At 45.4% G+C, this 118,956-nt stretch overlaps 1 protein-coding gene across 6 annotated transcripts; it reads left to right on the top strand.

The window, feature by feature from the left end:
• The first annotated feature begins 64,833 nt into the window (after positions 1-64,833).
• On the top strand, positions 64,834-113,860 carry PPP4R1 (protein phosphatase 4 regulatory subunit 1). Of its 6 annotated transcripts, none has more exons than XM_042239354.2 (20): positions 64,834-64,886; positions 64,979-65,023; positions 83,414-83,498; positions 84,310-84,416; positions 88,413-88,555; positions 88,999-89,145; positions 91,692-91,799; positions 91,928-91,993; positions 92,632-92,790; positions 93,367-93,494; positions 100,183-100,694; positions 103,334-103,482; positions 104,279-104,374; positions 105,726-105,911; positions 106,921-107,082; positions 109,302-109,402; positions 111,187-111,307; positions 111,418-111,552; positions 111,879-112,020; positions 112,741-113,860. In XM_042239354.2, the coding sequence occupies exons 1-20, from the start codon at positions 64,880-64,882 to the stop codon at positions 112,902-112,904; spliced, it is 2,763 nt and encodes a 920-aa protein (XP_042095288.1). In that variant the 5' UTR covers positions 64,834-64,879; the 3' UTR covers positions 112,905-113,860. The 6 variants fall into 6 exon arrangements, with proteins under 6 accessions (XP_042095288.1, XP_060261223.1, XP_027816888.2 ...); XM_060405240.1 differs by having other exon boundaries at positions 83,363-83,498; positions 100,186-100,694; XM_027961087.3 differs by having other exon boundaries at positions 83,363-83,498.
• The last annotated feature ends 5,096 nt before the right edge of the window (positions 113,861-118,956 follow it).

Below are 118,956 nucleotides of genomic sequence, written 5' to 3'. Positions count from 1 at the left end.
GAGAAACTCTATACAGTCAGCAAAAACAAGACCGGGAGCTGACTGTGGCTCAGATCATGAATTCCTTATTGCCAAATTCAGACTAAACTGAAGAAAGTAGGGAAAACCACTAGACCATTAAGGTATGACCTAAGTCAAATCCTTTATGATTATACAATGGAAGTAACAAATAGATTCAAAGCAAATAAATTCTAAAGGGATTAGATCTGATAGAGTGCCTGAAGATCTAAGGACAGAGGTTCGTAACATTGTACAGGAGGCAGTGATCAAGATCATCCCCAAGAAAAAGAAATGCAAAAAGAGAAAATGGTTGTCTGAGGAGGCCTTACAAATAGCTGAGAAAAGAAATGCTTATAACTCTTCTGTATATACAAATATACATATTTTAACTGTTAGAATTATATCCAGAGTATTTCATTGTGATATAACCTAATTTTGTAAGAAATATAACACTGGGTGTTTTTTTTAATCATGATAAATGTGCACATAACATAAAATTTGCTGTTGGTGACATTTAGCGCATTCAGAGTGTTATGACTATCACCAGGATCTAATGCCAGAACATTGTCATCACCTCGAAAGGGAAACTCATTCCCATTAAGCAGTCATTCCTCACCCCCTCCTCTGCCCAGCCCCTAGTACCCACTAATCTGCTCTCTGTCTCCATGGACTTGCTGACTCCGGATATTTCATATAAACGGAATCATAGGATACGTGGTCTTTGGTGACTGGCTTCTCTCACTGAGCATAATGTTTTCAAAGTCTGTCCCTGTTGTAGCCTGTGTCAGCACTTCATTCCTGTTCATGCATTTCTGTTTTAAATTCTACTCTTTGGCTCAGAAATCTTGCATGGCTCCGCATTGCCTGTCCAGGAGAAGTCCAAGCTCTTTCACATGGCATTCGCTCTTCCACAGAATCCTGCTGCCCATCTTACCTGCACCAACCCACTCTGCTTTCTTACTTCTGCACCTCTGCCTAAGCCCCAATCTCTGCATCTCTAATGCTCTGCTCTCAGACCAGCAGCAGAATCACCTGGAAAATCGTCCTAAATGCAAGTTCTCAAGCCCCTCCCCAAATCACTGAATCAGAGCCCAGATTCTGTGTTTCAACAAGCCCTGTGAATGATGCTGATGTGCACTGAAATTTGAGAAACTTTGGTCTCAGCTGCATTACTTATCAAACTCTCTTTCTTAGGCTGCACCCCAAGCCTTTCTACTTTCTCTGTCCTCGCATCTCCCGTTGGACATCATCCTTCCTTTTTGAGAGGATTTCCCACTTTTTACACTGTGTCATAGCTGTGCCTCCATTACGAGATGTCACCTGAGTAATGTATTTCATCTAAACCCCGAGAAGTACATTGTCCAGGGAGACACTGAAGGTTGCCTCTGGCTGAGGTTCTGGGCATGAGCTCCCAAATGCAGGTGTGGCACTTTTTTGTAGCCTCAATCAATGTCACAGCTGAAAGCATGGCTCCTGGTTTATCCCAAGACTATGACTTCTGTACTCTGTGGATATTAAAATACCCTTTCTTTTATGAATGAGAGTAGTATTACTGGCAATGTTTGGATTTTTTAGTTTTTTTTTTCCTTGTTGTTTACAAGTCCATTATCAGATATAAGATATCCTCGTTTAACTGTTCTGTCTGAGGACCTTTGGCCTGTAAAGACACTGGGGTCAAGAGAAGCTCCGACGGAGGAGTGTCTGGTAGTATCACTCTGGAACAGTCAGGAGGGTCTGACTTCTGCAGAGTTCAGGAGCCAGAGATTAGAGAGCTCAGCTAGGAAAGAGAAAGCTGGAAAACAGGGAAACCCCACTGCCGAGCAGATGAGTGCGATGTGAAGCATTTTCAAGGAAAGCAAACCTGCATTTCAGCCTCATGATTTTAACAAACGTGCGCTTAGCAGATGGCACTAGTGGTAAAGAGTCCCTCTGCCGATGCAGGAGACATAAGAGACGCGGGTTCAATCGCTGGTTGGGGAAGACCCCCTGGAGGAGGACATGACAACCCACTCCAGTATTCTTGCCTGGAGAATCCTCATGGACAGAGAAGCATAGTGGAATACAGTCCATGGAGTCACAAACAGTCGGACACAACTGAAGTGACTTAGCACGTATGTGCACAACCATACAAACACTCACACAGCACACACAAACAAGCACTAACTAGAGCTGTAGAAACAGTTCAAGTGATCTCAAAGTCTAGACTTTGAGAAATTACAGATGGAGTGAATACCTTCTCAGTGTAATATAAAGAAAACTTAAAAGTGAAAAAAATCAAGTAACCAACTCACAGCTTAAGAAGGATGTTTGAAAGATGGGCATGTTAAATCTAGAGATGACTGAGGAAAACACGACAGCCTTCAGATGTCACAAACGTATTCATAAAAGTGGGGGAAAGATTGGTTCCCAGCTTATTTCTCTTTGGATTCACATCTTACCTCATCCAAGGGGAAAAGCTGAACTGGCTAAATTCTGATGTGCTGCGTTCAGAAGCGCAGGAGCAGAGTGGGAGCCCTGAGCAGCCGCCGTCAGCTCCTCTATGCAAGACTCATACTGTCCGAGTTGTCCAGCGGGGTAGGTTCCGGAGGAAGTGTGTCCCTTCCTCCTCTGTCTCCTGGAGGCTGGAAGCAGAGCTGCCCAGCCAGAATGTTGCTGATGGGATTCCTCACCAGGAGGCCCCCATCACCTGTCCAGGGGCCACGCCAGCCGCCACCATTTTCATTTGTCTGCAGTGCACAAGAAACTATGTGTTTACACGGACAAAGGCAGCCAGCTTAAAATTTTTTCACCCTGAGATAATAGACTGCCTTTTCCTTTGAGGTCATTATTTCATTAAAATGACATTTTAAATGACATAACAGATGGAATAATAGATGAATTTTTAAAAATTGTTTACATCAGCTATGTATCAGTTCTCCCATTTTTTGGTTTATTTTGTTTTATATGTGTGTATATATTGTTATCTTTAAATTTATTTTGGCCCATGAAATCCAGGAGTCTGGAAGTACTGAAATATATATATATATATTTATATTTGTATTTCAGTATAAATATATATATAAATATATATATATTTAAATAAAGTAAATTAAGTAAATAAAAGTAAATAAAGTAAATTAAAGTACTTTAGCCTGTATCTCCCAAGAACAAAACATTCTTATATAAAATTACAATATTACTGTTCCAGAGATAGTTAACATGTTTTTACTGTTCAGTCACTAAGTCATGTCCTTCTCTTTGCAACCCCACGGATTGCAGCATGCTAGGCTTCCCTGTCCTTCCCTGTCTCCCAGAGTTTGCTCAAATTCGTGTCTATTGAGTCAGTGATGTCATCCAACCATCTCATCCTCTGTCACCCCCTTCTCCCCCTGCCCTCAATCTTTCCCAGCATCAGTCTTTTTCCAATGAGTTGGCTCTTCACATCAGGTGGCAACAATTATGATAACTAACTTTATATTCAGTTCAGTTCAATCGCTCAGTCGTGTCCGACTCTTTGCAACCCCATGAATTGCAGCACGCCAGGCCTCCCTGTCCATCACCAACTCCCAGAGTTCACTCAAACTCACGTCCATCAAGTCGGTGATGCCATCCAGCCATCGCATCCTCTGTCGTTCCCTTCTCCTCCTGCCCCCAATCCCTCCCAGCATCAGAGTCTTTTCCAATGAGTCAACTCTTCGCATGAGGTGGCCAAAGTACTGGAGTTTCAGCTTTAGCATCATTCCTTCCAAAGAAATCCCAGGACCGATAATCCAGTTTCCTGTCTCCTTCTATCTTTCAGATTTTTGACATTTTTGAAGAGCTAGTTGTCCTATAGAATATCTTCCACAATCTGGCTATGAATCCTTCTTTCCTCCTAATTAGATTCAGGTCAAATGGTTTGGCAGGAAACTACAAAGGTAATGCTCTGTCCTTCCCACTGTGTCCTGGCATGGGACACAGATGTCAATTTATCCCATTACCAGTGATGCTAACTCAGGGCAGGTGGTGTCCACCAGACTTCTCCATTTAAGATATCTTTCCCCTTTATATTTAATAAGTTATCTGACCCAATAAAGGTTTCAGATTCACTTTTATAATACTTCCTGCCCTAGACCTGCAGTCAACTATTTCTCTAAGCAGCCCTGATTCCTTTTAATTCAGAATGGTACTTAGACACCAGGGGTTCCCAGGTGGCTCAGTGGTAAAATAATCCACCTGCCAATACAGGAGACATAGGAGGAGCTGGTTCAGCCCCTAGGCAGAGAAGATCCCCTGGAGAAGGAAATGGCACCCCGCTCCAGTATCCTTGCCTAGATAAACCTGTGGACAGCTAATAGAACCGCAGCTCTTCTTTCTCATGACTTAATTATAGTTCCCTTTTCCATGATTCCCAACAACCCATAACACAAGTATCCTTCAATACACACAAAATAGTTCCAACATCACTAAATCAATACCTTTTCAATGACAAAACTACTAAGGAAATCCACAATTTTTCTGCAGTTCTTTTTTTTCCCCTTCTATCTACTAAGGGAACACAATTAGAGTGCTTGGTTCAAAAGTTAATCATTTTTTCTGTGTGGCTATGTAATTATTTAATGTACAGTTAGTTTTTGTTTGTTTCTAGTTTACTCAATTTTAGATTAGTTGTGTTATTTTTGTATTAATACTATGGACTAAATGTGTCCCCTTCACAAATTCATATGTTGAAGCCCCATCCCCAGTGTAACCGTATTTGGAAATGGGGCTTTTCTGGACATGAGAAATTAAAGTGTTAGTCCCTCAGTCATGTCCGACTCTTTGTGACCCCATGGACTGTAGCCTGCCAGTCTCCTCTGTCCATGGGATTCTTCAGGCAAGAATACTGGAGTAGGTTGCCATTATCTTCTCTAGGGGATCTTCCCAACCCAGGAATCAAACCCTGGTCTCCTGCATTGGAGGCAGATTCTTTACCACTGAGCTGGCAGGAAAAGGTAATTTTTTTTCCCCTGGAGGTCAGTCAGTTCAGTTCAGTTCAGTCGCTCAGTCATGTCCGACTCTTTGCGACCCCATGAATCGCAGCACTCCAGGCCTCCCTGTCCATCACCATCTAGGGAATTAAGATCAAATGAAGTCATAGGATGGGGCCCTGATCTGATAGGATTAGTGTCCTTATAAGAAGAGACATCAGATTGCTTTCTGCTCACTCTCTCTGTGCACACATGGAGGAAAGGCAGCAAGAAGGTGACATCTGCAAGCCAGCCAGGAAGGGAGCCCTCGCCAAAACTGGGATTGGCTGAACCCTGATCTGACTAACTTCCAGAACTAGGAGAAAATTAATTTCTGTTGTTTAAGTCCCCCACCTATTGTACTTTGCTGTGACAATCTGAATTGAGTGATACATTTTGCTTTATTATTTTATATATATTGTTAGCTTTTTATAGGAATCTGAGGCATCCATTTCTTTAGAAGACTACAGTCCTGGCCTGAATGAACATACAAATAAATAATAAAAATAATAGGCAAGCATATATGCATCAGATGTCTCAGCATAAATTATGGTTATTAATGCCACATATGAGACAATTTCGTAGGGAAATCAAGCCTGAAACAGAGGTTAGCCTAAAATAGTCAAGACCAGCAGTCAGTGATGAAACCATGATTGAAAGTCACATTTTTTCCTAGATCAAAGCATGTGCTTTTACATACTGTGCTATACTTCAAGGAATAGTAACAGTTAAGAAGGATTTCAATGAGCCTGTAGAAAAACTATTCACTATACATTTGTAAGCAATATAAAACATAAATATGTAAAATACAAATATATGATACTATTTCTCATATGCATAAAGAAAAATGAACAGTTTGATTTGCATTTATGTGCATAAGGAGGAGAGCATGACTGAAGTACACTGGGGTTAAAGTCAATCCCCAACACCAAGACCCCCCTAAAGGCACCACTTATTTTTGCCTGCCACCAATGTGTCTGCTGGAAAAGAACTCACCCTTAGGAGAGAAAGAATTGACACATCCAAGTCAGTCCAAGAAAGCTCAAGATTGCTTCAATTCTCCCCGTTTCAGAGAGGTGGGGAAGAGCTGTGATGACCCCACCAACATCCACAGGGAAGAAAGGGAAATGGCCGAGGGTCACAGACTTTATCTTGAGGGAGCATGGGCAGGTGATTGGGAAACTCTCAAAGGAGACAACACTTATTATTTTTTTTTTAATTTAATTATTCAGTTGTTAATAGTCTTCTGGCTGCACCAGGTCTTAACTGTGGCCTGGGAACTCTTAGGTACAATACGTGGGCTCTAGCTCCCTGACCAGGGAGGGAACCTGGGCCCCCTGCCCTGGGAGCGTGGAGTCTCAGCCACTGGACCACCAGGGATGTCCCAGCATTGATAATGTTGGTTTTAAGCCTGGAGAGCCTAGCTTGGGCCTCTTTAATGGTGTCTGTTGCAGAAAAATAGAACTGCCAACATGGATCCACAGTAGCAGTTACAGCAAGACCAGGTCACCTCTGCCTTGGCCTGAATTTGGCAGCAAGAGCCAGTACACCCCCTGTAGTGGTTGAGGTGAGGTGAGGGGGCTTCACTTGCAAACAAAGACCCCTGATTAGTCTGCACATCTCTCTTCATCCTCACAATAGCCTGTAGGGAAACTAGTAACATTTTGCTGTTTTGTAAGGAAAAAAACTAAATTACAGATACTGTAAGTAACTTGTGCAGTCACATGCTCAGTTATATCTGACTCTTTTGTGACCCAAAGGACTGCAACCCAACAGGCTCCATTGTCCACAGAATTCACCAGGCAAGAATACTGGAGTAGGTTGCTGTTCCGTTCTCCAGAGGATCTTCCCAACCCAGGGATCAAACTCCCAGGGACTGAACCTGTGTCTCCTGCATCTCTTGCGTTGGCAGGTGGGTTCTTTACCACTAGTGCCACCTGGGAAGCCCTGGAAGTATCTTATTTAAGATCATATATTTAACAGATGTCAAGAAGGACATGAACCAAGGTCCTCTGAGGATGAAGCACTTTTCAGGAGATTACATCGTTGGATAAGTTGTATATTCAAAAACTCTGCTAACAAAAAGTGTATGTTTACTGAAAAATATATAGATTACAATACATGTGGGGTTTTTTTTATGAAGTATAGCTGACTTAAATCTCTGCTGTAGAGCAAAGTGACTCAGTTATACACATACCGTTCAGTCGCTCAGTTGTGTCCGACTCTTTGAGACACTGTGCACTGCAGTACACCAGGCTTCCCTGTCCATCACCAACTCCCGAAGTTTACTCAAACTCATGTCCATTGAGTCGGTGATGCCATCCAACCATCTCATCCTCTGTTGTCCCCTTCTCCTCCCACCTTCAATCTTTCCCAGTATTAGGGTCTTTTCAAATAAGTCAGTTCTTCACATCAGGTGGCCAAAGTATTGGAGTTTCAGCTTCAACATCAGACCTTCCAATGAACATTCAGGACTGATTTCCTTTAGGATGGACTGGTTGGATCTCCTTGCTGTCCAAGGGACTCTCAAGAGTCTCCTGCAACACCACAGTTCAAAAGCATCAGTTCTTTGGGACTCAGCTTTCCTTATAATCCAACTCTCACATCCATACACGACTACCAGAAAAACCATAGTTTGACTAGATGGATCTTTGTTGGCAAAGTAATGTCTCTGCTTTTTAATATGCTGTTTAGGTTGGTCATAACTTTTCTTCCAAGCAGAAAGAGTCTTTTTACTTTATGGCTGCAGTCACCATCTGCAGTGATTTTGGAACCCCCCAAAATAAAGTCTCTCACTGTTTCCACGGTTTCCCCATCTATTTGCCATGAAGTGATGGGACCAGATGCCATGATCTTTGTTTTCTGAATGTTGAGTTTTAAGCCAACTTTTTCACTTTCCTCTTTTACTTTTATCAAGAGGCTCTTTAGTTCTTTTTCACTTTCTGCCATAAGGGTGGTGTCATCTGCATATCTGAGGTTATTGAGATTTCACCAAGCAATCTTGATTCCAGCTTGTGCTTCATCCAGTCCAGCATTTCTCATGATGTACTCTGCATGTAAGTTAAATAAATACGGTGACAATATACAACCTTGATGTACTCCTTTCCCTATTTGGAACCAGTCTGTTGTTCCATGGCCAGTTCTAACTGTTGCTTCCTGACCTACATACAGGTTTCTCAGGAGGCAGGTCAGCTGCTCTAGTATTCCCATCTCTTTAAAAATTTTCCACAATCTGTTGTGATCCACACAATCAAAGGCTTTGGCATAAAGCACAAGTAGATGTTTTTCTGGAACTCTCTTGCTTTTTCAATGATCCAGTGGATGGTAGCAAATTTTATCTCTGGTTCCTCTGCTTTTTCTAAATACAGATTGAACATCTGGAAGTTCACGGTTCATGTACTGTTGAAGCCTGGCTTGGAGAATTTTAAGCATTACTTTGCTAGCATGTAAGATGAGTGCAATTGTGTAGTAGTTTGAGCATTTTTGGCATTGCCTTTCTTTGGGGTTGGAATGAAAATTGACCTTTTCCAATCATGTGGCCACTTCTGAGTTTTCCAAATTTGCTGGCAAATTGAATGCAGCACTTTCACAGCATTATCTTTTAGGATTTGAAATAGCTCAACTGGAATTTCATAACCTCCACTAGCTTTGTTCGTAGTGATGCTTCCTAAGGCCCACTTGACTTCACGATCCAGGATGTCTGGCTCTAGGTGAGTGATCACACCATCATGATTGTCTGGGTCACTAAGATCTTCTTTGTACATTTCTTCTTTGTATTCTTGCCACCTCATCTTAATATCTTCTGCTTCTGTTAGGCCCATACCATTTCTGTCTTTTATTATGCCCATCTTTGCATGAAATGTTCCCTTGGTATCTCTACTTTTTTGAAGATATCTCTGGTCTTTTCCATTCTATTGTTTTCCTCTATTTCTTTGTGTTGATCACTGAGGAAGGCTTTCTTATCTCTCCTTGCTATTCTTTGGAACTCTGAATTCAAATTGGTATATCTTTCCTTTTCTCCATTGCTTTTCACTTCTCTTTTCGCAGCTATACACATATAGCTTTTCAAAATATTCTTTCTATATGGTTTAACCACAGGATATTGACTATAGTTCCCCATGCTATACAGAAGAACCTTGTTATTTATTCATTCTATATATACTAGTTTGCATCTGCTATCCCAAACTCCCCGTCCTTCACTCCCCACCCCCTCCCCCTTGACAACCACAAGTCTCTTCTCTATATCTGTATAACATGTATCTTTTCCCCTCATTTCTCAGTTATGAAAGGAACAAGGAGGATGTTTATTGAACACCACATGCTAAATACTTTCACATCTGTGATGCCACCCAGGGAACTGGTGAATCACCCCCAGGTTATAGATAAGGACCCCAGGGTGCAGAGAGGACCCACAGTCACATAGCCAGTGTCGGGATGAGGGCACAAACCATTTCTTCTGGTCAAAATTCTGGCATACTTTTGTTCTGCTAGAATTTGATTGTTTCACCCCAGTCACCTCAATTCAAGGCACTAACAATCACCCCTCTCCAGGAAGCGGGAGAGCTGAGAATCCACCCAGCCCTGTGAACAACCTTCCATGCTCAACCCTGTTTCAGAGGTGGAAACTGTCGCAGCATTTCTCAGCAATTTCCTAAAGCTCAGCTGAGAGCTCCTTGTGACTCTGCTATTCGTCAACAGTGGATTTACAAACACCAGAGCAAGCATCCCAGCAATAAATCATTTCATTTATGTGTTACAACTGTCTTGGCTAAAGAAGTTTATGTTGACAAGAACGATAGCAAAACACAGTTTGGAGGCCCACGTGTTTTCTCTCCCGACCCATTAAATATCCTAGTGATAGTCATTCAGTCGTGTCTGACTCTCTGTGACCCCATGGACTGTATGTAGCCCGCCAGGCTCCTCTGTCCATGGAATTCTCCAGGCAAAAATACTGGAGCGGGGTGTCATTTCCTTCTCCAAAATATCCTAGACAACTTCCCAAATATTTTTATCATTCCATGACCATCAAGAAAGTCTCTTCTTGACAATAGTATTAGGTTCTAAGTTGAAGCATCAACACTAAAAACAGTTGACAAGTTTTGACAAACAAATTCCTTTGCTCTTATAATGGCTCAGAGATTCACAGTTTTTCAGCCACTGAGGGGATGGAAAAAAGCATTATGATTTCCTTTTGGAGGATTCCAAACAGACTTATCTTTTTCTTTTTAAATACATTTTAAATTAATGTATAAACACAAGCTCACAAACCATAAAATGAATAGCTTGGTGAATCATCAAGAACTGAACACACTCACATAACCAACTCCCAGATCAGGAAATGCCTGGAGCTTAGACTCATCTTCACCTTGACCCTCCCCCTGCAAGTTAGTACCTTTCTCTAGAAATAATGAGTATCCTGGCTTTTAATGCAACAGATTCATTTTGCCTGGTTTTGAATGTTTTATAAATAGAATCATGAAGTTCTATATATCAGACAGTTGGCTATATAACTAATCATGGAATTGCTAGGTGATAAAATGTAAATACATTCAGCTTTTTTACCTACCCAGTATTAAATATTTGTTATTTTTAATCATACACTTTAAATACTTAAATACAATTTTAATTTAGTTTTAATTGGAGTATAATTGCTTTACAATGTTGTGTTAGTCTCCAACATACAACAACATGAATCAGTTGTAAGTATACATATATTCCCTCCCTCTTGGGCCTCCCTCCCATCCCCCTGCATTCAGCGTTAATTGATGCCATTGGCTTTCCAAGTTGTTTGTATGAATTTACAGTTCCCTCAGAGTATGAGCATTCCAGATGCTCAGACTTGGTAATTCCATCCTTTCCAAGAATTGCAACCATTCTGGTGGGTGTGTCATACTATTTCATTGTGGTTATAATCTGCATTTCTAATGGTTAATGAGGTCGAGTTGCTTTATGTTCCAAGCATCCATTTGGAGAGTTTCTTCTATCCAGCATTTAAATGAGAGAAATCCTCACAGTCTTGGTCCTAATATTCTCTTCTCAACTCACTCTTACGCTTTTTTATTTCAATAACTAACCTTTAGCCACAGCTTGAATTATCTGCCATTTTGCTTTCACTTCTTCAATCACTCAGTAGGCACTAGTACACGATGGCGAGCAAAAACAAATGTGGAATGTACAAAGAATTCTTAACATTCAACAGTAAAAAAAAAAAAAAAAAAAAAGAACAACCCAATTTAAAAATGAGTAAAAGACCTGAACAGTCACCTCACCAAATAAGATACACAGATGACAGACAGACACATGAAAATATTCTCAATGCTGTATATTACCGGGAAATTGCAAATTAGTAACAAGATACCACTGCACACCTATCAGAACAGCTAACTTCAAAACAATATCAAAACAAATGCTGGTGAGGACGTAGAATAACAGGAACCCTCCTTCACTGCTGGTGGGAATGCAAAATGGTCCATTTTGGAAGGGGCTTGGGACTAGTGATAAAGTACCTGCCTATCAGTGCAGGAGACAGAAGAGACGTGGGTTTGATTTCTGGGTCAGGAAGATCCCCTGGAGCAGGAAATAGCAACCCACTCCGGTATTCTTGCCTGGAGAATTTCATGCACGGAGAAGCCTGGGAGGTTACAGCCCATGGGGTTGCAAACAGTCAGACACTACTAAATCTATTTAGGGAGCACGCATGCTTTGGAAGAGAATGTGGTAGTTTCTTACAAAGGAGCCAGGGGCCGGCAAAAGGCATCCTGGAAATCCAGGGCAGATGTTCCAGAACCCAGAAGCACAACCAGAATAGAGGCAGGAAGAGAAGGGATATGTCTGACTGGCCATCACTCTCTCTGAATAGGAGCAGACCAGGAATGAGGAGCAGAGGAGGCGAAATAGTTAATGTGGCTCCCAAGTCTGACTTTTCCAGGAACTGACATCAATTCTGTTTGTCTGCTTACATGCAGTTGTGGTTAGGAACACATTTCTGAGGGATTGGTTTGGTTTCAATGTTTTCCATGTCTGGTAAAAAACAGAACTAGGAAAGTAGAGTTTTCAAAGGTGTTTGTTTGGGTTTTGAAATAGGAACATTTTGAAATACTGATTATGTTATTTTTTCATATTATTATTTTATGTAAAAAGTTCCTTTTAAAGTAAAACCAAATTTTCAGCTACTAACATAAACAATTCAATGAGTCTTCCTTTTTCACTCTAAAGCCAGTTTCAGATACTGCAATTTTAGACAGAGGAAAGGAAGGAGAAGCAGAGACAGAGATCACACCACAAATGAAGAGGAAATTTGGGGCAGTTTTGCATGTTTTCCTTGAATGTTCTAAGTGTTCACTATATCCTTTTTCTGTCGTTGGCTTTGGAGATATTTCCACAAAGAACAACCTACTACCAGAGGCTAGAATTTATCCAGAGAAGCTATTTGCATTTGATATTTTTTTAATAGAAATTTTTAAAAAAACTGTATTTCTTTGGCTGTGCCGGGTCTTAGTTGCAACATATGGGATCTTTACTTACAGTATATGAGATCTAGTTCCCTTATCAGGGATCGAACACAGGGCTCTTGCATTAGGAGCATGGAGTTTTAGCCATTGGACCATCAGTGAAGTCACTGCATTTAATTTTTAATGTCTTTTAAAAATGTGTGTGTCCATATGCTTTTCTTATTTATACATAAAAGGACCTTACTCTGTATGGTTTTTTATTTTCTTAGTAGCATGTAGATCTAATAGGGTTTCACTTACTGGCTTCAGAAAGGAATATAGACATTAACAAGGGAGTTGTAGATTTTTGCTCCTGGCCAAGATAAAGTAATAGGGACCAGATTTATGTACCTGCCTGAAACATCACCTCCCCAGAATATGAAACTAGATTTTAAAAAATATTTTAAGACCCTGGATATAGGCAACAAAGGACAGTGAGCACCTAAGAGATGAGAAAGAAGTGAGGTGAGCACTATGATTGCCCCATCTGGTGGAAACCGAGAGCTTCTAGGTTGTGTTGCCGAGCAGGGAACACGGGCAAAGCCTGGTGGGCTCCCTGGGTTATGGAGAACAGGGTGAGGGGGCTCACTGGACTGAGCACCAGGCAAGGGAGAGCTTCCTAAGGAGAGAACCAAACCCGAGAAGGGGAGATGGAACCTCTGATTTGTAGCCAGTCGGTTGGAAGCAGAGGCCACCTCCTGGACTTGAGATTGTCATCAGACATGGAGGCAGCCTTGTGAACCCTTCGCCTCCAGAATCTAGTGCTCTCTACTGGTGAATAAGCATCAGAGTTGAGTAAACTGTGGGACATCAGTTTGTTGCTGTTGTTCAGTCGTTCAGTCGTGTCCAACTCTTTGAGACCCTGTGCACTGCAGCACGCCAGGCTTCCCTGTCCTTCACCATCTCCTAGAGTCTGTTCAAACTCATGCCATCCAACCATCTCATCCTCTGTCATGCCCTTCTCCTCCTGCCTTCAATCTTTCCCAGTACCAGGGTCTTTTCCAATAATTCAGTTCTTCACATCAGGGGCCCAAAGTATTGGAGTTTCTGGGGTGCCAGGGAATTGCTTGGTATGGGAAGAACACCCCACACATTTGGTGACCAGGGTGTCTGAATCGAAGCAGCGTGGACAGCACAGAAGTATTCTGTGCGTAGAATTCCTGGGAGACACAGCAGACAATTTCCTATTTGGAAATATATCTGCCAAGTCTACTCCCCACTCCCCTCCCTCCCACCCAGATATGAACCACTGAGTTGAGTTGGATGAATATCCAATGCAAACACAGAGGCACAGGCCATGTCCGATCAGGCTATGCATCCATTGAAATCTCTTTGGGAGTTTCATTTAAGTGGAAAAAGAGGCTTTTCAAGCAGCAGCACGCTGAGCCATGCTGGGTAGGCAGTTCAAAGAGAAGCTGGGAGCTGAAAGTGACTTCCAGTCCCCCCAGGCCACTCTTCCACTTCCCATCGCATCAGGAGAGGACCTGCCTCCTTTTCTGGCATCCAACAGTCCTGTTTTCAGATGGAATCCATTTTCCCCAAGTACTTTCTTTACACCTTGGCCTTATCTGTTACCATTAAAGAAGAAATGCCTCTGATCCTTGGTCCCATCGGGGGCTTTCAGGCGCTCTCTGCCAGATGGATACTGAAAGGTCACAGTAGGTCCCTCAGGTAAAAAACCCATCACTTTGACACTGAGATTCTCTCATTGACCAAATGTGAGAAGAAAAAATAATGGACCAGGGAGTAATTTACTTAAAGCTTTGGTTTAGAATAAGTTTGGTGCTTTGAATTGTTTTAAGAGAAACAACAAGGGATCCCCTGACAGTCCAGTGGTTAGAGCTCAGCAGTCTTACTGTCACCGAAAGGTATATGTGGGCGAGTCCGGCTGCGTGCCACTCAGAAGCCAGCAAACAGGTCAGGCTGGTGGAAAGGAAAGCTTGCTTTATTTAAGATGCGGGCAACTGGCAGGGGAGGATGGCGGACATCAGTCCCAAGGCCGACTCCCCCCTGACAAACAGCGGGGGAGGGCTTTTATAGACATAATAGGGGTGGTTACATGCAGAAAGAGTAGTCAGTTCTAACAGTCATCTTCAAACTGGTCATCAGTGGTCTGACTAGCATTATCTTGGCTGTTTTAGGTGCAGTTCATCTTCAGTTCCGGAGTGCACTTGTTCCCCCTTCTTTGTGGTCAATTCTCAGCACTGTGGCAGCTCAAGTCCTGGGTACAGTCTGGTCACCGTGTGGTTAACTTCTCCACCTGGTGCTTTGATATCTATAAGACAGCTCACAGGATATGGCTCAGAATATTATCTTTAGCCCTTGAGAGAGGACTGAAGGTCCTCGACTATGCTTAATGACTACATCATTATTAGTCTCCTCAGGCTGTTTTCCTGTATTTCAGCATTTCTCACTTCTCTGATAAAACTGATTCTTTGACTAACGTTTTCCACAGGCAAAAGGCAGGCAGAGGACATGAGGGTGGGTGGTGCGGGGCAAGGACCATATGGCCCTGCCCTGTCTCATTACTGCTGAAGGCAGGAGTTTCCTGGTCCGGGAACTAAGGTCAGTGGAGGAAACAGACAGGAGATGAGGTGGGCTCACAGTGCCCTGTCATCTACACAGCATCTCCCCAGTGGTGAATCCACAGCATATTTTTTGCATGGAAAAACTGAACCTTTTCTCAATATTATGCTGAAATATAATTATTATAAAATACTGTAAAAATTAAACCTATGCCATTTTCATGGTGTGCTAAGAGATTTGATAGCTAAGTAACAACTGTGGGTTAACTACGAGATACTCTCTGATTTCAGCCAACTGCTACCTGTAAACATTGCTTAGGTGGAAATGCTGTAGCCACCCACTGGTTTCAGAAGTTTGAAACATATAAACTACCATATGTAAAATTAGTGGGAATTTACTGTATGACACAGAGAGCTCAAATTCAGTGTTCTGTGACTACCTAGAGAGATGAGATGGGGTGGGAGGTGGGAGGGAGGTTCAAGAAGGAGGGGATGTATGCATACCTATCGCTGATTCATGTTGATGTATGGCAGAAATCAACACAATATTGTAAAGCAATTATCCTCCAATTAAAAAGAAATCTTTTAAGAGGAAAAGAACAAACGATACATCTCTTGTTCTTTGAAATAAAAAGTACCTAAAATTCTATAATCCAAGACTGCTCTATTTTCTTTCCCATCTAATCCTAGGAACCCAGGGACACCGTAATCGTTGAAGTGCTGAAGATCCAGGTATGCAGGTGTCTGTTATATTTTCAAAATCTGAGCCTACACTTACTAACTGTGCTACATCAGTTACTATACTGAGCATTTTGTATGTGTTGACCCTTAACACTCACATAACAGTGTGCACAGGCACTCTGATAGCCCTGGTCTTTCAGAGGAGGAAATGAGAGACCATGGGAAGAGCAGAGGCCGAGGGACCCGGGACTGGACCACCCTCTTCCCCGAGCTCGCCGTGTCCTCAGACGGTCTACTGGCTCTGAGTTTGCAAAGGGCTTGGACCAACCTCTGGGCAGTTTCTAACCTCTGACTTTTGTTGGTGGTGACTCTAAACGAACAGGCCCTTGTATGTCCTCTGTGCTCACGTGGAGCCGTGAAAAGGCGCCTCCTGTGCTATGGAAACTGAGAGCCAAAAGGAACATCTTTTACTGCCTGAAGAACTTCTCAGGTAGGGAGTTTTATTTCTGGTTGACATCCATTTGCTATACGTAAGAGAAATGGTTGAATTGTTTGAGGAAGTATATGCCAAAATAGTAGGTACATTGAGGCAAGAGTGTGCCATTTGGCTGAGATGTCCCTATTGTTAGTGTCCACTTGCCTTATCTTGGTTGCTAGAAAAGTAATGGCCTTTTGACTGTAAGGCCTCTTGGCACATAAGGGCATGGCTTCAGAGGTGGTTCAGGTCTGAAGAAGCCACTGAGAGAGCGAGAGCAATGACCCAGGCCTTTCAGGCCAACGTATGTAAATTAGTAACTTCAATTCTAAGGACCCTGTCATTCCATTAAAGATAGAGAGGACCTACCTGGGGAGGTGACGATAAATGGAGCCAGAGAAGAGGCAAGGCCTGCCGGTTCAGGTTTAGAATTTCCAGAAAAGCTTTCCTGTGAATCTGATAGTATTTATAAGCTGAAGCGATTTCTATTCCCTAGAAAAAAGGGTACTTTTGTTTTCTTCTTGTCTAGTATCTAACTTGGAACATAGCAAGCATTAAATGTTATTCAGTGAAGGAATGGAAGAAACACTTCACCTTTACACTGAAAACAGATACTTCTTATACACAATCACTTTTCCTTCTAATTTCTTTTTCTCTAAGGAAGGCAAAGGGAAAAAATCATAAAGTCAAAAGTAAAAAGGAACAAATTAAAATGTAAGATAATACATTTGATAGACAAATCCAAAACTTTGAAAGAAAGAATTTGTGTAAATTAGTAACTTCAATTCTAAGGACTCTGTTATTCCATTAAAGATAGAGAGGACCTACCTGGGGAGGTGATGATAAATGGAGCCAGAGAAGAGGCTTCATTTCTTTGAAAGAAAGAATTTGTGGACACAAATGTGGATGTACACAAAAAAAGAAGCAGTGATTCAATATCATTTCATTAGGAAAGAATAAGGGACTCTAACCATAGTTAACATGGGAGATTTGTGTGAAAAACAATTTTAATGTGTGTGGAATAATTTTCTAAGAAAACAAAAATAATCAAAACAGATATAACCAATAAAAATATTAGCAGGATTATTTAAAAGTTAGCTAACTGATTCTAAATTCCATAGGAAGGATAAATAATAATGAATAGGAGAAATGTGATATATAAAAAAATAATATAAGAGGAGGGGACATGTGAGATATTAAAAAATATTGGAAACCTACAGCAGGGACTTCCCTGGTGGTCCACTGGTTAAGATTCTGTGATTCCACTGCACAGAGCCTGGGTTCAATCTCTGGTCAGCTAACTAAGATTCCACATGCTCAAAGCATGGCCAAAAAAAGCAATTAAAATAAAGAAATATAATAATAAAGAAACAGAATATATATATATGTATATATATATACATATACATATGTATAAAGAAAGAAACCTACAGCAATTAAAGCTGTGTAAAACTGACACTTGAATAGAGACCTCAGTGGGCTAGACTATCATGAAGTTCAGACCAGACTCAAAGAAATGTGAAAATTTAGTGTAAGAAACAAGTGGTATTTCAAGTCATGGAGCAGAGATGTTTTATCCAACACATAATGTTCTCTATAGAAACAATCACAAAGAAAGATTAAACTATATTGTTATCTATATGCATAAATACACATATGCATGGTGTATATATATATGTATATATAGTCATGTATACATCCATACATGTGTGTACATATATATACCAGTCAGAAATCAATGGAAGAAGCAGAACCCCTAGAAATAACATAGAGTGAAGGACTCTATACAAAGCTTTGAACTGCATAGCTGGGAAGCTGGCCAACTAGTCTCATCTGGCTCCTGATTCTACACTTTCATTAAGCCTGAAGTCATAGGACCATAGACAGAAGGAAAGATGCATTTGAGATGGGAGGCATAAGGGACATGCCCCTATTGTCTTCTCACACCTGGCCCAGAATTTGGAGAAGCCGAAAAACAAGATCCTCCAGGAGAGGAGGACGCTGCACCGAGGTGATACCCACTCCAACAGGTGAGTGGCTGATCCACAAGTTGTCCTGGAGCTCTGCCAGCCTACACTGGCTTTCAGGGTGAGCTCAGCTGCTTCAGAACCTCTGAGAGTTCTCTCATGCTGACCCCAGACAGAAATCTCTTAGGAAGGGAATTCTGGAAAACATAGTTCTATTTAGCCAAGTTGACATATTATCAAGCAACCACTGTACACACACATGCATATGTATATGTATATATCTACGTAAAGTAATTGTGTTAATTTTATTAGGATCCAAACTATTCAACATAAGAGGAAAAAGATACAAATATAAAATTAAGAAGTTAAGTCCATGAGATATTTAATTTAGATAGAAAGATAAGTATGAACTCATGATGTATTTTTCTTTAAAAAAAAATTAATATTCTTTTCCTAGCTCTAAGCTGAAAAGGCCTGAAGCAATGACAACACAGTAACCTAGGTGCACCTGGCATCCACTGTGTGGTCTCTAAAACCCATTTCCCACTAAAAGGAATCAGGGTTTCACAGGAAAATGGCTGTTTACAGGTCCAGGGCAGTAAAAGTATAAGATGAGCCTCAAAGATCTTATTTCAGAAAGCAAGGATGCCATCAGAGACTTCAAGGTTAATGTCTCAGGACACAAGAACCAATTAGAAGAAAAGACTGAAACATGAATATATAAAAAACTCATTAGTTAACCTTGAGGTTAAAAGAAAAAGAGGGGGAAAAAACACTCAACAGATCACTGGATACTGCTGGGGAAAAAATAAACAAACGTTTGAGAGCTATCTCTAAAATAATAACTTTAATCCCAAGCTTTGGAAAAGATGGAAAATGCCACAATTTGTTGTAGGAAGGCATCCTGACCCTAATATGAAAACCTGACAAAACAGCACAGAAAAGGAAACCATCAGATGTCATTTGTAATAAGGCCAAAGCATTAATAAAACATGAACAAAAGGAACAGAGTCACAGGAAAACTCCAACAGAAAGGTGATCATTCTTAGAAAATCCTGCCACATTTTGAGACCTTGAAAACAATCCTTCCATGACTGTTTTTTTGTTTCAGTTTTTGTAACTCAGGTTTATTTATTTGAGTATAGGATGAGAGGTATGTTACTCAGTTTTCCCAATGTCATTTTTTTCATGAAAATATCCACAAAAGTTGATTTTGCATCCAGAATAAAATGACTTCCTGTCACCCAGCTTTAATAATTATAAATACTTGCACAACTTTTTGGCCACACCACAAGACTTGTGGATCTTAATTTGTGGATTCCAATCAGGGCTCGAACCTGTGCCCCCTGTCCCTGCTGCTGCTGCTGCTAAGTCACTTCAGTTGTGTCCGACTCTGTGCGATCCCATAGACGGCAGCCCACCAGGCTCCCCCATCCCTGGGATTCTCCAGGCAAGAACACTGGAGTGGGTTGCCATTTCCTTCTCTACCCCTGTCCCTGAACAGTCTTATTTAATATATATGCTTCCAATGCAGCTTCCCCAACTCAACATAACATTTCACCAGAAATAATTTGGATGTACTTTTAAAAGATAAAGCTTCTTCTTCATCTTCTTCTTGCTTCTCAACATAACCACAGTATCATTTCAGTTCAGTTCAGTCACTCAGTCGTGTTCGACTCTTTACGACCCTATGGACGGCAGAACACCAGGCTTCCCTGTCCAAAACCAACTCCCGGAGCTTGCTCAAACTCATGTCCATTGAGTCAGCAATGCCATCCACCCATCACATCCTCTGTCGTCCCCTTCTCCTCCTGCCTTCAATTTTTACCAGCATCAGGGACTTTTCCAGTGAGTCAGTTCTTCCAATCAAGTGACCAAAGTATTGGAGTTTCAGCTTCAGGATCAGTTCTTCCAATGAAAATTCAGGACTGATTTCCTTTAGGATAGACTAGTTTGATCTCCTCGCAGTCCAAAGGACCCTCAAGAGTCTTCTCCAACACCACAGTTTAAAAGCATCGATTCTTCAGCGCTCAGCTTTCTTTATACTCCAATTCTCACATCCATACATGACTACTGGAAAAACCATAGCTTTGACGAGATGCACCTTTCCCGACAAAACAATGTCTCTGCTTTTTAATATGCTGTCTAGGTTGGTCATAGCTTTTCTTCCAAGGAGCAAGCGTCTTTTAATTTCATGGCTGTAGTCACCGTCTGCAATGATTTTGGAACCCAAGAAAATAAAGTCTCTCACTGTTCCCATTGTTTCCTCATCTATTTGCCATGAAGTGATGGAACCAGATGCCATGATGTTAGTTTTCTGAATGTTGAGTTTTAAGCCAACTTTTTCACTTTCTTCTTTTACTTTCATCAAGAGGCCTTTTAGTTCTTTTTCACTTTCTGCCATAAGGGTGATGTCATCTGCGTATCTGAGGATATTGATATTTCACCGAGCAATCTTGATTCCAGCTTGTGCTTCATCCAGCCCAGCATTTTGTATGATATACTCTGCATATAAGTTAAATAAGCAGGGTGACAATATATAGCCTTGACGTACTCCTTTCCCTGTTTGGAGCCAGTCTGTTGTTCCATGCCCAGTTCTAACAGTTACTTCTTGACCTGCATACAAATTTTTCAGGAGGCAGGTAAGGTGGTCCAGTATCCCTATCTCTTGAAGAAATTTCCACAGTTTGTTGTGATCCACACAGTCAAAGGCTTTGGCGTAGTCAATAAAGCAGAAGTAGATGTTTTTCTGGAACTCTGATTTTTCTATGATCCAATAGATGTTGGCAATTTGACCTCTGGTTCCTCTGCCTTTTCTAAAACCAGCTTGAACATCTGAAAGTTCATGGTCACATATTGCTGAAGCCTGGCTTGGAGAATTTTGAGCATTACTTTACTAGCCTGTGAGATGAGTGCAATTATGCAGTAGTTTGAACATTCTTTGGCATTGCCTTTCTTTGGGGTTGGAATGAAAACTGACCTTTTCCAGTCCTGTGGCCACTTCTGAGTTTTCCAAATTTGCTGGCAAATTGAATGCAGCACTTTCACAGCATCATCTTTCAGGATTTGAAACAGCTCAACTGGAATTCCATCGCCTCCACTAGCTTTGTTCGTAGTGATGTTTCCTAAAGCCCACTTGACTTCACATTCTAGGATGTCCAGCTCATTGTGACTGATCACGCCATCATGGTTGTCTGGGTCATGACGATCTTCTTTGTATAGTTCTTCTGTGTATTCTTGCCAACTCTTTTAAATATCTTCTGTTTCTGTTAGTTCCATACCACTTCTGCCCTTTATCGTGCCCATCTTTGCAGGAAATGTTCCTTTGGTATCACTAATTTTCTTGAAGAGATCTCTGGTCTTTCCCATTTTATTGTTTTCTTCTATTTCTTTGCGTTGATCACTGAAGAAGGCTTTCTTATCTCTCCTTGCTATTCTTCGGAACACTTCATTCAAATGGTTATATCTTTCCTTTTCTCCTTTGCCTTTATCTTCTCTTCTTTTCTCAGCTCTTTGTAAGGCCTCCTCAGACAACTGTTTTCCCTTTTTGCTTTTCTTTTTCTTGGGGATGGTCTTGATCACTGCCTCCTGTACAATGTCACGAATCTTTGTACATAGTTCTTCAGGCACTCTGTCCATCAGATCTAGTCCCTTGAATCTATTTGTCACTTCCACTGTATAATCGTAAGGGATTTGACTTAGGTCATACCTGAATGGTCTAGTGGTTTTCCCTAATTTCTTCAATTTAAGTCTGAATTTGGCAATAAGGAGTTCATGATCTGAGCCGCAGTCAGCTCCTAGTCTTGTTTTTTCTGCCTGTATAGAGTTTCTCCATCTTTGGCTGCAAAGAATATAATCAGATTTTGGTATTCACCATCTGATGATGTCCATGAGTAGAGTCTTCTCTTGAGTTGTTGAAGGAGGGTGTTTGCTATGACCAGTGTGTTCTCTTGGTCAAACTCTATTAGCCTTTGCCCTGATTCATTCTGTACTCCAAGGCCAAATTTGCCTATTATTCCAGGTATCTCTTGACTTCCTACTCTTGCTTTCCAGTCCCCTATAATGAAAAGGACATCATTTTTGGGTGTCAGTTCTAAAAGGTCTAGCAGATCTTCATAGAACCATTCAACTTCAGCTTCTTCAGCATTACTGGTTGGGGCATAGACTTGCGTTACTGTGGTATTGAATGATTTGCCTTGGAAACGAACAGAGATCATTCTGTCATTTTTGAGGCTGCACCCAAGTAGTGCATTTCAGACTCTTTTGTTGACTGCGAGGGCTATTCCATTTCTTCTAAGGGATTCTTCCCCACAGTAGTAGATATAATGGTCATCTGAATTAAATTCACCCATTCCAGTCCATTTTAGTTCACTGATTTCTAAAATGTTGATGTTCACTCTTGCCATCTCCTGTTTGACCACTTCCAATTTACCCTGATTCATGGAGCTAACATTCTAGGTTCATGGATCTAACAGCATGGACCAGATTCACAGACCTAACAGCAGGGAGGGAACACAGCCCCACACCTCAACAGAATAGTGGATTAAAGCATTACTGAGCATAACCCCGCCCATCAGAACAAGACCCAGTTTCCCCCACAGTCAGTCTCTCCCATCAGGAAGCTCCCATAAGCCTCTTATCCTTATCGGTCAGAGGACAGACAGAATGAAAACCACAGTCACAGAAAAATAATCAAACTGTCACATGGACCACAGCCTTGTCCAAATCAATGAAACTATGAGCCATGCCATGAAGGGCCAACCAAGACGGACGGGTCATGGTGGAGAGTTCTGACAAAACTTGATCCACTGGAGAAGGGAATGGCAGACCATTTCCGTATTCTTGCCTTGAGAACCCCATGAACAGTATGAAAAGGCGGAAAGGTATGACACTGAATGATGAACTCCCCAGGTCGACAGATGCCCAATATGCTACTAGAGAGGAGTAGAGAAATAACACCAGAAAGAATGAAGAGACAGAGCCAAAGCGAAAACAACACCCAGCTGTGGATGTGACTAGTGATGGAAGTCAAGTCCAACGCTGTAAAGAACAATGCTGCATGGGAACCATAATATATTTATTATCTATTCATTTTTTTAAAGATGCTTTAATATTATCAAATACAGAGTTAGCATTTAAAATTCCCCACTTGTCTTACAAATGTCTTTTCACAGTTTGTTCAAATCAGGATTCAGACTAGGTCCAGACAGTACATTTGACTGACAAGTCTCAAGGCTCCTTTAGTTTTTAACAGTTTCCTTTATTCTCTTTTTTGTTCATGCCATTTATTTATCGAAGATATTGGGACAGTTTTCTCATAGAATTTCTCACAATCTAATTTTGGTTGAGTAAATACTTTTTGTTCATTTACTACACCCCATATTTCCTGTAAATGGATGCTTAGATCCAGAAGTTCACTGATACTCAGGTTCAGTTTGGTTGGGAGCAAAAATACATGAAAGGTGGGGCTGTGCATTTCCTACTGTGTCTCAAGAAGAAGAGCACTCAGGTCTCACTGTCTCACTTTTGGTCACATCAAGATTGGTCAGTGGTTCAGATGTGGCCAGCCGGACCATCCAACTGAATGTTACTCATCAGCTGCTCACCTGCTGGCTTCAGAGGCCATTCTTCTTTGCCTATATCTATTACTGCTTTATTAGAAGAGAAACACAGCAACTTTCTAATTCTGTCTTTCCCCCACAATCATTAAGTCTGATCCTTCTCCATCAAATTATTTATTTTGAGACACAACCCATCACGGAGGCAGGAAAAAAACGCCTTTCCCTTTAAGTCCCAACTTAATTTTTTTGTAATGTTTATTTATTTGGCTGCACCAGATTTTAGTTGCCGCACGCTGAATCTTCAATCTGTTGCAGCATGCAGGTGAACTCTTAGGTGTGCCACATAGGATGTAGTTCCCTGACCAGAGGTCGGACCTTGGCCCCCTGCATTGCTAGCTTGGAGTCTTAGCCAGTGGACCACCAGGGAAGTCTCAAGCCTCTGATTTACACACACACACATATACATGTATGTACTCAGCTGCTTAGTCATGTCCAACTCTTTGTAACTCCTTGGACTCTTAGCCCACCAGGCTCCTCTGTCCATGGAATTTTCCCATGCAAGAGTACTGGAATGGGTTGCCATTTCCTACTTCAGGGGATCTTCCCAACCCAGGGATCAAAATTGCGTCTCTTGCATCTCCTGCATTGACAGGCCGATTCTTTTCCACTAGCGCCACCTGGGAAGTCCTATGCATATATATATTACACACACACACATATACATACGTGTATATATATATTTGAGCAGAGTAAGGTTTATTGTAAGGCTGAGCAAGGAGAACAGGCGGCTCATGGTCAAAAACCCCACCCTCCCCTCTGTTACATTTTAAATGGAGGCTGTGTCTCACCATATTCTGCAGCTGTAAGGAGTCTGCTGATGAAAAACCCTTGAGAAGGATTTCTGACGCTATCAACAATTTCCTCCCTGTGCCTGGGTTTTCAAGCCTAGTCCATGAAGAGTTTTGGCAAACCTCCCCCTTCTGCCCCTGCTCAGCACAGCCCAGAGCATGACCACATTTAAGAAAAAGATTGGTCCTCAACCCTGAGCTTCACCCACAAGAAACTTCACCAACACGTTAATGAACTAGTCACTCTGCCCCTGAACACAAAATTTTATTTTATTTTTTTAACACCAAAAACATTTTGTATTGGGATATGGCTGATTAACAATGTTGTGATAGTTTTAGGCAAACAGCAAAGGGACTCAGCCATACATATACTTGTATCCATTCTCCCCCAAATCCTCCTCCCATCTAGGCTGGTATATAACGTTGAGCAGAATTCCAACAAATGGAACATTATATTCAATACAGATGTCCGTGTTTATTGTCAAATTGTCAAGAAAATATTCCCCATTACCCTTCTTCATTAAACCAGATATTATAAATGAGGAAAGAAGAGTGTTAAGATCAGAACTGTATTGTCCAGGAAGCACACTTGGTTTGTCTGCTGCCAAGTGTGGATAATATGCCTATTTGGTACACACTCAGCATTCATGTTCTGCCAAGCAGGCGTGAGCTTTAGTTCAAAAGATCCCAGTGTATTTTGTGCCAACTAACAACTTTTTATTCAGGTCTGTCTGCTCAGCCTTAGCCGGTGGGTATGTTTTTACTTGTGTGTTTTTCCTTCATAAGAGTTCATGAGAATGCTATTTATAACTTTCCCCAAAATAGAATTTCTGCACAGATCTGGATGGAATTCACAGGTTCAAAGCTTAGGTGCCATCTAAACACCCCTGTAACCCACTGAGGAGTTGTAATAGTCAGAAAGTACGGCTCTCCACAGAGCCCCCTTATGAACCGTACACACCTGTGTGGCCCACAGACCACGTCGCCGGTGTTCCCAGGCTGGGGCAGCGGGCAGGTAGATGTCCAGTGCCTTCACACACATCGCACATGACTCCAGCACTCAAGGTCACCCACACACAACCCCTACAGTGTGGCGTTTAGAGGCCTGGCCTCATTAACGTGTCCCTTCGTGTCCTGCTGGAAACCCAGGCCCTCTGATAGGAGTCTGGAAACGTCCAGACTCCTCTGATAGATGTTCATCAGGTAAACACACTCTTTTCCCCAAGCACCACTGTTTCCTCCCTCAATACCATTCATCTTTTAAATTACTTTCCTTCTCTCAAAATTCCTGCCTCCTCCATTTCTTAGCAGCACCATCTACCCCACACCAGATGTTAGCAGATCCCAAACCTGCTCTGGCATCTTATAAATTTTCCCAGCCCCCTCCTCGAGTTGTAAATCAAAGCTATTCTCATCTCTACCTGGGTCTGCTGCCAGCCAAATAGGGGGAAGATATTTCTTGTTGGCTCATATGGTAAATAATCTGCCTGTAATTCAGGAGACCCAGGTTTGATCCCTGGGTTGGGAAGATCCCCTGGAGAAGGGAATGGCAACCCAATACTCCAGTATTCTTATCTGGAGAATTCCATGGGAAGAGAAGCCTGGTGGGCTACAGGCTATGGGGTCACAAAGTGTCAGACAAGACTGAGTGACTAACACACACACACACACACACACACACACACACACACACACAGGAGCCCAAGATGAGATAGGGAAGGGGTGCAAGGGATTTGGTGTGGCTCTCTGCATCCAGATAGTTTGACTTTTTGCTTTTCTTTGCTTGTTTCCTGGTACACACACTACACATACACAACACACACACATATTACTGCAAGATTTCATCCTATCATTGTCCTCTTTGGTTTCCATATGGACCCAAATCTCCATGTCAACCAGTGCTGACGTGTGTGAGCTCACTCTGTAGAAAGACAATCGGTTCTGCTCTGACCTCGAGCTACACAGAAGAGCCTCATCCACCACTTCGGCACTGGGAGGAGCCAGGCCAGCGTACCCTTCCCTAACTCCTGAGTCATCCAGCCACCTCATTTAACACACACACGTATTACTGCAAGATTTCATCCTATCATTGTCCTCTTTGGTTTCCATATGGACTCAAATCTCCATGTCAACCAGTGCTGACGTGTATGAGTTCACTCTGTAGAAAGACAATCAGTTCTGCTCTGACCTCGAGCTATACAGGAGAGCCTCATCCACCACTTCGGCACTGGGAGGAGCCAGGCCAGCGTACCCTTCCCTAACTCCTGAGTCATCCAGCCACCTCATTTGGATGCTGCCTATGCATCTCCTCAATGGACACGTTGGCACTTGCTCCCACCTCATCTCTGTTCTCTTCTGTAGCTGCTGTCCTGTGTAGAGTGAAGAAACAGGGCAGCCGACCCCAAGGCCCCCAGATGTCCTTCGGTGGCTGCTGTAATCAGTCGGATAGTGGGTAAAAGCCACACTCAGGGATGGCCCAAGAGACCTTGGTTGAAATACTATGACAACTTCCTGGAAAAGTTTCAGCATATTTTTGGCAATCCTATTGAAGAGTGAAGTGCCAGGTATGTCCTGTGCTTGAGGAAGGCATGACTCAGGCCACCATCACACCAACACCCTCAGCGTTCTCTCCAAATAAAGTTGCTTCACTCCCCCTTGGGTCATGCTCTTACTCACTGACACATCTGAAATAGCATGTCTTATATATCCACTGCTGGAGGGCCTCATGGACCTCATCCCCCTACCTGTTTGCCTGGGAGCAAGCTTAGCATGAGGGCCTGAAACCAGTGCCCCAAACCCCAATATGTCCCTGAAAAGTAGGATACGACAGCTAGGTGACTTAGCAGGTCTCCACCCCCGGGTGCAGGTCCATTTACGCTGAAAGTCCACTCCACAGAAAAATCACCAGGACTGTCAATCCTGGGGGAGACTGCCAATAATTAATCATCTCTTCTTCCACATTTGGCTCAGTGGTAAAGAATCTGCCTGCCTGTGCAGGAGACTCAAGTTCAATCCCTGGATCAGGAAGATCCCCTGGAGTAGGAAATGGCAACCCACTCCAGTATTCCTTCCTGGAGAATTCCTCGGACAGAAAAGCCTGGTGGGCTACAGTCCAAGAGGTCTTAGAGATGGACACGACTGAGCACACATCACTACCTTTGCCACACACCCATCTTCCGTATTAGTAGAGCTTAGCCCCAGCATGGGGCTGCTCCACCAGAAACTGTTTCCCAGACACTGCTGAGGCTGGGAGTGAGCAAGTGACTAGAGACAGAGCCACGAGCAACTTCCTCCTCATTGTCGAAAGGAAGTTGCTTATCCTGAACTTCTGCTTCTTGTCCTTCCCTCGAGTTAGAAAATCAAATCTCCCAGCTTTCACCAGGCATTTGAAACCCCTTGCGCCATGAAACCTTCTGAGAGTCTGGTCATACCTGTGGATCCCTTCTCAGAAAGACAGGTTTAAGTGCATGAAATAAAATACACCATAAAACATTGACTGAATGGGCTTCCCTGGTGGCTCAGACAGTAAAGAATCTGTCCGCAATTTAGGAGACCCAGGTTCGATCCTTGGGTTAGGAAGAGCCCCTGGAGAAGGGAATGGCAACCTACTCCAGTATTCTTACCTGGCGAATCCCATGGACAGAAGAGCCTGGTGGGCAATAGTCCATTGGGTTGTAAAGAGCAGGACACAAGTAACACGACTTATCAGGCAGGCAGAGTGACTGAAGTTTGAAACACCAATAATCCCTAATATCTGTGAGAATGTGGAGCAACTAGATCACTTAAACATTGCTTCCTAATGAGAGCGTAATCTCATTCAACCAATTTGAAAATAGATCAGCAGAATCTACAACGTCCACACAGGTGATCACCTTGCGACCCAGCAATCCCACCCAAGAGAAATGAGTGCATATGTTTGCAAAGATATATGTATAAGAATGCTTTTGACTATTTGACATAGCTTTATGTCCAAAGTCTAAAAAAAATTTAGATATAGCTTTACATCTATACAGTCAAAAACAAGAAAGAACTCATATGTCCACCAACAGAAGAATAGAGAAATTGTTTCTATTCATAAAATGAAATGCTACGCAGCAGGAAAGGGAGTGGATTGCTGACACAGACAAAAGCATGGATGAGCCCCACAGACATTGTGTTGTATGAAAGAAGCCAAAACGAAAGTGTCCAGATGTTAATTATATGTATCATGGTGATTATTTCACAACACACATAAATATCAAACCATTACCTTGTACACCTGAAGCTAATGTGATATGTCAATTATATCTTAATAAAAAAATATTCAGATGGCAGTTCAGTTCAGTTCAGTTCAGTCGTTCAGTCATGTCCGACTCTTTGCGACCCCATGAATCGCAGCACCCCAGGCCTCCCTGTCCATCACCATCTCCCGGAGTTCACTCAGACTCACTTCCATTGAGTCCACGGTACCATCCAGCCATCTCATCCTCGGTCGTCCCCTTCTCCTCCTGCCCCCAATACCTCCCAGCATCAGAGTCTTTTCCAATGAGTCAACTCTTCACATGAGGTGGCCAAAGTACTGGAGTTTCAGCTTTAGCATCATTTCTTCCAAAGAAATCCCAGGGCTGATCTCCTTCAGAATGGACTGGTTGGATCTCCTTGCAGTCCAAGGGACTCTCAAGAGTCTTCTCCAACACCACAGTTCAAAAGCATCAATTCTTCGGCGCTCAGCCTTCTTCACAGTCCAACTCTCACATCCATACAAGACCACAGGAAAAACCATAGCCTTAACTAGATGGACCTTAGTCGGCAGAGTAATGTCTCTGCTTTTGAATATACTATCTACGTTGGTCATAACTTTTCTTCCAAGGAGTAAGCGTCTTTTAATTTCATGGCTGCAGTCACCATCTAAGGCAGAGCACAGAGGATTCTTAGGGCAGTTAATACTATGATGGTAGATATATCTTTATACATTTGTCCAAATTCACAGAATGTACAGCACCAAGAGTGACTGTGGACTTAGGGTGACTATGATGTGTCCATGTAGGTTCCTGCGTGTGTGGGTGCTCAGTCATGTCTGACTCTTTGCGACCCCATGGACTGAAGCCCACTGGGCTCCTCTGTCCATAGAATTCTCCAGGCAAAAATACTGGAATGGATCGCCATTTCCTACTCCAGGGAATCTTCCTGATCCAGGGATTGAACCCACGTCTCCTGTGTCTCCTGCACTGGGAGGTAGAGTCTTTACTGCTAAGCCACCTGGAAAACCCCCGTGTTGGTTTAAAAAAGGAGGATCATTCTGGAGAGTGGTGCTGATAAGGGTGGAGGCTATGCACATGGGAAGAGGGGTCTGCGGTTTTCTGAGCCTTTCTCTCAGTTTTGTTGTAAACCTAAAACTGTTTTAAAAAATCGTCCTTTAAAAAAAGAGTGCACATACTATATGATTTCATTTAAATGTCAAGAACAAATAACACTAATTAGTGGTAACAATAGTCTGAATAATAGTTACTTTTGCAAGAGCATCACCAAAAGAGAACTGGGAAAAACCAAAGGGAAACAGTCTTAGGTGATGAAGTTCTACATTTTGATACCACTAAAATCTATACCTTCAGCTAGCCAGACACTTAGCACTTGTGTGTATTTAAGACACTGTATATATGTCGTAACTCAGTGAAACAGTAGATTTCACATGTAAGTAGAAAATAAAATTATTGAAATCATAAATAAATTGCTTTGAAATGTACTTAAAATGTTATCTATGTTTTAAAGACTAATCTGTGATATAGTAATATATATGCTTTAGTGAGCTATCTAATAATAAGGAGCAGCAGTTTTAATCATTACCATTGCTGTTGTTGTGGTTCATTTGATAGGTCATGTCAGACTCTGCAGCAGTCCAGGCTCCCCTGTCCTTCCCCATCTCCTGGAGTTTGCACAAATTCATGTCCATAATTTCAAGGTAATGATGAATATAAATCATCAAGACAGCTGAAACCTATATAAAATATCTATTATTCATATAGGAGATGAATTCACAAGTACTATGGCTAATAGTACCAAGGTTTGTTGCCTATGTTCATAATTGCAGGAAATGTTAAATATAAAATAGAGATGTAATTTTTTCCCAAGCCAAGTTTATGGAGCCTCTGAACTCTATCCATGGACTCTTTGGGGGTCTGAGAACCCCAGGTTAGGAAGCCCTGGCGGACAGTGAAGCAACAGCGTGTAGGTACCTGGGTCACAGAACCATCGTGAGGAGCACAGCTTCCCCGTCAGTCTGGCACATTTTCCACAGGGCTGTTCAGTGAACCAGCTAATGCAGGGCTCTTTGTTACAGCAGCCTGGTCTTTGTACTAACTAGTACAGATTACTACTAGGTGGACACATAGACTATGAGCCTCTTTCACCAAATCCAGGTGGGGACCTACTTCTCAGACCCCAGTTGTTTGGAAACTATCTGCCATTCTCCCTACAGGGAAACCCTTTGGATTATCTGCTCCTAGAAGATCCACTGACCAGGTGAGACCTCTAGTGTCCAGTTCCCTTCCTCTCCTTTTCATACTTGCCCCATCTCAGTCCCCAGGCAGGATTAAGCAGGAAGACCACGTTACAGACCATGTCACAACCCCCCATCCTACCCTCTGATGCCCAGGTCAGCAGCTGAGACGTGCAGCCACACTAGTTGGTGGTGACCACAGTGTGTCACCATCTCCAGCAGTGGTGATTGTCACACCTACCATCTGAGAGCTCCAGATGAAAACCCTGAACCCCAGCACGTACGTAGTGATGAAAACTCACGTTTAGCACAAACTTTCCATCAACATCCCTTCCAGAACCTCTCCTTCATAAGCAAGGAGGCAATGTTCTCCCTGAGAAGATTTAGAAAGTGGAAGTGTTATTGGCTCAAGTCATGTCCAACTCTTTGGATCCTATGGACTGTAGCCCACCAGGCTTCTCTGTCCATGGAGTTCTCCAGGCAAGAATACTGAAGTGGGTTGCCCTGCCCTTCATTAAGTCTAAAAATGTTTAAGAAGATCAAACCCAGAAAGTCTAATAAATGTATTTCTGTCTTACAGAATCTGAGGATTTGCATTTCATACATTTTCGAAGTATTTAATAATTGGGTTATTAGAGTCAGAGAAGTTAGCATAGAGATTCAGATTTCAAATATATAACTTTTCTTTGTGATAATTTGGCTGAAATCTCACTGTGCTTTTACACTATTAGAATACTGAAGAGATCATCTGTTTAGTTTAACATTTTAATTAGCTATTTAAGAACTTGAGACAGTTTTGTTTCATTAAAATTTTAGGTATATTTTTAAAAATCAAGTTTACTACAATCATAATAAAGGGAATTTAAATTGTAAAAGCTCCTCTGAAAATGATGGCTAAAATGCGTCAAATTAGTAAATACAGTAACGTATATGAATTGGATATCAATACTTAAGAAAGAACTAGGTTTTTACGAATTTTAATTAGCTGCAATTAACTTTTAACATCAAAGTAAATCCCTGAAAGATCAGCAAAAACTCTTTATTTAACCACAGCCAACCTGTACCTGATGACTAACTGCCCAGAAACTCTGGTTTGTGAGATTCTCACGCTGGGCTGGTTCTCAAAGTCTCTAGAGAAGCTTGTTTAAGACATGATTGCTCAGCCTTCTCTCCAAACTGAGTCAGGAATTTGGGTAAAGTCGGGAAGCCAAGATTTCCTCTTCCTATCCCAAGGGTGAGCACACTTCTAGGGTACTAAAGTCTGTTTCATATTCATTTCATTTGTCACCAGGCTTGCAGTGAGGAACTGAAAATGCTTTACATACGGTTTCCGATTCACGCTCAACGTCTGACTGTGGGCCATCATAACTCGGGCACTGTGGACGCACACACATCTCCATGGTAACCGTTCACTCTCTGGTCTCCATGGTGAGGTTTTTAAGGACCCTCAAATGTACTTTATTTAAAATTCTAAATGATTTTGCTGTTGATCTGGCAAGCACAAAGAGCTATTTTTAAAAATAACTCTTCAGCCCTATTTCAGGAGTATTATAAAAAAAGGAAAGATAATAGGAAGAAAAGCAATGGTGATCAATCAGTCCCTCTCATGAAAGCTCATTCTATGTGGCCATGAATTAGAATAGCTAAGTTGAATGATGTAAAACTGAATTAAATCACCTGCATCTTTTTTCAATCTGACACATATTTGTCAAAATTCATTTTGCATTATTTAACACACAAAATGATTCACTGTTTGACTAAACATCACTTCTACACACTTAAAGAAATCATCTCAATATCCTCTATGGAGGAGACATTTCTCTTTACAGACTTACTCAGATGTCTGATTACGGGGAATCGACAGAAGACTGTTGAATTAAACTGCCAGCCCCTGATGAGGAGAACGCCTCACAGTTAAACACACAACGCAGAGAAAACAGTTGTAATATCAACTGTCCCTTCAATAGCGACACAGAGAAAGTATATCATTGTTTCCCTTTTGTTAAGATCTGGGTTTATTTACAAATGGAATTGTTAAATAAGGAATCACCCTCCACTGAGGGTTTCCCAGGTGGTGCTAGTGGTAAGAATCTGCCTGCTAATGCAGGAGATGTTAGAGACACAAGTTCAATCCCTAGGCCGGGAAGATCCCCTAGGGGAGGGCAAGGCCACCCACTCCAGTATCCTTACCTGGAGAATCCCATGGACAGAGGAACCTGGTGGACTACAGTCCCCAGGGTCACACAGAGTCGGACACAACTGAAGCAACTTAGCACACACGCGCACCCTCCACATTCCTCCCAGGCATCAATATATTTGCATGGATTGCTCACCTGAGAAGTAAGAGAGTCCACTCACTAGAAAGATAGACATGAACTGACCTCACGCGGTCCACTGAGCAAGGACAATTTCTTTCAAGGTAAAGGAGCTGGCCCCAAGCAGCATGAGGGATGCTTGCTTTGCTCTGAAGACCTGACCACAGTGCCCACCTCTGACCGGGCTATACCCCTGGCCTCTCTCGGGCTCCTGGCCAAGCGCTGCCCTGTTTCTGTGCTTTTCCCACGGGAGGACCTTCTGAGTCCTTAGACACCTCCAACTGCGGTATTTCCGAGGCTGTGTTACCTCTGTGGGGTGTGGCAGAGCTCGGGGATATGAAAGTTTAATTCTGTGAACTACATACTTGGAAGTTGGGCTCTGGGAAATTCTTCACCTTTTCTTTCTCTCCAATCCCTGCTGCACTGGCTCTCAGAGCAGGTACCCCTACTGAGAACCAATGAATGAGTGAATGAGTCAGGGAGCACAGATAGCACGAGCAAAGGCGTGGGCAGGACTCGAACAGCCTGTGAGTCCCTGCTCCCTTGGGCCAGCAGGTGGGCTACCAGTGCTGGGTGCAGCCGGCCTCATGCATCCACCACCTCGGGGGAGGGCTACACCCCTTTTGGACCCACTCTCACATCTGGGACGACTCCTAAGAGGAGGTGCCACCTCCCTAGGCTTGGCCTGAGTGTGTAAAAGGAGCATATTCTGAATTCAGGCTTAACCGTTGTCTTCACTGTTACTTTTCCTCGGTCTGTTTCCATATCTTATCTCTTTTGGAACAAAGGACTTTCATTCTTCTATCATGGGGCTCTAGTCTCATAACTTGTAAGTGACATTGACCTTCTTGTTAAAAACAAGTATTTTCTTTTTTTAAATTGAAGTACAGTTGATTTGCTGTGTTGTGTTAATTTCTCCTGTATGTATATACAGTGATTCAGTTATATGTGTATATATGAATATATATACATATATATGTATATATACATTTTTTAAAAAATATATTCTTTTCCATTGTGGTTTATCACATTGAATACAGTTCCCTGTGCTGTACGGTAGGACCTTGTTGTTTATCCATCCTATATATAATAGTTTCTATCTGATAATCCCAACCTCCCAATCCATCCCTCCCCACCTCCCACTTGCCTCTCGGCAACCACAAATCTGTTCTGTATGTCTGTGAATCCAAAGCAAGTATTCCTCTAAAAGAATTATAGATGTGATGAGTGGTGATTTGGGAAGAAACTGAGGTAGGCTCTGTTTACCCCTCGAGATCTACTTCTGGTTCTGAACCCCAACACCACTTTCTATACATCTTTCTAAAGCCACCTAACATCCCGAGGCCTTGTTTTCCTCATCTATAAAACAAGCTGGAAGAATAGAAGCTGTTTCTGCTCCAGCTTCAGGATTCTCTTCTCTGCCAGAGGATCTCCCGTATCCAGCACAGCACAGGATTGTTGGACCCTGAGGTTGTGCCCTAGTGCAGCTCCACTGGGATCCTGGGGCTTCGAGGAGAGCAGGATGGTGCTGAGGCAGCAGTAGATGACGGGTGTAGGTCAGGTACTGTCACCCAAGAGGCTGTTTTGTAAGATCAGGAGTTCACACAAAATCACCGGGTGCCCTTCCTGGAAACGTGGAAAGGCTGAGGTGGAGATGGATGGTGTGGGACGTGAGACGTTTGACCACCATCTATACAGATATATAAAGTATGTATGTATGTACTTATTTTGGCTATTTTGGGTCTTCGTTGCTGTATGTGAGTTTTCTCTAGTTCTGGTGAGCAGGGGCTACTCTTTATTGAGGGCAGCTCCTCTTATTGCAGAGCACGGGGCTCTGGGGCGTGTGGACTCCATAGTTGTGGCTCATTGGCTTAGCTGCCTCAAGGTATCTAGGATGTTCCTGGACCAGAGATTGAACCCATGTCCCCTACATTGGAGGGCAGATTCTTAATCACTGGACCACCAGGAAAGTCCAATCACTGGTTTGTTTGGACAAATTTAACTGAAGGGTACCTTGGTCATCTGTACAGTTTTTATTTGGGCTTCCAGCCTGTGGCACAGGAGATGAGCTTGATTTCCTGGATCAGTAAGATCCCCTGGAGAAGGAAATAGCAACACGCTCCAGTATTCTTACCTGGGAAATCCCACAGATAGAGAAGCCTGGTGGGCTACAGTCCATGGAATTTCAAAGAGTCGGGACATGACTTAGCAATTAAATAACAACAGTGGTGTGTGGTAGGCGGAATAAAGCACCCTCCCCCCAAAGACTTCCATACAGTAAGCCTTGGAAGCTGTGTCTATGTCGTTTTAGACAAAGGGAGGATGAATGTTACAGGTGGAACTAAGGTGGCTAATCGGCTGGCCTTAAAGAGGGTATTCTGGATTTTGTAGCTGGGCCCAATGTAAGCCCAGGAGTCATTTGGAGGGGAAGAGGGAGGTGGAAGGATCAGAGTCAGAGAAATTCTTGAAGGTGCTACCCTGCCAGCTTTGACCTTGGAGGAAGGGGCCAGGAGCCAGCAAGTGCAGGAGGCCCTGAGAGCTGGGCAGGTCAGGAAACAGATCCCCCCAGAGCCTCTGGACCAGCACGCCCCTGCTGCCACCTCAATTCTGACTCAGGAAGACCCACCTCAGGCTCTGGCCTCCAGAACCTTAAGAGAAGAAATGCATGTTTTAGAAGCCATTCATGTGGCAACGTGCACCAGCAGTAGTAGGCAACAAGTAGATGGCATGTATTCTAATGCGTCAGAGGTTTGCTGTAGTGATTTCATTAGGGTGGCTGAAATTGGTCCATTTAAAGCAGCATAAATAGTAAATTTAAAATTCCTCAATAAAAATCCTGGGAAATGAAATGTACATTCTACTGGGTTGAATAAAGGCAATTATTCCATCTTTTGTTGTCACTCTGAGTTGAGAGCACCAGTTGATCACAGAGACAGGGTGAGGGGCCCAAACGGAGAGAAAAATGGGGCAAGAAGCCCCAGGAATGAAACTGGCTTGAGCTCAAGCACCAGGTTCCAAATACAAAAGAGAAGTCAGGTTGGTCGACATGTGTGGCTCCTGGAAACCTCACGGAGGCAGCTGGCCAAGCAGGTGTTGGGCCTAGGAAGCAGAGCACACAGGTGTCGTGAACTCGAGGCTGAGCCCCGCGAGGAGGAAAACGAAGACAGCAGACTCGCAGCGCCCAGTGGGGACCACCCACCTCCGCCACAAAGCCTCTTGCACAAACCCACGCCCAAGCCTCCACCGTGGGGAAGAGCCTGTCCCATTCCAGGGACACAGAGGCCGGGCTGGGCAGGACGCGTGGGAGGATACTAATCAGGTGAACCTCGCTGGCAGGCCGGGGGGGAGGGGGAGGGGGAGGGTACGGTGCAGGACGCATGCGGACATTTGCCCAGTTACAGCGTAAGTGATTTTATTTATCTGGTCATTTCTAATCTTTTTACTATGACACATGTGAGACCTATAGAAAAGAGACATGGCCCATTTTATCTGCTCCCTCAACTATTTTTTCCCCCCGGGGAAGCAAGTCGCAGAGGACCTATCACTTCATCTCTAAATGTTTCAGTGTTGTCTGTAAAAAGTGCGGGCTCTACCTGGCCAGTTTTAAAAAAAATACCCCAGAGCCCATGTTTCAGCCCCCTCACCCAGCCTGCTTCTCCGGTCCCTCCCAGCTGTCTGGCTTTCCTTCGCTTTGGAAGCGCTGTAATCGGCCAGTGGCTGGGACATCTGGGGGTCAACACAGGTTGCCAGGTGTCCTGGTCTTACCATTCACAAAGGACTTGTGAGTGTGTCCCTCGTCTCCAGGAGGTTCTGGAGTCCGGCCAGGTCTGGCCACATCTCTTGCGGTCCCTTCTTCATTCCAGGGTAGAAGCAAGTGAACTCGAGCTCCTGGCAGGAAGGTGGGTTTTTGCAAAGTTATTTGAAATAGATAGCATCATAATTTCCAGACCACTTATCGCTCCGTGTGGTTAAACACTTGTGGAGAACCAGGCATTGATTAGGTATTTTATTTATTTATTTATTTTTAATACTTTTTTTTTGGCTGTGCCATTTGGCTTGTGGTATCTCAGTTTCCCGACCAAAGATTGAACTCTCACTACCAGCCCTGAAAGTGCCGAGTCCTAACTGCTGGACCGCCTGGGCTAGGTACTTTAAACGTTTTGTTGAAACCTTCCTCTGAAGTTGGCACCATTACACATGACAAGGACGATTCCCCCCGTTTTACGAATGAGCAACCTCAGGATCAAAACAGTAGAGCCGCCTGCCAGGGTTGACTCTGGAACAACCTGGAATACCAGCCCTGGTTGGTCTGGCTCCCACATGTGCTCTGATGGACCCCACCAGGCCTCCCCCACCCATCTTCCTTCCCTCACCACCTTTTCCCTCTACTTAATGGCCAGCAAGGGGGGCGGCTGCTGCAACCCTGGTCCCTTTCCCCCTAGTACAGAGCACTTCACCACAATTCGGTTGATGCATGGAGAGTAAACAGAATCCTCATTCCTAAGCTTTTCAAATCTCAGGGTTCAATTTTCCAGAAAGTTAATGAAGCTTTGAATTCATGGTGTCTCATTGCCAGGACTCTCCAGGTCCCATGAGGGGCCCTTTTGAAATGTCCACACAGACTTATGTTTTCATAAAATTGGTAAAAGTCAGTGATTTCTAAGTTATTTTTCTTAAATAGAACCCTTGGGAGTTATGTAAGCTCCAGGCCCCATGACCAGGAGGAACTTTCCTTGCAAACTTCCCTGTTCCCAGGCACCTTTGTGGTCCTCCTTGTCGGCTGGAGGCCTGCGGGGTCTGGGGGAGATGCTGAAAGGGGACCCCACAGTGGGGCAGCAGGAAGTGTGTGCCTGGCTTCAGATATTTGCATAGCTGGAATTTTCCTATAGGAATCCTGACATAGTATCTATGTGTGGTTGAAAGAATATGTTGACCATATTCCTCACATACACTGTGAATTAAATGTTTTGAGGACAGGCTGGGGAAACCAAGACCAGATAGAATATCATTCTCATATAAAATATGTTCCAAGTACCAATGGCCAGCGTAAGATGATGCTGTCTGGGCACCACTGCTGGAAGTGATTGTAGCCACCTGCACATGTGCAGACCCTCCCCTGCGGCAGGGCTCATTCTGAGTATCTGCTTTGTGAGCCTCCCTGGACTGGCTCCAAGCTCCCGTCCCCTTGCGATCTGAAATTCCAACACGTTTATCTCTACGTCTCTTGAGGCACTTACTATAATACCTTCTCACTTGAATTATAGTTATTTGTGAACATGACTCAGCTTGTCTACTGTAAGTCCAGTGTGAAGGGCCTTTTCTTATTCATCTTGAAATTCCCTCAGCCCCTAAACACAAGTCCATAAATCCTCGTTGGTGGAGTGACTGAATGGATTTGTGATCTAGTGAATGAAATTTGTCAGGGATCCATCTCTCTTCTGAACTTCTAATCACTTTTCTTTCCAGGAGTTAATTATATGATATATGTCCTATGAAAGGGCTTCCCTGATGGCTCAGCTGGTAAAGAATCCACCTGCAATGTGGGAGACCTGGGATCGATCTCTGGGTTGGGAAGATCCCCTGGAGAGGGGCATGGCAACCGACTCCAGGATTCTTGCCTGGGGAATCCCCATGGACAGAGGAGCCAGATGGGCTGCAGTCTGTGGGGGTCGCAAAGAGTTGGACAGGACTGAGCAACTAAGCACACACATGCTCTATGAAGGCTTTTGTTTTGTTTACTTCCTCTCCCCAAAAGAAGTTAAGCTTCTTCTTTTTTATATATATATTAATTAATTAATTTGGCCACACTGCATCTTAGTTGCTTCCTGTGGGATCTAATGCTCTGACCAGGGATCGAATCTGGGCCCCTGCTTTGGGAGCACAGAGTCTTAGCCACTCAGTAACGAGGGAAATCCCTAAGCTTCTTTAGGAAGGAATCACGACCCTGGTTTTTTGCATCCTCCACAGTGTTAAACACTGGGGCCTGTGCAGAGCTTAGTGAATATTGATTGTCTGAATGATTACACTTCAGGCAGAGGTACCTTAGAGTCTGTGGAATTACACCTCCTCTAAGGTGCCTTGATGGAGTGGTCATCCAATCTCTGGCTGGAAAAATGAGCTGCCAGAGATTTGAGACTGACCGGCAGGACCGAGAATGTCCCCATTTTATTAAACATCTTCACTATCAGGAGCAAGGTTGCCCTGAGACACCTTGAACTGCTGAAAGTAAAAAAGTAATTTTTTTTTCTTTTTTTTTTTTGTGCGTGGTTCTAGTAAATTTTTTAAAATTGAAATATAAATGATTTGCAATGTTTTCTTAATTTCTGCCGTATAGCAAAGTAATTCAATTTTACATATATATTTTTTCATATTTTTTTGATTATGATTTATCTTAGATATTGAATACAGTTCCCTGTGCTACACAAGAGGATCTTGTTGTTCATCCATCCTGTATGCAATAGTTTGCATCTGCTAATTCCAAACTCGCAGTCCATCCCTCCCCCACCCTCCCTCCCACCTTGGCCAGTCTGTTCTCTATGTCTGTGAGTCTCTTTCTGTCTCATGGATAAGTTCATTTGTTGAAACAAATTTTAGATTCTATATATAAGTGATACCATGTGGTATTTGTCTTTCACTTTCTTTTTTTTTTTTTTTTTGGACTTCTGTGACATTTTATTTTTTTTTAATATTTATTTTTTTTTAATTTTTTAAATTTTAAAATCTTTAATTCTTACTTGCATTCCCAAACATGAACCCCCCCCCCCCGTCTTTCACTTTCTAACTTACTTCACTTAGTTTGATCATCTCTAACTGCATCCATGTTGTTGCAAATGGCATTATTTCGTTCTTTTTTATGGCTGAGTAGTATTAAAAGAGTAACTTCTTTAACTTTCAAAACAAAATCGAGTGAAAAAATTAAATAAAATCAAATATCAGGAAACTGAAAAGCAAAAGAGCACTTATACTGCTGCATGTCCTGGACTTAGAAACTTTTCTTATAGGGAAGCAGTATTTTTGTACCAATTGTACTTCTTGCAGGGGGTGGATCCCTAGAGTTTTCATCCCCACAGGCCAGGTGGGGAGTTGGCGGAATTCATTTCCTTTCCCTGCCTTGTTAACAAACATAGATATCACAGGGTGTTCTGGCCTGAGGCCCCTCCTAGTACAGTTTGCACATGGACAGGTGTGTTCAGAAATAGTAATAAAGCCGAGATACAGCTCCACAGGCCTCGCCATCACAGGGCTGTGCCACTATGTCTGTAAGCCGTTGCCAGCACATTCACTCGCTTTAAAGTGGTCTGAAATGAAATGACACTTGTTGAAGAAGAGAGACATTCCATACGTTGTTAAGGACAACAGCTAGAAAAATGACTACCCAGTTCAGACTGTATTGAACAGTGTCTCCAGAACCACGATTGGTGACCCATGGGAGGGTCTCTGTAAAGTCAAATCAGGACAGGAAACGCCGAGTCCGTGTGCAGAGAGAACTAAGTGCACAGTGGGTCCGCAGGAAAGCAGGGCTGGGTGTGGGCGCCGCCCAACAGGCCTACTCCTGGGTCAGTGCTGTTGTCCAGTCACCTGTTCATAGAGAAGGAGAGTCAGGCCCAAGCAACACGGCGGGCAGCTGGAGGTCTCGCTTCAATACTGTACCTGCTGGAGAGGGAGAACGGAGAATGACGGGTGAGGGAACTGGAGCTCCACCTAGACTCTGCGCATTTGAGGTCTTCTGCCTTTTCCGTCACCCCAGCCATCCTCCTCAAGATTAAAGCTGGTAAAGGCTTCATAATCAGACAGATGTGGGTGGGACCCTTCCTGCTGACTCTTATCAATGCTACAAAATTGGGCAGGCTACTTACTCTCTCTTATAACTTGGACTTCCCTGGTGGCTCACATGGTAAAGCGTCTGCCTGCAATGTGGGAGACCTGGGTTCAATTCCTGGGTCGGGAAGATCCCCTGGAGAAAGAAATGGCACCCCACTCCAGTACTCTTGCCTGGAGAATTCCATGGACAGAGGAGCCTGGTAGGCTGCAGTCCATGGTGTCACTAAGAGTTGGGCACAACTAAGCAACTTCACTTTTACTTACTCTCTCTAAGGTTCAACTTTCTTATCACCTTTCCATCCTTGGAGCTGGCATTTCCACACAGTATTATTGTGAACACCACACGGTGAGCACCAGGTCTGGGTCACAGAAGATGCTCAGTAAATAATTTTCTCCTCATTCTTATCCACAGTCCACAGTGGGATTGCACATCCTATGACACCCAGCCTTGGGTATTTCTTTATTGAGTGTAGCCTGGAAGGATCCTGGCTGGCTCCAGGGTATCAAAAAGTGGTGGACAACCCCAAGTATATTTCTTTCCTTTGCATTCATGCAAGTCACCATTTGTGGGAGCTACGAGGGGGCTGAGGGGCTGCAGGGATGTCCCCCTCATTTCCAGCATCCCCCTCAGTTTCTCCAGCCCACTTTGCTCACTGCCAATTCTGAGTCAATTTACATTTGACTTTCTGATGAGAGACAGGATAGCAAGCATATCACTCATCCCTATTACTTGCCCTACACTTGGAGATGTCACAGGACAGCTACACACGGCCACCTCGTGACCTTCTGCACTGCCTGTACTTCCCTGGAGCACACTTGCTACCAAGCATTTAGGTTCTCCTGGATGGAGGGAATAAATGAGAGATACTCAGAAACTCACTTGTCCTTGGTGCCCATGCCCAGTGGACTTTTGCAAAGTCTTCAGCAAACACAGATACAGTTGTGCAGAGAACCATTATCAAGCAGGCTTTAAACAAGATGAAGAGGCATAAGGTCAAAGTGAAAATATAACAGAAGACAAACCAGGAAAGACAACTGTGAATGCTGCAGAGCAGCCCTGTTCTAAAGGGGCCAGAGTCAGTACTCTCTCTTTTTGACGTGAATGATTAGGTTTTGGTGCCAGTCTATCATCTTTGATAGTGGTCTGGATTTTATTTTACAGAAATTGAGATGGTGGTATCTTGCCTAATTTTTTTTTTAAATCTGTTATTTAGGAGGATCTCATATTGGGACCTTCCATTTTGGGGGCATTCTAAAAGACGGACATTTTGAAGTTACCCGGGTGACTACCAACAATTGCATTTCTGACACTGTTGGGCCTGAATTCTGGAAGCAGGGGTAAGGGGCTGGTCAGTAGGGGACAATGGTCATTTGTGGAGAAAGGGAACTGATAACTCAGAATCTTTATAACGAGAGGCAATACCATGTCATCCAGTAAGGTTTCAAATCTTTATTCTGTGAAATGAACTGTTAGAAAGCACAGAATACGTTTTTAAGAGATTATACATCCATCAGTTGGGCTTCCCAGGTGGATCAATGATAAAGAATCTGCCTGCCAATGCAGGAGATGCAAGAGACTAGGGTTCAATCCCTGGGTCAGGAAGATCCCCTGGAGTAGGAAACGGCAACCTGCTCCAGTATTCTTGCCTGGAAAATTCCATGGACAGAGGAGCCTCATGGGATACAGTCCATGGGGTCGAAAAGAGTTGGACATGACTAACCGACTGAGCGCACACACACATACATCCATCAGAACAGAGCCGCAGCAAACATTTAGTATAAAAGGAAGTGTGAGAAGGAGGCTGCAAAAGGTGAGAGATTTTCCTTCAATTCGTGTGGCTTTGTGTGAGTATCACTAGTAACAGGGAAGTCTGTCCTTCTACTCGAAGATGGTTTGAAATTTTTAAAGAGAAGTGTGCTGACTTGTCAACTTATGGATACATAATTCTGTGAGTGATTTATTAGATGTCTAAAATGCATCATTTCCTCCAAACAACTGAGTATCAGCGAAGGGGACAAGATGGTTGTGTTTCTGCCTAAAAATAATGTTTGTCACACTGATTACAGGCACATTTGCTTTACAGATGCAACTTTGAACTTGTAGCATGTTCTTTACCTTGACAGAAGGGCAGCAATACATACATATGTGACATTCAGCTCAGTTCAGTTCAGTTCAGTCGCTCAGTCGTGTCCGATTCTTTGCGACCCTATCAATTGCAGCATGCCAGGCCTCCCTGTCCATCACCAACTCCTGGAGTTCACTCAGACTCATGTCCATCGAGTCAGTGATGCCATCCAGCCATCTCATCCTCTGTCATCCCCTTCTCCTCCTGCCCCCAATCCCTCCCAGCATCAGAGTCTTTTCCAATGAGTCAACTCTTCGCATGAGGTGGCCAAAGTACTGGAGTTTCAGCTTTAGCATCATTCCTTCCAAAGAACACCCAGGACTGATCTCTTTTAGGATGGACTGGTTGGATCTCCTTGCAGTCCAACGAACTCTCAAGAGTCTTCTCCAACACCACAGTTCAAAAGTATCAATTCTTCAGCACTCAGCCTTCTTCACAGTCCAACTCTCACATCCATACATGACTACTGGGAAAACCATAGCCTTGACTAGACGGACCTTTTTAATGTGACAATATTGGATGGATACTTTCTGAAGAGGTTGGCCTTCTTAGAAGAAGAAGGGAAAGGATTTCAGTCTCTTCATAGACAATGTTCTGATAGATTTAATATAAAATGCAAACACATGAAAAGTAGGTGACCTGTAGTAGCAGAATTTTGCCTGCTTCGTAGAGATCCCCGTCTATATATGGATTTTCAGGTCTTCCATATACAGATTTCAGATCCCTTAGGATAAGCAAGAGAAACAGAGATGTGGAGTGTGAAATACGCCAGACCTTTGGCTGAGAACTTGGACGCTTTGTTCCACTTAATTTTCATCGCGGTTCCAGGAGCTGTGCGATCAGGAGCTGTCCCAGAAAACGTGATGTTGCGCTGCTGCTGGTTGCAGCAGAGATAAGGTGCTCTTTCTATCAACTCCTAGTGTCTCTGTTACCAAAAAATAGAAATAGGGCATGAAATTCTCTTCTCAGAGAATATGACTGGTAAACCATTTATATCTTGAGTGATTTTGAAAAGTAGTGTAATATGGTAAAATTTTGTCCAAGAAAGGGAACCAAAGAGGAGTTTTTCTAGTCAAAATGCAACTTGTATATCAGCTTGAGGTTGTAACTTAAATGATGGATATTATGAGACAGAGACATTCATAATAGACCTTCACATCCAACTGGGAAACATTAAATTTTTCCTACAGGTTTGGGGCTTATTTATTTTTAAAATGACACTTATATTTGAAATGATACTTCCTAGCATCATATACAGAGAAGGCGATGGGACCCTACTCCAGTACTCTTGCCTGGAAAATCCCATGGATGGAGGAGCCTGGTAGGCTGCAGTCCATGGGGTCATTAAAAGTCGGACACGACTGAGTGACTTCACTTTCACTTTTCACTTTCATGCATTGAAGAAGGAAATGGCAACCCACTCCAGTGTTCTTGCCTGCAGAATCCCATGGATGGAGGAGCCTCATGGGCTGCTGTCTATGGGGTCACACAGAGTCGGACACAACTGAGGTGACTTAGCAGCAGCAGCAGCAGCAGCAGCAGTGTCATATCTGCTCACATGATAACATTCTATGAGAGGCCAACAGTACGACTGTGAATTTATAGAAACATTTCTTGGTCTTGTTTTCTGTACAATGTATGTTTTTTGACTTTGGAAGGATTGATGAAAGAGAAATCTAATAGGTTTATGGAAATGATTCCAAATGCTGAAGTGCTGCTGCTCATTCTTCATCCCTTAGGTCATTTTTATATAAGTGTATAAACATATGGGCAACACCCTGGCAACCACCACAGACACGTCAGCGGAGAGTCATCCGACGGCATTCCACAGGCCAGACCCCTCCCTGAGCGGGAGCCCGGAACACTGCCCTTCCTCTTCATGAAGGTGGAAACAATTAGACTATTTCTAACATGCATCTAACTAATTGTGTAAGGGGAAACAGAGACACTAAACACAAACTCTGTGGCTTTAATGGAATTCGATTTCTCTACAGTTACAAGAGGCTTCCCTGGTGGCTCAGAGGGTAAGGAATCAACTTGCCAGCCCAGGAGAAGCAGGAGGCATGGGTTTGATCCGTGGGTCAGGAAGATGCCCTGGAGAAGGGAATGGCAGCCCACTCCATTATTCTTGCCTGGCAAATCCCATGGACAGAGAAACCTGATGGGCTAGAGTCCACGGGGTGGCAAAGAGTCGGACACAACTGAGAGAGGAACAACACAACTCAACAGCTACAAGGGCAGAATTGATGATTATGGATATTTCTGAATTGTCAAAACTGAGAAAAGTTGTCACAAAGGAAACAAATATGAGACATCTACTAATTGCTGAGTCAGTTAATAGACTGAGTGGATCCCTGCTGAAGGACCAACTTGACAGTTTTCACATATTATCCTAGTGAAGCATTTGCATCTTGATTGAGCATGCTAGAAAGTTAAATCCTCTCAAGATTTAAGGAATATGCCCCAAATGGTGGCCCTTCAGGAATTCTATGCCCTGAGATGACATGGAGCTATTTTTGGAAAGTCAGCTCCACACCCTCTACAGTTACCCACTATAAAGTCCAAAGGCTGGCTCTGAGAATTCTCACTGAAGACAGTTAGATTATATCAGTGATTGGCATGTCATTCCATCCATGTGAAAGATTCCATGCAGAACATACTTGAAGAGGATCTTCGTATTTTACCTAACAATTGCTACTTCAATAACCCCTGGTCTCCAATGTTTGGGCAAGCAGTAAAATGTTTCAGATTAAACTGAAATGGAATTTCTTCTATGCATGTGGACTGCAGCCAGATTTGATCCTAGAAGCTATCCATGCAATATCCTGATCACACTTTACTAACTGCCCTTCTGATACCTGCTTAGTCCTCTCATCATGGATTCCCTCAATATAGTCTGTGGAGAGCACATCCTCTGTCAGGCACTGCCCTTGTTACCAAGGCTACAGTTACCACGGTTACAACAGTGTGGGGACAGAAGGACCCTTGTTCTCATGGGTCTTATATTCTCATCTCGGAAAACAAGGAATTTACTATATTCTGTTTAAGGATACATTTTCGATAAGAAGTTACAGGAAGTGAAAGTGAAAGTTGCTCAGTCGTGTCGGACTCTTTGCGCCCATGGGCTATAGAGTCCATGGAATTCTCCAGGCCAGAATACTGGAGTGGGTAGCATTTCCCTTCTCCATGGGATCTTTCCAACCCAGGGATTGAACCCAGGTCTCCTACATTGTAGGCAGATTCTTTACCAGCTGAGCCACAAGGGAAGCTACAGGAAAGGTGCCAATTAAATTTAGGTGCATATTTCTAACCCCTAAATATTTCTTGCGAGTTGGAAAGGTACAACACTGAATGACTCAGAATGGCACAACAGTAGGCCAATTTTAGGCAACTGCACAGAATTGTACAGAGCAAAACACTAGCTATCTCTTTAATCAATTGTTTTTGAAACATGGCAATGGTTAATTTTATGTTTCAATCTAGTTAGGCCCCGGTACTCAGATATTTAGTCAAACATTATTGCAGATGTTGCTGTGGAGGTATTTTTTAGACAAGGTTGATGCTTAAATCAGTAGATGGAGTAGAGTAAATGACTCTCCAAAATGTGGTTGGGGCTCATCCAACTAGTCGAAGGCCTTTCCAGAACAAAACCTGAGGTCTTGCAGAGACGAGCGGATCCTGCTAGTCCACCTGCAGGACCGTCTCCTCCTCAGGTCGCCAGCCTGCCAGCCCTGCAGACATGGGCTTGCTGGCCTCCATAGCAGCCAGTTCTGTAAAATCTCTCCCTCTGTCTATTTGTTTCTCTGTGGGTCTCTCTTGGTCTTCACAGATAGATAGAAGGATAGATAGACGGATGGATGGACGGATGGGTAAATAGAGAGTAGGCCTAGACAGGTAGATTGACTGATCGATTGATGAATGGTAGATATATAAATATATCCCATTGGTTCTCTTTCTCTAGAGAACCCTGGTTAATGCAAGCACCTGCATCACTTTGAGAGATGCTGAGTCCTTTGCAATCTGGAGTTTATTTCAAGACTTTAAAAAGCCAAGTGCATAAAAAAGAAGGAGCAAAATTTGTGAGCTTTGCCCATTTACAGAGCATTTTTACATATGTATGATTAAATCTTCATGCAACTTTGAATTTCTCTTTATCACCAATTTTCTAATGAGGGACCAGAGCCTCAGAGAATTTAAATAACTTGGGTAGGCTCATATGGCTAACGTATCAGAAAGCTAGGAAACTAAACAAAATATTAAATCTAGTATGTTTTTAACCTTTTGAGAAAATTTCAAACATCAGAAAAGTGCAGAGAAGAATATAATGCAATCTACGCATTACCTAGATTTAACAATTAATATTCAATACGTTTTGGTCACCTGATGCGAACAGCTGACTCATTGGAAAAGTCCCTGATGCTGGGAAAGATTAAGGACAGAAGGAGAAGAGGGCGTCAGAGGATGAGATGGCTGGATGGCATCACCGATGCAATGGACGTGAACTTGGGCTAACTTTGGAAGATGGTGAGGGACAGGAAAGCCGGTCTATGGGGTCCATGCTGCAGTCCATGGGGTCGCAAAGAGTCAGACACGACTGGGCGACTGAAAACAACAACTCAATACGCTTGCTGCATCTTTTTCTTTTCTTTTGTTGGAAAGTTTTCTTTTTTTAATAGACATGTCATTTCACCTTCAGATACCTAGAATGTACTTCTGAAAAATAAGGACTTTGGGGGACCTCCCCAGCAGTCCAGTGGTTAAGACTCCATACTTTCAATGCAGGGGGCATGGGTTCAATCCCTGGTTGGGGGAACTAAGATCCCATATGCCACGCAGTTCAGCCAAAAGATTTTTTTTTTAAGAAGTTTTTCTTATTTAACTGTAGCAGAATTATTACACCAAACCTAATTTGCAATAATTCTCCTCTGACCCACTAATACTCACCCTATAATCAAATTTCTACAACTGCACCAAATTGTCTTTGACAGGTGATTTATTCAAACCAAACTCCAACTGAGGTCATACCTTACATTTGGTTGCTCAGAAAAACTTTTAAAATTTCCTTTAATCTAGAACAGTATTCCTCTCCCTGCTCTTAACCATCACATTCACCCGTTGGTATGAACTGCTGCCCCATTTAATCTTCTGCTTTCTAGAATTCTGCTTTCTCCAGAGGCTGGGTAACCTGCTCCTTCATTCCCTGTATTTCCAGTAATCTGGAAGTTAGATGTTAATATCTGCTTATATTTAGGTTAAACACCTTCTTGTTCTATTATGTCACGCTGATTTTTCTACAGAAAGGTGTTACCCACACTAATGAGACATTTTGCTGTGTCAGTGACTTTTCTGTTTAAGGAAGTGGAGAAACCAGGAAATAGATTCTTAGTGAAGGTGTTGGGTGACTCTGGCATGTCCAGTGCTCACCCAGGTTCACATCAGAAGGGTTTCTACCTCCTGCTGGGTCACCTACTGACTGAAGACCACTCAGGTCCTAATCACTTTATATAATACATGAACAAGGCTCCACTTATAAGAATACAAAGCAAGTGCTACTAGTCTGCCAGCCAGACTTTCCCCAGACATTCCCAGAGGAAGCAGTGACGGACAGCTAGCTGCCTGGGATGAAGGAGCCCTTGTGGCTGCAGATTCGAATCCACAGACCCCCAGGTAGGGATATACTTGTGGTCTGGCTCTATTATAAGCTGCATTGACCAATCAGCTGAATTGACCACTATTTGCAAAAGAATTTACTGAAAAGATAGATAGGATCTCTGGAGTTTAAGGACTTTACCTTTCACATCTTTCTCAATTGTATGTGTGTGTTAAGTCGCTTCAGTTGTGTCCGACTCTGTGCAACCCTGAGGACAGCAGCCACCAGGCTCCTCTGTCCATGGGCTTCTCTACGCAAGAATATTAGAGTAGGTTGCCATGCCCTCCTCCAGGGGATCTTCCCAACTCAGGATCAAACCTGTGTCTCTTATGTCTCCTGCATTGGTAGGCAGGTTCTTTACCACTAGCACTACCTGGGAAGCTCCTCCTTAATTGTACCTCTACCAATATTTTCTTTTCTATGGAAATAAATTGTAATTTCACTTCTAAAGACTGAGTCAGCATGACATGGAAAATGTTCATTCCATGCTTAACTCAAGAGACATGTTTGCTTGTTTCAAATATTGGGGGAGACTAGGCCACAGGAGAGAAAACTAATGTGTACCTTCTTTAAAAACAGTTGCAAATTCCTCTGGACAATAGCTTCCTGAAAGTGTTAGATCTGAAGGTGCTGAGTTTGAGTCCGTAAACAGTAGAGTGCCCCCAAAGTGTGAGGTAGTTCATCAGGGGCTTTGTGGGGACTGCAGGAAGGCCTTCTGTTTGTAATCACGCCTGTGACCAACCACGGAGGACAGGATGCCCTGCCCAACACTGCTGGGGTGTGTTTCATGCAGGAAGTTCTTTCAAGTGGCTTTGTGAGTTGATGTCTGGTACCCAGGGAAGCCATTCCCAGACACTTTCACAGCTTTGTTTCTCACTGTGCTCCCCAAACACCTAAAGTTCAGAGGGCCATGCTGCGGGAGGTCACAGTCGTGGGGTGGCTCTTCTTCAGGAGGCAGAGGGAGAAGAGTATGTGTATCCAGAGACCCTGGAGGTTTTCAGAACTTGGTCCCCGACAGCAGGGGCACCATGATCCCTATTTCACAAAGAAAGCTTGTTAAGTCCCTTTTGTAAACAATGTGCCTGGCAGATACAAGTCCTTAATGCTGCTGCTGCTGCTAAGGCACTTCAGTCGTATCCAACTCTGTGCGACCCCATAGACGGTAGCCCACCAGGCTTCGCCATCCCTGGGATTCTCCAGGCAAGAATACTGGAGGGGGTTGCCATTTCCTTCTCCAAAGCATGAAAGGGAAAAGTGAAAGTAAAGTCACTCAGTCATGTCTGACTCTTAGTGACCCCATGGACTGCAGCCTACCAGGCTCCTCTATCCATGGGATTTTCCAAGCAAGAGTACTGGAGTGGGTTGCCATTACAAGTCCTTAATAATGACGTTTTCTCAGTTAACCAACAGGTGAATTAAGGTCACACAGCTGACAAGTCCCTGATGCTGGGAAAGACTGAGGGCAGAAGGAGAAGAGGGTGTCAGAGGATGAGATGGTTGGATGGCATCACTGATTCAATGGACATAAACTTGGGCCAACTTCAGGAAATGGTGTGGGACAGAGAGGCCTGGTGTGCTGCAGTCCATGGGGTCACAGAGTCAGACACGACTAGGCGACTGAAGAATAACAAAGCTGACAGGTGGCAGATAGGGTTAGGGCCCCGCTGTTCTTTCAAGCCCAAGTTTCGTGTGTTGATTATATATGGCCACAGCAGGTTGCTTGTGGTATTTAAACAGCAAGTAGCTCAGCCCCATTCCTTGATGTGTAAGACTCAAAGGAAGGCTTTTAATTCAGGGTGAGACCAACAACGTTGGGGATCTTCCAGGGAATTTTCTTCTTTGACTTGAGATTACGCCCCATGACCGATGGATTCAATTCAGACACTATGTCTCATATATGAATCTTACCAGAAAGAGCAATAGCATTGTTCTTTAATTTGCAAAAGCAGATTTATTTGCTCCTCCTCTGCAGGGGAGGTGAGAAAGGCCAGATCCTAGATGTCACCTCAGCATCCCCACAGGTACAGATGCTTTTTATTTTTTAAAGATGCTTTTTGAGAAGGGCTAATTCAGCATCTTTCATTTGCTGTATTTTTCATCTGCATTCTTTTTTAAAATTTTATTTTATTGAAGTATGGTTGGCTTACAATGTTGTGTTAGTTTCTACTGTATAGCAAAGTGATTCAGTTATAAATATATATATATATTATTTTTCATATTCTTTTCCATTATGGTGTATCATAGGACATTGAGTATAGCAATATACTGTGCAATACAGTAGGTCCTTGTTGTTTATATGTTTCTGTTCTTAACATAAGGCTATAACCCTGCTGTGAGATAGGGAAGAAGAACTTGGACCCTTGGTTCTGAACTAGACCTGCAGCCTCTCCCAGCCTTTCTCGTTTCAGGGCTGCAGAGCTGGGTCTGAAAGAGTTCAGTTCACGGGCCTTTCGGTTTGTTGGTCCCTTTTCTTGAATTCAAAGGTGTCTCCTATGGAAACAAGCATACATTCTTATGACATGACGTTGTGACAATCTCAAGGTGCCCCTCCTATTTTTAAAGTTTTTCACTGCACAGTAGTATGTGCTCAGCAGAAGAAGTTTGAAAATCTGTAAAGAAGCCATGGCTTTTAATGCAAACTTGTGAGATAAGTCCACGCTTTCACCACAAGCTTTCTGTGTGCCATGGGTCCTCTAAGTGTGGCCTCTAGACCAGCAGTGTCGGAAATGCACATCCTCAGGCCCCACCACAGACCTAGTGACTCAGAAACTCTGGGGTGGGGCAGAGCGCTCTGAGCCTTGACCAGCCCTCCAGGGGATTCTTAGAAGTTACAGTGCAAGACCACTGACGAAAGAACCACGAAAGGCACTCAGCAGGCAGCAGGGCTCCCTAACCTGAGAGAGAATTCCTGTAAACCCAAGCATGTCAGTGTGTACTCTCCTCAATAGGATACTTGTCGAAATAGCTAATGTCCTTAAATAATCATCTCTTTAGTCAACAAAGAGGGACTAAATGCTGCTGAAGGACTGATGCTGAAGCTGTACCTCTAATACTTTGGCCACCTGATTCAAAGAACTGACTCATTGCAAAAGACCCCTGATGCTGGGAAAGACTGAAGGCAGGAGAAGGGGATGACAGAGGATGAGATGATTGGATGGCATCACTGACTCCATGCACATGAGTTTGAGGAAGCTTCTGGAATTGGTGATGGACAGGGAAGCCTGGCCTGCTGCAGTCCATGGGGTCACAAAGAGTTGGACATGACTAAGCGACTGAACTAAACTTAGTCAACAAAACAATTTAAATAACTACGATACAGAAATCGCTCACACCTCCTGGTGCTGGTCCTCTGGCCCAAGACAGATACAGCAACGTGGCTGGCAGATGAGAGGAGCAGACATGGAAACACAGCCCAGGAACCCTCTCACTGAGTGGCCAGACCTGCAGACAAATGTCAGCTGTGCCGTTTGAATACGTTTGTCACAACAGGTTTTGACTTCGGTCAGTGATCACGGATTAACCAAAATATGCTGATAAGGAATCTCTTCATCCTGCCAAACTAGCTTTCCCTGGAGGCAAACCTATAAACAGCCAGAGAACCAGGCCCTCGGTGAATTTCACTCTCCTTAAATCAGCTCCCATAGAGATGTTTATGTAAAATAAAAGGGAAAAGAATCACGCCAAAAATGTGTACCAGTCAGTCCGAAGACATTAAGCACAGATTGAAAGTAAGTCAGAAATGATGACCACTATTTACAATTCAAAATTAAGAAATTCCTTCTTGCTTCCACATCGTCTATACACCTACTTTTGAATGTCTGCACCTACCTTAAAACTTTTGACTGAGTTGGAAGGGTTGGGTTTGTGAAGCCCAGAAGGACTCGGCTTCTTATGAATGATGCAGCTATGAATTTGAGTATGCAAATATCTGTCTGAGTCCATGCTTCCAGTTCTTTGGGGGTATATACCCACAGGCAGAATTGCTGGATTATCTGGGGATTCTTTGTTCAGTTTTTTCTGAGGCACGGCCACGTCGTTTCCCACAGCAGCTGCATCACTGTACATTTTTGCCAGCAGTGCATCAGGGTCCCTCCAGTTTCACCATGCTCTTGTCAGGGCTCACATTCCCTTCCTCCTTCCCTTCCTTCCTAATAATAGTCATCTTAGTAAGTGTGAAGTGGTATCTCATTGTGGTTTTGATTTGCATTCCCCTAGTAATTAGTGACCCCATGGACTGCAGCCTTCTGGTGGGCTGCCGTCTATGGGGTCACACAGAGTCGGACACGACTGAAGTGACTTAGCAGCAGCAACAGCAGTAATTAGTGATTGGAGAAGGCAATGGCATCCCACTCCAGTACTCTTGCCTGGAAAATCCCATGGGCGGAGGAATCTGGTAGGCTACAGTCCATGGGGTTGCTAAGAGTCAGACACGACTGAGCGACTTCACTTTCTCTTTTCACCTTCATGCATTGGAGAAGGAAATGGCAACCCACTCCAGTGTTCTTGCCTGGAGAATCCCAGGGACGGGGGAGCCTGGTGGGCTGCAGTCTATGGGGTCGCACAGAGTAGGACACGACTGAAGTGAGCAGTCAGCAGCAGCAGCAGTAATTAGTGATATTGAGCATCTTTTCATGTGCCTATTGGTTATTCATGTATCTTCTATATCTGTTGCCCACTAAACATGTAAAACAAGTTTTATTTACTGTAAATCAAAGGAAGAGTTATGACAAAGCACTCCAATATTCTTGCCGTGAGAACCACATGAACAGTATGACAAGGCAAATAGATATGACACTGGAAGATGAGTCCCTTCAGGCTAGATAGCATCATCAATTCAATGGACATGAGTTCGAACAAACCCTGGAAGATAGTGAAGGACAGGGAAGCCTGGTGTGCTGCAGTCCACTGGGTCACAAAGAGTGGGACACAACCTAGCATACGAACAACAAGAAGAGAACTCATTTCTTACAGCTCTTTAATACATAGACCATATATTTTCATCTTATCAGAGGCTATCGCCTCTTATCAACCCACATTGATTTGGGAAATGTTGGAAAATATTAAGAAACTGTAGACAATCAAATGGCACACATTAACAGGCACACACAACCCATGTTTATTCATAACGTACATTTGAGCAATCTCCTCAATGTATATCATGGTCAAACACCTAATGATCAAATCTTAAAAACAACATTTTTAACCAAAGGTAGGGGAACTCCAACTTCACTCAAATGTGAATTGTTCAGTCATGTCCGACTATCTGCAATCCCATGGACTACAGCCCACCAGGCTCCTCTGTCCATGGGATTTTCCAGGCATGAATACTGGAGTGGGGTGCCATTCCCTTCTCCAGAGGCTCTTCCCGACCCAGGGACTGAACCCAGGTCTCCTGCATTGCAGGCAGATTCTTTATGTCTGAGCCTACAGAGAAACCCTAATGCCAGAAGATGACTATCACCATCACAGACTGAGTTTCTGAAATCCAAAAATACATGGCATGTTATAAAAAATTTAACTAGGATTATAATTTTATCCTTAAATAGTTTAGTAACCTGTATTTTAAACTTTTACACTTCAGCGTAGAAACAAAACTTGTCAGTGTCATCATCAGCAAAGTCACTTTCACAGTCATTCTGCTGCACATTTATGAGACAGCACTACTCTTTGTGCATGCGTGTCTGTGCTCAGTCACTCAGTCGTGGGATTCTCCAGGCAAGAATATTAGAGTGGGTTGCCATTTCCCACTCCAAGGAATCTTCCTGATCCAGGGACTGAACCTGCGTCTTCTGCACTGGCAGACAGATTCTTTACCACTGCGCCACGTGGGAAATCCAATCTTTGTGCATAACAGAATTATTTCAGGAAAATGGCTTTCAGTGACATATTTGCTTGAAGGTATTGACTACCTAGGAAAATCTTAAAACTACCTTATGTCTTCAATTACCAAAAAATGGCTGGCACACCATAGCAAATATTTTGATAGGCTTTTTGTTTTAATGTGTAGTTTCTATAGGCTTAAATCTATAAGGAATTGTTGGAAGTATTCTTGTAGCATCTATTTTTAAGTTTATTAGAAGAAACAATTTCATGCTGCCATGAAATGAAAAGACGCTTGCTCCTTGAAAGAAAAGCTATTACAAACCTAGACAGCATATTAAAAAGCAGAGACATTACTTTGCCAACAAAGGTCCATCTAATCAAAGCTATTTCCAGTAGTCATGTATGGATGTGCGAGTTGGTCTATAAAGAAAGCTGAGCGCTGAAGAATTGATGCTTTTGAACTGTGGTGTTGCAGAAGACTCTTGAGAGTCCCTTGGACTGCAAGGAGATCCAACCAGCCAATCCTAAAGGAAATCAGTCCTGAATACTCACTGGAAGGACTGATACTGAAGCTGAAACTCCAATACTTTAGCCACCTGATGCAAAGAACTGACTCATTGGAAAAGACCCCTGATGCTGGGGAAGATTGAAGGCAGGAGAAGGGGATGACAGAGGATAAGACGGTTGGATGGCATCACTGACTCCATGGACATGAGTTTGAGCAAGCTTCTGGAGTTGGTGATGGTCAGGGAAGCCTGGCCTGCTGCAGTCCATGGGGTCGCAAAGAGTCGGACACCAACGAAACTCTGAAAAGTTTGGAATCGCTGTATCATCACTACTACCCTGTATTAGTAATCAAATGTTTATAAAAATTTGTTGGCTTCAAAAGTATATGATGTTCTTTCTCTATCTAAAACAGTCTTTATAAAATAACAGCTTTCACCATATTTATTAACATTGCAGCATTGACTCTGGCAGTTATAAATGTATGCATTAAGAGCTCTTTGACAGAATTTCAACAGAGGAAGCATATAAGGAGATTTTCCTCCATGTTTAGGCTTCTTAATTATATTTGAAACGGCATCTTCTGATGATAGTAACAAAACCAGGTCACCGTTATTCCGATTATTGACAAAGTCACACCCGATTGGAGGCGCACACGTGGTCACTGAGCAGCGCAGTCTCGGGATGCCGGAAATGACGTAGGAGCAGCGAGGATTGCCCAACCCCCACCCCCACCCCCGCCCCCCATGCTGCAAGCCAGCTGAAGTTAAACACCACCAAGGCTGGAGTCAAGCGCCGTGACCTCCCCGAGATACGCTTCATTTATGTCTAAACCGGCAGAAAGATGGAAGTGAGAGCTGTGCCGTCCCGAGCTGCGTTAAACTGGGGGGCTAGGCGTCCTTTCCGTACGCGCAGTGACATCTGCAGAAAGGAAGCCCGGGCGCTCCCCTGGGTACCCTCGGTTCCCCCGACGGCGGCGACAGGGACGCGCAGGTGCACGCAGCGGACGGGACCCGGGGCTCTCTGTGCGTCTCACCACGTGTAGACGAGGTCTCCGCACATTACAGGGATTCACTGCTGAGACCCTCACAATAGCCCGCGTGAAAGGCACTTGCAGGTTACCACTTGCACTTCGCAAACCTGGGAGCCACATCGGAAGGGGTGAAGCGACCGATCCACCTCCACCGACCCAGGACGCGGAGCCCGGGCCTCTGGATAGAGGCGCGCGCCTCTTTCTCTCTCCAGTTCAAGGCTCGCGGACTCTCACCCGAAGGGCTTGTGGGGGAGGAGCGGGGGAGAGCGGAGGGCTGAGCATCCTAACGGGCGGCTGAGGGTCCGGACGGGAGGGGAGACACTAGGGGCGCACGCGGTGCCTCTCACCTGCCTGGGAAACAGGCTTCAAAATCAAAAGTAGCACGAATAATCAAATGACATCAGGTAAAGGCTTCCTCTTTCACTTTCCCCGCCCTCGCCCTCACCCCGCTCTGCTTCCTGGTTTTCCTCCTCCTCCGCGCCCCTTCCCCACCTCCTCCCGGTTTCCTTCCTTTCTCTCCCTCCCCTCCACTACTTTATTTCTGCCTAAAGATGAAAAACAGAATATTTAAAATTCTTAGGTGCTGGGTTAGATTTTGTGACCCAAATTTTTCAGGAAGAGGCAAATTCTTTAAAATTGTGTGTAAGGGGAAGATATATAACGTTAAATTTACCATCTTAACCATTTTTAAGTGTTCGGTTCTGAAGAGTTCAGTGCATTTAAAAGTAAATAAAAGTAAAGTGCTTTTAAAAGTAAAACATGCATGCAGAAAAAATGGCCCAAATCATAAGACATGGCATGAAAAATGATCACAAAGCATTCATGCACAGGCAACCTCCATGCAGTCTAAGAAATGAAATATTACCAATACCTGGAAACACTGCTCCCAGATCTGCTGTTCTGCTTTTGTCTTTCTCTTACTACCTTAGATTGCCACTGTTATGAGGCATCCACACAAGTGGACCCACTGCTCAGGGCACAGGTTCCATCCCTGGTGGGAAAACTAAGATCCTTCAAGCTGAAGGGCAGGGCCAAAAAAAAAAAAAAAAGTGGAAAGATGATGAGTGAAAGTCGCTCAGTTGTTCGGCTTCCTTGCCACCCAGAATTCTCCAGGCCAGAATACTGGAGTGGGTAGCTGGTCCCTTCTCCAGGGGATCTTCCCAACCCAGGGATCAAACCCAGGTCTCCTGCATTACAGGCAGATTCTTTACCAGATGACCCACCAGAGAAGCCCAAACAGTCTCTAATGAAACATGGGAGATCTGGTGGCGGGTCACAACTAAGGCACAGAACTGATACAAGCAAAACATTACATAAGAAAGATAATTTTTTGCATCCTTGGCCAGAAGAAATCGTAAAAGGCTAGTTAGGAAGTTGCTAGTATGGTTTTCAAGCAGCTTATCCCTTGGTTAGGGTGTTAGGTGAGAACAATGGGAAAGAGTGACTCCTAAAATGTTTCTGTGGTCAAAATCAGCAGGGGACAGAGAGACGACCCAACTGGAGTTAAGATGATCCCAAGACTGTACGTGTGAAATGACAGAGGCTTTCCTTTTCATTCTCTTGACCAGCTTCTCTGGCTGAGAGACAAATTTGATGGAAAAGTCATGAACATGATGACATATAGATCCTATTAGCATCATTTAGAATTAGGATTCCATCATTTGAATTCCAACTCTGCTATTTTCTATCTGACTTTCATAAAATTTTAACGTCTTTGAGCTTTGATTTTTAAAATGTAAAATAGGTAAATATCAATACTGACTTCGTAGAGTTTTGTGAATTAAATCTGAAAAGCACTTGGCATAATACCTAGTACATACATCTCAAGAATGTTTTAAGATGTACTGTTACCATTGGGGGAAGCTGGGGAAACGGTACACAGGACCATCCTGTACATTTTTTGCAACTTCCTATGAATCTGTAATTACTTCAAAATAAAAATTAAAAAGTGGAGTAGCTATCTTTTGTATGAATTGCATTGTGTTATGGCGCCAATGGACTTCCCTCCTGGCTCAGCCAGTAAGGAGTCTGCCTGCAATGCAGGAGACCTGGATTCAATCCCTGGGTTGGGAAGATCCTCTGGAGAAGGAAATGGTAACCCACTCCAGTATTCTTGCCTGGGAAATCCCATTGACAGAGGAACCTTACAGGCTACAGCTCATGGGGTTGCAGAGTTGGACACGACTGAGTAATTTCACTTCTGTCTCTGTCAGTCCAGTTCAGTCGCTCAGTCGTGTCCGACTCTTTGCAACCTCATGAGCCGCAGCACTCCAGGCCTCCCTGTCCATCACCATCTCCCAGAGTCTACCCAAACCCATGTCCATCGAGTCGGTGATGCCATCCAACCATCTCATCCTCTGTCATCCCCTTCTCCTCCTGCCCTCAACCTTTCCCAGCATCATGGTCTTTTCAAATGAGTCAGCTCTTCACATCATGTGGCCAAAGTACTGGACTTTCAGCTTCAACATCAGTCCTTCAGTGAACACCCAGGGCTCCTTTAGGATGGACTGGCTGGATCTCCTTACAGTCCAAGGGACTCTCAAGAGTCTTCTCCAACACCACAGTTCAAAAGCATCAATTCTTCAGCACTCAGCTTTCTTCACAGTCCAACTCTTGCATCCATACATGACCACTGGAAAACCATAGCCTTGACTAGACAGACCTTTGTTGACAAAGTAATGTCTCTGCTTTTTAATATGCTGTCTAGGCTGGTCGTAACTTTCCTTCCAAGGAGTAAACATCTTTTAATTTCATGGCTGCAATCACCATCTGCAGCAATCTTGGAGCCCAGAAAAATTAAGTCAGCCACTGTTTCCACTGTTTCCGTATCTATTTGCCAGGAAGTGATGGGACCGGATGCCATGATCTTAGTTTTCCGAATGTTGAGCTTTAAGCCAACTTTTTCGCTCTCCTCTTTCACTTTCATCAAGAGGCTCTTTAGTTCTTCTTCACTTTCTGCCATAAGGGCGGTGTCATCTGTATATCTGAGGTTATTGATATTTCTCCCGGCAATCTTGATTTCAGCTTGTGCTTCATCCAGCCCAGTGTTTCTCATGATGTACTCTGCATATAAGTTAAATAAGCAAGGTGACAATATACAGCCTTGATGTTCTCCTTTTCCTATTTGGAACCAGTCTGTTGTTCCATGTCCAGTTCTAACTGTTGCTTCCTGACCTGCATACAGGTTTCTCAAGAGGCAAGTCAGATGGTCTGATATTCCCATCTCTTTCAGAATTTTCCACAGTTTATTGTGATCCATACAGTCAAAGGCTTTGGCATAGTCAATAAAGCAGAAATAGATGTTTTGGAACTCTCTTGCTTTTTCCATGATCCAGCGGATGTTGGCAATTTGATCGCTGGTTCCTCTGCCTTTTCTAAAACCAGCTCGAACATCAGGAAGTTCACGGTTCACGTATTGCTGAAGCCTGCCTTGGAGAATTTTAAGCATTACTTTACTAGCGTGTGAGATGAGTGCAATTGTGCGGTAGTTTGAGCATTCTTTGGCATTGCCTTTCTTTGGGACTGGAATGAAAACTGACCCTTTCCAGTCCTGCGGCCACTGCTGAGTTTTCCAAATTTGCTGGCATATTGAGTGCAGCACTTTCACAGCATCATCTTTCAGGATTTGAAATAGCTCAACTGGAATTCCATCACCTCCACTAGCTTTGTTCGTAGTGATGCTTTCTAAGGCCAACTTGACTTCACATTCCAGGATGTCTGGCTCTAGGTGAGCGATCACACCATCACGATTATCTGGGTCACTAAGATCTTCTTTGTACAGTTCTGTGTATTCTTGCCACCTCTTCTTAATACCTTCTGCTTCTGTTAGGTCACTACCGTTTCTGACCTTTACTGAGCCCATCTTTGCATGAAATGTTCCCTTGGTATCTCTAATTTTCTCGAAGAGATCTTTAGTCTTTCCCCATTCTATTGTTTTCCTCTATTTCTTTGCATTGATCGCTGAGGAAGGCTTTCTTGTCTCTCCTTGCTATTCTTTGGAACTCTATATCTTTCCTTTTCTCCTTTGCTTTTCGCTTCCTTTCTTTTCACAGCTATTTGTAAGGCCTCCTCAGACAACCATTTTACTTTTTTTAATTTCTTTTTCTTGGGGATGGTCTTGACCCCTGTCTCCTGTACAATGTCATGAACATCCATCCATAGTTCATCAGGCACTCTGTCTATCAGATCTAGTCCCTTAAATCTATTTCTTACTTCCACTATATAGTCATAAGGGATTTGATTTAGGTCATACCTAAATGGTCTAGTGGTTTTCTCCACTTTCTTCAACTTCAGTCTGAATCTGGCAATAAGGAGTTCATGATCCGAGCCACAGTCAGCTCCCGGTCTTGTTTTTGCTGACTATATAGAGTTTCTCCATCTTTGGCTGCAAAGAATATAATCAATCTGATTTCCGTTTCAACCATCTGGTGATGTCCATGTGTAGAGTCTTGTCTTGTGTATGGTACATATATATATATATATATATTTTTTTTTTTTTTTTCAATCAAATAAAGGAACCAACCACCAGGAACAGAGGAATTTTGTTACAAAGAGTTACACAGAAGTGAAATTGGAATGGAAACTCTTTCCTCTGTATCACAGAACCAGGGAGCAGCCATAGTATGAGAAAGACTTTAGAATTAAGACATAGTTTAATCATTGAGCTTATCTGGGTTTGAGTATGTGGTTTGCTTATGATTTTTTTCTGGCTCAACGTGACTCATCCATCCAGATTCAGAATAATAAACATTTCCTCAAGCACGTACTCCACCAGTCACCAAGGACAGGTTCTTCCACGTTGCTCTGAGCTTGATTGCCACTGGTGCTTTGCGCATTTTGAGAGAAAGTCATAAAGAAAACCAATACTGCCATTAATGCTCCCTATTTCACATCTTAGCTTTCCTAATGAAATTAAAATGTGTGGAACAATCTGGATGGGTGCCATTCCTTGGCTGGAATAGCTACAAAATTCCTTGATGCAGAATCCTTTTGGTTCTATTCATCTGGAGCGTGGTGAAAGAAATGGAGTCCTTAACATGGTGGATGAGAAACAGGGTTTACTTTCCTTTCTACTTGGTTACAGTAGTGGTTCCAGGTTGCACTGTTCTGCTCAGAACAAGCCTAGGCTGGGGAACCTGCGGCCTGGTGACCGTGGACAGAGCTGAAGTTCTGTGCATCTCAGGGCAGCCTCGGACCCCTATAAACAGGGAAAGAGCCTGAGTAGAGAGAACTCTGGCTCAGTTTTGTGGCTGTTTCCTCCCTCTCTTCTTTATTCTTTCTTTTCCTAAGGTGGTGTGAAAAAATGTGAATAAAAAGAGACCAGTGTCTTTGAAAAACAAAACCAAACTATGAAAGCTCTGGGAAAAACTAAGAACTCACAATTTGGAATTTCATCTTGACACAGAGCTTAAATGGGACTTAAAAGAAGCGTAGAAAAGAAAGAAAACAGAAACTTCACACAAATACTTATCTTTATACAATTTGCCAAAATATGTACAGGAGGCTTTGGGTAAGAGATTGGAAATTAATTTTTTAAAAAAGGAAAATATACCTGGCTTAAAAAAAAAACAACTCAGAGATGAATGAAAATAAAGGTTAAAAAATTTATTTAAAAGCCATTTTTATTGTAAAAGCATGTCTCCATTATCAGATTGATTCATTTATTATTATTCAAAACAGTAACTAAAAGATCTGCCTTTTACATACTTTCCACTTTAGGAAGGACCATCCTGAAGAAAAAGTAAACCATTCAATTACCAATTCAAAAATTAATAAATGACATAGCAAGCAATGTCAGGTAGGTTTTTTATTAGCAATATTTTCCCATGATACTTATGTCTGCAATAATAAACATACTTATTAAGTTGTTTTAAGAGCCAAGTTTATCAATTTCCAAGGCTCCTTGGCTACTCATAGAAGTCTTCACTATCATTTGGAGGAGGACTTCTGAAAAATCCAGGTCTTAGTAGCCATGATTGGATAATACTTTTGAAAGCAGTGACATGTGAATTCCCCCTGTTTTGCAGATTTTAGGGGCAGAGCAGGTGAAGGACGCAGACTCTGGGTTGTGCTCTGACCTCCAGACACACAGCTCGGCATCCACCGTCTACACTGTAAGTGCAGTTGGGGTAAGGCCATAGCACAACAATGACTGTTCTTTAAATGTCATTTACTATGAGGAGGAAGCACAGCACCCTTTACAAATACTGGCGTAAAAACCATTTATTGTATCTTTGAGCAAGGACTAGAGAGTGACAGAATAATCACATGTAAAAAACGTGCTTGTGCTGAACCATGAATAAAAATGTCCTCACTGAAATGTCTAAACACTGAGCTGCCTCCAGGGACCTGCCCTAAAGTGGGATGCAGGTAAGATGATAATCAAATGCACAGCTCCTGAACAATATGGATACAATTACACAGCCCCTCCTCCTTGGCTGCCTTCCCAGAGAAAGTGAGATAAAATTCACTGTGCAGCCTTGCTTACCCAAGGCAGAGTCTCAGTCGACCTATATATCCCAGGCTAGCATTTGGTTGTTGTTCACTTGCTCAGTCGTGTCCGACTCTTTGCTGACATGAACTGCAGCATGCCAGGCTCCTCTGTCCTTCTCTCTCTCTCTCTCTCTCTCTCTCTCTCTCTCTCTCCGAGTTTGCTCAAACTCATGTCCATTGAGTCAGTGATGCCATCCAACCATCTCATCCTCTGTCACCCCTTCTCCTCCTGCCCTCAATCTTTCCCAGCATCAGGGTGTCTTCCAATGAGTTGGCTCTTCACATCAGGTGGCCAAAGTATTTGTAACATAACATCTGTTTTATCACCATCACTGAGTCTTACTCTACTGGGTGGATCGCCCAGATGGTCCCCTTCACCTCCACGTGTGTCTGGGGGCCAAAGCCTAGCTGGCACTGTAGAGTCTGTGCTGCTGCAGGGAGACCCCAAGCTAGTGGAAAGACCCCAGTGCCCTGCCCTCCCCTTTCCACCCAGGATTACTGAAGTGGTAGCATTTAGCAGGGCAAAGCTCTCATAGACTGAGTCAAATGACAGTTGTGAATTTCTAGCTCCTTGTCATTTTGAGAGTATCAGCTGAATTTACATAATAGTGTCCTGCAAGGAAGGAGAGAACTAGATGGTGGCCATTTGGCTTTTAGTTTTAATTATTTTGTTAAACTAGACAGACACTAGAAAACTAGACACTAGAGTTAGAGATGCTATTCCAGTTTTTCTTGCTCTAGCAAAATATTAATAATACATACTATGGAATGCATGTTTCCCCAGTGGCTCAGACGGTAAAGAACCCGCCTGCAATGCAGGAGACCTGGGTTCCATCCCTGGGTTGGGAAGATCCCCTGGAGAAGGGAAGGAGCAACCCACTCCAGTATTCTGGCCTGGAGATTTCCATGGACAGAGGACCCTGGCAGGCTACAGTCCATGGGGTTGCAAAGACTCGGGTCAGGACTGAGCGACTTTGACTTCTCTTCTTGAAATCCATATTGCAACCTGTAACATCTGAGAGAGAAGTATTTTAAATAGCTACGTGGGACCCATTTTATTATCCAGAATTACGTATTTCAGAGGCTTTCTTTCACGGCATTAAATGTAATATAATGTCCTTGGTTAAGATCATCGTGCAGACCATTCGGAATTCCGTCTCCTCCCCCAAGGCCAGACCCCCAACGTGGCGTCATTTACACACGTCCCTGTGTAACGGTCATTCAGGGCATGACCATCCTGGAGGCCTTGGGGGACCGGTAGGTAGGCTTGAGTCCTGGACAGAGGCCAGTGGGCAGTGGGGCAGGGAACTGGAGCTGAGGCCCCCTCCATACTGGGCGGTTGCGTGCATCCCTGAGCACTTATGGAAAGACGGAAGTAACAGAACGCGTGCTGCAAATTTCAGCCGAGCGCCTCGAGTGCTACGACAATTATTTAAATTATTTACAGACAAAAGCTAAGGCGAGGCGCTGTTCCCCAGCACCTGCGGGACGCCCAGTACTCGGTGCTCGGCTCCTGTCGTTCTTCCTTAATCCCAACGACCCCGGGGGCGAGGTTCGTTGGTACTCCTGCAACCGGGGCGCACGCCCACCGCCGGGCCGGAGCCAGCGCGGGAGCCGGGCCGTCCCCGCGGCTTTGTTCGCCGCACCCGGCGGCCGGCGCGGAGGCGGCGCTTCACGCCCGGAGGTGGCCCCGGCGCGCGGCCGAGCAGACGGGCGGGCAGGTGCCGGGACCGGGGCCCGCGGGCCGACGGGCGGCGCCAGTGACCCAACAAAGCGCGCGGGCGGCCCCGCCCGGCTAAGCCCGGCACACGGCGCGGAGCCCCGGCGGCGGCGGCGGCGGCGGCGGCGGCAGCAGCAGCAGCGCCTCGGACTCGGCGCACCGAGGGGCCGGCCGAGCCGAGAGCGCGCCGGAGGGCGGAGCGAGCGAGGCGGCAGGCGGAGCGGCTCGCAGGCGGGCGGGGCGGGCCGGGTCCGCCCGGCGTCCGGAGCCGCCCCCGGCCCGCCGCCCTCGGCCCGCCCCGCGCGTCCCCGCGGCGCCGCCCCCCGCGCGCGTCCACCGGCCGCCGCGCGCGCCGCCCCTGGAGCCCCGGGTCCCCGGGCGACGGCGGAGGAGGGGGCGCCGCAAGATGGCGGGTACGGGCCCCGCGGCGGGCGGCGGGCGGGGACGCGAGGGCGCGGGGCGGCGGGCGGCGGGCTCACGGCCTTTCTTGTCTCCCTCGGCGCAGACCTGTCGCTGCTGCAGGAGGACCTGCCGGAGGACGCGGACGGATGTGAGTGCGAGCCGGGCGGGCGGGAGGCAGGGCGCGGGCGGCGGGGAGCCCAGGCCTCGGCGGCTCGGGGCGGCCGTTCGGGCGGAGCCGCGGCGGCGGAAGCGGGAGCGCGGCGGCTGGTCGGCGGGGCCGGGGCCGCGGCAGGCAGGGCTCGGGGCGCCGCCCGCCGCCCAGAGCCCCGCCGAGGCCGCCGGCCCGGGTCCGGCGTCCGGGCTGAGGGGTCCTGGGGGCCCGGGTCCGCGGAGGCGGAAGGGGCGGCCCCGGCGGGACGGGCCCGCAAGCATCTACCGCCTTTCTTCGGCGCAAAGGCTGGCGGCTTGGCCGGGCCTTCCCGCGCCTCCACGCTTGGCTTCCTGGGGACCGTGAAGTTTCCGAGTGGAGGAGTCTTGTGCTTCAGGAAAAACAAAAAGTTTGACATTGTTCCCGGAGGAGCGTCGGGAAGGAGGCGTCCCGCTCGCGTGCTCTGCTCCGGGGTCGGAAGGGAGCTGGGAGGCGGCTCCAGCGGGGGCGGCTTACGGGGACGTGGGGGCTCCGGGAACAGTGAGGTGGTGCGGGCCGCCTCGGGGGTCCCCCGGGGGCTGTACCTGGGCGTCCCTCCTGTAGGTGCCGGGAGCTGATCCCTAGCGTTGTCTAACGTGGTTTCCTTGCCCAAATTAAGCTCAGTTTTTAAATTACGGGGTATTTTGAGTGACGTGAGGGAAACTGACTCTTTATAAGGAGCTTTTAGGAAAAAACATTTCTAAAGTGAATGAACCATACGTAAACTCGTGTTTGGTGCAGTCTGGGTTTACGGTTTTTTTCTTCTTCTTCAGTAAAAAGGCTCTCTGAAGGCAGCAGTGCTCATGTAGTGAAGGCCGGCTCTCCCATCTCCGTTCGTGCTGTCCACTAGGACGCGCGCACCTGCTAAGTTTCAGGTGTCGGTTACCGCAGCTCTGGGGCTCCTGCAGGGTTAGCGTTGGAGAGGTTCGGAGAGTTGACTAAGGACTGTCCCTATGCGGGGCCTTCTCAGGCGTGTGTTTAGGCCCAAGGCTTTTTCTCGGTGGAAGACGCCCCTCTGCAGCAGGTGTCGAGGACTGTCTCATTCATTTACTGTCACTTGGGTGCCCTGGATAATCAAAGCCTAAGAGATGAGCTGCAGTTTTCTCCTTCATCCTTAAGGAGCACAGTCTGAAAGGGGCAGCCCACCGGTGTGGAACTTGGCCTGATTTTCTCAGGACTGTCCAGACTGCTGAGGGGAGAGCAGCAGAGGCGGTCACGCTCTGTGCCCTTCTAGCGGTTCCCAAGTAGCTTTGATGATGTAAGTGTGACAGTGAGGTGTCCGGGCATCCCAGTACAGTGTTGGACAGACCGGGCTTAGGAGCAGGACTGCTTAGTTCCAGCCTTGGCGTCCTCAGTTTGAGCAGACTGCAACTCACTTGAACTTCTCAGTGCCAAATGTAGTCATTTATAAATAGGTGTAATTAACGTTAGCTGCCTTAGAGAGCTGTTAGAGCTTTTCGTAAATTAATTCACACAAAACACTTAGAATAATACCTGGTAAATAGTGACTACAATTTTTGTTGGTGTTATAAGGGAAGCTGGAAAGAAAGTGCAGGGAGGGGATACTGATGTTGAACATCACGCCACAAAATTTACATATTTACAGGTGCTGCTAGTGCTCTTAACTTTTTTAAGATCCTGTTTGTTCCCTCCGTGTGTGTTTTATTGAAGTACAGTTGATTTACTGTTGAGTGCTGTCGAGTGTATTTCAATTTAGGATAAAATGTTCAACCTTAGAAGGTACAGGTAGCTTATTTGCATATTTATAGTTTGGTGGAAGTCTTTGTTGGAATAATTGCTTATTTTTCTTAGTGGCTGCAGTTTCTACATGTGATGGCTTTACCCAGAATATTCAGGAACAAGCCATCTTGGAACCTACCTACGGCCAGTTAAAGGACCCCTCACGGCCTGTTGTGAAGGGGGTGGGTGAGAGGGGAAGCTAGCCATGGGGCCTTGGCCAGGGTGAGATGGCTGGGGAGGAAATGGAGAGGCTGGGCATGTCCTGGACAAGGGAGTGGACCAGAGATGTTGGGGTGGAGGAGGTGGGGGTTGGGCTGCCTGCACGGCTGGACTATGTCTCCGAGCCAGGTCTTCTGCCTGGGGCAATGCTGGCGGAGGCTATCTCGGGGCTTGCCCCTTCAGCTACACCAAGGGTTGAGTCAGCTGCTTGAGCTCCAGATTCTTGGTGGCCTTTCCTAATTGCAGGTCCTAGACTTAAGACAAAAGAGAGTCAGTGCTGTTGTACAAGTAATGAGCAGCTGGGGAGCCCGGGGGAGGCCCCAGGTGAGATCCAGATCTTGAAAAGGGGCCATCACCAGATCCTGAAATGAGAGTCTCAGGTCATTCATTGATTAGTTTCATTTTAAGCCTCTAGTCTCTATGTAGAATCAGTAGAAACGTGAGTAGAACAGGAAAGGGTTGGTCAGAGATGGACTTGACTGATACTCTTGGAGGAAAAAAACCCCTAATGTGTGAAAAATGGTACCTTGTATGTACACCTCAAAGGATCATAGAGAAGAGAGAGAAGTGGAGTCTATTAGTTGTGTCTGACTCTTTGCAACCCCATGAACTCTGGCCGGCCAGGCTTCTCTCTGTCCGTGGTATTTTCCAGGCAAGAATACTGGAGTGGGTTGCCAGTTTTTTCTCCAGGGGATGTTCCCAAACCAGGGATCGAACCCTGGTCTCCTGCATTGCAGGCAGACTCCTTATCAGGACATCTTTGTACGATACTATTAAGTTTAGGAGACTAGCCCATTGAAAAATTCAGTTTGCTTAAAAGTGATATTTCCAGTACTTAACCGCTGATGAGAGGCACTTTGAATTTCAAAGAGAAAGCAGAGCGACTTCCAAGCTAGGGAACCCTTTGTGTTCCCGGGATGATGGGTTCCAGTGTGGAGTTCCAGATAGACTCTCGGAGGAGGAGATTTTAAATTTCTGTCATCAGTTCTTCACAGACACAATTCTGGTGTACAGTTAAGTTGCTGGATTTCTAGGGTAGGTAAGATGGGACTTCAGATACAGTAGGATTTGATGAGTTAGTGTTTGTAAAAATAATTTCACTGAAGGAGTTTCATTAAAGTTTAAATTTTGGTTCAAGTAATAATGTTGAAGAATATTATTCTAAGAGAAAGATGACATCAGGCTAGTGGTTTCCAGTTGCTCTCGTACGTGAGTTCTTCCTAGAATCGATGGGATCTGTAGACTCTGGTGTTCTGATAATAATAAATATATTAACTGATATGCATAGAGACCAAATGATTCTCTCAGGGGACAAAACTCCTCTAAGTACCAGCCAGAATTTAAGCCAAACCTCCTGATTCTAATATTTAGAGTATTTTTATATTAAAGACCATTTTTCCTTTAGATTCCTGAGTTTGCACCATCGAGCAGCCCCAGCTAGTGTAGGCAGTTTGTTTGAACCTGTACTTAGAATAATACCCTTGAAGGTGCATGTAGCATGCTGCCTAAGGTTTAATTTAACCTGGTAGGGAGGGGTGATTCGAATGAGGCTCGTGGGTAATACAGCTAATCTAGTCTTCATGTTAATTTCTCTCAGCTGTGACTAGCGTGCCTCGGACGGGCCTTGGAGCTGTGTTCTGGAATATGGCATAGCATGACTTTTTCCTGTTAAAGTTTTGGAATCCTGTTGCCCAGTGCTGTTTTTCTGGTTTGAAGCAGTTAGTGATAGAACCAGGACTGATGGGGTGTAACTACCCCGCCTCACTCCTTTCGGAGCCTCTGTGCCCACGGCTACTTAGGGAGACTGGGATTGATAAGCTTCTTGGGAGTCACATTGCCTGGGAAGGTTCAGAGTGTGTGTCCCCAGGTGGCCAGTCAGTGGGTCGCAAACCCCGAGGAAGGCGTCCTTGAAAACCATGTTTAGAAGAGTTTTTAAATGGAGATTTGGGAGAGTGAGTCAAGAGACTGGTAGCATGTTTCGACTGCTACCAACAAGACTGGACGGGAGAAGTCTCTATTTGGAGATAAATATAGTTGGTGTCCTAGGAAAGGGGTTTAAACATGGGTTTAGTGGCACCCATGTGCGTATGGAATCGGTCAATGATGCCTTGGATCATGATCCCGTTTGTGGAATTTCTCAAAGAAAGAGTCCTCTTGGCAGAGTCGTCTTTGTCCTCTGTAACCGCGTGCGCTGTGCCGGCCTCTTGGGCTGGTGGCTGCAGGATTTGGGACCCAGACAGCTACACTCGGGGATTTCTGTTCGTTCTTATGCCCGGGCCTTGTTCCTCCTCTGGTCCAGACAAAGGTGTTGTATTTGTTTATTGAACTGTCGTTACTTCACAACATGTGCCTTATATTTTGGAATTTCGGATTTCTCTCTCCTGGTGACTGAGAATGTTTGCTGTCAGCTACATGATAGGGTGGGCAGTTCCTACCCTTAAATTGGGAAGTTGTTGGGCTTTGAAGTTGGATCTGAAAATACAGCTGTTTTAATGTTTTGAGAGAAGGGCAGGTGACACATCCCTGCACCTTGGGGAAGGTGGTGGAAAGGCCCACACTCCCTGGAGCCTGTAAGAGGGGACTTGAGCACAGGCCCCTGGGCCACCTCCCTACAGTTCTCCCCTCCTGAGTTGGTCTTTTTAGCCCCCTTCTCCCCAGACCTAGGGGCAGACTTGTTTTCCTGCCTGATTGGTACCAGTGTGGGTAGTCTTTGAGCATTTATCATGCTGTGCTTATAGCTGAATGTAGGGTAAGAAGCACCCGTCATCATAAAGCTCAGAGCTGACTCCAGGCTGCGGCCATGGACCTTCACCCGCTGTATCACGATCCATACCATCTGGAGCAAGTACCTACTTTCCTCAGCTGTTTCCTGACTTTACAGTGTTGCTAGGCTTAGGGCTGGCTCCGCCACGCTGCTCTGAGCACTCAGGAGCAAGTCTCTTGGTGGACATACCCATTCCCTTCTCTCGGGTGTGTACCTGGGGGTGGTTTGGCTGCTGAGCTTTCTAAGAAGCTGCCAGCCCGTTTTCCAGAGTGGCTGTGCAGTCTCCCCCTACCTCTCCCCCCCGACCCCACTGTGTGGGAGAACCCAGGTGCCCTGCACCTTTGCTGGCACAACTTTGCAGTTTGAATTTTCATCTCCGTCAAGTCTGATAATGCTCATTTTTTTCATGGCTCTTTCAGCATCTGTCTTTTTTGGTGAAGTGTCTGTTCAGATCTTCTGCTCGTTTATTTATTGGGTTATTTGTTTTCTAAGTTTTGAGAGTTCTTTGTATATTCCAGACACAGATCCTTTCTCAGATACGTGATTTGCAAATGCAACTTCCCATTCTTTGATTTTCCTTTCATTGTCCTAACAGTGTGTTTTGAAGAGCGGAAGTTTTGAATCTTGATGTTCAATGTATTATTTTTTCACAAATGCCCTTTCTCAGGTTGAGAAAGTCCCCTGAGTCTCCTGAGACCTTTTGGGAAATTAGAATTGAACGTTGGACTTTTTCAGATGCTTGTTCTGCATTTATGATTTTTTCTCTAGTCTTTTAATATGATGAATTGCATTTTTTTTAAAGTAAGTACTGTTAATATTTTTAACGGGATATTTAAAAAATACACAAAAGCAAATGAACCATCATAAACCCACCACTCAGCTTTCACTTATCCACCTTCTAACACCTGAACTTTTGTAGGGGAGGCAGTAGAGTGCTTTAAGGCCGTCCCAGGTGTCATTTATTTTAACTGTAAATCTTTCACGAGTCTGATGTTCTAATCTGCGGACAGAATGACATCTAAGGGTGTAGTGAGGTGTGATAATTTATGAAAGTTTAAGTGGTGAAATTCTTAAGACATTTTTCTTTGCATGTTCTACTGTAATAAAGCTCATCTGTCTAACTACTAAATTCACTTTCATCTAAATACTGACTACCAGATTAAAAAAAGCAACATTTTGCTTGTTTGCTTGTTTTCGTCTTGCTAAGAAGCACATTTCGCCCTTTGGGGTCAGCCTCAGTGGTAACAAGAATATTGTAAAACTTCACCTTTTAAATTGGTTTGCTGTATCATTCAGAGGATCACATGGACGTGAGTTGTGCTGTGTGTCTCCTGAGCCAGTGGTTCCAGGATTATAGAAACCAGGAGCTAGAGGGCAGGTTATGTGTTCATTCTTTTCATGTCAAGCATGAAAAAGTGTAGACCCAAGCTCTTGCAGATAGAGATGGTGTGGAGGCAGACTTCGTTGTCTTTCAGTCGTTAAGTCGTGTCCCACTCTTTTCGACCCAAGGGACTGCTTCGTGCCAGGCTCCCCTGTTCTTCACTGTCTCCCGGAGTTTGCTCAGATTCATGTCCATTGAGTCCATGATGCCATCTAACCATCTCATCTTCTGTCGCCCCCTTCTCCTCCTACCTAGAATCTTTCCCAGCATCAGGGGCTTTTCCAGTGAGTCAGCTCTTCACATCAGATGGCCAGAGTATTGGAGCTTCAGCTACAATTCAGACCTTGTAGGTTTTAAAAGTTCTTTTCCTAAATATCATCTAACATAGCTCTTTAAATTTTTTTTTTTTTTTAAGTAGAGCTGATGAGCAGTGTTGTGATAGTTTCAGGTGCTTAGCAAAGGGGCTCAGCCATACATGTGTCCATTCTCCCCCAAACTACCATCCCATCCAAGCTGCTTCATAACACTGACATAGCTCTTTAACTTGCTGCAGAAGGGAAGTGGGAGAAATTTCTGGAGTTTGTTCATTTTTGAAATCACCATGGATTGTCATATTGTGTGTTGGGCATTGTGCTGTAACCTTGCTGACACTCCACCTGTGAGGTGTGTAGCCCCTTAAATTACTCACCACGGAAGTGGCACCTGATGAGGCTCATCTGAACAGTTAAGTGATTTGCTTTGTCACCTGCCTTGACAGGGTTAGGTCCCATCTAGAGCTGGCTGACAGTCTTTTTTTTTTTTCTTTGTCACAGGGCAATTGTATCTATCTTTCAATCACCAAATGCCTTTTTTCTTTCTTTTTTTATTTTCAATGGAAGGATAATTAAAATATTGTGTTGGTTTCTGCTATACATCAACATAGATCACGCATGGGTATGCATGTCCCCTCCCTCTTGAACCTCCTTCCCACCTCCTGCCCCGTCCCACCCCTCAAAGTTGTCACAGAGCACCTTTGAGTTCCCTGAGTCATAGCAAATTCCCACTGGCTGTCTGTTTTACACGTGTTCATGTATGTGTTTCCATGCTACTCTCCATTCACCGCCCCCTCCCCATCTTCCTGAACCCCGACAGTCTTTATTATTGTGTTACTCCTTATTACTGTGCCTTTCCTGCCTGCCAGCTGTGACTTCCCTTGATTTATCACTAATTTAGGTCATCTGCCCTCCTGAAGGTTCTGGAGGATGGGAAGGTCATAGCACGTTCCATGTTATTTGGTGGGTAAACTCATTTGTGTCCAAGTAGCACCTGTCTGTCATGGGAATGTTGGAGGCACAGTGTACCCTTTTTCTTTGTATTTTAACCCACTCGTGTGTAAGGGAGCCAGTCGTTGGAGCAGAGGTGGGAAGGGTGCTATGTGATCCGATGTGTCTGGTTATCAAAGCGATCAGTCCAAACTCTTGTGGCTGGATTTGTATTGAAATTTATATACAGCTTGGAAGTTGTATTCAGAGTCAGATTTGACATCTGTCAAGTTAGTTTTTGGTGGAAATAAACTTCAAGACGCAGATAGATTCAGCGCTTCATTTCTAGGGATTGGTGGCAGTCTGGCCCTGGATTAGCTCGACTTTTGCATTTGGATCACATACAGAATGAAAGTATCACTAATTGAGCAATTGGGTTAGCACGACTGCAAGTGACACGTTTGCTCATGGAGGAACAAACTCCCCATCTATAATGCATGCAAGTCCACGCCTGCGAGCGCTCCGAATGCCGCATCGCTGACCCGCAGGTACTGCACAGACAACGAGGTCTTGGTACCTAATTGCAGAGCAGGTAGACACACCCCTGCTTCTTTTATGTGCGTACTTTAGGGACATGTTTTTTGAAATATTCATAGATTGAACTTTGGCTCAGTGTTGTTGTTGAGTCATGTCCGACTCTTAGCGACCCCACGGACTGCAGCACCCCAGGCTTCCCTGTCCATCACTGTCTCCCGGAGCTTGCTCAAACTCATGTCCATTGAGTCGATGATACCATCCAACCATCTCATCCTCTGTTGTCCCCTTCTCCTCCTGCCTTCAGTCTTTCCCAGCATAGGGTCTTTTGCAGAAAGTCGGCTCTTCACATCATGTGGCCGAAGTATTGGAGCTTTAGCATCATTCCTTGCAGTCAATATTCAGGGTTGATTTTAGCACATTATTCCAGCTTAAATTCAATTGTTAAATTAAATATGCTCTAGGACAGATTTATTCTTAGGAGTAAAGATCATTTCTAAGAACTTTAATATTCAAAGAAAAGATTTCTGATAAGCATTATATTGTCAGAAATTGAAAAAAAAAAAGAAATTGATACTGGATATAGCAGGTGCTCAAGGAGCTACATCTGGAGCCTTTAATTCTTCACCCATCGCAGAGCGCCCCCATACTGTAGGACTTCAGTATATGCTTGCCAAGATAAATCGTGATTTTTCTGGTCAAGCCGAATAAGGCTATAAACCTAACTTGCAGTAAAATAATGAACTGATTTATTTTTAAATCAATTACTTGTTACTTTGAGAACTTTCAGATTTACACAAAGGTTGCACAGGTGTCATAGTTAATTCCTCAAACTCTTCACCTCTATTCAGCATTGTTACCATTTTGGCAATTTGCTCTTTTTCTCTCTACAGTTATAATTAGACACACAACTGTAATATATACTTAATCTTCTTTGTTGCGCCTTTTAAGAGGAAGTTGTCTCAGTTCAGTCATGTCCGACTCTGTGACCCCATGAATCGCAGCACGCCAGGCCTCCCTGTCCATCACCAACTCCCGGAGTTCACCCATGTCTAGACCTGACCGTTAGGCTGTATCTCCTGAGAGTAAGGCCAGGCTTCTCTGACAGCAAGTTCAGAAAGAGTAACTTTGACACTGATCAGTTATGTAATATGTAGTTCATTGTCAGATCTCACCAGGGGTCCAATAATATCAATTATAGCAACTGTCTTGCCTTCCAGGCCCCTGCACTGCATTTAGTTGTCTTGTCTCTTTAATTTGGAAAAAGTTCTCAGCCTTTATCATTCATTATAGCGAGTTTTGAGGAGTCAACCTGGTTTTAATGTTTCCTCGTGATTTAATTCAGGTTTTGCTTGCTTCTTCCTCCCTCCCTCCCTTTCCAGGGATGCTGTGTAAGTAATTCCCTCGTTTTCCCAGTGCTTGTCTCAGAAGGCACCTAATGTCAGTTCTCTGCTCTCGGTTAACGTGTGATGCCTGCCAGCTTTCTCTACTTTAAGAATCTTTCCTTTTCCTTCTGTTGTTAGTAAGGGCAGTGATTTGACTCCAGGGGATTTTCCATCCCCAGGCAAGCCTTACACACCTCTTGGCATTAGTGTGTGTTGGTGACTTTCACCTGAATCAGTTTCCTCGCCGGCTTTCTGCTTTTCAGAAGATTTTGCCCTTCCTCTCTGTCTGTAGGTTTATTTGTTAAAATGTGTAAAACCCTAAATGTTAAGGTAGTTCTTATAAAAATGATTAAATCTGTATGGTTTGTCTTATCTTCCATTTTCTGATATAAAGGACTTGGGAAACAACAAAATTGGGCAAGTTTATCGTGGCCTTAGCATTATCAAGGGGAAGATGGAAGGGTGTCAGACTGCTGGCTTTTTCCTGTTTTAGCAGCTCTTCCTAGAGGCTGTGTGGGGATAGAAGGATGTTTTTGATGAAGCTTGGAGAAAGTTAGGGTGTATACATGTATCAGTTCTCTCAGGTGCCGTGCTTCTCAGAGGTGCTGATAGGCTAATGATGTTGGGAATGGGGGGTGGGGCGGGGTAAAGTGCTCTTAAAGGACCCTCATCCCCTCACGGGTGTCTGGACCACCTCCTCATGAACAGTTACGAGTGAACAGGCATTCTTCAGGAGCATGAGACTCCATTGTCTGGGTTTGTTTGTTAATAAAAAGATTAGCAAACAGGCTTTGTCTTCTGGGACTTTATCTGTGTTTGGTTTGGAGGGCAAAAGGAAAGGAAGAAAATGAAACACTGCGACTGCTGGTGGAGAAAAGCACCGGCCCCCCCAAGAATGGGGGCAGTTCATTGGAGGAAGAGATCTTTATCAGAAGTAGGAAGTACTTCCTGGATGGTATTTGTGAGTAGGTGAGTTTCAACTGCAATGAGGAAAAAGAGGGCAGACCAGGAGCAGCTTGGTACGGTAGAGCTTGAGGCACCTGCAGAAAAGAGCCCCCAGCGTGGGCTGTGGGGGGGTGGGGTGCATCCAGGTGGGTGGGGGAGGGGAGGCCGGGTAGCCTGGTTAGAATGAGGAGGCGAGTAGACAGTTGACTATTGTGATGGTGGAGGGCAATGGTCTTCACACTTAACTACTGGATATCTTCTAAAAATAATTTAGAAAACTCACGTTTTTTAAGTTTAAAGGTATTTTCAAAATGAAACTGTCATATCACTGTTAAAAATGGTATTTAAATAATATAGCACATATATACACTATTAGCCATTTTCAAAAATCTAAGAATAAATTCTTCAAATTGCGGATTTTCCATTGTTCTTTGATCTATTTCCTTAACAAAATTTTACCTTAATATATTTTTATGCTTGAAAGTTTTATTGATTCCTCTATCACTTATTTTTGGCACCAAAGATATAAGGAAAAATAGAAATTTTTAATTTCCTGTGGGCATAAAAATCTTTAAAACTTTGTTTTTGTTATTATTATTAATACTCAGTTGATCCACCAGAATGTATTACAAATTATAATAAACACTTGGTAAACAAAATTTTATTGAATAAGCGTCTCAATAAAGTGGAGGGTTTAAAAAATAACTTATGTATTCATGGGTGAGTATAATTTATTGCTCAAATGAGACTATTTAGCATAAGTTTTAGTTTTGATTTTCAGAGCTGTAAGCACAGAGAAATTTTGTTGATGTAGATAAGTGGATGGAAAGAGTTTTGCTAGTAGTGCCACTAATTTTCTTGAATTTCTCCCAACTTACATGTCAAAAATCTGAAAATTATTTTTAATGAGCTATCAATCATTGTGGAACAAATACCTGACTTGTGAAAGTAGGTATTACAGCCTTCAGAGAGGTGGTATCTTAACGCCTTTGTCCGTGTGTCAGAGGGTCCCTGTGCTGTGCAGTGGAGGGTTTTTGCTCAGGGGCCATGCAGTCTTGAGCTCAGGGAGGTGGGAGATTGTGGATGGGAACACTTTGGGTCCACACCCTTGGTGCATGTCTGTGGTGGAGCATTCCTGGAAATAGGTCTGGAATAGCCCTTAAAGTCACCCGCTTGACTTACTCGTCGGGAAAGCTTCATGTACCTCGCGTGTGCGTGTGCTCAGTGGCTTCAGGCATGTCCCACTCTTTGTGACCCCATGGACTGTAGCCTGTCAGGCTCCTCTGTCCATGGGATTCTCCAGGCAAGAATACTGGAGTGGGTTGCCATTTCCTTCTCCAGGGGATCTTCCCAACCCAGGGATTGAAACCATGTCTCTTAAGTCTGCTGCATGGACGGAGGAGCCTGGAAGGCTGCAGTCCATGGCGTCGCTGAGGGTCGGACACGACTGAGCGACTTCACTTTCACTTTTCACTTTCATGCATTGGAGAAGGAAATGGCAACCCACTCCAGTGTTCTTGCCCGGAGAATCCCAGGAACAGGGGAGCCAGGTGGGCTGCCGTCTATGGGGTTGCACAGAGTCGGACACAACTGAAGCAACTTACCAGCAGCAGCAGCAGCGACCAATTAAATAACGGGGGCAAGAAAAGGGCTTTGAAAAGTACTTGCAGGCCTCATGCCTGAGAACTCAGTTTCCTGGGGAAGTGATGGTCATTAGAGAGTCTGCAGGAGAAACTGATTTTTTATAAGACTAATTTGGACAGTTAGGTTTTCAGAAAACACATGACATGGATGCAGAGACCCTGAAGGACCTGCAGCCCTGGACGCGGGGATCAGAGCAGGAGAACGTTGGGGTCCTCTGCATTGCGAGTGTGGTTGAAGCTGGGGGTTATCCAGTGGAGGGGAGGCGCGTGTGTGAACAGCATCCATATGAGGACAGAGTGGGGGAAGAGAAACCACCTACACAAAAGGTTGTGAAAGAAGCAAGGATGGTCTAGAAAGGTGGGAAATACTCAAGATGGAGTACGTACTCCCAGAGAATCCAGGAACTAGAGAGGAGGCTGTCGGGATGAGGGATGTTGAGTTCTGCCCCCAGGCCGCAGGTGGGAGGCCTCGCACCAAGGCCACAGAATCGGAGCCCAGAAGCAAGGTCACCTTCAAGCTGGCTGAGCCCCTTTGTAACTGTTGCCAAAAGCCCCTGATGATCACCAGCAAGCTTCCTGACTCCCAGCTAGGCAAAGATGCCCACTCCAGTGAACAGCCTACAGTGCCCGACCAATCATCTAACGCCAGCCTTCCAGCAGGGATTTTCTTTGTCTTCAGGCTCTGGTGCTCTTGGAATACCCTGCCCTTGGGAGAGACATGACGAGCTCTGCTTCTTTCCAAATGAAAAATATGGTTTTAATTAACAATTGATGTTTTAAAATCACATTTAAATCACTTATTCATATAGTTGAATATGTCCACTGCTCAAAGGACGTAATGGTTGAATTTAACTATGTTGTTGCTTGGAAAATCTCCAAGGCAGGTTTTCCAGCCAAGTAGGAAGATTTTGCAAACTCTTTGAAATGCAGAAGGCCAGGTTGATCTGGGCCCCTCCCCTTCCTCCCGCCTCACTGCTGTGTGAACCCTGTGCCCTGAACGTCTTCTCATCTGTCTTGATGTGACTTGGTTTTCCTTGACACCCTGTCCCTAGGCTCCTTGGCTTAGGACACTCTTCCACCCTCTGTCCCGCGGGGCAGCCCCGTGTCCTCCCAGGACTGGGCTGTGAGGCCTTCTCTTGCTCTCCGGGCACACCTAGCCGTGTCAGGTGAAGAGCACGTTGTGTGTGTGCTCTGTGGAGCATGTTTGTGTCTGTGTCTGTGCATGCCTGTATATACATGTGTGCTCATAGACACTTCTGTGTGTGCACACTCTGTCTAGGTTTTGTATCTGTGTTCTCCGTTGAGTGCCTGACACTCACAGTAAACAGGAGACAGCGTCCTGCTTACTGGTTGAGTGAGATGGGTGAAGACTTTTAAAACTCAGGGAAACCGTGCTGAGGTTGTCTCAGAAACAGGTGAATTGTAAGTTTGAGGGAATGTTGATGTCCTAGCTGACACTGTGTTAGGTGCGGGATAGATGTTCTCTTTGTGTGTCTGAAAGACTTGACAACAAACACGTGTTTGTGTGAGGAAATGCAGCCAAGTTAATGAACGACCTGCACAAGTTCACAGGCAGAGTTCGAGAGGAGCAGGACCTGAGATTTGGACTCAGATTTGTCTTAACTTTAACGAGCCTCTGTCCTTGTCACGTCACTCTCGCTGTAACCATGTAGGGACCTCTCATCTTTACATTTCAAATGGGTCCAGCTTTAAAATTTTTACATTTTAAGACGTCGTTTTCCTTGAATTTAAAATGGCTGGAAGTTGGGGTATTGGTTCCTGTGGTTCTGGGTTTCTGCTGGTGCCCAAGTGGGGTTGGAGCGAACGGAGCCTTCCTGACCTGCAGGGGTGTCAACGGCCACCTCTGCTGTGTGGCCCCTTAGTTTCACACAAGGGGAGGGATTCACTTTTATAAGTAACAAGATGAAGGCCCTTGTCTTAGCATTTCTTTCTCTTGTTCCCCTTTCCTGGATGTTCTCTTTATTTACATTGTAACACATTTGATTCTGGTCTGATTTGAACTAGAAGAATCTGTTGACTCTGACTTGAGGCAAGATGCACTAACCTTTAAGGACAGGGCTTCAGTCCATATCCCAGGTTTCTCTTCCCGTAAGGAATTCTGTTAAAATTCACTAAGAAACACAAGTTTTTGTTGACACTTGTATCATTTAGCTTCTTCATGGAAGCTTTTATTTTATAATTAAATATTAAATTTTGAGAAATGAGGATTTCCTGCACAAGTGTAGGAATTCTGTCTCATGTTGACCATTCAGGTCGTCTTCATTTTTCCTTTCCATGCTGGTCCCCTTTCAGCTACCCAGGATGGGTTTACAGGGGAAGAGGAGCCTTGGGATTTGGGGAGTATAGATACAATTTGAAAAAACATTTCAGAATGATCATTGTTTTCATTGCTTTTGAGTCATTTTGAAATTTCAAATGACATTAAAAGCCAACATGATTTTTTCACTCCGTCAGTGGAGGAAGTTGGATGTTTAAAGCAGTGAGCACTGTAAGGGGCTATTACTATGTAGTGTCCAAGAATCCAGAATCAAGTAAGTGTTCCAGAAAGGAGGGGCAGCCTTGGAGCACACATGTCAGGTGATGAAAGATCCTCCTCCTCTCCTGAGATGCTCCTTGCCTGTTTTGTCTGATGATAAAATAGCCACGCTGGCTTTCTTGTGCTGTGTCATGTTTTATGTCTTTTTTTCTTAATCCTTTTCTTTTCAATCCATGGGTTGAAATTTGGACTTTAAAAATACATTTCTGATAGACAGATTATAGTTGAGTAACATCTGTAGTTTTTACCTTGTTGCTAGTTTGTGATTCTCTACCTTTTGACTTATAATGTTTAGTCTATTTATAAGTAATGTAATTATTGATCTCATTGCGTATTTCTCTTCATGTCTTTTTTTCTCTGTTGCTCCTTTTGTGAGTTTCTTTGGGGATATTAACTCATTATTTTTTAGCGTTCTATTTTAATTCCCAGTTGGCTTTCTAGCCATCCTTTCTTGCACGTTTCACACTGGAATTGGAAATATTGGTCGCGCAGTTGTGTCTGACTCTTTGCAACTCCGTGGACTGTAGCCCACTAAGCTCCTGTGTCCCTGAAATTCTTCAGGCAAGAATACTGGAGTGGATAGCCATTCCCTTCTCCAGAGGATCTTCCCGACCCAGGGATTGAACCCAGGTTTCCTGCATTGGAGGCAGACTCTTACTGTCTGAGCCAGGGCTCCTCAGGATTGTGATTTGCATCGTTAATCTACCATAGTCTATTTAAATTAATGCACCGCTTTGCATAAGCTATTCACAGTCCTTGTAGCAGCATAGCTACGTTCACGCTCTGTGTTCTGTCTTTTTTATCTAGGATGTTACTGACTATACCATCATTTATGCTGCAGGATTTCTCTTTTTTAGTGGTGAAAGCTTTATTGATTATTTGTGTGCTTCTCCTACTTGTCACCTGCGGCAGGCATTTGCAGGATGGCTAGGTAAAGACTTAAGTATGCAGTCTGTAGCCACAGTAATTAGATCATTGCTGCCTCCATAAAGAGAAGATCCAGAGCCACTTAGTCCAGTCAGGAGTTGACGAGGAAGTCCTGACCCTGGAGAGGATGTTCAGGCAGGGGGCGTCCACCAGTGCTGGCAGGAGGCTGCAGCGCTGGGGAGCGTATGTCTGCCCCAGCGCCCTGCTGGGGCACAGCACTCCCTTCCATGTAGAGACGAACCTCAACCACGATGTGAAGACAGACAGAAACACAGTGGAGGCAGAATATGGTTTGTTCCCCTCTTGGCATTTCTCAAATATAGTTGTTCAACAATCTGTGTTTAAGCCTGTTGGGGGTATTTATTAAAAATGATCGCTTCTGAGTCTCACTCCACACCTACACAATCAGGGTCTGAATATGAGACGTGGGGGGGTCTGCCTTTTAGGGTGTATGCTCCAGGCTTGTCCTAAACACAGCCATGCGTGACTGTCACTGTTCTGGCACTCTTCCCAACAGCCCCTGCCTTTTTAGGGACCAGAACCTGCAATGTTCATGTTTATCTTTAAGATTGACAGGTGTGCGACTGATGAAACAGTTTGGTCATAGTCATAGAATTCTAGAGCCTGCATAAAGGCACCTTCCAGGTCATGCCAGCCAACAATCCTAGAGGAGGAAACAGGCCAAATGATAGTGCCTGGGTGGTTTTACAACTGATTCATAACGCATGAGGTACTTTGCTGTAACTCGTAGATCAGAATAACCTGGTAAAATCTTTCTGTATGTAAGAAATTATTTTCATGTTAGGTGTTATTTTTAGTCCAGTTTGACAATTCTCTACCTTTTAATTGGGGGTGTTTAGAGTGTTTGCACTTACTGCGATTACTGATTACGGTTTGATTTTCCTCTCATATTGCTATTTCCTGTTTGTCTTCCTTTCCTTCTCTTTTTCGTCTGAGTATTTTCTGTGATTCCATTTAATGGCCTTTATTGCCTTACTTGCCGTATGTTTCAGGTGGGGTTTTTTGGTGTTTAGTAGCTGCTGCAAAGTTTATGAGTAGTGTGCTCCTCTGACTCATTACCGTCAGTCTTCATGTATATGTATACAGTATACACTCTTTCTGCCTTTGTGCTGTTGTAATCTTATGTTTTGGGCTTCCCAGGTGGCTCAGTGCTAAAGACTCTGCCTGCCAGTGCTGCAGATGCAGGAGACCTGGGTTCAGCCCCTGGGTCAGGACGATCCCCTGAAGGAGGAAATGGCAACCCACTCCAGTATTCTTGCCTGGAAAATTCTATGGACAGAGGAACCTGGTGGGCTACAGTCCGTGGGGTCACAAAAGAGTCAGACATAACTTAACAACTGAGTACACACAGTCGTGTATTTTACTTCTGCACATATTATAAACTTCACAGGATATTTTTCTCTTTATTTTACAGTGCATAGTTTTGCCCTAAGCAGTTATCTTTAAAGATTGTGTTTTGTTTTATTTTTTTTCAATAAGAAGAGGCGTTTGTGTTTGCCCACACATTCGCCATTTCTGATGGTCTTCATTCCTTTGTGTAGGTTCCGATTTCCATCTGGGGTAATTTTCTTTTTGGTTCCAGGACTTCCAGTATTTCTTGTAAGTTTGCTGCTACTGATGTCTGTCAGCTTTTGTATGTCAGAAAAAGTCAGTCTTTGTTTCACCTTTACGTTCAGTTCAGTCGCTCAGTCGTGTCCAACTCTTTGCCACCCCATGAACCGTAGCACGCCAGGCCTCCCTGTCCATCACCAACTCCCAGAGTTCACCCAAACCCATGTTCATCGAGTCGGCTATGCCATCCAGGCATCTCATCCTCTGTCGTCCCCTTCTCCTCCTGCCCCCAATCCCTCCAGCATCAGGTTCTTTTCAGATGAGTCAGCTCTTCGCATCAGGTAGCCAAAGTATTGGAGTTTCACCTTTAGCATCATTCCTTCCATTGAACACCCAGGACTGATCTCCTTTAGGATGGACTGGTTGGATCTCCTTGCTATCCAAGGGACTCTCAAGAGTCTTCTCCAACACTGCAGTTCAAAAGCATCAATTTTTTGGCGCTCAGCCTTCTTCAAAGTCCAACTTTCACCTCCATACATGACCACAGGAAAAACCATAGCCTTGACAGGACGGACCTTTGTTGGCAAAGTAATGGCTCTGCTTTTTAATATGCTGTCTAGGTTGGTCATAACTTTCCTTCCAAGGAGTAAGCGTCTTTTAATTTCCTGGCTGCAATCACTATATGCAGTGATTCTGGAGCCCAGAAAAATAAAGTCTGCCACTGTTTCCCTATCTATTTGCCATGAAGTGATGGGACCAGATGCCATGATCTTCGTTTTCTTAATGTTGAGCTTTAAGCCAACTTTTTCACTCTCCTCTTTCACTTTCATCAAGAGGCTCTTTATGTTCAAGAGACATGAATTTCAAAGATACCTGAGCGACTTCCGTTCACTGGATCTGGAGGTGTAGGTTGGCGCTTTCGCTTTTCAGTCCCTTGCAGACCTGCTCTGCTGCCTCTGGCTTGTGTTCTTCCTGGCGAGAAGGCTGCTGTAATTCTCGTCTTTGTTCTTCTCTGTATAGTGTGGGTTCTCTGGCTGCCTGGCAGGATTAACTCTGTCGGTGTCTGACCCTTCGTTTATTTACAGGTCGGCAGTGGTCTGGTTGGGCGTGTGGGCTCTCAGGCCTGTGGGGTCACCCTTTTCTGGTCTCTCTGTTAGTTGGTCACACGACAGAGTCTCTGCGGCCTCTGACCCCTGTGCTTCTCGGGGCGGTTAGAATGCACCCATCGAAGGAGGAGAGGAGGCCCCTTGTCATCCATGGCCTCCGACCCGGCTCCTCCTGTGGCTGTGTGCCCTCCAGACGCAGCGAGGGGCGGGTTGGCCTGTGCTGCCCGGGAGGCCCGGGCGCCTCTCCGTGCGCGGTGTGTGAGGACTGTTCTCATGTCTCTGATAGTTGGTCTGGATGACTGCAGCTCAGAGTCTGATGTGATTGTTGCACCTTCAGCCCTGGACTTCGTCTCGCAAGATGACATGCTGACGCCGCTGGGGAGACTGGACAAGTATGCTGCGAGTGAGAACGTATTTAACAGGTTCGTGCATGTGCTCGCCCCTGGGGGAGGTGGGAGGGTGGCTTTTATTGCACGAATTTCAGTTCGCAGAAGTACCCAGTGTAAACCAGGTGTCACTGCCACAGGCAGTGAGAGTCACCCAGCTTCACTACTGGTCACAGCTGTGGCCGCCTTTACACGCGTTACTCCTCCATCCTGTAAGAAAACGCATTCTTTCTTGGCTTTTTGGCAAAAAGCAACCAAAAAACCCCACTACTTTTTTGCTGTTAAGCATCATTTTGCCGTTCATGTGCAGTGGCTACTGAGGAGTCTGTTATTCCTCCAGCAGGGGGCGGTGTGTCCCTGCCGTGGACCAGGTGTCTGGCTGTCGGGGCGGGACCTGTGCTCACTCTCCCCAGTTGCAGTTTCTCCACCTGCAGCCCCCAGACCACCTGGGAAATTCCCATTTTCTCTGGGAAATTGAAAAGTCTTTCTAGCATCTTCTGAGTGCAGATGTATGAAACTCATTTAATCAAATATGTAAAGATAACATTTTATATATGGAAAATAATTATACTTTTCCCCTATCTGTGATAATTGAAGGTATTAATAGTTACTTGAAACAAATTTTCAGTGACCTTAGAAATTTGTCAGATAAAGGTGAAGCATTCTGGTAAATGTTCAGTCTCATCTTAATTAAAATAAAATCCATACCAGTATTTGTCACTTAGAAAATTGTCACTTATAAAATGTGTTAAGAAAAGCTTTTTAAATCTGTATGGATTCTGGCTTTTAAATTCTGCATACTAACTGTTGGGTGCCACTGACCAGGGTATAACCTTCTTCTGTGCAGACAGATGGTGGCCCGGAGTCTGCTGGACACGCTGAGGGAAGTGTGTGATGATGAGAGAGAGTGCGTTGCTGTTCTGGAAAGAATCAGCAGATTAGCTGATGACTCAGGTGTGTGTTTATGCAGAATAAGGTTTCTTTTATCATATTTAAGTTTCTAAAAACTAATGAAAAACTTAAGTGTAACATGAGGTTTCTTGGAAATATTTCCTAACTAAATTATCTAACCCATGAGTAACAAGAAAATAAAAAAACCTGTTACTAAGATCCAGACATTTTATATACCAGGCCCATTTAGTTTGACTTTGGAAATTTTTCAGAAGAATCTAAGGACGTTGTTTTGCATCATGTACATTCATAATGACTATTTTATTACTGTAATAAAAACTAAACTCCTTTGAATAAGTAAAAAGGGATGAGTGGGCTATAAAACTTTTTTGACAAAAAATGCATTCTTACTTAAAAGATGTTAATCATTTCGATGTAAAACTAAAGCTGTTTGTCTCTAAAGTGCAGATAGGAGGAGAGTCTGCCTACGAGGTAAACTTGTTTTGAGACTTAGAATACAGTTTACTACGTTTTTAAAAAATACTTTTCACTGAGGCAAAACATAGGTAAAATTTACCATTTTAACCTAATATTTCTTTGAGCATATTCCTATATTTGATTTTAGAAACAATTCAGAAATAAATGTTTTTCTTAAATCCATGATCTCTTTATTGAAATGGGTTATTTTTCCATTTCTATCAAACTTTCTGGCATGTCAGCATTCTCATCCTTTTATTTTTAGATGAGCTCATTTTTTGGTGAGCGTCTCTTTTTATGGAAATATGTTTACTACTCACATCAGCCTTAGATAGTTTTATTTTTCTGTAGAAAAAAAAGTGAGTAAGCTCACTAATATTCCATTATTATCTCATATGATGTTCTGTGTAATTGCTCATGTATATGCCTGTTCCAAAGTGCTTTTAGGGGAGTGTCATCAGTTATTATTTTTACTTAAGTTTATTTTTGATTTGGCAGAGATAAACAATTTAACTTAAAATTTTGGCATTGTTGCATTCCATTGTATTTATTCCTTTATTAGCAGAGACCTAGATATTCTTTAAGGCAGAATTTGTATTTCTTCTGCCTGTTTACCACCTGCACTGCTATTTTTTAATATGTGAAAGTGTTAGTTGCTCAGTTGTATCCGACCCTTTGCAACCCCATGGATTGGAGCCTGCCAGGTTCTAGGTTGAATGTCAGAGCCACTACCAAGATAAATAAGAATTCCTGTCATCAAATTAACAGTTGAGTGAGTGCAGCCGACATACTAGCAGTAAGCCGTAGCAGGGAGGATCGGGGCTGGCTTCAGACAGCTGGAGGCATCTGAACTGGGTCTGATGGCACAGAGGGGAGAAGAAAGGAGAGGTGTAGGGGCCTGGGGAGCTTAGGACACTGGCCCATTTGGTCAACAGTGGGTTTACTAGTCCTGCAGTTTAGAAAAACTAAGCTTAAGCGAGGGGACTGAGGGCTAGATTGTAAAGATTTATACTGTTCTTGGCCTGAGAGTTCACACCGCTTGTGATTTGAAACAGTAATGCAGAGAGCCTTGACTTGAGGAGAAGCTGGGTTGGCAGGAAGGCCTGCTGGGCAGCTCCTCTGACTTTTAGGAGTCGTCTGGGAGCGGTGTCAGGGCCAGAGGGTTGTCAGAGCCACGCCATCGCAGCCTCCTTGAGTTTGAGGGTTCTAGTCTCTCTGTCAGATATCAGGAAGTTTTGGTCTTAATATTTTTAATGTTACGTTTCCTCCATCTCAGACTCCTATATTTTTTTACGTTTTCTTTTGTCTAAGTAGATGTTTTATTGTTGATGTTCAATTGCTCAGTCGTGTCTGGCTCTTTATGACCCCATAGACTGCAGCACGCCAGGCTTCCCTGTTCTTCACCATCTCCCAGAGCTTGCTCAAACTCATGTCTGTTAAGTCAGTGATGCCCTCCAACCATCTCATCCTCTGTCATCCCTTTCTCCTGCCCTCAATCTTTCCCAGCATCAGGGTCTTTTCTAATGACTCATTTCTTCGCATCAGGTGGCCAAAGTATTGAAGCTTCAGCATCAGTCCTTCCAATGAATATTCAGGACTGATTTCCTTTAGGATGGACTGGTTGGATCTCCTTGCAGTCCAAGGGACTCTCAAGAGTCTTCTCCAACACCACAGTTCAAAAGCATCAATTCTTCAGCGCTCAGCTTTCTTTATAGTCCACCTCTCACATCCGTACATGACTACTGGAAAAACCATAGCTTTGACTATATGGACCTTTGTCGGCAAAATGTTTTATACATTTTATAAGTGGTTTAAAATACAGAACTCCTGTTAGATACATCTTTTGTCCATAATGAAGTCTTTGTAAGGTGAAATTAGCTGGTCTTAGTTTGGGGGTTTTATTTGCCTTGAAGGGTTTCACCTGAAGTTGAACAGTTCTATGAGAAACACTGGACTGGAAGAAACACAAGCTGGAATCAAGATTGCCGGGAGAAATATCTATAACCTCAATATCAATAACCTCAGATATGCAGATGACACCACCTTTATGGCAGAAAGTGAAGAGGAACTAAAAAGCCTCTTGATGAAAGTAAAAGAAGAGAGTGAAAAAGTTGGCTTAAAGCTCAACATTCAGAAAACAAAGATCATGGCATCCAGGCCCATCACTTCATGGGAAATAGATGGGAAACAGTAGAAACAGTGTCAGACTTTATGTTTTTGGGCTCCAAAATCACTGCATATGGTGATTGCAGCCAGGAAATTAAAAGATGCTTACTCCTTGGAAGAAAGGTTATGACCAACCTAGATGGTATATTCAAAAGCAGAGACATTACTTTGCCGACTAAGGTCCGTCTAGTCAAGGCTGTGGTTTTTCCAGTAGTCATGTATGGATGTGAGAGTTGGACTGTGAAGAAAGCTGAGCGCTGAAGAATTGATGCTTTTGAACTGTGGTGTTGGAGAAGACTCTTGAGAGTCCCTTGGGCTGCAAGGAGATCCAACCAGTCCATTCTGAAGGAGATCAACCCTGGGATTTCTTTGGAAGGAATGATGCTGAAGCTGAAACTCCAGTACTTTGGCCACCTCATGCGAAGAGTTGACTCATTGGAAAAGACTCTGATGCTGGGAGGGATTGGGGGCAGGAGAAGAAGGGGACGACAGAGGATGAGAGGGCTGGATGGCATCACTGACTCAATGGACGCAAGTCTGAGTGAACTCTGGGAGTTGGTGATGGACAGGGAGGCCTGGCGTACTGCGATTCATGGGGTCACAAAGAGTCGGACACGACTGACCAACTGAACTGAACTGAAGGGCTTTACACCTCAAGATTCAACTTTTTTTTTTTTTTACCTTGCCCTACAGCTTACAAGATCTTATTTCCCCAATCAGGGATTGAACCCTCTGCAGTGGAAGTGCGTAGCCCTAACCTCTGGACCACCAGGAAAATCCCTTAAAATCTTGTCTTTTAGTGCTTTTGATCTTAAAAAAAAAAAAATTTGGATCTCTGATTCACCTAGAATTTATGTGTAGAGAGCAGTGTAGGAATCTCACCTTTTTTCCTCATGTAACCAGCTTGCTTTCTTACCGTTACTTGGGACAGCGGTCTTTTTGGAACGCTGTCACATTTAATTTGCCATATGCACTTGGGTCTTTTCAGATTTTTGTTGTTGTTATTTTCAGTCTGTCGGTCTCCTTTACCATTTGCTGACCCTCTATCGTCGTCGTTAAGTCTGACTACAAACCCTGCACTCACTGGCTGCATTCAGGTTAGGACCCAGTCCTGATAGCCTGTCATGGGGGCTCTCAGAGAGCAGAGTTTGTGGGTGATGCCATGTACAGTTGACCTGAACTCAGGTGGACAGGTTCAGTCCTCACAGGGAGTGACCGCAGGCTCCAGGCAGGCTCTGAAGACAGAATCTGGGAGGGGGTGACCTTGCCGTGACTGTGAAGAGCATCACAGAGTGGAGTGTGTTCCCCGAGCACTCAGGATGCCAGGAGGAGAGTCTGGGGCTCCCCTGACTGCCTGCCTGGCGAGAACCCCGTTCGGGCAGGACGCATTCACTCACCTTCCTGTCGTTTCCGCAGAGCCGACCGTGAGGGCAGAGCTGATGGAGCAGGTGCCTCACATTGCCTTGTTCTGCCAAGAAAACCGGCCAGCAATCCCGTACGCCTTTTCAAAGTACTTGCTGCCCATTGTGGTTCGATATCTCGCAGATCAGAATAACCAGGTAGGCGGGCCCTGTCCACGTTCCCACAGAAATGTGTGCCATCTGGTGGTGTGCTTAGAATGTTCCTTCCACTTAGATCTGGTCATTCGGTTTCTCAGAATGACAAAATGACATCTCAGAGGAGGTGGGGCAGAGTCTAGGAGATCGCCTTAGTGCTGCAGCAGACAGCGCCAATGGCTGCTGCTCACCTGCCACCCTTCCAGGCGGCCCCCAGAAGTTTGTCACTGGGAGACCTCTTTTCCAGGAGTGGCTTTTCTGTTCCCCTTGACCTGTTACGACACAGTCTGCTGAGTTCTGTCTTTGCAGAACAGCCACCAGTTTTCATCTGCAAAGTTGTGCCAGTTGTGAACCTTTGGTGAGGAGTCTGCAGATTTGTGAACTTCATGCCTTAGGGTTTCATCATACTGTGGACGTGCCTTGTTGACGTGTTTGTTTTTTCCCAGGTAAGAAAAACGAGCCAGGCAGCTTTGCTGGCCCTGCTGGAGCAGGAGCTGATTGAGCGCTCTGATGTGGAGACCAAGGTGTGCCCCGTCCTCGTGGAGCTGACAGCCCCCGACAGCAACGACGATGTGAAGACGGAGGCTGTGGCTGTAAGCAGAGCTTAGTTTTTCAGTTCAGGGAGATGAGCTAGTGTGTAACCGTAGGAGGTGACGTTAGACACAACACCATATTACATGTGGTAGGGTGGGTACGTGTTGGGTATCAGAGTAGCCACGGGTCATGGAATTTGAAACATAAATGCTGGGCTCGGAGTGGACACAGGCTTCCGAGGGCAGAGGTGTCTTTCCTGGAGGGCTTGTGCTGCGTGGAGCTCCTGGGATGATGGTCCTTGCTAGGCTCAGAGAGGCCAGGATGAATGGCAAGAAAATAGTGAATCAGCTGTGAATTCATCTCATCAAAAGGAAAAAGTAAGGTGGCAAAGATAGCCAGGATCTTTTTAAAAATCCTGTATTGAATGAAGACGCATTTGAGCTCCTCGAGTTGCTGTTGAGCACTTTTCTAGGCACTGTGAGTGCACAGTTAGAAAAGAGAGGGATGCTGCTTGTTGCTCCTGTCCTTGATGGCATGCTCTTTGCAGGGAGAAATATATGATACAAGTTACGATTATTAGAAAAACACACAGATTAAGTCGTCATGCACATAATAAAGTCAAATATGGTGAGTTCTCTGGTTTGGGGACATGGTTAGCAAATAGTTTGATTACTTGAGAGCCATTGCAAGTTGGGCTTGAATTACACGGATAGTATGTTATCATTCACATCTGTGGTTCCTCAGTTTAGAAAGTAAGAATTCTTATAATAGAAAAGTGATGAATCCATCTGAAAACTAATTTAAATTATTTAGGTAGTAAGAATTTGCTGTTTAAACCTAATGCAATGGGATTTGTGTTGATGTGAAAGAAAGTTACACTAGAAATGATTTAATAGTGCTTCTGGATCTTGTTTAGGATGAATTTTATTTTCTCTCTAGTGCCTTTCATTGGAAGTTCCATTATTTTATTTTTAGATACTTAGGTACCAGTTAACAATGAATTTAGATAGTTTTCAGTAATTGCATTTTTATTGGAATGAAATTCACATAATATAGGATCAGTCATGTTAAAGTTCACAGTTGAGGAGCATTTAGTACATTCATGGTGGTGTATCACCTCTGTCAAGTTCCAAATTATAGATTTTTTTTTTTTTTTAATTTCTCAAACTTCTCAAGAAAAAGGAAATCAATTTTGGTGTAACTGTTGGTTTATATTGAGCAGAGCTTAATTTGCTGTGTTATGATTTTTGATGTGATTTATGAATAGTAAAACATTGTAATTATAACAAAAGGCTACACCCAGTGCTAATGAGAAGCGTGTGATTCTCTCACAAATGGTTTGTGTTTATTCTGTTATGTTTTGCATTCCTTGTCTTCCCAGTTGTTTTGTTTTGGGAATAATTCATCCTAAGAATTTAATTATGCCAGATTGGTGATCATTAGCTTGGGCTTGGAGATGCCTGGAAACAGTCTGGAGTCAAGAAACCACGTTGCTTTAGGGGATGGGGGGTGTCAGTGCACCCCACAGCCCCCGCCCCACTCTGAGGGTCATGGGTCTGATAGGGATGGGCCAACCTGACGGTCTGTGGGCACAGAGATCTCGCCGTTTGTTTCGGTCTTTCCCTCATCTCCTCAGTGTTTGGTAGTTTCCAATAGATCATATGTGTACTGTGTTAAATTTCATGTTTGTGTGTCTGTTTTTCATTATTGTGAATATTTGTATGCATTTTCGGTTGTTCGTTGATAATTTATAGAAATACCTTTTTTTTTTTTTCATTCTGTCCTTTGTCCTGCAAACCTCCTAAGCTCACTTGTTTGTTGCAGTGCTTCTTGTAGGTTCCTTGCGATGTGGTCTGTAGACAGTCATGCTCATGTGGGTAGAGTCCCCTTTCTACCTAGTCAGTTGCCTGTCCTCCTAGTATTTGCCTGGGCTGGGGGTGGACGTAACATATGATGACGGACCGTCAGATTTCCTTGTATTCTAACTCTGTGGGGAGGGTATTCAAATACGTTGAGCTGGTTTTCAAACAGTCTGTCCTCACTTTGCCTGGAATGGTGTTATCCAGATCCTGTGCGTCTCAGGCCTCTGTCCATGCCTTCCTGGAGCCCTGGCTTTGCAGAGTAAGCGTGTGGTCTTCCCATTTGCGAGTTTCAGAGACAGTGGGTGCTTTGCACAATGAGGACTGGCTGTGTGCAGGCTTTCCTTAGCAGTGCAGGTGTCCCGCGTCCAGACCTTTTTGTAGATGGATAGTCTTGCCTTCGAGCAGTCACCATTTATTCTCTTATCAGGGAAATATAGGAGTTTTTTTTTTTTTTTACTTTTATTAGGCAAAATGATGAATAAGGTTGAAACTATAGGTAAAAATGCAATTTTTAGGATTTTCTCTGGGTTTATTGTACCTTTAATAGTCGTTGGGCTGATTCTGTTGGTAGTAGTTAGTATCTGTTTTTCTGTCTTCAACTTGGACAAGTAAGATGAATTCTTTTGTGATGTATAAGGACATCATGTCATATTTTATACTTCCTTAGGTTACATACTTTTAATAAATTGGCAGAGGTCTTAGTGTGAAGGTGCACTCAGTATGTCTGCTCTCATTTATTTTAGATAATGTGCAAAATGGCCCCCATGGTTGGCAAGGACATCACGGAGCGTTTGATCCTCCCTCGGTTTTGTGAGATGTGCTGTGACTGCAGAATGTTTCATGTTCGAAAGGTATTGTGCTGGTGGTGCTTAAGATACTTGGTTCTTCTCGTGGTTACTGTATTGATCTGTGGGATTTAAAAATTTTTTTAAAGAACGCTTACGATATTTTGAAATGTCAATGATGCTTTCATTGTCAGGTCTGTGCCGCCAATTTTGGAGACATTTGCAGCGTCGTCGGCCAGCAAGCTACTGAGGAGATGTTGGTAAGGCCTGCAGACAGGAACCGAGGAGAAAGCAGTGCGTCACAGAGCGGCTCTTGAAATTTGAAATACATGCAGCGGCCACCAAATTGTGTTAACATAGTTCCAGAAAGATAGTATGATGCTGAGAGTTTAAGTTTCTGTAATCTGGGTTGTATTGTGTTGTGTTTAAGGACAGTTTGTTAAAAGTGTGGATGTGTTAAGAAACATCAATCCCTTTTTAATTCTCATTTCTATAAAATCAGTACTTATTTATTCAAATGAATCTTTCATTTTATTACAATCCTAGAATATTTTACTGACCAATTAGATTTACAGCAGGTGATTTTTAAATGGTTAGTTCATGGGATGTAAGGGCTTAATGTACAAGTTAATGTGCTCGAGTTTTGGAAACCACCTATTATGCAGAGAGTCATTAAGTACAAACTCCAGCTGTATTTGTCAGGAGTGTCTTTGCTTTTCCACAGTCAGGAGTGGAATGAATTGGGTGTGATTTATTTAAAGCTACTAATTGCTAATATTAAATGAGTCTTCTAAATTTTGTTAAGCTAATGTTTTAAATGCCGGGAAAGTGAGAAATGAAGTAAAAGTAACTGAAACCTGCGTGTCTCTGCCTAATGATCGGGGCCCCTCTCGCCCAGCTGCCCAGGTTTTTCCAGCTCTGCTCAGACAACGTGTGGGGCGTCCGCAAGGCCTGCGCGGAGTGCTTCATGGCCGTTTCATGTGCCACGTGTCAAGAGATTCGACGGACTAAACTATCAGCACTCTTCATTAATTTGATCAGTGATCCTTCACGTTGGGTAGGGCTTTGTTTAATTACCATTTTTGTAAAACAGTGCATTTTACAGAAAATAGGATTTTAATCCCATAATTTAAGAAATAACTTATGATTTAAGTTATGTTCCTGGTGATGACTTCCCTGGTGGCTCAGAGGATAAAGCGTCTGCCTGCAATGCAGGAGACCTGGGTTTGATCCCTGGGTTGGAAAGAGCCCCTGGAGAAGAAAATGGCAACCCACTCCAGTATTCTTGCCTGGAGAATCCCACGGACAGAGGAGCCTGGTGGGCTACAGTCCACGGGGTCACAAAGAGTCGGACACGACTGAGCGACTTCACACACTCAAACACACACGTTACTGCAGATAACTTCTGGGAGTAGACGATGGACTCTATATTAACTTTATTTTTTAAACAGGACAAAATTTCTATTCCATGCAAATATTTTGTAGGGTCTCATATTCACATCCTCACGGTTTGGATATTCAAGCCAAGATTAAAAAGCTTAAAAGTAAAAAGGAGAAAATGATTGAGGGGGAATTGTAACTCTTCGCTGAGGATGGACTCAGGGTCTTCTCCTATCCTTTCTTCCCTCCATAGGTTCGGCAAGCAGCTTTCCAGTCTCTGGGACCTTTCATATCTACGTTCGCTAATCCATCTAGCTCGGGCCAGTATTTTAAAGAAGAAAACAAAAGCTCAGAAGATACATCAGTAGAAGACAAAAATAGGTAAGATCTTTAAAAACTTTGCTTTCAAGTTTTACTTCCTGTGAGCAGTTTTTTCATTTTCACTACTTTTATTATGTTCTTTTGGGAGAGTTTATTATTTCTCTTGATTATAAAAGTTGGCAAATATTTTTTATAGAATCTTATGGTAAACACATTTGTTAAACATCTCTTTGGTTACTTGTATATTGAAATGAGAAGATGGAGATGCATGTAACACAGCTAGCTTGGTGCTGGACACATGGAAAGCTGTCATGATAGATTTGATAATTTTTGCATAAGTTTATTTAATAATTTACCTAGTAAACCATCTGTTAACACAAAGAATATACAAAGTAAATGTTATACAATTTAAAGGGATTGGTTTTTCAAGGAGTAAAACCTAATTTAGGTTATGTGTTACTCTAAAGTCAGTTTCTTACCATTATTTTCCTCTTTAGTCAATTTCCTTTTGGATCTTCCATTCTGTCTCAGAATAATGATTATGTCAGTAATCATAATAATTATTTGTCAATAATTATATGGGGGAAATATTTTAATGATTAGCCCCAAGTTTGTGTACTTATTGGGGCTTCCCTTATTTATAGCTCAGTCAGTAAAGAATCTGCCTACAATACAGGAGACCTGCGTTCGATTCCTGGGTTGGGAAGATGCTCTGGAGAAGGAAATGGCAACCCACTCCAGTATTCTCTCCTGGAGAATCCCGTAGGCAAGGAGTCTGGTAGGCTACAGTCCACGAGATCACAAGACACATGACTTAGCCACTAAACTATGCACCACCAGTGTACTTATTAACTGGAATATCAACTTTTAAGAGCATTTAATAAGACGAAAAACTAAGATCATGGCATCTGGTCTCATCACTTCATGGCAAATAAAAGGGAAAAAAGTGGAAACAGTGGCAGATTTTATTTTCTTGGGCTCTAAAATCACTGCAAATGGTGACTGCAGGCATGAAATTAAAAGACGTTTGCTCCTTGGAAGAAAAGTTATGGTAAAGCTAGACAGCATATTAAAAAGCAGAGACCACCACTTCACTGACAAAGGTCCATATAGTCAGAGCTGTGGTTTTTCCAGTAGTCATATATGGATGTGAGAGTTGGACCCTAAAGAAGGCTGAGCACCGAACTGATGCTTGCAAGTGGTGGTGCTGGAGAAGTCTCTTGAGAGTCCCTTGGACAGCAAGGAGATCAAACCAGTCAATCTTAAATCAACCCTGAATATTCATTGAAACAACTGATGCTGAAGCTGAAACTCCAGTACTTTGGCCACCTGATGCGAACAGCTGACTGATTGGAAACGACGCTGATGCTGGGAAAGATTGAAGGCAGGAGGAGAAGGGGACGACAGAGGATGAGATGGTTGGATGGCATCACCAGCTCAATGGACATGAGTGAACAAACTCCGGGAGTTGGTGAAGGACAAGGAAGAGCCTGGCATGCTGCAGTCCATGGGGTCAAAAAGAGGCAGACATGACTTAGAGATTGAATGACAACAATAAGGCAACCAAATTTTAAAGCTTAAAGAGGACACCTGTGATTTTTACTTTAAAAAATTTTTTTTGCATTTAATTTTAAATTGAGTTTTAGTTTTTACGATTTAGAATATCCTTGGGGGAAAGCAGCCCAGACCTAACCTAACTTAGTGCACGAGAAACACACACAGACTCTGACAGGTGTGCCCTGGGCACCCGCCCCCCTTGTCACGATGCTCATGGACATTTTCTTCTGTAGGTCTTGGTTCTGGGGCATTTCCTCTCTTGATGTTGTGACTTGGCACTCCTTCCTCTCTTCTCTGCTGCCTTGTTCTACCTTCTTGCCCGTTCTCCTCCTGTCCTGCTAAATAGTCAAACCCAAGGTACTGTTCTCTGTGAAGGAAGAAAAATCACCCTAAAGCTATCTTCCTAGCCAGGAAAGTTAGTCACTGCTTTTGAAAACCATTGCTGCAGGACGTTTTTCAGTGATGATGGGTGGTGGGGGTTCTCTACTCTCACTGTTAAGGTCAGCGAGCTTTTCGCTAGTGGCACTAATTGTATGAAGACTGTTGCATAGCTTTTATTTATTTATGAATCTGGAAAGAGTCTAGGAAGTGATAATGTAAATTTACGGAGAATCGTATAGGACAGGGGTGAGTAGACTTCCCATAAAAGACCTGCGGAAAATACTTTAAAGTCTCTGTCAGAACTACTCACCTTGCCTTTGCAGACAGTCCGTGGTGTGTGGGCTCAACTGTGTTCCAATAAAACTTTATTGACAAAAACATTGGTGTGGCCAAACATGGCTGGTGATTTTGCTGGACTGCCTCTATAGGATCTTGTTGGAAGAGCTGTTTAAAGACTGTTGGTCATCTTTTGGCTACAAACCTTAACTCCCCTTCCATTGTAATGAGATCTGTCTTAGCGTCAGATCAGTGCGATTGTAGCATTGGACTTTCACTATATTTTCAGACTTTGTTGACTCATGTTAATGATGTTGGTGGAGGGAGGAGGCAGTTCCTGGCTGCGAAAAGAGTTCTGTTAGATATTGTAAAAGCCGTCATGTAGTTCCATGTATTATTTATCTCAGAGCCATTAGCTGGATGGCCTACTCTTAAATACGTGTTGAGCTGCCTTAAATCTAGTTTTGCTTTTTAAGGTTTGTTGATTGGTTCATTTAGCAAAACCTAATTGAACACCTACTATGAACCAGTACTGTAGCCAGATACACAGGACTTGGTTCTTGTTCTCAGGGTCCTCTCAGTTTCCTAGAATTCAGATTTCTCAAGCAGATGTCTTACAAAGCAAGTTTTTAGCAATATGTTTCCACTGCTGTTTATTTTGTTTGTATTGTTTTATCTGATCCTGGAGCTACTTAATATCACTTACTGCTCTTTGAAGCATGTATTGGTTATAAATCTCTGACTTTATAAAATGCCAGGTTTCTCTCTCACTCACCCTGGATCAGGCTTCTTTGAAGGTGTTGAGAAAGGTGCTTCCAGAGTAGTTAAGTGTTGAGATTTGCACTGTTATCTGAAATGAGCACCCCGTCTTCCATTTAGCTAAACCAGCTATTAATATCACATTACTCTCTGCACACTGCCTTCTTTTGGGTCTCCCTCTTCCCGTCTGGGACGCCATCCTGTTTTGCCCACGCCTCATTTCACAGAGAGCTGTCTGGACGTACGACCTCAGTGTCTTGGAGGAAACCCAGAGCATTTGCATCCTGTCTGTCTTGAGCGCTGGCGAACAAGCGCTGATGTGGGCCTGTCTCCTCATCCTGTGCTTGCACACGACATCCACAGACTACAGGTCCCTTGCACGGTAGCCTGGGTTTATCTTGTGTTCTCATACCATCACCAGCCCTGGCATGCCCTCGGCACATGATAAATCTCAAATGAGTTAATGTAAGAAAGTAATGGATTTTATCCCAAAAGCCTTAAGTAACTGAATCGTTTTTGCTAGTCTTTGTCAGTTTAGCATAAAGCTAACTTTGTGTAAATAAAACTGATTGTTATTGTTTTAAATCTGGAAGTATTTCACTGATGTTGAGACTCCATTAAGTGAGCACATGGAGTCCGTGTCTGCTGCCGCCCAGCTCGCCCGTGCACTTCTGGGACCAGTGGTTCCCCAGTCACTTTCCTAGGCCAGGGTCTTGGCTCACCTGGACCCTAAGGATGTTAACTGTCAGCCAGTGTAGATCCGAGGGGACGTGGGTGCTGATGGAGACATATTCCTGGCTGGCCCTCTGGCACCTCCGAGGAGCTGGGTGCTCTGCTCACTGTGCCAACCCCTCTCCTCCAGTGTGTTTGCACGTATGGCAGCGTTTTCTCGTATGGTGGTGTTTGCAAGACTGACTATTAGGAAGGTCAGAATCCTGACTGTCTTCAGCAGCTTGATGGTGCACTGGTTATTACTCAGCTTCAGGAAAAAGCATATTTAGAGAATTCATATTTTTGACAGTTTGAAGGAACTGGTATTCATACAGAATTTAATACTTTGCAGAATTTCATGTGAGGGAAGATGTTTTTCTCTCTTGAAAACCGTGGCAGGAGTTTGAAGTCAGGACAGATTAGTAATTTTCCTTAGCAGACAGAGTGACTTGGCTGGTGACTCTGCTTTTCTTGCTGAGAATGTTAAAATTTAACTTTACTGCCGAGATGAGGCAGTGATAAAGGAGCTTCAGGCCCTTGGAATAGTTTTCCAAACTAATTGGCTTTGAATAAGTTTTTGTTTGTGAATTTTAAATGGAAATTCATTAAGTTCTTCAGGTAACAGATGATGTCTGAAGTTTCAGTCATTTGCTCCCCACCCCCACCAAGCAATGTCCTGTTGCTTTGACTTTTAAAATTTAGTTTGCATAATATCAAAAAAGCTGTAAAAATACCACAGAGAATCCCATAAACCCTTCTTCTAGATTTCTTCAAATGTTAAGATTTTACCATAGTTGCTTTGTTATTATTTTTCTGAGTTCTTTGAGATAAGTTTTAGACATGATATACTTTCTTAAATGTTTCACTGTGTATTTTCTCAAAACACACAGACATGAACACATAACCACAGTCTCATTACCACAATTGAAAAGTTAAAATAGATACAATACTGTCATCTAGAGATTTCACTCAAATATTACCAATTATCCCAGTCATTTTTTAAAACAAAATAAAAAATATCTTTAATAGAGAAGATGGTTGGAAAAACGTCATGCAATTCACATGTACATGGAGGACGTTTATTACACACAGGAGCACTGGCTTGGAGGACTGCTGGGGGCCTCCAGGGTGCTGTAGGCCTCGCAGCCAGCCCCTCGCTTTCTGAACAGGGTGTGAGCGTGGAGCCTGCAGCGCAAATGCAGGGCGAGGACCGAGCTCTCGCATAGTTTGCATGTGGCCTAGTTTATGGTTTATCAGGACGGAGGAGAAACACCAGAATTTTAAATGCTGTAACTGTGTGGTCTGTTTTCAGATGACTTTTTAAAATGTTTGTATCTGTATCTAAAACAGGTTTGGAAAATAATCATGCTGTGTTTTCAGCAAATCGTTTCTGAAAACAGTGTAAACATTCCTATAAGACAAAACCTAATCTGGGAAGGGAGTGACCTCCCGAGACCACTCACGGTGGCCGGGGTATCACATAGGTGGTGCCGTCACCCTGCAGGCCGGGGAGCCTCCTGTGTAATGCCTTTTATTCTGTGTTTCAGGGGAGCACCTTTAGCTTTCCCCCCACACTCACGGGACATGTGTCCATCCTCACCTCCCTGTCATGCTTCTTAGAAAGAGGTGTCTCATCACCTGTCTCTTCTGCCCCCCTGGGTTCTCAGCCCCCGTCTGTCCTCTCGAGAAAGACGTGGCTTTGCCAGCTATTCCATCAGCCTCCTGCATCTCCAGTTCTTCATCTCTTCTGACCTTTCTCCCTACGCCTCACGCACCCTTTTGAACAAGAGGAATGCTGCACTCTTGGTTACTCTGCACGCCTGGCGTGCGGACATTCATGCCCAGCCCACACTCATCCTCCTGAGTCCCCTCTGGTCTGGCTCAGGGTGTGACCACCCTCCCAGGGCGTCACCACCTGGAGCTGCGTGTAGACCCCAGCGCGGCCCATGCTGATGGCAGCGTCTCCTCTCTGAGCCATCACACTCGCATTTCTGCTTCCTGAAAGCGCTGCCCCTCTTCTGTCGCCCCTGCCTTCACACGCCTGTCTGAGCTCGCTTCCCCTCAAGCCTCGCAGACGCTGGCTGCTTCTTCAGACACGACTCCTGTTGTTCCGACTGAAGCCTTTCCTCCCAGCCCCGCCTCCCAGGATCATGGGCGTGCTTCTGTGCGCACTGCTTTGCCGGTGGTCACCTGCTTTGTTGCTGTTTGCCTCTAATTACAACCTCAGGAGCAGGACCTGAGTCTCATTCACACACAGATCCTCAATACAGTGTCACCTCCTGGCTCCTAGGAGGTGCTCAGTACACGTTTGTTAAATGTAATTGAGTCAAATAAACTTTAGGGGATAAACTTAGCTTAGGTGATGGATGTAGTGACCAGTGAGCTTTAGGTGTAGTGGCTTGTACCATCTCTCTACCAGTTAGATCATGACTCCATTTTAGGGAAACATCTGGGAGTAGAGCTGAAAGTGCAGAAGTAGAATTAACTGTATTACACCTAAGTGGACTTGAATGTATTTTGTAAGAGTGAATAAGGATCTTCTCTAAGGTTGTGTGGAGGGGTTTGTTTCTTTTCAGTGTGGGCAAGGTGGTTTTACTTCTGAGCTTGTCAGTATGTCACTGGAACATAGTGACAATACCATAATCCTAAAAATCAGATAATTTAGAAGATGTATTTAGCTTAAAATGCCCTGTGGGAATTTATCTTCCTACTGTTCCTTTTTAGTTTCTTTATTATTGAAATTAGCATGATATTTTATTATCACATCTTAAATATTATCTCCTCCAGCTAATACCTAGTAGTTTAATATCTAGACTTAACTGATGTTTGCTTCTCTGAACACAGGACACCTGATGGAAAAAGAAGCATCATCAGTGATATACACAAACCACTGAATTTGTATGGATAACTTGTAATCTTTAATATTTAACATTTAAAGTTAATATTTCTAAAAATAAAAATCTTTAATATTTAATTTTAACTCTAAATTGTTTTAAGTAGTATCTTTATTTGGTTTTCTTCAGGAATTATCTTGATACTTTGACTTTCTTTTTCCCAAACAAAGCAGTGAAAGGACCAGGAGTGCAGATGCTCCAGAGGACATAGAGGCCAGGCCCACGGGGGGCGATTCCAGCGTCCACCTGGAAGAGGCGCTGGCGGACGGTGCCGAGACCCCGAGGCAGCCGCTGGGCGAACTGAGCGCTCCCGCGGAGAGCTCGTCACCTCACCGGTCTTCCCCGGAGCCTCCCCCAGACGCGGCTGGCAGCGAGGAGGAGCAAGAGGCCTGCGCCTGCAGGTTAGCGTCCCAGCCAGAGGCGGGCACCGGTGCACAGGACTCAGCTCCCTTGGACCAGGAGCAGTACAACTCCTTCCACTTCTGGAGGACTCCTCTCCCTGAGATAGACCTGGACGTGGAGCTGGAGCAGGGCTCCGGGAGCGAGCCCAGCCCACAGGGGCTGGATGTGGAGCCCGAAGTGCCCGCCCCCGGCCCCGCCAGCATCACCATGGCCACCAGGAAGGAGCTGGAGGAGATGATAGAAAACCTGGAGCCACACATTGACGACCCCGATGTGAAAGGTATGGGAGGGAGTCGGTTCTTTGTTCTGATGAAATGTTACTTTCTCAGTTTTTTCTGCCAGAAAGATTACCTTTTAAAAATCGCTATCAACCATTGTCATCATGCATTCTTATCTTGAGCATGATTGGTCTGCATTTTAGGGAGTTAATTTTAGAGGAGCTTGTCATTGTCTGAGTGTAGCAGGTTCCAGTGTCCTGGTTCACAGATCGCTCTGATATGTTCACACACACTCACTGGTCTACAGGTTAAACCTTGAGTCCTGCCTCTGCTCGTCTGCCCTGGGTCTCAACAGACAGTGCTTTGTTTTACAGAAGAAGGACTGTGTAGGAAGGCCCATGACCTGTAAGCGGGGATGAGATGCCCGTCTTCCTGTGGAGCAGGATGTGGTGCTCATTGGCGAGGGTCCCACTGGCATCTTCGTGCCTCAGTTCGGCCCTTGTTCCCATTGGGTTACACATGTGTCACCTGGGTTCTGCCATTGTGAAAGGCAGCCTTGAAGGTCGCTCTGTGTGACTGTTTAAAAACAGCAAGCTGCTCTCACATCGTGGAGTAGGGGTGTGGGGAGAGGGCCCAGGCCGCCCCATTCCGGGGGTGGTTTACAGTCTGAACGTGGGCATCTGACACCGGTGACATCAGAGCATCATCAGGGTTCCTGACCACGCTAACCGTCAGGGCAATCTGGAATGTTACTGTAAAACAGAAAGCAGTTTTGAAAAATCCCCAAACTGCAAGTCTCCAGATCTTCTGTGGACTTGGCTTTCCTTGTTTGTTGCAGAAGCTAAACTTGTAAACTGTCAGTTAGCTCAGTGCTGGCAGATCACTGCTTTTAAAGCAGAGCCATACCTTCAGTGTCCTTCCAGACACACAAAATCCAGTTGCATTGAACTTGGGAAGTGTTGTCAGTGGAGGGGAAGTCAGCAGTTGTCTTCGCTGGGCCTTAGCATCTGTTGTCACTGTATGGTCACTTGTCTGGAGGACACACCTGGTGCATACGAGGTGCTCGGTAAGGGACGCTGGATGATTTAGTCGATAAATGATTGTGTTCTCAATCATCAGCATTGCGGACAGAAAGAATGGGGTGACACGTTTAAATTGTAGCAGGTTTAGGAGCTGAATTAGAGAAATAATTAAATCGTAATACAGTATTGCTACTAAAATCTCAATTACAGGCTGTAAATTTTAGGTCAGACAGTGTAAGTCACTGTTTCACGATGGGAAACACACAGTTATATCCTGAAACTCATATGTCCGTGTAGCTCTTTTCAAAAAGCAAACTACACAAATTACTTCTAGCTTATTTGTTTAAAAAGCATTTAAAGTAGCATATTCGATATTCCCATTAATGTTTATTAGGTGTTAGAGAATTGGCTGACTAGCAGGCGTGTACAGAGCGCCCCCTGGAGCAGGCTGCCTGTGTGAGGCATGCTCTGTGAAAGGCTTCCCGGGACAGGGTCATCAGGGGTCAGGGACACAGACCCCACCTGCCATGTCTACCAGGGGCAGAGCACTTGCCCAGTCCAGAGCATGGACCGGACAGTTGGCCTCCTCTAGTTCTGCGGTGATTTCCTTGTGGGAACTCAGAGGACTCTGAAAGGGGAGCAGAAGTGACTAAAGGATTAGTACAGATAGCCGCTGAGATTCCCGGAAGAGTGGGGATACAGTCCACGAGTAAGCTTTCACGATTGGACACCTCAGTGTAATGTGTTCAGTCAGCTCATCCTGTACATTTCCTGTGTCTCTGCTGCCAGTTACTCGTAGGAAACTTTATAGTAAATTTTATAAATGCTGAAGCATGGTAATAGGCTATCTTAATAAAATGCTGATTGCTTTTTAATCATCTCTAAGTAGAGCAGGAGCCCACTTTCTCATCTTTGTACTAAGTAAATTTGCAGTTAAACTTTATAAATTCCTATGTTTTGAGCATCCAGGGGGATTGTTACTTGAATTAATGCTAAACAAAATATATATATATATTTTTTTTTTGCTAAATTCCTCATTTGGGGCAGAGGAGGAAGAATGCTTGTCTTCGCTTTGAACAACTTTTATACAGAAGATATAACTCAAAGTCGTAGACAATGCTGGTTGTCAGACTTCAGCACTGCTGCTTGGCGATCTGTTGTTTTGCTTTCCTGAGAACAAGACAGTGCTTGTTTGGGATCCCTGTGTTTGGGGCAAGTCACTGATTTCACTTAAAAAAATTAGAGGAAAATATAAATAAACCAGAGTAAGATGTGAGATGTTTAAATGTGACTGCCACAGACGTCTTTGTAATTCCCGTGTTTTATGTTGGCAGGGTCTGTGTGACTGCTCTCCTGCTAAGGTGGCTTAGTAAGTAAGCCAGTCCCACTCATGGTCCCCGAAACATAGTTCACTGACCTTGAAATTGACTAGATAGCACCTCTTCTCGTACTAACGCAGAATAATGCACAGTAGTGGGTAAACACTTTAATCTCATGAAAGCGTATTAGTTTTCTACTTCTTCCCTGGGAAAACTAATGATTGACCACAGCAGTGGTCTCTTCCAGCTTCTTGAGGGTAGTGTCCCCAGAACACTGCGCCTCGTTGAGCCCATAACAGCGTCCGCGAAGGGGTAGTCCCGCACAGCGGCCCCGCTCACAGCCTGTCCTTCCACCCACAGCACAGGTGGATGTCTTGGCTGCTGCCCTGCGTGCCTCCAGCCTGGACACTGGTGACGAGGCCGGCGAGGCCGCCCGGAGGCCCCCTCAGGACGAGCTCCCCAGCTGCCGGCTCGACCATGACGCCTCTGGGCCTTTGATCAGTGAGGAGGTGAGGGTGCCACGGGGCGGGCACATGTTCTCGGGCGGCCGTGGGGCTCATCCCGGCCACTTAGTGCCCCCCTTCTGCATAAAGTCACCACATGTCATCTCTGTGACACCCGAGGGTCACGGCTCGTGCTTGGAGTTAGCAGTTGGTCCATCCTCCCCACCTGCCCACTGCAGCCCAGGTGAGGGCACCGCAGGGGGCAGAGCCTTCTGTTGGGGTGACGAACTCCCCCCCTGTCTTTCTGGAGAGGCGCTGGGTCTCTGACCGGTCTCTCCCTGCAGCAGGCATGGTGTTGAGCGAAGATCGGGACTTGAGGCCAGGAGTAGGTGTGGGCTGAGCTGGCCCCCGGCCTGTGTCCTGCAGTGGCTTTCCCCGTGCTACCGTGTCATCTGTGACAAGAAAAAAAGGTGTATTTGTGAACTTAGAAATAGCCAGAAATAGTAGAAGAAAAACTGCGTACAACATACCGTAGAAGAGTTGACTGTAGTACCCTCTAAGTACTGTTTTTATTGATTGCTAATTTCAGATATTTGGGCCTTTCCAAAATTACTTCTAAATTTGCTTTTCAATTACATTTCTTCTGGAATTTATTTTTAAACCTTAAGCAGCCTATTCTGCAAATTTGATTTGAGGCAGGGGAACTCTTAGGAGGTCTTACGTCTGTTTATAAACGTTGAAAAGCATGAAGACTTCATATGCATTCCTCCTTTGGAGGTCGTGAAAGGTGAACAGCTTGGACGGTGTAGGAGCAAGGAGCTGCCTGACGGGGTGGCTGTCTAAGTGGCTTTTCTCCCAGCAGACCTTGGACTCTGCCCTGCACTCTATGCACAATGGCTCAGACACGGGCCCCGGCAGTGGCTTCAGCCCTGAAGAGGAAAGGAGAGCTAAAGTCCAGGTCAGCAACCCCATACATGTTACTTTCACCCCGCTTTCAGCCCATTTCTCCCCGAATCTGGCCCTCCTGATAAGGTTTCGGAAAGGAGTGCTTGCTTGTGTGTCTTTTTTTGATGAGAAGATTCAAGCAGTGGAGTGGAGGACAAGCAGAGGCCTTTCCTTTCTCACACCATGACCCCTTCCCCCCAGGGTGCCCACAGCCACCCTCCTTCCGTGTTTCCTCAGAGCGAGTCTGCGGGCACGTGAGCACAGGCGTGCACACCTTTGTCTTTCAGAGACAGGCTGTCACGCCTGGTCTTCATGCCTGGGTTGTGTGGCTTGTAAAGTGGAGCTGGGTTTCAGAGAGGAGAACGTGGACGCAGGGCCAGAGCCGCCATGAGGTGCCGTCGGCCACAGGGTGCCCTGAGACAGAGGCTTCAAGTGTGGGGCCGCTGGGGTGTGGTGGTGCCTTTCTTTCGTTTCATTTTAAAAACATCGTGTCTTGGAGCTCTTTGCACAGGAACACAGACCCGCCTCCGCCCCCACCCCAGCACAGCAGCACCCCCGCCATGTGGGCAGGGCTGTGACGGGGGTGCAGGTGTGCTCTGACATCGCAGGTGAAGCCCGTGCACCATGATGGTGCCTGGGCCAAAGGCGGCGAATCCTTGATTGTTGTTTGTTGTTGATTAAAAATGGAGCCCACATTCACAGTGTTTTAAAGCACGCTTTTCCAAGCTAGTACATATAGACTGGCTCCTTGCTTCCATGAACTTCCACTTTATTTTTTAAAAATAGAGACTAAGTTTACAAAGTTCAGAATTGAGCTTCCCTCACAGTTTTCTCGAGCACCCACTTGGTTTTTCACCCAAGGCAGCAGTTGTGCCTTTATTTTGTAGCTCCCTGCAAAGCTGTATCACCCAAGATCATTGATACAAGTTGTTAGAGGTGTGCACACTTCGAGTTTCCATAGATAATTGCTAAAACTCCCCTCTGGAGGTGGTGGTGGTGGTTTTAAGATGCTGGCTGGTTGGCGGCGCGGGAGCAGACCCGTTTCCCCTGGGTCTCTGGGTCACTCCAGACTCTAATCTTTGCCAGCACTGAACCACCTGCTCTTGTTTCTGGCGTCTTGTAAATTTAGTGAACAGTTCTCATCGTCATCTAAGCTATTTTCTGTTTTAAGGTCTTGTTTGTCGTCTTTGTCCTAGAGGTACTTTTATCCACTGATACATGTATTTCCCTTTGCATGTTTTCTTACCTCTCAGTTTTTAGAGATGTGGAGACAGGTTTTTTGCTGCTGTATGAGATGCTGCGTTAAATCCAGGTATTTAACATAAGCATACCTAATCTACGAAGTCTCACCCTGTCTCGTTTAGGACGTGGTGCCCCAGGCCCTGCTTGACCAGTACCTGTCCATGACCGACCCCTCGCGGGCGCAGACCGTGGACACCGAGATCGCCAAGCACTGCGCCTACAGCCTGCCGGGTGTGGCGCTGACGCTCGGCCGCCAGAACTGGCACTGCCTGCGCGAGACCTACGAGACACTGGCCTCGGACATGCAGGTGCGGGGCCGCCGGCCAAACCTCGGGGCCGGGGCACAGGGCGCTGCGCAGAGGGTCTCCCTGCGGGTCCAGGCTCCTCCCTCCACTCGCACATCGCGCCTTCTTTTGGACTATACCCCTAAAATCTGCCTCCCATTTGAACCGCCGACGTCCCCAACTCACAGAGGTGCTGGCGCTGTGGTCTGAAATGTATGTGCAGATTAATTCTTAAGAAAGTGGGGCCCTTCCCCCAGAAACAGTAGCAGAAATGCTTCCTCCACACAGCCGGTGACCCTGAGCGGTTTTCCGCCTTTGTTCCCCAGCCTCTCGTGGCTGTGGTGACAGTGACGGGACAGCTCTGAGCGGAGCACCCTGCCCTCCTCCATGGGGGCGCACATCGCTGCAGGCACAGCATTCTGTCTCAGGAAGAGGTCCTGGTGTTTGGGAGTGGGGATAAACCCCTTGTCCTAACCAGCTTCTCAGCAAGTAAAGTTTTAAGCAAAATAAAAAAGTAAAATTTTAAATCAAGCCCACATGAAGATAAATAAGGTTTTGACATAAAGTTGCCTATAAAAACAGGGCATTCCTGTTCAGTGGTTCTTTTCCAGGGCTGCCTTCAAGAGATTTCCCCAGTCTTGTATTTCTTTAATGGCCAGTTCCTTAAGAATATGTTTTGGGGTTGTTTTGAATCCAGGGTAGACCGTGTGGAGCCAGGAGGGGTGCACCAGGAGGTTGGGCCCCCCGTGCTCCGAAGGCGCGCAGGCGGCTCCACCGTGCTCGCCAAGTGTTGTGTTCCTTCCTGAGTGAAAGGGGGAATGATACATACTCTGAGGGACTTGACGTTCTTCTGCCAGTTTTTGATAGAAAGTGAGCATTTTAAACTGGGTATCTATTATTACTATTTTATTTTGATTTCACTTGAGGTTAATAACACTGTTCAGATATAAATTAGCCTTCGTGTATTGTCCGGACGTCAAAGCACCAGGACTTTGTGTTCAGCTCACTAATGCCGCCGTCTTCACTCGTGCAGTGGAAGGTTCGAAGAACGTTAGCCTTCTCCATCCACGAGCTCGCCGTCATCCTGGGAGACCAGCTCACAGCTGCAGACCTGGTCCCAATTTTTAATGGATTTTTAAAAGACCTCGATGAAGTCAGGATAGGTGTCCTGAAGCACTTGCACGACTTTCTGAAGGTAACTTCTAAGTCCTTTTACATTAAAACACTGGCCTTGCACTGTAGATTTAGAGTCTTGACTCCACGCTGCCATCAAGATAGGTTCCCTTGTGTTCCGTGAGAAGTGTTGCCATGAGCTTGATGGCAAAAGGTGACTTAGAAAAGAGTCCCACTCTGATCAGTTTTGCTGGTGTCACTTTAGTGTTTAATTTAAAAATCACACTGAGTTTCATTTGAAAATGATGTTAGATCACAGTTACAAACATTAGTACATTTTTTCCTCAAACGTTACTGAACTGACCACACAGAAAGTCCTGTAGACGTTCAGCCTTCTGTGTTGTGTGGGAACTCTGAGAGGTCCCCTTGTCCTCCCCATCTGACGTGGACCGTGGTCTCCAGTACGAGAGCACTGACGGTAAATGGTTTAGCCCTGGGCAGCTACCGTAGTCCTAAGTCTGAGGTGTGGGAGAATTGTAATCACAGTTTCTCAGAGTGTCCCGAATTGTCCCCTCTCGACTCAGACCCCAGTGGGGAATCACACGTTGCATTGAAGTGTCTCTTCAGTCCCTTAGATCTAGATCAGCCTCCCTGACTCCCACCTTCAGTGGCCTGGGCCTGTTTGAAGAGGCTGGGCTGGTGGTCTTGCCGAATGTCCCCAGTTTGAAATGTCTGAGCGCTGTCAGCTAGTCAGATTCAGTGTCACAGGTGGTGCGTGCAGAGGCACGGCCTCTCTGCATGGGTCCTGGGTCTCCTCTCAAGGGTAACACGGTGTGGGCTCCTGGGGCCCCAGTGGTGCTGAGTCCAGACTCCTGGTCATGGGTCAGCGCCTCTCAGTGGGCAGTGCATTCAGGCTCTGAGCATCTCTCCCTGCTGCTTCTGTGCTCGCGTATCTGTACCCAGCTCCCCCCTGAATCACTTATGACCGTGTGGATTGTAAAATACCAATGTTCTATTTTTGTAACTCTTTCTATAGTTACTAGTATCTCCTGTAAAGATAACCTTTTCCTTCTCTTCCTCTGCCTTTTTGGAAGTTTTTTGGTTTTTTTTTTATAGTATCAGTGTGGACTCCAGAATTACCTTTTTATTCTGTGTAACAGAATCCATTTCTGTTGTTTGTTTGAAGCGTAAATTTGGCAACTGAGAGCCCTTGAAGCCACCTCCTGTGTCCTTTCTGCCCCTCATTTCCAGGCCCATCTCACTTTCAGGCCCGGCTTCTCCTGTCTCCCTGGCAGCCCTGGTCCTTCCTGGGGAGCCTGGGTGTCTGGAGCTGAGCTCCAGGCTCTCATTCTCAGGGGACAAGAGCTTGGGGAGGGGGTTTGAAAAGGCATTTAGTTTATATGGTGTCTTCACTTCCAGTCCAATACCATTTCCTCTCCTTTCTTCACACTTTTTCTTTTCTTGTGGTAAAAGCTCTGTTTTTTAGCATCATTGCCATATTTAGTCATTTGCTACTTTAGTTGAGCAAATGAAAGTTTCAGAATTGCTCCAGTAATAAGTCCAACATGAAACCAGCCACATAAGGGTCAGGACTTCCTTCAGCACATTGTCGTTAGAAAGTACTCTGTGAAGCTAGAGAATCGGAATACTGAGTTTAAACTTAGACTGTTTCTTTGTGACTCAGATGGTAAAGAATCTGCCTGCAGTGGAGGAGACCTGGGTTTGATCCCAGGGTCAGGAAGATCCCCTGGAGGAGGGTATGACAACCCACTCCAATATTCTTGCCTGGAGAATCCCATGGACAGAGGAGCCTGGTGGGCTACAGTCCATGAGGTCTCAAAGAGTAGGGCACAACTGAGCGACTAATAGACACGTCAACTTTTAGAGGTTGCCCCCTCATTGACTATGAAGCTACTTTCAAATATTTACAGAACCGTTATTGGGGTAAATTAGTTTTTTTCAGTCAAGTATTTATGAGCACCTACAGTGTGCCGTCACAGTGCCGTGCACTAGGCACAGACATGTGAGCAGGAGCACGGTGCCTGCTCGGGGGCGGCCTGGGGTGGGGGCAGGGCTCAGCGGAGGCCAGAGGAGGCCATGTGCTGGCCCAGGAAGCAAAGACGAGGACGGGAGGACTCCTGAACGGTGGGTGGCGGAGTCAGGAGCGGCAGGCCTCAGCCGGCGCTGGAGACGGCCTCTGTCCTCCCCCAGGACTGGCGCGCGGCTCGCAGCTGCTCAGCAGCGGGCGAGGGAAGCCGCCTCCGCCTCGTCCTCGTGAGCGCTCTTGTTTTGTTTCTTCAGCTTCTTCACATCGACAAGAGAAGAGAGTACCTGTATCAGCTTCAGGAGTTCTTGGTGACTGACAACAGCAGGAACTGGCGCTTCCGAGCCGAGCTGGCCGAGTGAGTCCGAGCGGCCTTTGGGGTGTTTGGGGGTGGGGGTTGCTCCCCCCTGCCTGTCCTGGGTTTACTGCCTCGTCACCGCGTGGATCCTCACTTCTGTCTGGCGTCCAGCTCTTTTCATGAGGCTTGTGATGTGGGGTCTGACTGGCAGTGAGTTCTCACAGATTGGTTTTTTTTTTTAAGACTCTGTCACTGTCGTTTTTTTAAATTGTGGTAAAATATACACAAGCACCTTTGCCGCTGGCACGGTGCCCCCACCGTCCCGTTTAGAGCGTCTCTTCATCCGAGAAGGACGCCCCGGGCACCCACAGCCCGGTCAGTCCGCTGTGTCCGTACATTTGTGAGCAGCTCCTCCGGGGCGACCGTGTGAGCCGCAGGCGGGTGTGCGGCCCCTTCGCATAGCCGTGCCGTCATGCTCTTCGCGGGCAGCTGTCGGAATGCCCTTCCCTGTGACGAGTGTGCACCGCTCTCGTGAACACACCACCTTTCAGTCTGTTCCCCTGGCCGGGTTCTGCGTTTTAGCTGCTGTGGGTGCTGCTGCTGTGAACACCCATGGATAGGTGGTGGTTTCAGGTTTTTGAGGTGGACGTGCTGGGTCATCCACTGATTGTGTGTTCATTTGATCGAGGAACCGCATGGCTGTTTCCACCACGGCTGCCGGCTCTTGCATCCCCACCAGTGACGGGGGTGCCCGGGTTAGGGGCGCATTTCCCACGCTTCCCTCTTTTTCCAGTTGTAGCCAGTATCGCCGCAGGTGTAGAGTGGCACCGTGGGTCTCGGTGTGCGTCTCCTCAGTGATTAGTGATGCTCACCTTCTCACGTGCTGTTGGCCACTTGCACCTATTCTCTGGAGAGACGTCTTTTTAAGTCCATTGCCTGTTTTTCAATTGGGCGTTGTCAGAGGTCTTTGTCAAATATTCTGGATTCTGGGCATTGCCTGCATTTTCAGAAGACGCCTTTGCCTGGGTGTGGGGTTGGGGTATTTATTTCAGCGCATTCCAGAGTCACTGACCCGGGCTCTGTCCTGCCCGGCCTCCTCCTCTGCAGCTGGTGTGGATGCGGGGCGTCTGTCCAGGCAGCGGACGCCACGTCAGGTGGTGTCACCGTGTCACCTTTGTGCCTAGGGCGCTTCTACACAGTGTGGGCTGCCGTTGCGTTTTGCTGAGGGTGGGGACTGGGGGCCTCCTCTACCCAGAGCCCTCCCAGCCCTGGGCTGGGGTTGCCACCTGTGTGGTAGAGGCTGCCCAGTGTGGGGCAAAGGGAGGCCCTCTGCCCCCTTGGTTGGGCCTCAGTCCTGGGGAGGCCTGTGTGCTGGAGCCCCCTGGAGCCCTCACCCTCCCTGGGGCCATGTCACTGCCTGGATCCGTGCTCCATCTGGGCAGTGCTCCCCACCCCTTTCCAGCAGGACGAGACCCTTGCTTGGCATCAGCCAGGGGTCTCGGCTCAGGAAGCTCCGCCTGGCCTTCTGGGCCAGCTTCCACGTGGGGCGCTGACAGGCTTTGCTGCCTTTCCATGGAGTTGGGGGCTTGAGGCTTCTGCTCATGAGGGCATGGCTTCCTCCGCTTTCCCAGGCTGGGACAGGGTCTGCAGGGCACCTCTCCCGGGGTCCGCGTGCCCTTTGATGGGGCATCTCGTCGCTTTGTTGTTCACCTGACTGTGCACGTGACCCGCCGTGCGTTCCACTCTCAGACTCAACCAGGAAAAGCATGTGCTGCAGGCGAGCAGCCGTCTTTCAGGCTGGCGGGGGGGTTGTGACTGCATTTTTGTCTCTCATCGTTCTGCAGGCAGCTCATCTTGCTCCTAGAGCTGTACAGCCCCCGGGATGTGTACGACTACCTGCGCCCCATCGCCCTGAACCTCTGTGCGGACAAGGTGTCCTCCGTGCGCTGGATCTCCTACAAGCTGGTAGGTGGTCGCGTTATTCAGTGATGAATTCCAAAGGAGAAACGGGGCCATGGAGCAGCCGCCTCGGTGAGGCTGGGCAGCGGTGTGGCTCACCCGCGTGTCCCCCGCAGGTCAGCGAGATGGTGCGCAAGCTGCACCGGGCAGCGCCGCCCACCTTTGGTGCAGACCTCATCCAGGAGCTGGTGGAGAGCTTCGGCCGCTGTCCGCGGTGGTCCGGGCGGCAGGCCTTCGTCTTTGTCTGCCAGGTGAGGGCCCCCTTCACTCCCGTCCTGTCCCTGAGGGCAGAGCTTTGCTATCTGGGCACCCCACCCCCACCCCATCCCCCGAGCTCCCAGTAGCGCCCATTGGTGCCTGGAGTTCCCAGGTTTGTGAAGGTGAACGTGTTGCCAGGCCTCTGCTGTGCATCTCTCGGGGACTTACTGCATCACGTTGAGTTCCTGAGTGCCTGGGATATTAGTTTAAAGGTAGTCGCGGGACTCAGAGGCACTTCAGCGGTTTCTGAAGGGCTTCTTGAGCTGGCATTCCAGCCTGGTTGATGGAGCCAGCAGCTGACGCAGGTCTCTGTCCCCAGACCGTCATCGAGGATGACTGCCTGCCCATGGACCAGTTCGCCGTGCAGCTGATGCCACACCTGCTCACCTTGGCGAACGACAGGGTTCCCAACGTGCGCGTGCTGCTTGCGAAGACACTGAGACAAACTCTGTTGGAGAAAGGTGGGCCGGAGGCCTGAGCAGGAGGGCTGGGGTTGTGGGAAAGTCTGACACTGAGTCAGGGGCGAGGAGAGGGACGCTGAACTTTCACCCACCTGTCCCACATGGCCTTGTCTTCATACTTTGAAGTCAGTAGTGTGGCCAGTTGGGTATCCAGTGAGGACCATGCCTTCGGCACCCACCTGACCTCCATCTCAGCTTTGGGGCGGGAGGCGCATGTGCGTCAGGTGGAGGACGTGCCCTTATTGTCTGCTTTGCTGCAGATTATAAGCTCCTCCCTCAAGACTCAGGCTGTTGGACTGCCCCCACCCAAATGCCTGATAAATGTCCCTTGAACGTGTGAATTCGTGAGCAGGGACAGGTAGAGTTTTGCGTAGACTAACTTTGAAATAGAACGCAGGGGCCTGTACGTTGCTCCCTGTTTCTCCTTTGGAATTCATCACTGAATGGTTGGAGAAGACTCTGGTTCTCTTTGTGTAGGTAGTTTGTATTTGGAAAAGTTTTTCCTCTACCTAAGTCAAGTAATGGCTATAACAAGCACCAGTTTCAATATATTTATTAGCATTGCTGCCATTAGATCTCACAGGATTTAGTCTGTTAGAAAAACAAGGTAAATTTTTGATTCTCTTATATTCGGGTGTTTTCCATAGAACATGAGTTCTATGGATCACTGTCGGTCATCCAGCAAAGCTAACTCTGATTGTCTGCACTTCCTGTTGCCAGAGCACTTCCTGGCCTCCGCCAGCTGTCACCAGGAGGCCGTGGAGCAGGCCATCATGGCCCTGCAGATGGACCGCGACAGTGACGTCAAGTACTTCGCCAGCACCCACCCGGCCAGCACCAGGATCTCTGAAGACGCCCTGAGCACAGCCTCCTCCACCTACTAGTTGGCGTGGTCCCGGGGGCCTCCCGCGCCCGGGGAGCCGAGGTCCCGCTGGCGCCCACGCGTGGCCAGGACAGCCTTGGGGCCCGTCCTCCCGCGACACTCGGCTGCAGGTGCAAGTTGCCTACACCGATTCCAGGGATTCTCAGAGTCAAGAGAAAGTGCAGTCAACGCCGTTGTCTCGTCTTGACTTGAAGGGAAAACACTTTTCTCAGAGGATTATAATTGTCACCGAAGCCTTAAATCCTTCCGTCTTCCTGACTGAACGAAACTTGAATCGCCCAGCGTTCTCCTCGGAAGGGATGCGACGCCGAGGCCTCTTTGCTTCCCGCTGGTTGATCTCACCACCGCGAGACGGAAGTGCAGCCAGAAGGCGGAGACCGCCATCCGGGCTGGGCCGAGACCGCCAGCACCAGGCCTCGCCGTGTCCACGCGGGCAGGGCCCTGCGGGGGCTGCGGCCGCCGCCCCGTCCAGCCCAAAGTATGACTAGTTTAGCCGTGCATAAACGGGGAGGAGATATTTTTTGGATTTCTCCTGAGGGCTCAATGCTAACACTACGTGGAGCTGATTGTGACTCTTAAATGCAGCATATTGCTGTGCACACTCACAGAGTCTGCCGAGCATCCGTGTCCTGGTTTCTTCATGCTGGTCATGACCCGGAGGAAATTTATTAGCACGTATTCTGTATGTCAGGTGTTTTTAACTTGATCATGATCGGCTCTGAGGTGCAACTTGTCTCACATACTGTATACCACCGTGCCCCCGGGGAGGGCCGCAGTCTGTAATCATGCTCTTGGACTGTTGTGCACAAGTTCTCTTGTCCAAATAAAATTTATTACTAAGATCTATACAGAGATGGACACACTTCTGACTGCTTTCTAGAATAAATGCAATTTGTGACCTGTATTAATGATTTTAGTATAAAATGGGAAAACTGGATTAAAATATTTGTCTTTTAACTAGTTTGGTAACTTCTTTGAAACTTGTGCACACCCTGGGCCGGTAGCAGGGCCTCCCCACTGAGGGCGAGTATGCACCCCGGTTCCCACCCCCGACACCGCCTGGGGGAGGGTCTTCACTCCCAGGAAAGGCCTCTGAGCCCAGGTCTGTGCGTGCGAGGGGATGGTGAAGCCTGCCCGCCCCACGTCTGGCAAGTGAGATGCCACATGGACAAGCTTCGTGAAGGCTGTGAGAGATGCTTGCTCGTGGTTTCCGTTCTGTCTTCTCAGCTGGTGGGGACTCCCCAGACGTGTCATGAGCCCACTGTGACCTCAGACCTCGGGGATCCACAGGCTGCTTCCTGCACTTGTCATTACAGATGAGCCTCTGGTTCCTCCTCTTTCATTATAACTGGATGTTTGTGCTCTGGGAACGTGTGTGGGCAGATTCACGGAGACGAACAAAAAAGTAAACACACAGGTAATGTGTGACGCAGGTAATAAGGGCAGAGCCACAGAGTAAAAAGCGATGGGGGTGGCGGGCAGGCATTAGGGGAACACGTCTGTGTCAGTGTAAGAGTAGAGACGGAAGGAGGTAAGGTCTCTTGATGTCAGCCTAGTTTCTGAGATGCATGTTCTCTGCTATTAGGCTATAAAGATATACTGTCCCTTCCCCCACATTTCAGTTCCGTAAATTAATTAGAATTCTACACTAGATCAAACCAGTCAGTCCTAAAGGAAATCGACCCTGAATATTCATTGGAAGGACTGATGCTGAAACTGAATCTCCAATACATTGGCCACCTGATGCAAAGAACTGACTTATTAGAAAAGAACCTGATGCTGGGAAAGATTGAAAGCAGGAGGAGAAGGGGACGACAGAGGATGAGGTGGTTGGATGGCATCACCAACTCAATGGACATGAGTTAGAGCAAGCTCTGGGAGATGGTGAATCAGACTCAACTGAGCAACTGAACAACAGCTATACTAGTAGCTGCATTTTTTTTTTAAGCAGTGGCAAGAAGAACAGTCCGTTATGGGGTGAAGAACCTGGATTTAGGGTCAGCTAGAGCATCAGCCAGCTCCTCCCGTGGCACTGGGCCATGTCCTCACCGTCAGGTCCTGAGCTGGATTCCAGGGGCCTCCACACAGCGGGCAGGGGAGGACACCTGAGTGATGGTCAAGGCTTCTCAGCGTGGGCCACCTCCGGCAGAGCTCAAGAGAAGGTGAGGTTGGCCCGTGAGCTCCTGATCGCGGCTTTCTCTAGTCACCCTTAGGGGTGAATGGAGCGGCAGGTGGAGCCTCTGAGGACGGGAGGACACCGGCCCCCAGGGGCAGTGAAACCCAGCGGACTCAGAGAGTGACGCCTCTGTGCCTCTTCCAGGTCCCCCAGAGGCTAAAAGAGACCACAATCTGGTAAGTACCCAAAATGAACAGGATTTGTGCTGGTGGCATTTAGTGTTGGGCGGCTCCTTGCGGGAGTAATTCTGTGCTGCTGCGGGACTCTGAGTGACCTGAGTGAACAGGAAACTTTTTCCAAATTGGAGCCTCCTGCTTGGCCAGTGTCCTTGATTGTCACCCCTCCTGCAGACCCTTTGTCACCTGCCTCCCTCCAGCCGGGCCTGCTCCCAGGTCCCCCGTGTCCCCAGTGGGGAGTCCCCCTTGAGCCTCTCCCAAATACCTGAGTGTCCCTCCCTAACAAAACCCACCACCCAAGGCCACCAGCCCTCTGTGACTCCTAGAGGCTTGGGGGTTGCCTTTGCGCCTGTGAGCTTCCCCTTGAAGCCCCCGAGGCCCTTGTGGTGCCAGAACCCTGCAGTCTTTCTGGAACTCTCTGGAACCGTGAATTGGTGAGGGCTGAGTCCACAGCCGGCCTGATGACGCAGCCCACAGGGTCCCTCCCACCTCTGTGCGGCACTGGGTGGGCCTGCTCCTGGCAGCCCGTTCCCAGCGGGTGGGCGCCAGGACCCTGGGGGGTGGCGAGGGGCAGTGTGTTGGAGATAGGGAGCAGCCGATATGAAACTGACCCCAACAGGAAAAGCGCTGTGTCTCAGGCACCGGCTGCCAGCACTGCTGTCTCTGAGGTTCCAGGAGATGGAAGCAGTGGGCAGCGGGAGGAAAAAGCAGAGGAGCCCAGAGTTGAGCCCCTGCCTCCGGAATGGTGGGAGTCCTCCAGCCCAGAGCAGGTGAGCCTGGGAGCAGACGTGGGGGAGCAGGCCTTTGAGGCTCCCCACCTTCGCCTTTGTGAACGCGTCGAGCCCCACGGGGCGATGACCTGCCAGGGTCGGAGCTGGACGTGGGGTAGATGACTGTGGGGAGGGCAGTCCAGCTCTCACCCTCCACCAACAACTCCAAACTGGGGGTTTTGTGACCGCTTGAAAGTGAGGGTTTTGAGCCAGTGGAGATTTGACTTTGAGGACATTTTGACTATTTATAAACAGAGTTCCTACTGTGACCCATTTTTGTTGAAGGCCTCTTCTGCCGTGAACCCTACAGTCAGTACTCTGCAATGTTTACGTAGGGGACTAACCGACTAGTTTTAGTCCGATCTTACGAAAGTTGTTTTCCTTTTAAATTTTTTTCCTAGAAAACCTAAGTGATCAGATTTTAGTCCCAGGAATGTTTTACTGCACTATTATAGCTTGATTTCTGCTGAATCTTTTTGAGGACACATTTTGCTGGTTTAAATTTGACAAAATCAGACACAGTTTTAGCCTAACCACGTGACTCTTTCACCTTCGTCAGCTGTGTTTCATGTTCAGGAGTCAGCGGTGGTGGTTGATTGGCTGCAGACGTCTCCTGGGGGGACTGGTGTCTTCAGATGCTCCATGGCACAGGCTATCAGCCACTCCTGCACTGGGCGACCGCTCATCCCAGGGTGTTCCAGCGAGAGCGGATGGGCAAAGGGTGATATGAGGACGGCCTCACAGCGAGCAGTGCCAGGCCCGGAGGGCATTCCCTGTGGCTCAGACAGAACAGAAAGAGACAGTGGAGAGTACGTGCCTGTGCACGTGCAGGTGTGTGTGTGTATAAGTGTGTGGGTGTGTACATGCTCATGGTGAGGCTGCCACCTGTCTTTGATGGTCCTTCATTTGGAGATTTTTCTGGACTCTTAGTGTGTTTTGGCTTTCAAGTATCTTGAGTAGGTGATTTAGGACAGTGCTGCTCAAATATCACTGTGCATTCAGTCACCCTGGAGCCCATGAAAATACAGCCAGTGACCCAGCAGGTCTAGGTGAGGCCTGAGGCCAGTGCTCCTACCAGAGCAGGGGGACCCCATGGCTGTGGGGTCCTGCCTTGCCCAGATTAACACTCTTTCCATAACTTTCTTAAGTCTCACCAAAAACGACTGTTCCACACTCAGTATTTGCATTTTATTTCCTCAGTCGCAAGTCAGTGCTTTGAGACGCTCTGGGTGTCACGCCCATAGGCGACAGGTGGTCACAGCCTCAGCAGCTGCGATGGCAGTGCAGAGCTGAGCTGCACGTGGGTGAGCCCAGAGCCTGGGGTTCCCAGGGCTGCCCTCCTGCAGGCCCGGTGGACACAGTGGGTGAGAGCAGAGGGGAAGGATGTCTCCTATTAAAGCAGCTTCTCTGGTGCCTGAATATAGCCCCCAGGTGGCAGCGTCAGCCCTGGTGCGCCTGCTCAGTGGGTGTCCCCACGCTTTTACACGCAAGGCCAAGAGCCAAACCCGGTCAGTTGTAATCCATTCTGCTCCTCCAGGCCCACCTGCTCGAGCCGTCAGCAGGCCATGCAGTCACCATCCTGGGTCCCCCCACCTCCCTCAACCCGTCTCCCCCAAGTATCACCAGCTCTGACCTGCACACCGCTAGGGACCTATTTACCCTTTTGTATTAGGGTCATCAGCCCAGTTGCTACTTGAGATGCTAAGGCAGCGCTAAGTTGCTTTCGTCTTGTCCGACTTTTTGCGACCATCCCCTGCCAGGCTCCCCTGTGCGTGGAATTCTCTAGGCAAGGATGCTGGGGTGGGCTGCCATTCCCTCCTCTAGAGCATCTTCCCAGCCCAGGGATCAAACCCGTCTCTTAATGTCTCCTGCATTGGCAGGCGGGCTCTTCACCATCAGTGCCATCCGGGCCCTTAAGGCAGGGCACGCCAGACTGAAAATAAACAGAAAAGGACAGGAAAGCCAGTAAAGACAGCTTTTGAGGTCACTGCTTTAGGCAAAAAGTCTCGGAAAAAAAAAAAAAAAGATACCCAATGAAGTGTGGAACAATCTTACATTCAAATACTAATCACGGTTGACCTGAAATTCCACTGTAACAGGGCGTCTGTGTACATGGCTGCCTCCTGGTAACGCCAACTGATGTCAACAGACAACTGGGAGCCACACCTCTGCTTGGGGCCTCTGTCCCCAGGGGGGTGGACCGTGTGTGCTGTGGGCGCCACGCCACCAGCCGAGCTAAGGTTTCATCCAGAGAACGCGCAGGCCCTTCCGCACTGCTGCCCCTGGTGTGAAGCCCCCAGCATCGAGTTAACCTTGCAGCAGTAGAGGACACACTTTTTTATCCCCACGTGAGAAGCAGTGGAGTTTGGGGTGGGCCCTCCTTTGGAATGCTGCCAATACCCCCTCCACCCTGCAACCCCCAGAGGGCAGCCCTTGATTTCTCCAGTTGCAGCCAGGATGTGCAGCGCTGCCTGCAGCTGTGAGGCCTGGGACACTCAGCTCAGAAGAGCACCACGCTTGTCCGTTCCCCCCACGCCCAGCTGTTCCGATCTTGTTGGAGGTTGGGGCCCAGGTTGTCGGTTGGTGCCAGCTCATCCCCTCTCAGACTAAGGGGATGTGCAGTATCGGCAGCTACACCCAGGGGCTCTGAGCCTCGGTCTTGACTCCGGCCCCAGATGGAGAGAGGTTTGTGCACAGCCCTGGCCTGAATTAACTACAGCTTCAGCTCTCCCAGAAATGAATCTTAAACCAGTCAATCAGGAAGCGCCTGACAATGCCCGACATCTCCTAAAGGCAGGTACACACCTCATTTCACTGTGCTCAGCAAATTTTTTTTTTCTTTAACAAATTGAAGGTTTGTAGCAACCTTGAGTCAAGCAAGTCTATCCAATAGCAACTTTTAAAGATTAAGGCATGTATGTTGTTTTATGC

The sequence above is a fragment of the Ovis aries genome, chromosome 23 (genome assembly GCF_016772045.2).
Source record: "Ovis aries strain OAR_USU_Benz2616 breed Rambouillet chromosome 23, ARS-UI_Ramb_v3.0, whole genome shotgun sequence".
Taxonomy (NCBI): domain Eukaryota; kingdom Metazoa; phylum Chordata; class Mammalia; order Artiodactyla; family Bovidae; genus Ovis; species Ovis aries.
This window is presented reverse-complemented; position numbering and strand designations above follow the sequence as displayed.

Coding starts and splice junctions, on each gene's coding strand:
- PPP4R1 (XM_060405243.1), top strand. CDS start 64,880: ATGGCGGGTACGGGCCCCGCGGCGGGCGGCGGGCGGGGACGCGAGGGC. Junction 89,146..91,691: donor TGAAGACGGAGGCTGTGGCT/GTAAGCAGAGCT, acceptor CATTTATTTTAG/ATAATGTGCAAAATGGCCCC. Junction 105,912..106,920: donor CACTGGCCTCGGACATGCAG/GTGCGGGGCCGC, acceptor TCACTCGTGCAG/TGGAAGGTTCGAAGAACGTT.